Here is a 144179-nt window from a genome sequence, read left to right on the forward strand (position 1 = left end):
AGTGGTTGGATCAACAATTTAGAACGTGTAAGGAGACTTTTCCCATTGGCACTATTATATCAGTTGTTGATTTTGCTGAGAACTACACATTGCAACCTCAAAATGAGACACAATCTCAGTATTACAACTCTATTCAGATTACAATTTTTGTTCACATAACATATAGACATGCCCCTGATAGTGCGGAAGATAATCGAAAGATTATTAGAGAGTATCATTTTTATATGTGTGATGATAGATCTCACTCTCACGAGTTTGTGCAACGTTGTTTCGAGAATTTTTTTTATTTCTTACACGAGCATGCAATTGCTATGGATAGACATATCATTTGGTCAGATAACTGTACAGGTCAATTCAAGAATTCTCGCATGTTTTATTGGTTGTGTAGGATGCACGTAGAGAGAGGGGTGCCTCATATTTGGAGTTTTTTTGAGTCCGACCATGGAAAAGGGGAACATGATGGAGCAGGGGCATGTGTGAAGAGAGCTCTAGTTAAGGAGCAACTGAAGATTTCAACAACAGAGCTTCTTGATGCTCGTAGCATTGTTGATTGGTGTAGTTTAGCATTATCATAGGGGGGGACTCTTAATTCAGTGGTACGCAGGTTCTTTTGGTTGGTTGAGGAAGGGTCCATAGGTGATAGATCAGATTGTGCTACAGTGACAAACTCATCAAAAATGCATTCATTTTGGAGCTCTAATTCTAGTACATGGACCATTTGGACACGACAACTAGCTTTTTTTATCGTACTTGTTTTCAGTGTGATTGGGATCACTGTGAGTCAAGTGAGTGGGTGGACACATGGGCTCCACATTATCTTACTCCATTGTCTATCATACCCTCTATCAAAAATGATGACATGGAAAGTTCACTTGAGCATAATCATCTATCAGATCTACTTCAGCCAGGACATGTCTTTGCATTGGTTGCACCACAGGGGAATGATGAGAAATCTGATTATTGGTTAGCACGTTGTGTAAGAGGAAAACAAAAACTTGCACAACCGATCACAGATGATGATGGATTCACGTATCCTACTGGTTCAGTGGTTTTTGCTGGAACATGGCTGCGGACATACATGCTTAGAAGGAACGGAATTCCTGCATTCGAAGACTATCAGAAGCACAAAGTAATTCTCATATATTCGCATCTTATTATAGCAACAAATGTAAAGTTATTGAAGCATCAAGGAAGACCAAAAGTAAAAGAACTTTTTACTATTGGTAATGCTGATCATGAAGCCTTGTTGGAGACCCTAAAACAGAGAGACGACCCTATTGGAATACTTGACTAGGTATATATACTTCTTATGTTATTTTCTTCATAATGATTTAATGAATTGATGATTATCTTGTTTAATACAATAAGTTACTAATTTTTGTATGATATTGGAATGTAGGTACATCATGAAGAGTTGGGGGGGGGGGGGGGGTGGTATTGGGGAGAATTTCTAAAATTTATGATGTATTATGATGTAAAAAGTGTAGTTTTTTGTATATGGTTTTTGTATTTTGGTAGGTTCTTTGTAAGGAATTATAAGAGGAAGATATTGAACAAGTTCTTCCAAATCATATTTGCATGTGATACAAGGCTATAATGACAATTTTAAGAGCATTTATAACTATATGAAAGATAATTGCATGCGGATATCTTATTACAAATTTGGTTTTTTCCTTATTTGACATAAAGATGACATTATGATTATTAAAACTATTTTTATCAAACTAATCAAATAAGAAAAATCCATAAAGTACGGATGAACAATTAGAATACTTGATTTCTTCCATTTTACAACCAATCATAGCATTTGAAAGCATAAAGAGTCATAATATTGTATAATGTTTTGAAAGACTTTCATATTGAAAAGTTGTATGAAGCACATTTGGGATAAGCCATAAAATCCATGAAAGAAGATAGCATGTAGGATAAGCAATTAAAGCCAATAAGCAAGATAGCACATGCATACTGACATGATATGAAGTTGGATATGAAGGCTATGAGTGGATGAGTCATTAGAGGTATCAACAATCCCATCATAAATGAGATCTTGGATTTTATGTTTCAACACTATGGAATCTTTAGTTTTATGAAATTTTCTTCCATGGAGATTAATTTAAGAATGCCCCGTGTGTATGTAAAGGTCTTAAGGGAGATTAATTTAAGAATGCAATATTCTCCTCTAACCTTTTCTCAAGTTTAGAATTGATTTCTATCATGTGCTTAGAGAGATGAAGGTAACAAAGATTATTTGTCTCTTCTAGCTCTTTGTATTGAACATATAGAAAGAGAGATGACAAGTGAACAAATTTAAGTGTAGTCAATAGATCAAGGAAACCATTTAGTGAAAGAAATTCTTAGTATGCATATCATAGACCATGAAGTTAGAAAATACCAATAGCTCTAAGACCAAAGAGCCATTTCAAGTATGTTCAAGCACTAGAGACATAGAAAATCAAAGTCAATTTATGAAACTCCCCTTAGCAAAAAATGCAAACAAATATTTGCATTTGACATTTTGACTTGGTTGAAAAAGTTTGACAATAATTGATAATATTGCAAGCTTGATGTTCAAAAGCAATTTTTTTTCCAAGAAAGATAGTGACACATGGAGTAGTCTTCAAACAATCATTCATCATTTGCGGCCACCCCGTACCGAGGAGTCTCCAAGGTGCTCTAAGTGCATTTGGAGGTCGATCTTTCGAGGGTCATAACTTAGAGCTCGTGAGGGCTATTGATGAACTGTCAAATGCTACAGGATGATGATCCTGAGGCCTAAAATAAAGTATCTCATTTTTGAGAGATCACATTCCGTTTGGATTCAGCACAGTGATCTCGCTCGATGCCAAAACTCGCAGTGTGCCTCAGTTCATAGGTGCACCACAGCGTAACTTTGAAACCGCTGATCTTGGCATCGAATTGTCAGTGCCATTAGCTCCGGATGGGCGGGTGAACCCTAGTCACACCCTTGTTTTGGCCACAAAGACCATCCATCATTTGCGGCCACCACGTACCGAGGAGTCTCCAAGGTGCTCTAAGTGCATTTTGAGGTTGATCTTTCAAGGGTCATAACTCAGAGCTCGTGAGGGCTATCGATGAACTGTCAAATGCTACAGGACGGTGATCCTTAGGCCTAAAATAACCTATCTCATTTTTGAGAGATCACATTCTGTTTGGATTCAGCACAGCGATCTCGCTCGATGCCAAAACTCGCAGTGTGCCTCAGTTCATAGGTGCACCACAACGTAACTTTGAAACCGTTGATCTTGGCATCGAATCGTCAGTGCCATTAGCTCCGGATGGGTGGTTGAACCCTAGTTACACCCTTGTTCTGGCCACAAAGACCATCCATCATTTGCGGCCACCCCATACCGAGGAGTCTTCAAGGTGCTCTAAGTGCATTTTGAGGTTGATCCTTTGAGGGTCATAACTCAGAGCTCGTGAGGGCTATCGACAAACTGTCAAATGCTATAGGACGGTGATCCTGAGGCCTAAAATAACCTATCTCATTTTTGAGAGATCACATTCTGTTTGGATTCAACACAACGATCTCGCTCGATGCCAAAACTCGCAGTGTGCCTCAGTTCATAGGTGCACCACAGCGTAATTTTGAAACCGCTGATCTTGGCATCGAATTGTCAGTACCATTAGCTCCAGATGAGTGGGTGAACCCTAGTTACACCTTTGTTCTGGCCACGAAGACCATCCATCATTTGCGGCCACCCCGTACCGAGGAGTCTTCAAGGTGCTCTAAGTGCATTTTGAGGTCGATCCTTCGAGGGTCATAACTTAGAGCTCGTGAGGGCTATCGATGAACCGTTAGAGGAGACAAGTTCGTAAGGATGGAGTGGCTTAGTGTTTTTGCTAAAATAAGTTAGTGGGAAGGCTTTATTAGAGGGTCTTGGCCAAACCAGTGGGGTGTTTGCCAAAATTTCTTGTTTTATTTCTACTTGGTTTTGTTTTCTTGTTTTGTGCTTGAGTATTGTTATGGGATTGGGACTTACACTCACCCTTGTGGGAAGGGAAGAGAAGTCCAGGGTGAAGGGCTTAAGTTGGGTTCAAAAAATGTATTGAGAACCTTGGAGTATGGGCTCCATTGTATGCCATAACATTTCATATCTTGCTGGGGGTGATAAGGAAAGTATGGTGTAGAAAGGAAGTTTGAGGAGTTATAGCTGATGGTAGTGGGTTTGGAGGAGGAAATGTGGAGGCCCCGAGAGGGCATTAAATGGTTCATTTATGATAGCCCCGAGAGGGCATGAAATTTGGTGAATTATGATAGCCCCGAGAGGGCATGAAAATTGTATATTGCAAATATGGTTTGGTATGGCAAGTCTCCATTTTAGAACACACCTTCACCCTATGTTTATGGTTCCATCTGTGAAGTCATTGTGAAATAGTCTTGGGGGGAATTTGTTCAAGTTTGAAATGTAATGTTTATGCATTGAAAGATTGTATGTGTATCCCAGTTTGAGCCTTGTTCCCTAGCGCGGGGGTGGTCTCTTTGAGGCCTATGGTTGGGTGGAAAGCACCCATGGTCCTTGTTATTTTTTTGTGTTGCATATGCAGATTTGTGTCCAAGGGAGCAATGGAAATGGCTTGGAATGATCATCTTGCAGATTGATGTTGGATGAGAAAACTTGACATTGTGCCCTCATTTGTGAAGGAGGATTCACCAGCTTGTTCATGTTCTCAACGATCATGTTGGACAATGTTCATGCTACTCATTGTCCATATCTTTCAATGTCCATGTTCCTTATGATTTTGAAAAGTCCCTTATGTTGCCCCATTGTGATGGAAGGAGATTGTATCATTGTTACCTAATGCACGTGTAGAAGAAAATATTGATAAGGTTGTATATGCATGTTTCATTTGGAGTTTATATTGTTATGAAAGCATTGGTACGAGTCACAAATTTGCTTTGACATCATTGTTATCATTTGAAAATGTGAAAGAAAGTTTTCTCCTTGTGGTATTGTAAATGACTAGTTGATAATAACAATCCATAGATGTTATGTGATACCATTAATTGTATAAATTTAAAACTTAGTAGATTGCTTACAATCTTGTTGTGCACTCAATAATTTGGTGAGGAAGCAATGTTCATAGATAATGAGGATATAGTAATATACTAATTGTCACATTAATATATATTGTAATGATTAATGAATGTGTGTACATTGGTAATGAGGATAATAAGTAATTTGATCCCCTTCCCTTACATGCTAGAATCACGACCTAGTCCATATGATACAACTGACAGACCCTAATAGAATATTAGTATCAGAGGCTTGTTAGGATATGAATTACCTCACTAATTTATGAGTGTTGTATCTTGAACTTGCTCGTTTGACTCGTGATGCTAACTTGAACTAGACTGTCATCCAATCTATTTGAAAACCACCTGTGACTAAAATGTTAACACCTTCACACTATTCACATGAGTCTTGAACTCCTATTCAATGATAACCTTGTTTTACAATATGTAATTTCTTATGCGACTTCATAAGCTTAAAAAAAAAAAAAAAATTGTTGTGTTTTTACTAGTAAAATTTAGGGCATGACACATGATCCACGATAAATTGAACAATACTAGATACTAAATTAATATGTATATCATTGTGCACGTAAATGATAAAAATATATATCAAAATACATGTATCCATAGACAAAATTTTACACAAATATATATCAAAGATCATGTATCCATAGACAAAGTACTCAAATATATATATATATATATATATATCAAAATACATAGACCCATATACAAAATGTGGCTGATCCTGCCATCAGAATGTGTATAATATCAATGTTTCTATATACAATGTGGTATATGCCATCTCAAAATGTCTCATGATGAATCCTATGAAAACTATACTATCCTAGGGTGCTGGTGGATGATCAAAATGCAGCCTCTTAGCTGCACTAGGTGGATCGGATGCCTCCTACATAAACAAAAAAGGAAAACCCAAAGTTAGACTACTAAATTTATATGATTCTACGTATCTAACATTGAATTACTCAAATGCAAATGATCTTTTCCATATTGGAGATTAATACTATCAAAATTTCATAATAAATACCTCTCTCGTCGACCTCCTGCGCCGGTCAGGAGTCCTCTCATATGCCCTCGGCAATGCTGGTACCTCTGTGATTGTGGGTTTTATATGTTCAAATACCTTTGTCAGATGAATCTACAATTTAAACTATAACATTATAATTCATAGCATGCTAAATTTATAACATATTTAATCATGAATTCAAACTACAACTTACTATTGTAGGCTCCTCCTCAGGAGTGAGTGGCCGCGTCATCAAATCTACATAACTGTCCCGTCGAACCTCATGTGCACTAGGAGTCTCCTATGAGATACAAAATAGTAGTTGTTAATATCACGGAAATTAGTTTTGAATTTATTTATGAAGATAAGTGATGCAAGAGCATCCCATTCTCATTAGGGGAACATTGAAGATCCAAGGCATTACAGAGGTCATGGAACATCTCTTGAAGTCAATTGGGCAATCCTTGTACCAATTATGGCTCATGGAAGCATACAAAGTTATAATGTTGGACTCATATGTGGAAGAAAGTTGTAATTGGGCATGATATAGGATTTTAGGATTTCATATGGTAGATGTGTCATTTGATAGGTTCATGTAGGTTGTCATGATCATATCTTGTCATTAGACAAGTCAAAACGTTCTAGAATTGAGTTTTGGGGTTTGAACAAGCAGGTCCTGGTTTTTAAGCCATTTTAACGAGGGTTTTGAAGTTTGGGTGTTTAAGAGTGTGACCAAGACCTATAATCTTGAAAATCCTTAGTGTGTTGGTCCCTTTGTTGAAGCCTTGGTGTGTCTAATTCCTCCTTGTGTGTCCCAGAGTTGAAAGGTACATAAGTGGTGTCCAGAGATTTCTTGGTGAGGAAAGAAAGAGAATCAGTGAGTTGGCCCTTGGGAAGGAAGAAAACTTGTTGTGAAAATGCCTCCTAAAAATCAAATGGCTAGAGAACTTGAAGAATCGAGAGAAGAGTTGGCAAAAGAGAAAAGAGAGAGGAGAGAACTTGAAGCATCTAGAGTGAGGGAAGAAAGATAGATGAGAAGAGAGAGGCTGAAGCTTATTGCAAGGATAGAATCCTTAGAAAAGGAAAGGCAAGAACCTAGAGGAGAAGAGGTTAGATGAAGAAATCATGGAGAGAACCATGAAGAAGAAGAGGTTGGTAATGCAAGGCAAGAGCATGAGACAACAAATGATCCTGAAGAAAGGAGATTTATGAGAATCATTAAGGCAGTACAAGGTAATGGTGGGAAGAACCATATTGATTTTCCAATATACCAGGGTAAAATGGATAGTGAAGAAGTGCTAGGGTGGATAGAGGCCCTTGAGAACTACTTTGATCTTGAAGACATAGAGGCAGATAAGAAGGTAAAAGTAGCAACAACAAGATTGAGAGGAACATCACTCACTTGGTGGACTAGTGTTCAGAATGAGAGAGAGGAAAGGTGGTGCAGGGCACCTAACCTATGTGGCAGGGGGGAACAAGTATCTCTGTTGCCGGACACCTTGCCACTCCATGAAAGCAAGGATTCAAGTAGATTAGGAAGTTGGAATAAAGGTTTGGTCCATATTTTACAAGTTGGTCTATGTTTTGTAATAAAGGCACATGTAAGGCCCACAAGCATTTTGGTGTGGTTATAAACCAAGTGACTCCATGGGACCAAAAGGCCTTAGAATAGGGTATTTAGAGTCTAAACAGTATTAGCAAAAAGTGGTTATTTGTTTGTTTTATGGTTGGGAACGCCTATATGGTTGTTCCAACGGTCATGTAGACCTTTATATATGTCATATGTGATCTTAGTTGAAAGGGGGCGATCAGAGTGTACGGTGGTTTGGAGAAAAAATAATAAAAACTTCAATTTTTTGGAAATTTACTTAGTTGCATTTAATAAATCCATATGACCAATTTTGAGTCAATGGAATAGTTTAGAAAGTTAGGGAATGAATAAAAACTATAGTTTGAAATTTGAATTTCAAATTCAAACGGTCATATTAGTTTTGGAGGGAAAGTAGTAATTTGGTATTTGTTTGATTAAATAAACCTTTGTAACCAACTTGGTCAATTGGACAGGTGCATATAAGCCTATTTAAGTTGTAATGAACATATGCAAGACATGAATCATTATTGGTACGAAAAAAATCATAGAAATTGTATAGAACAACAATCATACTTTCCTCTGCATCAATTAAAAAAATAAAAAATAAATGATACTTATACATACAATGGGGCTCTCTGTGCGAATGAAAATCCCTGATGATCTAGGATGCCGAATCTATACAGGCTCATCGCCAGTAGCCACACCCTATATACAATAAATAATGTAATTAAATGAGATTACCACAAACATTTTACAAGAATGCATCAATATTTAATCAATTAGAAAACATCTAATTACCTTTCCTTTGTCAATGCATGCTGGCTCACCCCCCGCACTTTGTCCCCCCGGGGAAGGTGGTATTTGCAAGATAAAAGAAAGATTAGCAACCATATATGCTACAATATCAAATAGAAAAAAGAAATGCGAACACAACATAATGTACCGTAGATGTCTCAAGGCCAAATGAAATGGCCGAGAGTGTAGCATCATCTATCTATCTGAGCTCCTCCTCGGTCATCAACTAAACATGAATGAAGATCACATACATGTAAAAGTCAGTATGGCTTAAAAATTAAAATTACTCTATTATAAAAATTAACTTTAAATCACATATGTCATAACAAAAAAATGTATACACGTACCGACACCAAAGGAGTCCATGCCTCTACATTCCCCTCCTCTCTCGCATCAGGGTCTGTAGCCTCTGCACGTGCATCTGGTGTATCCTCGTCTAATACAAAATGATGCTCAGGAAGATCACCTATGGGACCCAGGCAAATATTATTGCATGTAATGCAAGTGTTAGGCACACAAACGTGTGATGAGCTAGCCGATGATGAACTGGCACCAACATCATCAACACGAGGAGGCAAGACTGACCTAGCCTGAGATATCATTAGGCTACTCAGCCTATGAATGGCTTTGATGGTCTGAGAGCTAGCCTTTGCCATTATATCTGGATGCTGCACTCGAGGAGGGGGGGAGATATCAGGGGGGGGGACAAAAGTGCCAAGTTTCTTCCACTAGGAAGAGGGTCTATCCTGAGGAGCTCCTAGTCCTAAGCCCATGTTGGGCTTCATGCTCCAATAGTTCACTTTAAGTTTCAACACAAATTCTGCATATAATTTTTTAAGGAAATAAAATGGTATGTCTAAATTGCCATGTGGAGGGATATCAAAGACCATCCACCAATGGTCCCAAAAATTTGCACGTATGGCGTCATTTGTGCACCATTTAATCGATAGTTTGGTTTTTTTTGGGTCAACTGGTATACCCATTTTTGGGTTAGCAAAAAGGCTTGCCAAATCGTCTTTGGTTATGTTGAGGGCCGTGACCTCATCATAATCCAAACCATCATCAAACATCTGGTGCATTTCATCACGCCAACGAAGAGCGGCATTTTGTTGGTTTGTAAGAGTTTCAATGTTATCCAATATGGTGTTTAACGTGGATAACATAGGAGCCAGTGCAGGTACATTATTGTATGTTCTATGCAAACCTCTCAACTCAGTGAGATTTTCATTTATCAAATCCTCGATTCGAGGAGGGTTTTGAGGAGGTAGAGGATCATTTGGTGGACGGTTTTGTGGGGATACTGGATCGTTTGGTGGTGGGTTGCGAGGAATATTATTCCTTGCCTCAGTGTCATCATTTTGATCAGCCATTCCTATTGAATTGCAAAACGTAATATATATTAAAAAAAAATCTAAATTTTAACCATTTTTGTCAAAAAAACCCTAGATTCAACTAAAACAAACAAAATCTTGTTAAAATCTATTAAATTTAGGTTAAAAATGAGTCGGGGGGGGGGGGGGGGGGGGGGGGGGGGGGGGGGGGGTGGGAAACATACCTGATATCTGATATCTGATTTGCTATCTGATATCCGATTTATTATCTGATATCCGATATTATAATATATATAATATAACATATATATTACATTTTATATATTTTTATATTATATTTTATATTTATTATATTAATTTACTATATATTATAATATAAAATATTATTATTATACTATATTATTATAATTTATAATATATTATACTTTTTTATTATATATTATATTATAAGATATTACTTTTTATTATTATATTATATTATATATATATATATATTATATTACATTACTATATATTATAATATATGAAATATTATATTATATTATTATAATATAATATGTTATTATAATATTATTATTATAGTATAATATTATACGATTATAATATAATAATAATATTATTATATTATAGTATAATAATAATTATAATAATATTATTATATTATAGTATAATAATTATTATAATAATAATATTAAATAATAATATTATTATTATAATATAATAGTATGATATATTATTTAATATTATTATTATTATTTTATATCAATAATAATAATATTAAATAATATATCATACTATTATATGATTTTAATTATTAGTCGAATATCCGATATCAAATCGGATATCCGATATGATATCGGATATCCGATATGGCTCGGCTTAACCTTCCAGGTTTGGTTCCTGGATAGGTAAAAAAAAGTCAGAGCGGATTTTGAAGTGCTTTTAGGTGTCTTCAAACTCTCTTTTTTTCACATCGCCTCTTTTTGGCACACCATGATCTTGCACATACTCGGTCATTAAATGTCATAGGGCAGCGATCTTTGACCAGGCATATCTCAGAGCTCATGTGAGGTATGGATGAAATTTTAGGTGCTCTAGGACCATGTTGTAGAGACCTACAGTAACCTCTCTCACTTTTTGGAGATCTTATTCAATTTTGATTTTGCGATGCCATCTTGGGTGATGCTAAAACTTGTAGTGTTGGCCAGTAAAAAAATTTCAACTACCAAATCTCCCTCACCGTTTTTCATGGGATCAAACTATCTATTCCATTAGCTCTAAGTGTCTAGGTAAACCCTAGCCCCAAGCTCATCCAATCTTGTTGAGTACTCAAACATTCTCGAGCATGCCGAATTGAAACGTCCCTAAGTGTCACTAAATGCTATAGGGCAGTGATCTTTGATAGGGCATATCTCAGAGCTCGTGCAAGGTATGGATGTGATTCTTGGTGCTATAGGACTATGTTGTGGAGACCTAAAATAATCACTCTCACTTTTTGGAGATTTTACTCCATTTTGATTTTGTGATGCCATCTCGAGTGATGCTAAAACTTGTAGTGTTCGCTAGTACAAAGTTGTCAACTACCAAATCTCCCTCATCGTTCATCGTAGGATCAAACTATCTATTCCATGAGCTCAAGGTGGTTGGGTAAACCTTAGCCCCAATCTTATCTAATCTCGTTGAGCGGTCGAACATTTTTGGGCACGCCGAACCAAAATGTCCCTAAGGGTCACTAAATGCCATAGGATAGCGATCTTTGATGGGTTATATCTTAGAGCTTGTGTGAGATATGGATGTAATTCTATGTCCTATAGGATGGTATTATAGAGACCTATAATAACCTCTCTCTCTCTTTGGAGATCTTACTCCATTTTGATTTTGTGACACCATCTTGGGTGATGTTGAAACTCGTAGTGTTGGCCAATACAAAGTTGCCAACTACCAAATCTCCCTCACCATTCATTGTGGGATCAAACTATCTATTTTGTTAGATTTGGGTGGCTGAGTAAACCTTAGTCCCAAGCTCGTCCCATCTTGTTGAGCACTCAAACATTCTTGGGGATGCCGAATCAAAACATCCCTAAGGGTCACTAAATGCCATAGGGCAGAGATCTTTGACGAGGCATATCTCAGACCTTGTGTGAGGTATGGATGCAATTCTAGGTGCTATAGGACCATATTGTGAAGACCTACAATTACCTCTCTCTTTTTGGAGATCTTACTCCATTTTGATTTTGTGAAGCCATCTCGAGTGTTGCTGAAACTCATAGTATTCTGCAGTACAAAGTTGCCAACCGCCAAATCTCTCTCACTATTCATCGTGGGATCAAACTATTTGTTCTGTTAACTCTAGGTGGCTAGGTAAATCTTAGCCCCAAGCTTGTCCCATCTTGTTGAGAGCTCGATCGTTCTTAGGCATGCCAAACCAAAATATCCCTAAGGGTTACTAAATGCCATAGGGTAGTGATCTTTGATAGGGCATATCTCAGAGCTCGCGTGAGATATGGATGTGATTCTAAGTGTTATAGGACTATTTTGTGGAAACCTACAATAAGTGTTGTCTCTTTTTGGAGATTTTACTCTATTTTGATTTTGCAACGCCATCTCAGGCAATGTTGAAACTCATAGTGTTGGCCAATACAAAGTTGCCAACTACCAAATGTCCCTCACCATTTGTCGTGGGATTGAACTATCTATTATGTTAGCTCTAGGTGGTTAGGTAAACCCTAGCCCCAAGCTTGTCCCATCCCATTGAGTGCTCGAATGTTCTCAGGCATGCCAAATTGAAATGTCCCTAAGGGTCACTAAATGTCATAGGACAATGATCTTTGACGAGGCATATCTCAGAGCTCGTGTGAGGTATGGATGCAATTCTAGGTGCTATAGGACCATGTTGCGAAGACCTATAATAACCTCTCTTTCATTTTGGTGATCTTACTCTTTTTTGATTTTTTGATGCCATCTTGGGTGATGTTGAAACTTGTAGTGTTGGCTAGTACAAAGTTGCCAACTGCCAAATCTCTTTCACCTTTCGAACTGTCTTTTTTGTTAGCTCTAGGTGGCTAGGTAAACACTAGCCCCATGCTCATCCCATCCCATTGAGCACTCAAACATTCTTGGGGATGCTGAACCAAATCGTCCCCAAGAGTCACTAAATGCCATAGGGCAACGACCTTTGATTGTGGCAACTAGATATGTCATCTCATCCAATGATGGAGACACATGATAGAAGGTAAAGGGGTGATCATACACATCATTTTTAACATGTTATTCTTTTATGGTAATAAGTTAATCCTTGTTTGTAAGGTCAAGGAAATTGAGGTCACCTATAAACCCAAATTGCCTTAGTCCTAACGATTTTCCTTTTTTTGTTGTTTTTGTTAATAAGTTGACTGAATAAGTGTTTTGAGAGTCATTATAGCTTATATAGATGCATTTTATCACTAAATGGAGTTAGTGGAAGATGTTAATGATCATCTTGGTTGTCTTAATAGTCATTTCATGGGTTTGAAACATAACCACTTTCCTTTGTGAAGAGTTGTCCAAAAATCAGCAAATTACATGTTGTTGCAAAGAAAATATAGTCATAGGATGTTGGAAGATTGTTTTCACTGATATAATGTTGAAGAATCTCTTGGAAGGTGGTGTAGTAGCACCCTTTTAAGGTTCCCACCATATCATTTTTGGTGTGATGAACTTCCTTGGAGAATTATGTGAATACAATAAGGGCATTTAGCTCATGCTTGTGTGTCCAAGCTAGGATAGGTCTTAAATTTTCCTCTTTGGTTGCTACTGAGAATGGTATCTTGAATTTGGGTTGGTATCCTACTTAGCTCTTTATTGAGGGAAGGTTGATTTAGGAGTTTTTATTTCATTTTAGGCATGGGTGTGCATTAAAACAACCTTCCAAGGGGACTAATTGTTTAGAAGACCAAAGTGCATGAACAATGCAATGCTATGTAAATCTACCACCTTATGGAAGAGATGCTATTATGAATTTGGGATTCTTAGGTGAAGAAAGATAGTGAAATTTTCACTCCCAAGGATGTTTTGGGAAGGCATAGCATGGTCTTGAAATGTGAGTTAAAACAAGACTACCCGGGCAATAAAAATTGCCCCAAAATTGCTTTCAATTTTAAAAAGTTTTTGAGCAACTTTTTCCAGTTGTTCCTAAAAGGCCTACTCTGTAAAGAAGCTTTGAAAAAGCCCTAAAACCTATCTCTAACCCGAAGAGAGACCTATTTATGCTTGGAGGAACCATAATCAAGGGTTGGCAACTCATTTCTTGTACAAATTTGTACGATTGGAATGTATGCAGCAGACTGTGACTGTTTTAGCACAGATTTTACTGGTTTTTAATCTTGTTTGGAGGCAAATCACATGGATATTATCATTTTGTTGCATGTTGTAGTTGTCTTACTGTTTTCTTTCCATTTTACATGCATTAGTTATAATTTGTGACCAAGTTTTGAAAGGTTTTGTAAATTTCTTCAAAGATACCTGTCTGCTGCCAGTTTTGGAGTTGTATATCATCAAAGGGCTGTAGGTAACCACCACTAACATCATCAAGATGTACTCCTCTCCTCTGTATCTTCTTGATAGCATCTAACCGAGTTGTAATTTATCACAACACATCTATAATAGAATTATAAGCATTTCTTCTATGTCGAACCATTTTGAAAATAGGTTCCTACAAGATCGTAGTTCCCTCTACAAGTTATAGGTAGACTCAAATCTTCCACCCTACAACCAAATCAACTAGGGTTCTCGACAATCCAATTTGTACAAAAAACCTTCCCTCTAATACCACCTAATACAAGGGAGAGGATGATAGGTATGGCCCCAAGGCATGCCTAACAAACAACAAACCTTTCATAGATCACATGATAAAAAAACACACAAAGAGACACTGCTAGAAAGGTGAGAGGAACAAAATATAAGATCTTTTATTGATTTGACAATTTTTTATTGCACATGCCCAACCATGAGGCCTTCTGAGTTACTGCCAAGTATAAAAATTTAGAAATAAATCAAAATGTATCCAACATGTGAGATCAGTATGATCTTCTTTTCCCAGTTTCAAGTCATAGCTTACTGCTATCCCCCTTTCCTACCTAGATCTAGACTAAGACTCTTTATCTATACTATCCAAAAAAAATTACAAAAGATTCTAGATCATCATATGTTGAAGGCCGACCAAATAATAGTCTACATGTATCTTAATGATCGATCCAGTACATTAAATGCCTAACAAAACGTAAATACATAACTCAGCTCTCAAATAGGAACCAAACAGAAAACTTGAAGAGAAAAAATATTGAGCAACAACAAAAAGGTCACCAAGGCACTCTGTGAATACAGAAAATGTACAATCTGTGAATAAATAACATGACACGCTCAGAAAATGAAGACAAGAACACATCCACAAAGCAAATCAGCAGCAAAGTCACTGAGCAGGTCCATAAGTGTAATTGGGCACACATCTATGGAGTAGGATAGAAAGGCAACACAAGATGCTCATGCATCATAGATGGATCTAGAAAAATACTAGTAATGGTTCTTTCTCAATAAGATTGAACTTTCTATCTCAAAGGAATAATGAAGACAAAGAACCTCTCTGGAAAACTGTTTTAAATTTTGAAGCTCACTCCTAAGATCAATTATTTTTATTAGGTGGTTGATCATAATAAAATTTTAACACTGGATAAATTTTCTAGATTAGGATTTATGCTCCTTAACAAATGTGTTATGTGCGAAAATAATGTTGAATCCATATATTTCTATATTGTTCCTTTTCTTATGACTTATGGGGTTTAGTGTTTCACTCTTTATAGACTCAATGGGTGATGCCAAGATCTATTACTCAAATGATTTACCTTTGGCATAACTCCCTTCTGTTGCACCCAGTTCTTGTTAATCTTTGGCTTCATATTCTTCCCACCATAGCATGGACTCTTTCAAATGAGCAGAATAACAGGATGTTCAGAGAAAAAAGAAAACTATTTCTTGCTTTATTTTAGATAGTGAAAAGATCTATAATGGAAAATATTTTTCCTATGACCTATCCAAAGAGTATTTCTTTTCCTTCTCTTATTGATACTAGAATAAAGTAGAACTTGAATATTAATGAGAATCTCATCAATTTGAACTAGGCAAGTATATGGAAAAGGAAAGAAACTAAATGGCATCCACCTGACACTAATTGGTTGAAGTATAATGTTGATGGATGTTCTAAAGCAAACCTCATAATCTCAGGGATGTGAGGTTTAGTAAGAAATAGTGAATGTCAAATCATTCTGGGTTTTTCAAAAAATATAGGTGTGAATTCTAACAACTACACTGAAGGACTAGTACAGTGGAAACAAATAAAAAATCTACAAGATTTAGGAGTAGAGAACATTATAGTGGAAGCAGACCCAAATCTCATTGCTAATATCCTCTAAAGGAAGACTAGAAGCCTATGGAGTATCCTAAGTCTAATGGAATATTGTAGGAGAAGACTAGCTACTTTCAAGAATGCTAAAGTTCAACATACACTTATGGAAGGAAATAAAGTGGCTGACTATCTAGCTAATTGGGGGCTTGACTATTCAGAAGGGAAGCAAGTGAATGACAAAGATTTCCCAAAGGACATGAGGATTATTCTGATAAATGATATCACATCAAAGTTGTAAAGAGAGTGAGTTGGAGAATGCGAGTTGGTCTTGTGTTCTTTCCATGAAGATATAGAATAGCCACTTAAATGGTATATGAAACTTTAGTCATATAAGTCTTTATCTATGATATTCTTTTGTTTAAATATGAAGGTTGGCAGGAAGGCTAAAGCCAATAACTCCGTTCACTTATTGTTTTTAAAGAGTTAGAGTACTAAATGTAGAAAGTCTATCTTAAAAGACATAAAGATGAATAAGTTTAAAGATTTGTTAAATTTTGGGTAACCCAAAGCCACTTATCTTAATGTAATTACCAAGTACTCAATTACTTGGGAGATTTCAATTGCATGTGGGAAAGATCAAGAGTATGATTTTTTATTGCTTAAATTAAATTCCCCATTTTACAATAAAAGTTGGAGTGCAGCTAACATGATGAAGAATCATAATATATTATAAGTTATTCTATAGGTTCAAAGCCCTTCCCTACCTTCTTTATCAAAACCTATATATTTTAAGCCATCTTAAGCTATTGCAAATCATATATTTAAGTAGTTATAATGTCGAGATTGGCAGCACAGAAAATGCTCAGTAGAGTTGTCCAGTCATTGAATAATTCAAATTATTTTTTGTGAATTATAATCTGAATATATTATTTATTAATAGAAAGAAACTATTCATAAATTAAAAAAATCCAAATTGAAATCGCAAGAAATACCCAATAGAGTTCCCTAGTCATTGAATAATTCAAAGGCAGCACATTAAGTGAAGCAAGCTGTGATAACACGACACTTAATTAGTATTACTATAATAAAATGGCTTAGCTAAAACCTAAGGCATCACGCAAATTTACAATTGTAACGCATAATTTAGTGAAAAGGCCAAATATTTTTGTGCTGTAAGTTTTCTTGTTTTTTGGGGGAGGCTTTGGCTGCCCGTTATGGGATACCAGCAGCTGAAACTTAAATATGAACTCTGAAAGAAGTTTTTCTTAGCCCAAACAATTGCTGTATTAATAGATACATTGAACTTTCCTTTTCTCAATTGTATTGTAAGCAGGGAATCCAAATTGAAGAGGACAATGCCAGACTTCACTTGAAGGTATCTATATTTTCTCGAATTGGCGTTTGTATTTCGTTACACTGTATTTCTTCTGATTGATAAAAACACAGTATAACTGTACAGGTTCAACAGTTGAATGAGAGCTCCAATTTGGAGAACAGTGCTGCAGTGGAATTCTTGTTGATTGAGCCTTCGGAGTATACATAATTCTTTCACTCCCACGAGCCAACACAAATCAAGCACTATTCAACACAATGAGGCTGCAGACACTTACTTGCAATTAGGGTACGCTGCTTAGATTTTCTATAATCTGCTTGCTTCGAATAATCTAGCATTATTCCATGTTGATATAATAAAAACCCAAAACACTGTTATATGTTTCAGGTTGCCCAGCTGATGCCTGGTTTGGTGTTCCCTCACATAACTGATTAGGAGCTTATCACCTGAAGTATGATAAGAATCGTTTTATATACTTCCTTTCCACAACAAATGGTAACATAATGTCACGAATATTAGATTTAGAATATAATTTGCCACAAATATTAATTTTATAATATACTTATAATCTGTAACTTTAATTCTGATTTTATCATATGATAAAACAAGGATATGGTATTTCGTTGGCAGAGATTCTCATATTTCTGATTTCAAATTCATTCGTACAGAGCACAATTATCATATAAATGTGTTGGCATAACAGATGTGACTGTTCTGTGGGACAAATGTTAAATGACTGGACTGTGTCTTTTACTTCAGTATGTTTCAAATGCTGTCCTATCTTTTTTATGCTGTTTTCATTATGTTGTCTCTGGTCTCTGCTATTACTGGATTATTGTACTTACTAAATTAGTAATGTACTAAATTGTGTCGGACTGTGCTGTGGTTGGAGTCCAGTGTGATATTATATGAACATGTCATTTTGTGATTGAGACTCATGGTTTTAAGCTAAGATTGCTGTTCTCATGTAAGAATATGATCTATTGTAGTTCTATGAATGTGAGCTAGTCGCAATATAATGGATTAAGATGTTTATGATTAAAGGAAATTAGTTTTTACAAAGATCGGAAACCCAAGTCTTTATAACAAAACCAAAAATAGAAGACTGACACCTCAAAACAACCTGTACAGGCTTTACGGGACTGTGATTTTTTTTCTTAACTATGCTATCTATGCTATCAATAGGGGTGATACTCTTCTTTACTTCATAATATTATAGCAGTTTAGTGTTGGATAGAATTGTCATGTCTGCTCATTTTATATTTTTCGTATTTGTCTTTTTGTTTTCTCTTGAAGACTGATGTATAAATATGGAGGCAAAGCTCTTTGTATTCAAACTATAAGCTGCTATGACTGAATAAAATATTTGCTCTGCTCTCCTAATATGAAAGTAGCTACAACTTGTGATAAACCATGATAAATTATATATCTGTTGTCTCATTTTTACGATTAATTTCTAATTTTAACAGTCCAACATAAAAGCCTTCTCAGTCTTCTCCCTGCTATCATCTGAATCCTCAGCATGGCCTTTGTTCTTGTTAACTGTACCTATATCCATGAGGCGAGCTTTCTTGTTCGAATTCACACTAACTGATGACTAAGCAGAGCTATCCTTTTGCATTACTTGTAGAGCCTCTTCCTGTTCAATAAATTTCTTTAAAACCGTCGGCGGTATTATCCATGACCATTTTACTAACTGCAATTATTCGCCCTCAAAGAGTCTTCAAGCTTGTTAATACACTACCGATGGTCTTCCCTCAAATCGCTATTACCCTTGGCTAAAGTTTTGTCACTTGCTATGATCTTATCAAGACTCTGGTTTGAAGGTGAAGATCTGTCATTCAATTCATTTATTTCAGCATGAAAATATAGATATCTATTTCTATTGTATTTTTGACATTTATATTCATAATAAGATTTTTCTAAGAATTGACGAGACCCTCTTAATTGGAGCTTCTTTATGTAAAATTTTCTACAGCTGTAACTTGTAGAACAACTAGCTCTAGTTAAGAAATAAGCATAATTTGCGCAGATCAAGAAAAGCAGAATTACAAATCAGAGAAAACAGAGAATTTAGAGAACTCTTCACATTCTTAAAAATTGCTTGAATACAAGAAGCATTAACCGTGTTTTATAGAAACTAAACTATCCTAAAGAAAACATGCAAAAGAGCATGCATAGTACTCATCGTTAAAATCATCGTTAAACATAAATTACTATGAGATCTACACAGTAACTAAGAGTTTTCTACAAATTACAGATGTAACAGACCGTGCAGTTAGAGTTAACTAACTCTAACACTAACTGACGAGAATAGAAAACTAATGAAAGGAGATAAGAGGGAAAATTTAGAAACCCTCTTTTAAGATCTACACAAAGACCATGGAACAGTTTTCCGAGGTTTCATACATTTGAGATTTCTTCCTCCATATTCCTTTTAAGATTGGCGAGACTTCATTCATACAACTTCAGTTTTGTCTCTTCCTAAAAGGAAGAATGTTGTTCAAAGATCATGGACCACCTTCTGCACATAGTTTCAAGCATCTTCCATTCACTACACACCATGGAGGGAGGGATCTATCTTCTCTTCTATTCCACTTTCTTGGAGAGCTTCATGGGGTCAAAGAAATTGTAGTACAATAGTTTTATTGCTTTAGGAATAACTAATCTGAGGGGAGGTTATATTCCCACAGGGTTTTCCCTCCTTCCTCCTTCCTTTCATTATTTTTTCATCTCTTCGTAGTTAGACTTGGGACTTGGGGGTGGGGGGTGGGGATGGGGGGCAGGGTTGTTAGCGTAGACTTTAGTGGAGTAGTTTGCAGACAACTTCTATTATGTTCATGATCGACATGCTTTCTATGTAATTAGTGGATTTGTCTCTCATGCATAAGTCTCACCAATGACATCTCAAGATTGTATTAACCTATGTCTGAAGGTGAATAGATAGTAGTTTTAATGAGAAGAAACTACCCTCCACACATGATTTACGGTGGAAGAAAAGGCATAGATTAATGCAATCTTGAGATCTCATTAGTGAGACTTATGCATGAGACAGGAATCCACTAATCACAAAGAAAGCGTGTGGATCATGAACATAGTAGAAGTTGTCCACAAACTAGTGTAGTCTACTACACTAAAGTTTCTCACTAACACTCCCCCTCCCCCCTCCCCCCCCCCAAAGTCAAACTAAGGAGAGAAATTAAAAAAATGAAAGAAAGGAGAAAAGAGGGAAAATCCAATAAGAATAAACCCCCCTCCCCCAAAATAGATGTTACCAAAGCAATAAAACTACCATACTACAATTTTTTTGATCCCAAGAAACTCACCAAAAAAGTGAAATAGAAGAGAAGATAGATCTCTCCACAGTGTGTAGTGAATGGCAGATGCTCAAATTGTGTACAAAAGGTTGTCCATGATCTTTGAACAATATTCTTTCCTTTAGGAAGAAAAAAACTTGAATTTGTATGAACGAAGTCTCCCCAACCCTAAAATATCATGATGTATGATGCCTCTGAAAACTGTTCCATGGTCTTTGTGTAGATCTTGAAATGGCTAGAATCTTTTAGAAAATGATGTAGAATGTAATAAAAAGACATATTTATCACCTTAGAAGGAAAATAATATCCTCAAAATGTTGCACAGATGTATCCAAACTCATATTAATCTATGAAGAATGACCATGTAGAGAAGGAAGAAGAGGGTCAAATGGCTCCCTCACAACAATTGATGGAGAATCACCTTCATCAAAGAGAAGATATATAAAATTAATACCATCCTCTAGATTCCAAATGAGGTATTCTACAAACAAAAAATATATGTTTGATAGAAATTGATCCCAATGAATTGAATCCGGAAGACACAAATGATCCTATTGCAAAGAATCATTGGAAGATTTCAATGAAGCAACTCTAATCTCTGAAGAAACAACAAGAGCATTAGGGTTGTCAATAAATTGATCATCCAAGAAGGATGTGTCCAAATTAGAGGGAGCAACTAAAATCTTAGTATCACCCATAGAAGTCTGGTTATCTAAGGAATCATCACTTTCAAATGAAGAATCAATGTCTTCTTACAATTGTCGGATGATGGCCCAAGAAATGAAAGGGCACTCTATATGCTCTATATGATATTAAAAAAAAATTCTCAAAAATAGTAAGACATATTATTCTATAAACAATATGATTACTATTAAACCATGCAATTTTCTGTTTATAATAAATCTTGCTCAAGGCAATGATTCAGTATCCTTTTTTTCCAAGACAAATAATTCTCTAAGGTTAGCTTGACAACATAACAATGGAAATAAATACTAGACATCATTGATCTCCCCGAAAATGGAACTTTATATCAGTTTGTGATTACAAAAAGAAACAAATTAACAACCCCCAATCTAATGTAAAAATTTCATCATAAACAAGTTCTAATCTGCAATACCTGCAAATAAAATCAATGCTTCTTCTTCCAACTCCCATGTACTTTGATACCATGTAAAATTTTATCTAGCTGTAAGTTGTAGAACAACTAGATCTAGCTAAGGAAGAAAGCATAATTTGCATGGATCAAGAAAAACAAAATTACAAACCAGAGAAAACAGAGAATTTAGAAAACTCCTCACATTCCATTAAAATTGCTTGAATACAAGAAGCATTAAGCATGCTTTATAAAAACTAAACTACCCTAAAGAAAACATGCAAAATAGCATGCCCAATATTCATCATTAAAATCACCTCTAAACATAAATTACAATGAGATCCTCAAAATAATTGAAAGTTTTCAGCAAATTATGAATGTAATAGATCAAGCAGATAGATTTAACTAACTCTAACACTTTCTCCATGTCAATAGGGATGCCCATAAGAATTTCCATATCCATGTTTCCCATACCTTGAGAAGGAGAAATAGGGGAAATGGTGTTTGACTTAGTATAAGGCTTTATGATGATTTTTCTAAATAGGACAACTTCCTCCTATCCCTAGTATAGAGTGGCTCGAAGAGTTTCTAATTTAGTTTTATTTTAACCAGAAGACAAAACTAGTTTTTCCTTTCCCTTTGAAAATAACATTGGGGTTCAAAGAATCAAAAGCATTATCATATGATCCTATTTAGTTAGAGACACTACCATGAGAAATAACAACTTTCTTATGACTATGGGAAGTAGAGGAGGGATGCTTCCTTCTATTCAAATGGAAAAACTCATCATGTCGTCAAAATTAACTTACTCTTGATCTATGGAAGTATCCATATAATGTATCCTAACATTCTTCTTAATCAAAACGATCATTTTAGGCAGTGTTTATTTGTAAATGAATACCCTAGCATACTCCATAGCAAGTAAAATCAATTCTTCATGAGGAACAAAAGGGAAGAAAGATTTTGCATGAGCATGTCGACAATGACTTATAGATGGAAACAAATAGAAGAAAAAGAAAATACACTTATTGTGCATAAAATGGTTAAGGATAAAAAAACTAAAGTAAAAAATAGTACAAAATTTAGGAACAAGGGTGAAATAATACATAATTACTTCAACAACATCTGATTATAAACTATAAAGGGAAGCTCTATACAACCCTCATTGCTATATTTTTTACATTGTATCTTTGACCTCGCTCAAATAATTTTGAAAAAATCATTGCTTCATTGGTACACTTCTTATGTAGTGCTTTCCCTAGGTCGCATTTTTGTTATCATTGTCGAACTCTTTTAAGGCTAGTTTTATGTTGATGATTATTAGTAACATTATTTTGAGATTATCAGATATTGTTTCAGATTTAGTTTATTATGTGATGAGATTACTTGGTACTTTATAGTTCATGTATGCATGATGATTATTCAAGTGATTTCAGTTATTGATGATGATTAGGTAGATGGTTGATTCTTTGTGTGTTTTCTTATGGATACTTACACCATACTTGCATGTGTATGCTGTGAGTGTTTGTTTTCTTTCTATATAGCATTTCTGATATGGTTAAGGAAGGGAGTCGTAGTCACTTGCTAGTTAGGATCTACACGATGCACCACTTCTTGCCATTGCCTGTTTAGCTTAGTATATATATTGTGCTTGTATATGCATGGGTTTTATGCAGGTTGCAAGTACTGGGTATCGACTTTTTTGAATTGTCAGGATGAGCGTACCCTATCGCATTATCTCAATGGTAAGAGAGGGGAGATGAATACTCAAGTCCAAATCCCAGCCCTTTAAGCCATTTGTCCTAATTAAAAATTAGGACAAGTATCTGATTTGAGTACCCTTCGAATACGTCGGATGACGTAATTTGTGATTTCAACCCTTTTGGTTTGATTTTGTATGTGTTTTGCTATGATGGGTTTTTTTGTATTTTACTTTATGAGTCTTTAGTATATTTTCTATTAATTATGCCTAATTAAAAGATTTAATTAATGGTTTAATTTAATAGAAAATTAATATGATATTTATTTTATTTAATTAAATGAGAAATTAATTAAATAAAATAATTAAATTTGAAGATAAAAGTTATAAGTTTAAATTTAGAACGTGATAATATTTACTTAATTTAATACTAATATATTTAGAGTTCATTTTTAAATAAATGCTAAATAATATTATTATTTAAGTTAATAAATAATTTATCAATTAAGTTTCAAAAATAAATGTAAAAGTGGAAAAGATATTAAAATTATTAAAAGATTCTAGATCGCATGATGCGTGCATGTGATTAAAATATATTAAGATAAAACAAGTGGATTTAATAAAGTGAGTGCATGAGATTGAAAATTAATAAATTAATTTAAAAATAGTCAAGTGAATATTAAATAAATTAATATGCATTATTTATTCACATAGGAGTATGCAAACTCTTGTGAGTTGTCATGTTGACAACACAGGAGTTTGCACTCTAATTATGCACGTGTTGTCTACACTTAGGAGTTAGCGCATTATTTGAGCACATAGTGTCTACAACATTCTAGACACCTCATCATGCTTATCTTCTTATCATGAAAGTTATGCGTTTAGTTGTCATGCTTATCTCCTAATTCTTTCTAGACACATTCTAGAGGCATCTTAGAGGCCTTTATATAGAGGCTCTCCTAGTGTGTATGGACAAGCTCATATGCTTCTACAAGCACTCCTAGTCACTTGGGGGGGTTTCGGTTCTTGAAAAAATTGTGAATGTTGGAGAAGGAAGGAATTTTCAGAAAGGAGAAGGTTCTAAGAGGAGGAGCTTCTGTACAATTTTCTGAGGCATAGCGAATTAGCATCAATGTCCAGGTAGGCACTCGTGATTATTTTGCATATTTTATTAAACTCTTTCTCTTCCTGTCTTCATCGTGTTTGTTATGTGTGTTTGAATAATTCTATATGAATGAATCTTCAATTTTATAATTCGAACATGCATATTGTTTCATCCAATTATGGAAATTAAAAATATTATTGCAATCTTCCCTTAGTAGAATCAAGATTTAGAAATTGATTTGGGTTTGGTTCAAATTAAAATAGAATCTTATTATTATGTATTAGTTTTATATGATTTATTAACTAATCTAATTAAATTTAATTTAATTAAGATTAGTTAATAGTAGAAGAAGTGCAATTAATTAATTATTAGTCAATTTAAGTAAATGGATTTTTAAATGAGGGCAAATTAAAAGAAAAGAGATATCAATAAGTGTTTAGTGGAATTAAATAATTAATGAATTATTAATGAGATTGATTTTACCTAAAATCAATGAAGATTATTTTAAATAAATGATTGTCCTTGAAGTGTTTAAAGAAAATTGTAAACTAATTATTTGAAAGTTGATAAGTATTATTCTAATGTTTTGAATAATGTGAATGATTTTTATCTAAAAGTCAATGGGAACTAGTTCAATGATTTAAATAAGTAAATAATTATCTTATGATTATTTTAAAAAATTGTTTTAAAATAATGAAAGGATAATTCTATGCTTTATTCAAAGAAATAAATGGGTTGACTTGTAGTTTAAATGAAAGATCTTTTACATTTGAAATACACCCGAAATGAAAACTAAAACTTCACACATGGCTTAACCATGTGATTGTAAAAGCAAACTAAAATATGTGTTTGTATCTTGCTCTTTATGCTAACCATGTGTAGGGTTTGGGTGGTCCTAGAGTGTTGACCAGTTAGGATGTCTACCAGAGCCTTGAGAGTTATGCGAATGTGATGGCATGTTGATGTTATTTGGTCTCGATTCTTTTAAATCCCAACCATGGTAATGTGATGGCATGCTCTATGAGATGTTTGTATTTACTGATTGTTATTGCTTTTCGGTCTTCTTGTGTGAAGCTAAGGTGTATGTATTTGAGACACTTGACTTAACCATTTTTGAGTCATTGATCAGTTATCCTTGGACTACTTTCGAGTCGCCATGATGGGACTAAAGTGTTGATTTATTTCTTAATGTTGTCATGTTGTGACATGTTTTGACTCGACCATTTTGGAGTTTTCGATTAGTATGATTTATTTTGAGATTCGTTATGGTTGCTTGTTGAGAACCGATGGATGTTGTGATTTATCATTGATATGAATATTGAGATTTATTTTGGAATACTATATGGTTGCTCAATGAGAATCGATGGATATTGTGATTATCATTGATACCTGCAGTTGCTAATAGATAACTGTTGTGGTCATGATTATCAATGGATGCTTTTCAGTTGCTCATGGAGATTTGATGTTCTTATTGTGGATTATCTTTTGGTATTTTTCCAGTCACTTGTATAGGACTAAGGTGATTTTGTGATTTGTGATTTTATAAGCCTAGGGTAGGTTATCTACTTGTAGTGTCAGGAAGTGGCTTGCAATGGAGGCCGGGGCCCTAAGTGGCTGCCAGGTTAACTCATTGTAAGTTGTTTTAATAAGTGAAAACATTTACACTAAATGGGGAATAAATGAACCTAATAAGATAATTGTATGTTCTCGCCCATGCCTCGAGTGCTAGTATAGAATAGGATGGGAGTAGAGAGAATGCTTAGTTACGACCTTGCATTCTGTAGTATGCCTCATCAATATGAGAGGATACTAGTGGCTACATAGGGATCACTAGGGGGCTGAGGTCTATTGAGAGACTACCAGGGTAACTCTAGCATGATCTGTATGATGACACTTTCCCACTTACATAGTAGGTTTCCTATGTGTCTTGTGTGCCTCTAGGTATAGGTGTCAACCCTTTTTTGATGGAACCTTTGAGTTAGTATACTTTTAGGATTCTTGGACTTAGAGAGTATTTGTGTTATGTGATTTGATATCTTGCTTGGGACTTGAGATTATCTCCTCAACATGGTGGGAGTGGACCATTTAGGTTCCACATGGTCAGGTGGTAGTGTTTTTTCACTCTTACCATTTGAGATCCGTCCGTAGACGCCATGGCTAGAACATTCTTTGTTGGTATTAACCTTCATTCTATTCTTGGATCTTATGATGGATGTTATTTATTGGCATGTTTCTTTATATTGATGATTAGCATGTGATAGATGATGTTATCTAATTTGTAAGATCATCTTATGCTTTATTTCTTGCATGTTAGCTTTCTTTATGCGTACGTTGTAGCATGTTAGGTTTCTTTATGCAAATGTTGTAGTATGTTTAGGAGTGACATTCCTACTATGATATTACTGATGATCTCTTCGGTGACTTGGGATGTTACGCACTGAGGGATGGCTAGGGCCCACAATGGTCTAATGATGCTATTGATGGTTGGGAGGAACCATGCATTTAGATAATTATGTGTTGTGTTTATGATTTATGTCTATCTTTTACGATGGATGTTTATATCTTCTATGATGATGTATCATGTATAGAATTTGGTTTCATTTACTTAATTGCACTTGCATCATGGATTAGAATAAGATGATGTACTTCATTTCCACATATGTATATTCTTTTAAGCCTTTCGTACCCTGTGTCATGTACAATGGATGATTGAGCATTCCAAATTTAATTGCCATGAGGTATTCAAAACAAATGTGTAATATGGACATTGGAATTTTCATTATTATTTCATGTGGATGTGGAATTAGATGGAATTAATATTAATTAGATCAAATGTGACTCAACGTCTTGGGATCCTTAAGTAATGTAACCCATTATGTATGCTTATATATGCTTTTAGTTGTATGTATGTTATTACTTCCACTACTATGTGTTAGATGTGAATGAGTTATCTTTCGTGTTTTTGATTAAAAAAAATTGTTTGGCAAACTTAGTAAATTATTTAGGTTAATTATTTTGGATCCTTTGGCGGGGCATTACATTTTATGTCTATAAAAGTTTGTACCCTATACTAGTTGGTTTCAGACCTTTACAATATTTTTTCATTGATTTCTAATTCAAGGTCATATAAACCCACCATCCATCCTTCACATCAACCCCATGAAACCCTTCCATTTAGCCATTTAGATCTCCCATTGAAATCTCACTCGAGACTGAATAGTTTTTTTCAATTTGTCATAGACAATGTCTCCTAGTTTATTATGATTCCTCTATTATTGAATAGGAACAAGCATCCATACTCTTTAAAATAGGGCAAACAAAGGGGAAAATGATAATAACAATCACTTCCAAAATATTCAACCATTTCAATAAAAATAGGGTATTTATAACGTGATCATTTCCAACATCATTATACATGATAATTTTAACATCTATAAAAATATCATCATTAATATCCCAATTCATTGTATTTTGAAAAAATATCATCAATATTTGCTAGCTTATACACCACATAGCTACCTTCTCACAACATATGGGAGATATTATACCCCTTAATACATATTCAACAATAATTTGCATTCTTTAATTAAAGAAATATTGGTTGACCTTGTTGGGACACTTCCATTTAAAACCAAACTATCACTATTAAGACAATCATTTCTTAGCATACCTTAGCCATTTCAATTCTAATATAGGCCACACAAGTATCAACATAGTTTTATACTTATTATACACTTATTTAGCCCATAGGCTTTTACATCGGGGCAACCCATGTTAGTTTTGGTAGCTTGGACAACTGTTTGTCCATATGTAGTTAATTAGCAAATAATTATTTTGCTAACTAATTTGTTAGACTAGGCAGAAATATTTGTTAATTAATTGATCACTTTTGGAAGCAACTAGAAACTGACTTGGTTAGGGTTGTTAAGTTGTTTTATTCTCGATCGTAGACTAAGAATCAATCTTGGCCATTGGTTTTCTAACAGGAGTAATATAAAAAGGGGTCAAGGGGGTCATTTGGAGAACAAGAAGTTTGTAAAATCATTTGCAATGTTAGAATATGAGTTTTCAGTGATAGAAAATAGCCTTGTAGTGTTAGCAAGGGTGCATTGATAGCATTGGAAATAATAGTAGAGGAATATTAACAGGAGAAATTAGGAGGTTGTTTGAGTTCTACCAATGAGAGGCAAGAAATTTTGTATCTCTTGATTTGTTGAAGTTAATATAATTTCCTCATCTGTAGAACTAGTTTTCCCTTAGGGGTTTTTCCAAGGATGATTTGTCCAAAAATATTGTGTTCTGTGTATTGTGAATTTATTTCCTTATTTTATAAGTGAAGTTGCAATTTTTATTTTTCAATGTTAGCTGAGAATTTACTTTCGGCAGTTTAATAATCATTTGCAATAGGAGATTAATAATCAATGACTACAATAGAAATTTTCACATGGTATCATAGAGGTGTTGAGGGTAGAAGAGTTTTTCCCTAGGAAAGAAATTGAGGGTTTATTAAACTTAGATTGATCTCTTTAGATTTATTATTGCTTTAATCGCTTAAGATGGCTTCAACTGGTTTGAGAAATCAGGAAAGATTGGATGGTGCCTTGAATTTTGGTGTCTGGAAGGTCTGACTTTCTTTATTGTTGGAAAAGAATGGTATCAAGGATTATGCTACCAGTGGTATAGATGTACCTACAGATGCTACATAGCTTGAAATATACAAGAAGGAAGATGCAAAGGCAAGGAGGATGATCCTTGATGGTGTCAAGGATCATACTATTCCACATATTTCAGAGCTAGATACAACAAAGAAGATGTGGGACACCATTCTGAATCTATACCAGAATGCTACAACCAATAGGAAGATGATTCTGAGAGAGAAGTTGAAGAATACCTAGATAAACTAGGGAGAAGATGTCAAAGTTACCTCACCGGGCTTAAACTTTTCAAGGACAAGTTAGCAGCTATTGGAGATAGCCCTAGTGATGATGAGCTAGTGAGAATAGCCCTAAATGGGTTTACTAAACCATGGAGTGTCTTTGTTCAAGTTGTCAATGGATGAGACACCTTACTGAGTTGGGATTAACTATGGACTGATTTCACTCAGGAGGAGTTTAGACTAAGTCTTGTCAATGGGGCCAATAAGAGCCAGAAAGTGAGGTGGAACAGAAAAATGTTGCCCTAGAAAGGAAAGGGAAAGCAAAGAAGGGGTCTAGAAAAGGATCGAATTCACAAAGTGAAAAGAAGAAGAAGGACCTTTATAAGGTTAAGTGCTTTGGATGTCATGAGTATGGTCACTATGTCAATGATTGCCTAGAAAGGAAGAAGACAAAGAAGCAAGTGGCAGCTTTAGTAAGTGCAGAAGAACTCTCCAATAGAATGGAAGATGAGTTTGCACTTATAGCTTGTATGGTGAGCTCAACCTCATAGAATATCTGGTATATAGATAGTGGGGTGTCATTTCATATGATAGGAGTTAGAGAGTACTCCTGTTATAAGGAGGAGAACACCAATATTCAGATTTTTATGGGAAACTTTTCCAAACTCAACCCAGTTGGGAAAGGGACTATTTAGTTTTAGAGGGGGAATGGAAAGATAATTCTAGTTCATGATGTATTGCATGTACCAGGCTTAGGTATGAATTTGATTTCTATATTTGTTCTTTGAGATAGAGGGTATAATATACTTTTTAAAGGGACACGTGTTGATTAAGTACAAGGATTGGAAATCACCCATAATGATTGGAGTTTGAAGTGGTCACCTTTATAGGTTGCAGTTTGATACTCCTAAGGCACTCATGAGCAGCAGTAATCCTAGAGATCTTGGAGAACTATGGCGTAGGAGGATTGACCATATTCATCATGGAGTACTCAAATTTCTTCATGAGATGGTGACAAGTGTTCCAGTAGTGAGCATAGAGCATGATGGTGTATGTCAGGGAAGTTTTTGAAAGCATCTTTTCCAAGGAGTGACACCAGATCTAAAGGTGTTCTTGATCTAGTACATTTAGATGTATGTGGACCGATGTCGAAAAAATCTCTCAGAGGATATGAGTACTATATTAATTTTATTGATGATTTCTCCAAGAAGATCTGGATATACTTCTTGAAGACCAAGGATGAGGTTTTTTGTTGGTTCCAAGAGTTTAAAGCTCTTTTGGAGAACTCGATAGGAAGGAAGATAAAGGTTATTTGGTGAAATAATGGAGGCAAGTATAAAAGTTCAATAACTTCCAGGAGTTCTATAACAAAGAAGGAATCAAGTGAGAGTGGATTATTCCTTACAATCTATAGTAGAATGGAGTTGCTAAGAGAAAGAACCATTCTATATCAGAGGTAGCAAGAGCTATGCTACATGACTAGGACATGTCCTACTATTTATGGGTAAAGGCATGTAATAAAACAATTTACATTCATAATAGAGTTCCACCCAAGTTACTAGGGAAGATGACACTAGAGGAAGCTTTCACACGAAAGAAGCCAGATGTTGGTCACTTTAGAATATTTGGGAGTTTGGCATATTATCATATTCCAGGAGTTACACATACCAAGTTAGATTAGATTGCAGAGAGGGGGTACTTTGTTGGGTACATTGAAACCTCAAAGGCATAGAGGATTTTATCTTATTGTCAGATGTGATGTTAAGCTCATGGAGGACAAGGCATTTAGAAGGTCCAAATATTTTCCAATAGATGATCAAAGTGAGAGGCCAGTAGAAGCTCCAAGGCCTAGTCAAGGGCAACAAAGCACAAGTACAATTACCGGTACAAGTGTAGGCTTGAGTGTTGAAGTTTCACAAAGCATGGAGCAAAAGGTGCAACAAAAAATGCATCTAAAAGAATTAGAGGTTGATATTTCATCCTCTATAGTTAGTAGCAGGAACTGTGAGGTTCAAGAGACACAAAGGGGTACTCAAGAGTTTGTGGGAGCTCCTAGAAGGAGTACCAAAGAGTGGAGACAACCAATAAAGTTCAATGACTATGTGGCATTAGTTAGTGAGTTGGTAGATAGTGAACCTTCTAGCTATCAAGAAGCTGCACAACATCAAGTATGGAAGGATTTTATGATTGAGGAGTATGACTAAATTATGCATAATGATGTGTGGGAGGTAGTGCCTAGACCAATAGATAGAGCAATAGTTGGATCATGTTGGATCTATAAGATAAAGCATGATGCAGATGGTAGCATCGAGAAATACAAGGCAAGATTCATGGTCAAGGGGTTCTCTTAGAAGGAGGGAATAGACTATAAGGAGACATTTGCACTAATGGCTAGGTATACTTCTATATGAGTTGTGATCTCATTTGTGGCATAGATGGGTTGGCAGATCCATCAAATGGATGTCAAGACAACATTCTTTAATGGTGAGTTAAAGGAGGAGGTATACATAGAGCAACCAGAAGGCTTTGTAGCACAAAAAAAAGAGACCCACATGTGTAGATTGAAGAAAACTTTGTATGGACTCAAGTAGAGTCCTAGAGTGTGGTATGAGGGCATTGATACATACTTGCAAGAAATGGTCTTTATGAAGAGTGAAGTGGATGCTAACCTCTACTACTTGATGGTTGAAGGAGAAGTTCTCATTCTTGTTCTTTATGTGGATGACTTGTTTCTTATAGGTGCACTAAGGCTCATAGAGGATTACAAGAGGGACCTTGCAGAAGAGTTTGAGATGAAAAATTTTGGACTTATGCACTACGTTCTAGGCATAGAGGTGTGGCAAACAAATGAAGAGATTTTCCTTAGTCAAGAGAAATATTGCATTGAAATCTTGAAGAGATTCGGAACAGAGGATTGCAAAGTCATGTCTACACCCATGATCATGAATTGGAGGAAGGTAGATACATCTAAGGAAAAGGATGTAGATCCCACTTTATATAGGTAGTTGATTTGTTTGCTTATGTACTTGGTCAACAAAAAGCTAGATATTGCTTTTGCAGTGAACTCACTTAATCAATTCATGGTTGAACCAAAGACAGTGCATTGGATAGCGGCCAAGCATGTGCTACATTATTTGTGTGGTATAGTTGAGTATGGGATCATATATGTTTGAGGTGAAGGTATCAAGTTGATGGGCTATGCTAATGTAGATTGGGCAGGAAGTACAACAGACAAAAGGAGCACTTTAGGGTGTTGTTTTAGTTTGGGATTAGGAGTTATATCTTGGTTCAATAGGAAGAAAAAGTTTGTGATTCTAAGTTCAGTAGAAGTAGAATACATAGCAGCTAGCATGGCGATATGTGAAGCTATATGGCTTCAAAAGTTGTTAGTAGCCTTGTTTGGTTAGAAGGTTGAGACTACTGTGATACACTATGATAATTAGAGTTGCATCAAGTTGTTTGAGAATCCAATATTTCATGACAGCTCTAAACATATAGACATCAGATATCACTTCATTAGAGATTGTGTACAATGGGGAGTTGTTCAGCTATAGTACATACCTATAGAGGAGCGGGTAGTAGACATTCTGACTAAGGCATTGGGGAAGGCGAAATTCATCTTCTTCAAAGATAGGTGTCATGTAGAATAACTTCCTCACTAAGAGGGGGAGTTAGTTTTGGTAGCTTGGACACATGTTCATCCATATGTAGTTAATTAGCAAATAATTGTTTTCCTAACTAATTTGTTAGATTAGGGACAAATATTTGTTAATTAATTAACCACTTTTGGAAGTAACTAGAAATTGACTTGGTTAGAGCTGTTAAGTTGTTTTAATCTCGACTGTCGACTGAGAATCAATCTCGGTCATTGGTTTTCTAATAGGAGTAGCATAAAAGGGGGTCAAGGGGGGCATTTGGAGAACAAGAAGTTTGTAGAAGCATTTGCAGTGTTAGCAAATGAGTTTACAATGATAGAAAATAGTCTTGCAGTGTTAGCAAGGGTGCAGTGATAGCATTGGGAATAACAACAAAGGAATATTAGCATGAGAAATTAGAAGGTTGTCTAAGTTCTACCAATGAGAGGCAATAAATATTCTATCTCTTGATTTGTTGAAGTTAATATAATTTCCTCATCTGTAGAACTAGTTTTCCCTTAGGGGTTTTTCCAAGGATGATTTGTTCAAAAATAGTGTTCTTTGTATTGTGAATTTCTTTCTATATTTTATAAGTGAAGTTGCGATTGTTATTTTTCAATATTAGCTGGGAATTTATTTTCGGCAATTTAATAATCATTTACAATAGGAGATTAATAATCAGTGATTGCGATAGGAATTTTTACATGGTATTAGAGAGGTGTTGAGGGTAGAAGAGTTTTACCCTAGGAAAGAAATTGAGGGTTTATTAAACTTAGATTGATCTATTTAGATTTATTATTGCTTTAATTCCTTAAGATGGCTTCAGCTGGTTTGAGAGATCAGGACAGATTGGATGGTGCCTCGAATTTTGGTGTTTGGAAGGTCTGACTTTCTTTATTGTTGGAAGAGAATGGTATCAAGGATTATGCTACCACTGGTATAGATGCACCTACAGATGCTATATAGCTTGAAATATACAAGAAGGAAGATGCCAAGGCAAAGAGGATAATCCTTGATGGTGTCAAGGATCATATTGTTCCACATATCTTGGAGCTAGATACAATGAAGAAGATGTGGGACGCCATTCTGAATCTATACCAGAATGCTACAACCAATAGGAAGATGATTCTGAGAGAGAAGTTGAAGAATACCTGGATAAACTAGGGAGAAGACATCATAAGTTACCTCACTAAACTTAAACTTGTCAAGGACAAGTTAGTAGCTGTTGGAGATAGTCCTAGTGATGATGAGCTAGTGAGAATAGCCCTAAATGAGTTTACTAAACAATGGAGTGTCTTTGTTCAAATTTTCAGTAGATGAGATACCTTACTAAGTTGGGAAATTCACCGGCACTTTTACATGTAAATAAAAATTTAACTTTCAAAGTTTCTCAGGTCATTGGTGCCAATAAAGTTTTAATCCGCGACCAGATTACGTTGTAGGACTGTTTCAGAGACGTTACATCATCTCATCACAGGTCTCTAAATTCAATCAAACTTTCCGAGTTGGAGAAGATTGTAGATGTGGCAAGAGTCCATACATGCAGCAGCGCTGCTTTGAGTGATAAATTTATGTGTCTCGAATGAGTCGCTGATTTGGGCATAAAAATTGAATCAGCACAATGATAATCTACCAATTTTCTATTTGGCTAAATGAACAAATGGATTTGGACAAATTTTACATTGCTAATGGTATTGATTAATGCAGACATGATTGATAATCTTAAATGACCTCAACATTCCATATTTAAAAACCCACAACTGTAGATTCCATATTTAACCAACAAGATTTGTGTTGGTCAGATATAATACTCTATTTTGATCTTCAAGTATAAGATCTTAACACAGAGACGTGGTTCCTCGTAGAAATTCAAACCAATATTAATTATTGCTGTAGCACCCGATAGATATATACTACACATTATCTGCTCTGTTTTAACACAGAGAATTGTCATCAATTCTTCACATTGATTGTTCTTTTTCTCTTCTTAGTGCTCTCATCCTAAACTCATTGATAGAGCTATAAACGTAAAATCTTTACCAACCAAGGCACATGTCATATTAGCAACAGTCAAGGAACAATGTTTTGTACTGATTTGTTGTTCATTGCTATACACAATTTCAATTTTTACTTACCTGTGTTTTATATGCACGTGTCCAGTCATATGGTTCCAATATATGCTTCACTAATGTTGACGCCTCTTGCTAAATTGCTCGGGTTGTCCCAGAAATTCAGGTTCGAAGACAACATTTTGAAAAGCCCTAGTCCATGTGACCGTGGGGTTTGGCACCCCGGCACCCCAGCGGGAGGGCTCAAGTCTAGGGATAGAACTGAAAAACATGATATAAAACAGAACCAACGAAACCAGGGATATCAATGCACTTGCAACCAATTGCTACTGTAATCATTCATCTATTCCCGAGTGCACTTGCAAACATTCAGAACAAAAAAATATAGACACCACCGGATATACCCCTGTATCTTATCACATACAAGCACTACAAATATAGATAATCTTATATACTTGGAAGTGTCACATATTTAGATATAAATATAGATTTGTAGATTTGTGTGTAATAGTTTTTAATTTTTTTGTTTTTTAATTTTTAATATTAGTTATTTAGAGTTATTTGGGTAGGTTAGTTTATTAAATTTGTTTTGATTTTATTTATTCATATTTCATTTTTATCTTTATTATATTTGTCGGAGGTACATTGTATTGCAATCAATTTTGCAAAATGAGTGATTAATTTTACCTACTTCAACCAATGAAATTAAGTATTTTTATAATTAATTTAATCTTTTGATTGTTTCTAATGTTTCAAATTTTAATTTCTAAAATAATGAAAAATATTTTACTCTAATTTGATTGGCTCATATTATTTGAGCTGCAGATTTACTACCTATGAAATATATATAAAATATGAAACACATAAGATTTATATCAAACTCATAAAACTTGTTAATAGTTACATATTGTAAATTCAAAAATATTTCTATGAATAATAATTGTTTTTAATCTTAATAATTTAAAGAGAATAAGTGAATTCTAACATTACCCTTATATGATAATATTTTTAAATTAATTTTTTTTAGAAATATTTTTTTAATCTTAAACAAATATTGATTAAATTTAATTTAATTAACAATATTATAGCTCCCTATTAAATTTTTATTCTTAAACTATTATAACTTATCTCAACTCACTATTTTCTTACTATTAAATTTTTAATCTTAAACTATTATAACTTCCAAATACAAGTCATTACATGGCACTTGTTTTTATTCTTTTGTATCAGTCTAGTCTAGTAGGTTTGCACTTTTTAGTTCTTTATGTTTTATTGGCTTCTATAGATTCTTTTCTTCCTCTCATCTTTTGTGCTTCCCTTCCCCATCTTCTTTCCTTTTATTCCCCATTGTTGATGCTTGATCTACATATTTTACTTTTCCATTCTTGCAATCTCTCATTCTAATGATGGATCATAGAGTCTAATCCAAAATGTTGATGCTAAAAAGATATATACAATAAAATCCAAAAACTAATATTTAGATGTCAACATAGTGGTTTGTCTAAGTACCATTATGGATAAAAATATTTTTTATTTAACTAGTAGGAGAAATGCCTTAATCCTAGCTATTACAACTTAATAGGTAACTACATGGACTTGGGCCATTACAACCTAAGAATTACAAACCATGCAACAACAAGAAAACAACCAAAAATCTAGATCACAACAAAACCAACCTTTTTAGATGTCTACCACTATTTCTTTACTCTAAGTAGTTCTTAACATGATAAGTATATATTACTATGTGAGCTTGTAGCTATACAATTAAACAAAAAAATAGTTTTAGCCCAAAGGACATGAGTATCAAAAAATAGAAAACAATTCTTCATAGTCAAAAATAAAAAGCTCCTTATAGTTATCATCATATTAATTTTCAACTTAAGGTTTCTAACCTTATCTATTGGAATCTTTAACCTCATTATTCTTTGAGATGATCTTCCAATTCATTGATAAACATTTGAGATTCCCAATTTAGTCTAAGTCATCCTCATCAATCTTGCACTCTTCCTTCTCTTTATCTCCTCCCTATTGCTTCGCATTCTTCTTCTTGTCCTTCCATTTTATTCTATTTTTCCCATTGACCATTGCAAACATAGACTTTTTAATTATTCCAACAATAATACTACATATGTTATGAAATTCCTTAAAAAGGAACAATTTACTTTTCTTAGATGAAGTAACAATGTCCTTTAGGGACTACATATTTTTCTAAAGATTATCAATTTATTCATATAGATCAAGATAGATTTAATTCTCTTTAGAAATATTGAGGATAAGGTAAGCCTCATCATCAACTATATCCTTATTAGAAATAGGGGATGCATAAGCATGGTCCAAAACCTCTTCATAATCACCCAAATTTATAGTGATATTAATATATTTTATATCCTTACAATAGTTGTAGCCCTTATAATTAGAGTTATATAGGGATTCCTTCTCTAGCTCATACTCAAATTTATTTTCAAAGATAATTTCCTTTTCGATATTATCACCTTTAAATTCTTTTCTTTTAGCAACTAGACCAATATGCTTTCCTTACAACCCATCTCATGTCTATAGTCTTCATGGGTTTTTAGGTATAAAACATTGATCTTAAAGTATCCATTTATTTTATGATTTATATTTACAAGAGAAATAAAGACCTTGAAAATTATTTTTATTTTAAGATAGAAAATACTTGTATTTTTTAATCTAAAATGTAGACGATCGTCACATTGGTGGACATGGAATCATAGGTATCATGGTTAAGAAAATAAAAGTTGTTTATTTTGATATTAAGTTGTTTTTAATTTTTTTTGCATTTAAGGTTAATGGTTTAAATTAAAATATAAAATTCTTGTTCCAATTCATAACAAGATGTTTTCTTACTCATTTGTGTTATAGGTTTATTTCAAAGTTCTTATAACCCTTCTTAAAATATACATTTTCGTTTGAATGGATGTATGTGTGTTGGTTATATACTACAAGAAGCATGTGTCTTAGAATAGTTAAGTGGTGGAATTTACTATTACTTTAGAGGATGACAAAAAATTCTTCAATATTAGATATATTATTAAAATAATTACATCCATGCACTTCAAATTATTTTATCATGAATTTTAATACCATTATATGAGGTTATTTGTATGGAAAAGAAGGTTTAAAATTCTAATAGGCATTGAGGCAAGAGCCTATAACACAATAGTAAATTGTGAGCCTCGTATCAAGGATGTCTTGGGTTCGAGTCTACTTGAGCTTAATAGATAATAATAATAATAATAATTCAAAATACATAAATAAGAATTAATCTTGCCTTTGACCTCTTATTGAGAAAAATAAATATATTTAAAAAAATATATTCTAAGAGTCACTCTTCAAAGTTAAGAAGGTTGCACTTTAGTGATAAACATTAGTGAGCTTTTATTCCTTGTTTGTATATCTATAATTTTATGCATACCAAGAATAGTTTTGAATAAGTAAAGTGAGATGGGGTCAAACCCTTACAAAAATAACATCAAGTCCAAGGATAGAGAGATAGTGTCATGAGCAACAACACCTTACTAACTAGAATAGAAACACACTAAAAACTAATAATCGGCAACACTAAAAAAATTAAATCATAAACATGATAGGAAGGGGAAAAAAAACTCCTAAAAAGTTCATAAACCCACAAAAAATAGACTAACAAGTTGCAACAAAAAAACACGAACTGACAAAACTAAACCAGTTGAACGAACCAACACTAACTAGTAACTATTGCACCAACCACATCAAAGCAGTAGAAGTCACCAACAACTAAAAGCTATGAACATCAGGAACCACAAAAAAAAAACCCAAAACACACTACCCTGAGGCAAAGGGAAAAAAGGCCAAAAGGTTACTTCCAAAACTCCTTGAGTTGGTATAGGAAGGACTTCATCATGGGGCAGGAGGATACCTCACTCATCCCCTAAGGAGCCTATAGATTACCCTCCTCTTTACTCAGGATCTCCTCCCTTATTTTTCTCTTGACCTTTCTACCTTCTAGATGAAGCTTGAGACCACCAATATCATCCTCCATATTTGTGTGAACAAACTTTTGCTAGGAAGCCAAATCTTCAATTTGATCACCAAAATGATCTTGGGTTGTTTTTATAGAACTTGTATATTTGTTCACTTTTAGGTATATTATATGAAAACTATCTTGAAAATTTGTGCTTCTAAGATTTCAAAGAGTTATAGAAGATATTATTATGAAAGAAAATCTTAGTGTCCTCACATTATTTTATTGCATGAAGCCTTGAGAAAATATCAACTCCTAAATGAATACACATAGTTTTTAAGTCAATGAGTTATCCAAAATGATATAATTACCTTAAACAATTAGTTGTTGAAAAGGCTTAAGTGGTATATGATTAATTCGGTGATAGGAGTAATAACATATTATGGTGTCTTGCTATTTTTGGAGAATCAAGTCTTATAAATTTAGATTCTTACTAAATCAATGAAAGCCGCTGAACTTTCATTACTTAACTCATTTATATTAATACTATTAAGAAATATAAATTGTATATATACAATTCTAATAAATTTCCTTTGAGTTTGTGACTTCTATATTTAGTGATACCTATAGTATATAGCTAGCCTCAATCCTTTTGATGTAGGGATTAAATTAAATTAACTTCTGTAAATGAAATTATAAGGATGAATTCTGGTTTTTTTATCATCATAGAAATAAATACTTACTTTATGATTTTAATCAATTTGTATAATTTTTCTTTATTGTACTGGTAGAAGTCTTATTGTATTGAAATATTGGGGTCCTTAAGAAATATTGTAGTTGATTGAATGGATTTTATGGATTTCATCAACTTGCATGTACTATTGGATGTAGATATCCAAGGATGTTACTTCATGTGTTCCAACCATAGGAAGGGTTAATATCTCATTCAAGTAAGAGTTGATATAGATCTTATTCTAGGTGACTAGTTTAATAGACCAAGATAGGGTCTAACCACTTCCCCATTTCTATTTTGGTTGATCCCTTACTGGTTAAGGGAAATTAACCCATTAGCTTTGAAAGGATGTGGTTAGAAAATCCTAGTTTTGACTCTCTTATCTAGGATTGGTGGAATGTGTTGGTTGAAGGGTTATCTATGTTCAAGATAGAAATAAAACTTAGTCATATTAAAAATAAAGTCAAAGCTTGGAATAAGGAGACTTTTGGGTATATTTGTTTACAAAATAAGCTATTAAAGTTGGTTTGGATGAATTTCAAAAGCTATTCATTAGGAAGGGGTGCTTAGGATTTAATAAACAACAAAAGGGACTTGTTGGTGAAGTATCATGATATAGTGACCAAAGAAGAGATTTATTGGAGACAATGATCAAGAGCACTTTGACTGAAGGCTAGAGATTGGAACTCTAGGCTTTTTCATCTCATGGCTCCTAAATGTAGAGTTTCTAAAAGAATTTCAAACATTTCTACTCTTACTGGGTATATCTCTAAAGCATTTTTGGAAATTTTCTCCATTTTGTTGAAAAAACATCCTAATCTTTTTCCTAATAGTTTGAATCATCTCTTGGACTCTATTTTTTCCTTTGTTGCATGGGGGAGCTAATAGAATGTTACTTTCCATTCCCTCTATAGATGAAATTCAAAAATTTGTGTTTTCTTTTGAAGGTGAGAAATCCTTGTGAGTTGATGGCTTTTGGATGTTCTCTTTTCAACATTTTTGGAAAATTATAGGGTTAGAGGTGTGTGCAGCAATTAAAGAAATTTTTGGTTCTAATAAATTTCTTTAAGGAACTTAATTCTACCTTCATTTTTTTATTCCTAAAAAAGAGGCTACTAGAATAGTGGAATCATTTAGGCTGATTAGTTTGTGTAATTTTATTTATAAGGTATTCTCTAAAGTCTTGACCTCAAGATCATTTTCTATCCTACCTTCTATCATTTTGCCTCAGTAGAATGGTTTTGTGTCGAGTAGTAAAATTTTGGATGCTATCATCAAAGTACACATAGGTAATTCATTCTACTAAATATTTGAATTCTCAATGTTTCCTTCTCAAGATGGATTTGTCTAAGGTTTATGATAGAGTTAATTGGGACTATATGTTTAAATTTCTAAAAAAAATTGGTTTTGGGGATCGCTTCACTCAACTTTTTGTTTTGTTAGTTGGTGCTTCTTTGTCAACGGTTATTGTTAACATATCATCTTCAAAAAAATTCAAACCTACTAGAGGATTGAGACAAGGTGACCCTCTCTCTTCCATTCTTTTATGATTATGGTGGAGACCCTAAGAATATCTATCAGTGCCCACATGTTTGTAGGATTGATAGTTGGTCTTAAGTCATCCTCTGATGACCTCAATTGGTACCATTAGTAGTTTTTTGATGACATGATTATGATGGGAGAATCTTTGATTAAGGAATAAAGAAGTTTTAAAGATTTTCATTAGGTACACATACTAAGGTTTATGGTCAATTGATCAATTGGGAGAAAAGCTCTATCTTCTTTATCAATACCCCTATCTCTAGACAGGAGAAGATATCTTGAATTTTGAAGTGTAAAAATTAAGAGTTTGTCAGTGTCTTATCTGCATCTTCCTTTAGGGTTGAAACCTCCAAAGACCTTCTGGAAAAATTTGGATGATAAGTTTAATTCTAAAATGGTTTTTTTGTAAAGGTGTTCTACTTAGTCAAGTAGAAAAATTTCAACTTATCAAATCTACTTTATAAAACCTGTTGGTTTATTCTCTCAGTTTGTTTAAATTTTCTGGTAAATTCTTAGACACCGTTGAAAGAGTCAAGAGGAATCTTCTCTAGTCTAGTGTCAAGGACAAAAAGGAGGGCTTGTGTTGGTTTCCTAAGATAAAGTTTACAATACTAAAGTGAATGGAGGTTTGGGAATTTGTTTGATTAAATTATTTAACTATGATTTGTTGGAGAAAAAAATATGGTGCATTTTTAAGACAATAAAGACTAGAATAAGATCCTAAAGAGTAAGTATCTTATCAAAAAATTTAATATTATGGATTTCCTAAGCTCCCCAAATCTAGTTAATGGGTCTAGTATATGGAATTTCATCTAGCAAGGTAAAGAGTTAATCAAGTCCAAAGCAAGATGGTAAGTGGAAAATGGTGAGTTAGTGTACATTTTGGGGAAGATAAGTAGATTTTCCATAAAGTAATTTATTCTTTGATGAGATTTGAACCCTTCAAGGATGAATGTACTCTTTGGCTTGGATCTTAGGTCATGGACTATTGGTAGAAGGAAATTGAGCGAACCTCACCACTCTTGATTCTATCTTTGCATCCTTAATGACTGATCTCAACTCAGTTATTCTTGTAGGTAATGAACTAGATAGGGTTATTTGGGAAGCTAGTGCTATTGGTTCTTATTCAGTGGCTTTAGGGATTTTCTCTCTACAAATTCCTATCTTTCCTTCTCCAATTTTGGCTAAGGAGTGAAATCAACATCTTATACCTAAAATTAATATCTTCCTTTGGCTAGTGCTTCAAAACAAGGTCCTTATGACTGACAATTTGACAAAAAGTGGTATATCATTTTCTAATAGGTATTTTCTTTGTGAAGGGGTCTCACACTCTAGAGATCATATTTTCTTATAGTTTCCTTATGCATGCGAGACTTGGATGTGTCTCTTATAATGCTAGAATCTTTAGTGGATCCTTCTTGGGATGGTGAGTAAACTTTGGTCTATGTGGAGTAGTTGTTTCCCTCCTATGGGAAAAGGTTTCTGGTTTTTTCTTTCCCCCCATGTATTAAGAAATCTTTAGAAAGAAAGAAATAATAGATTCTTCATGGACATCTCTGATACTCTATCTATGTTAGCTTCCATAATCAAACTTAATATTCTAGAAAATTATGATAGTAGCTAAAGGTTTACGTGATAGGTCAAGATAATCAAACCACTATTCCTCTCTCCAAGATACTATATCCAATTAAAAAAATATCTATTCCATTATGAAAATACATTTAAATTGTCAACCTAGGGATGTAGCACTTGAAATGGGTCAGCATAATATGTGCACTAAGTTCCTTTAAGAGTCTTAAAACCTATGATGTAGGAAAGTGAAATGCATCAAAGGAATCTATACTACTGACACAAAATACTAAACACACCTAGACTATCAATAGGGAACTATAGGAAACTTTGAAAAAAGAATTCTAAACTAGTTAACAATTCAAACATCCACTATGATCATTTCCCACAAGTGCTGCAAGAACTTTCATAGTAACTATGTTGCAGTACTAGTATAATTAATCTATCTTAAAATAGGAAACTACAAGAAATTAATCTACTCTACCTAAATCTATTCCACCTCCCAAGTGGGCCCCCTTGGTTCGTTTCAACTAACTAAGAACACAATGGGTATTCCAAAATCACTTTCTTGTTAGAATTCTTCTTTTGTTACATGATTGAATAATTCGTAGAGAGCAAAAAAGAGCAACTTTGGAATCCTTCTAACTAATTCTAAATTTTCTTGTTCTTCCATATCCATAGAGGATTAGAATTTATTACATAAAAATGTGAGCAAACATTGTCAGAAGAAAAAGACAGAATGTCAACCATGACTTTAAAACATTAATTGAGCAATAGAATAACGGTCCGTAGATAATGTAACAAGTTGGGTCTCCTAAAATAAATCCTCTTCTAGATGTGGCTTATCACCTAGAATTGACCTGCACTTCTCATGCTATGACTGGTCTTCATTACTCCTTTAATGTAGTGCTCACCACTCTTTCTGCCACTTCTCCATTTCCTAAAAATTAGAAACATTACAAACACATATGCACAAAAAAATTTCTACTCTCATTCAATATTAGAACATAGGTTAAAATATTTATATGAAATAATGCACTTTATATATAATATTAAGCAAAGTATGTCATATAAACTATCCATAGATTTAATAGATTCTAGCTGCATTCAGTCATAAGTTCACAAGACATTTAAAATAGATATATTGGAAATATTTTTCACAAGGCTCATAGAGTAAGTTTAGACTATATAAAAACTATATCAAGTTTGAGACATTAATATGCCTCATCATCTACCCCCCACTATGCAAATGCTTGTCCTCAAGCATTGTATTTCTTTGCCATTTCTCTGAAATCTCCCACTATTTTCTTCCCCTGTATCCCACTTCTGAAGGTGTAGAAATATCCTCTCGATCATCTCCAATGCTCACCCAAGTGTTCTTCAACTAATGGATCTAACCTGGTATAATTTCTTTCATACAGGGGCTAGAGAAGGGTAGGAGGTTGAAAAGTTAGGGGCAACCATAACTCTTTCCTAATTTTCTTTCCCAATTGCATATACTTAGCCACTCCATTCAGTGCTACCTCAAAATTAATAGGACCTTGTGGTTTAGCCTTCTTGAAAGATTCTGGCAGTTGACTCCATCTATTTCTCAACCCTACAATTGCTCTTTGTTGTGTGAAATTAGGAAGTTTTTGATACTCTCTGTAAATTTTTTCCCTTTCTTCAAACACTTTCTCTCTAATTTATGGTTTTGGCCTTCCATAAGTTAATGTAAACCAATCTCTCAAGAGATCATAAGGATTATGGGATTCATCATAGAGTGGTAGTGGTTTATACCTTTCAAGGTGTCTATAAGTATCCAACTGTCTATCATAATTTATTTCATTATGCATCCATGACATTAGAGCTCTTAAGTGAACATCCCGTATGTAAATCAGGGGATTCCACTCTATTTCTTGTGGAATTATGAAATTATGCAAATAAAGCTCACACAACAAGTTCTTTTGCCATGAAGGAAAAGTTTGATACACATTATAAAAATCTTGAGCATTCTTAAATTCACAATCAATATTTCTCATTGTCATCATCAACTGGAATAATAGAAACTATTCTTTCAAACACATAACATACACCCTTGGGGCTGGTCTACAAACCATAGCCTAATCAGCTAGCTTCAAAGCTTTATTCATTTGTTTCTTTTATTTTTCTAGTTACTCCTTTAATGATTCAATTTTCTCGTCTTTTTCAAATATTGCCTTTTGCATCTCGTCTCTTTCTTGCTTCCACAAGGCTTTCTAAAAAATAAATTGATTGTATAGACCAAACAATATTGATTGAATTGTTGATGACAAAAATTCTAGAGTTTCATATTTCATCTTTTGTTCTCTAGAAACTTGTTGGAAATGATGAGTGTACCAGGAAGATTTATAAGGTATAAGAGAAACATTGGAATATTCAACGACTACTAACATAGCAGGTTGATCATTACTAGGTTCTTTTTTTGGAACAGTAGTAGGATTTGATTTGCACATTTCATGATTCTCTTGTGGTGTCTCCTTGATAGGTTCATTTTCATGTATTTCTATGTTTTAGGGCTCCAATTGCACAAGGGAATCATCTAGTACATTTTCAACTACTAACTCTATATGAGACTTTAAAATTGGGGCATTTGGCTTTTCAATAGAAGATTGGTATGATTGGCCTCGCATACGAGGGCTTCTACATACATGAATCTCTTTAGCTTTGACCATTTTATGGGTCCATTTTAGTTTAGGCATAGCTAGAGTAGATGCTACAAGATAGTTGTTGTAGGAACATACCTCTTTCTTTTTGTTACTTTGATAGAGGGGTTTTCTACTTCCTTTTCAAGGTTAGGGCTAACCTTACACTTATTGTTATCCCTAGAAGATCTCGACATATCTTCCTCTAAATTAGGCGTAGCGGGCTTATCAGGAGAGGTTTCTTTTTCCATCTCAGTTGGATTTTGAATTGGCTCTATGGTTTCTTCCTCCTTTTCTAAGTTTTGAGAAACAAGGTTGGCTTGAGGCTTTAAGGTCTTGGACTTAACAAATTCTACCCATGAAATAGGGGAGGAATCCCTATGAGATCTTTCGACAAGAATTTTGATGAGGGCATGATGGGAAACAAAATTTGTCTTTCCTTTTTGAGTTTCCTCAGCACTTATACACAACATGTTATAGAGAAAGTTGGGCACATTAACTTGCATGTTATGCCTTATGCAACTAAGCAATTTAAAATGATGAGCATGCAAGTTTGAAAACCTACCTTCATAGGTTAAATACCTGATAATGTGGGTTGCTAACTCTGGATATGGATGTGGAAGAGAAAGTCTCTTACATCCTTGTTTTGTAATATCCAGTTGAGGGTCACCTTGTTGAGGGAACTGTTCCCTTGAAGACGTGGCATCATGTTCATTTGGGTAATATTCCCCAATTGTCGGTAATCTTGTGACCTTTTCTATCCTTTCCTTAGTAGCAACCACTCTTGATCCCCAAACTGAGGGTTCCCCTTCATCAAATTTTGTCATGAACTCTATTGCCACTTCTTCATTGAATTTTGTTAATTGTAAGAAGTAACCGAGCCATCCGCAAGCATGAAATCACCAAACTGCTTCAATGTCCATGAGTAAGAGATTATGAACAACTGGCTCATACTTCTTTAGGTATCCCCCCATCTTCAAAATGTCTAGCTTCCACTCTCACCACTATGACAAATTTTTGCCCCTTTTACCTCTTGAAATTCCCTCTTTCTCTGAATTTCACAACTAATCTTTATGAATAATGTCATATGTCGTTACCACTTCTCTTAACAAGACCCCTTTTTTTCTAGTGTGTAAAATAATGATGCATTAATAATCAAGGACATTGAGGCTTTAACCGAAGGTGTTCCCATAATAAATCTTAGTCCTGTTAATCATGCCAAGTACAAGAGGTCTTTTCCCAAAAAATTCAATAAAAAGGTACAATAGATACAAAAAGATTTTAAAAATTAATGAAATGAAAACTATCTGACTGCCACCAAAGTACATCCTTTAATGTAGACATGACTAGGATAAAATGGAGATCACATTTGGAAATTACTATACTTTCCTAGTCTCCCACTAAAATTTGACAAGTGTCCTCACTTAAAAAAATTTGGCATGTGAAGGAGAAACTGGCGTAAGTCTTATACGATATATATAATGCAGTATTAGATATAAATATCAAAACCTATATGCCAAAAATGAATAAATAGTAAAAGAAATTGTTATACCTAAAGATTTGAGAGTAAACATTTGCATGCAAGTTGATGAGGTGGCAAAATCTGATGACTGTAGAAAAGGTGCTAACGGATTTGTTTATTGAAAGTAGGAAAAATAGAATGTGTGGGTGATGTGGATTGGGGGTGGATGGTAGATAGAAAAATGAGATGGATTGATATGAAGAAAGATAAAAGTGAATGAAAGAATGAACCTCATATTAAATGAGGTTTTATTATGAAGGCTCCTAAAATTCTATCATGGTATGGTTGTAGGAAGAAGGTTTTCACCTTATGTTGTAGGAACTTTGTTCATAAGTGCTGGTGAACTAGTTATTTGGAATTGCTATAGGAACCATGCTTTAGTCTGTGGCTTATGATAGAGATGTAGCCTATGGCCATTCAAAAGTAATTTAAACCGGACAGGATCAATTATTGTCAGTTGCACTGTGCCATTTTCAAATACATGTTGAATTTCATAAGGCCCTAACAGTTGAGTTTGCAATTTCCCTAGATTCTCTTTGAAGTGAGAATCATAGAGGAGAGCCTAGTATCCTACTTGGAATTGTTTATTCCTGATGTGTACATCATGCCACTGCTTTTGCTACTATTAAATATTTTTTTTTCTTTCCAAAGCTCTCTTTTTTATTTCATCGAGTGAATTCAAGTAGAGGAATCTCTCTTGTTGTGCTGTAGGAAGACTAATGTTCAACTCTAAAGTAGTGCGCAGTGTTTTATGTTCAAATTCAATGTGCAACATTGTTGCTTTACCATAGACAAGATCAAATGGAGTGAATCCAGTTGTTGTTTTCCATGTGGTCATGTATGCCCAAAAAACTTTAGTTAATTTGTTGGTCCAATCCTTTTTATGTATGTGCACTGTCTTAGTTAGAATGGCTTCAAGTTCTCTATTTGTAACCTCTACTTGCCCATTTTCTTGAGGGTGATAAGGACTATATTTATGATGCCTTATGTTATACTCCTTCATGACCTTAGTGATCAAGTTTGATGTAAATTGAGCTCCTTAATATGTGACAATTTCTCTAGGCACTCCATAACGGGTGAATATTTCTTCACATAAGAACTTAGCTACTTTCTCATCTCTAGCATTTTCCATCCCTCTAACTTCCACCCATTTAGTTACACAATCTATACATACTAAGATATAGGATTTTCTACTTGATGGTGGATCAATTGGACCTATGAAGTCCATGCCCCACATATCAAAAGGTGTGACTACAATCTATGGAGTGAGTGACATCTCATTAGTTTTGGTTGGTCGGCCCATCCTCTAGAATCTGTCATAATTTGTTGTATAAGTCACTGCATCTCTATGTAGGGTTGGTCAATAATATCTAGTTGTAAGTATCTTCAGTGCTATTCTTTTCCGTGCAAAATGGCCTCCACATGGTTCATCATGAAAAGCATGCAATATATCATATGTCTCATCTTCACTGAGACATCTCCTCATGACTTGATCTAGTCCTACATAGAAGAGATTTTTATCTATCCAGGAATATAAAAAAAAATTCTTTGCTAGCTTTCTCCTTTCTTTGTAAGAGAAGTGTGGGGGAATTCTATTAGTAGCTAGATAATTTGTGATGTATGCATACCATGGTGTATGAGTTGCTATATGGAACAAGTGTTCATATTGAAAGGTGTCTTCAATTTGAGTTGGATCTTCATTAGCAATGGTCAATCTAGAGAAATAATTTGCAAATATGTCAGATTTTCCTAACTTATCAATAATAGTAATATCAAACTCTTGTAACAACAAGAGCCATCTTGCTAGTCTACTAGTGACAACTAGTTTGTTCATTAAGTATCTTATAGCTGACTGATCAATATGAACAAAAATAGGATATCCATTCACATAATCTCTAATTTTTTTCAATGCATAGACTACAGCTAAAAGTTCTTTTTCAGTTACTATGTAATTCAGCTTAGGTCCATGAAGGCTTTTACTAATGTAGTAGATGGCATTCTCAAGATTAGTAGGCTTTTGTCCTAATACAACTCCTACAACATAGTCAAATGCATCAGTATGAATATGAAATGGAATTGACCAATCTAGTCCCTTTAAAATTGGTGCTGTGGAGAGGAGTTTATTAAGCTGTAGGAAGGCTTCATTACATTTGAGTGTCCAAATGAATTCAACTTCCTTAGTCAACAATGTATACAAAGGACTAGCTATTTTGCTGAAATCTTTTATGAAACACCTATAATATCCAACCTGACCTAAAAGAGATCTTACATTTTTGGTTTTGTAGGTATGGGGAGTGTTAGAGTTACTGCTATCTTATCTGGATATACTTGTATTCCTATAGTTGATATGAAATGACCAAGTACCACACCTTCCTGCATGAGCATAAAACACTTTTCACTATTAAGTGCTAGATTATGTTCTTTACATTAGATAAGAACTTTTCAAAGATTCATCATGGCTTGTTCAAAGGTGACTCTAAATTGTTGTGAAATCATCCATGTATATTTCCATCCAATCATGTGATATATCAGCAAAAATGTTGATCACAAGTTGTTCAAATGTTATAGGGGCATTACATTGGCCAAACGGAAAAATAGAATATGCAAAAGTACCCCATGGGCATGTAAATGTGGATTTTTCTTGATCTTTAGGAGTAATACTTATTTGATTATAACCACTATACCCATCTAAAATGAGAAATACTTCTTTCTAGCCAGAGTGTCTAGAACTTGATCAATGAATGGTAAAGGAAAGTGATCCTTTTTTGTTGCCTTATTCAATTCTCTGTAGTCTACACAAATCCACCATTCCCTTCCTTTTTAGGCACTATGACTAGGGGTGACACCCATCTACTATCAGATACATGATAGATAAAACTAGCATCAAGTAATTTTTGCAATTCAATTTTAACTATTTCTCTAAGGGTTGGATTAATCCTTCTCTACGGTTGATGGAGAAGTAGGCACCCTTCATTGATGTATATTCTATGAGTGCATAATGTAGGACTCAACCCTTTTATATCCCTATAGTCCCATGTAAAAGACTTTTCATGTTTTTGAAGAAGCTCTGTTAATTGTTTCATTTGTGTGGAAGATAATTTGGGATTGACATGGAAATTATGACCTTTTGACAACTGACTAGTAGTAGTAGAATTGATTATACTAGCTTCAGAGATTGGACTTGTATCTAATTCACATGGTAAGAGTTGGTGAATAATGTCAGGCTCCTTGAGAAGAATATAACTCTCATTACATTCATCATATGTGGTTAATTCTAAAACAGGACTATCAAATACATCTTTTTCTACCACACAAGTGCTATAAAGAATACTTTGAATTACTGAATCCTCTTCTTGTAGCTTTAGAAAAGATTTTCTAAGTAACATCATAAGGTACACTATTAAGTTTAACTCTTCTTCTCCATCTCCTAAATCTGGCCATACAAATATGCTCAAATCTAGTTGTGGTTGTGCTGGAGGATATAAACCAATTTTTTTTGTTGCTTGACCATTAGATATGGTCATATTCCTTGACCTAAAACTTATATTTACATCAATTGTAGCTAACCATGGTCATCCTAGAATGATAGGGTACCTATATAAATTGACTTTGGGAGACAAAATCATGAAATCTACAGGGTACTCTAGAGAGTCTAGGGTTACAACTATGTCTTCTATCATCCCATCAAGAGTGACAATAGAACTATCTGCAAGTTGTAGAATTGTTGGGGTAGCCCTCAATCCTTCTATTTTCAAAATCTTCTTAGTATCCTTAGCAATGATATTTATAGCAGCACAAAGATCAATTTAAGCATTTTTAATAGACTGACCATTTATAATCACATTCACAACTAGACTTCCTAGATTAGAAAAATTTCCTAACATAATGTCAGCCAATTGTCCTACAACATGGACTTTATTTGGGTCCTTTTTCTTCCTCCCAGGCTTTTTCAAGTAGGTTTCTCTGATGGTTTTGCCATAGATAGGAACATCTTTAATAGCTTGGAATAGGGGTATTTGGATGTGCATGTTATTTAACTGATCAATAATATCAAAAGACTATTCCTCTATTTGTACATGTTTATTTTGTATCAGCTTCTATGGAAAAGGAGGTTCAACTGTTGGTTGGGCTTGAGCTGAGCTAGTAACATTAGTTGCATCAACCTCTTTAGAAATTATAGGTTCTGATGCTACAAGAGTATCTGGTATTTCAGTTATAAAAGGAAATTTGGGTGCTGGTAGGGTTGTGCCAGATGGAAAATGTATATTTGCAACATTCAGAGCATAAGCAAGATATTGCTAAGCATCATTAGAGTACATGGGTTGTTGTGACTACTAGTTATTTGGATTTGGCTAAGGTTGTCTAGGTAACTAGGTCTACTTCTGAGGTCTAGGACTTGTAGGTGGTGGCGTTAGTATAAGTTGTTGGATTGGAGGTGGTAATTGTGGTAATTGTGGATTACTAGTATTTTGGTTAGGCCATTGTTGAGGTCCTTTCCATTGATTTGTAGACTACCAATTCCCTAGAGGTTGTTGCCATTGATTTTTCTGATTCTTCCATTGATTATTCTATTGGTTTGGCTAAGAAGGTTGGGAATTTTGAGGCCATTGAGGTTGTTGTGGATTATTTTGCCAAGCATTATTCCAATTAGGTTGACTATATTATGGAGGACCTTGGGTATTATGGTTTTACCATTGATTACCATATAGATTTGAATTTTGCAAAGGTCCTGAGGCATACCTTGATATTGGGCCCATGGCTGGATTTGAGCAAACAAGAATATTTTCTCATCATCTCCATCTATCTTGATGTACTCAATTGGAAGATGCTAGTTTTCCATGCTAGTGACCAATTTGCATTGGAAATTTTTCTTCTACTTCTGGAAATGTGGGCAGTACTTAGCTAATTATACCTTAGCTTCTGCAAGCTTCTTCTTTGTATTCATCATGTCGAGATGTGTAGTGACATCATTTATAATGTCCTTCTTAAAATTTGAGAGCATATTAGATATCTCAAGCTTTGAAATACCCTGACTAATTCCTTCAATAGATGTAGTCTGGTGTCCTTTTCCTTTCTTCATTGTTGACCTTGAGTAATTAAGACAGATTTTCTTGAGGTAATCCCTAGAATATTGATATACATCTCCTTCAGCCATCAAGTCTAATGCTTCTAGACAACTATCATTCATGCCTCTAAAAAAGACTAGCTTTTGTGAATCCTCGAAGAACACATGTTGAGGGTTCTTCTACAATATATACAAGAAACATGAAACATAGTCTTCCAATGTTTCTTCCTCCTTTTGTGATATTCTAGAGATATCATCTCTTCTAAAATCATTTTCTTTGCAATATTCTTTATATTTGTCCAGAAATATAGTTTGCATTTCATCCCAAGTACCTCCTACATTGGCTTCTAAGCCCATGAACCATCGTAAAGCTAACTCTTTCAATGTTGCTAGAAAAAACTTGAGATTATCGACATCAATGTTGTAGTTAAAGCTATGATAGAGTATGTCAAACTCAAACAAGAAAGTATCAAGATCTTCAGTTACAAGGCCATAAAACTTTGGAAGAGCATTTGGAGGTATATTTTTGAGATTAGCATTGGTTACAAGGCTTGGGAGAGGAAATGGAAAAGTATGTTATGCCACTACTAGAGGTATCTGATTATAAGGTTGCTCCTAAAAAGGAACATTAGGTACTAGATTGTTAACAATTGGTGGATCTAGAGGAGTAGTATCAAGGAAACTGGCCAAAATTTCAGCAAAAGGTTGAAGACCACTTGTATCTAGAGGTTCTACTCTTGAGGGTGATTTTGTAGGCAAGACAGGGCTTGCATCCTCAAAAGGAAACTAAAATTCTTCTTCAATTTCTTCATTTAGATTAATAGGCTCCCATGGAAGAAATCTTCCATATTCATCTCGTTTTCTTCCTCTTCGATGCATGAAATTAAATTTTTGACTTATGAATCAAGCACTCAATCTTGTGGTTTCTAATTAATAGACTAATATAAAAAGAAAAATAGAGGACTCATGAAGGATCCTAGTTTGACACCATCCCTGGCAATGGCACCAAAAATGAAAGTTTCCATAATAGGTCAAGATAATCACACCACTATTCCTCTCTCAAAGATACTATATCCAATTAAAGAAGTATCTATTCCATTATGGAAATAAATTTGTATTGTAAACTCAGGGGAGTAGGACTTGAAATGGGTCAACACAGTATGTGCACTAAGTTCCTTTAAGAGTCTTAACACCTATGTTGCAGGAAAGTAAAAAGCATGAAAGGAATCTATACTACTGACATAGAATATTAAACACACCTAGAATATCAATAGGGAACTATAGAAAACTTCAAAAAAGGAATTCTAAACTACTTAACAATTCAAACATTTACTATGATCGTTTTCCACAAGTGTTGAAGGAACTTTCATGGTAGCTATGTTGCAAGACTAGTATAGTAAATCTATCTTAAAATAAGAAACTGCAAGAAATAAATCTACTCTACCTAAATCTATTCCACCTCCCAAGTGGGCCCCCTTGGTTGGCTTCAACTAACTAAAAACACAATGGGTATTCCAAAATCACATTCTCATTAGAATTTTTCTTTTGTTACATGATTGAATAATTCATAGAGAATAGAAAAGAGCAACTTCAAAATCCTTCTAACTAATTCTAACTTTTCCTTTTCTTCCATATATATAGAAGATTGGAATTTATTACATAAAAACCATGAGAAAACATTGTCAGAAGATAAAGTTAGAATGTTAACCATGACTTTAAAACATTGATTGAACAACAAAATAATGGTCTATAGATATTGTAACAAGTCAGGTCTCCTAAAATAAATCCTCTTGCAGAAACAGCTTATCACCCAAAACTGACCTACGCTTCTGATGTTATGACTAGTCTTCATTACTCCTTCTTTAATATAGTTCTCACCACTCTTTGTGCCACTTCTCCATTTCTTGAAAATTAGAAACATTCAAACACATATGCACAAAAACACTTCTACTCTCATTCAAATATTAGAACCTAGCTTAAAATATTTATATGAAATACTTCACTTTATATAGCAAGGTATGTCATATCAACTATCCATAGAACTAATAGGTTCTAGCTGCATTTAGTCATAAGTTCACAAGACATTTAAAATAGATATATTGGAAATGTTTTTCACAAGGCTCAAAAAGTAAGTTCAAACTATATGAAAACTATATCAAATTTGAGACATTAATATGCCTCATCAGTAGTTTCAAAGGAAAGTTGGATTCTCAGACAAGCATCTTATTTGATAGTTCTAAAACCACTAAAGCTAGTAATAAATCTATAAGAGATAATTTAAGATGGGATTTCCAACCAAAAGTGTGGAAAATTTTGAATTTTGATAGGGCTTCCAAGGCGAACTTTGGGCCTATTAGTTGTGGGGCAATTATTTGTAATGAATATGGAAATATGGTCAAAGTCACGGTGATTTGGATTGGTTGTTAAAATAACCACTTGGTAGAAGCAATGGGGGTCTTTTCCATTGCTTGAGGCTAGGAGTCAATTGTAGCTACAAGTGGTTATGGATTGAAAGAGATTTCATTAATATACTAAACTATTTACCAAAAAAAAGGTTCAATCCTCATGGTGGATACATAATATAATGTTAGAATTATTTTCTATTGTTAATAATCTTATTAATGTGGTCATAAGCCACATGTATAAGGAGGAAAGAAATGTGGCTAACATTCTTGCCAAGATTATAGTTGACAACTCAAAACTGATAATGTGGAATGAGTATTTATTAGGGTATAAAAATCTATATGTTGTGATTGATCATGGCAAGGAATTATGTAAAGTTGAAGACTTTTAACATAATGTAATTAATGAAAAATATGCATTGGGACATAAAGTATAACAATGGTTGTACTTATATCAAAACTATGCATCAAAATTGGAAATTATCTCATCTTTTGTCAGTGGTTTCCCTTTTGATCTTTTATTTTGGTATTTCTCTATTAATTGAAAGTTGCATTTGGAATTTTTCTAGACTAAAGGAAGTTGCAGAGATTTCACCATGGGTGGAGATTTGAAAAGCTAGGAGTTGGGGAACCATGAACATTGGAAAAAAAATTGGAAGTGTGGGAGGAATTTAATAAAGGTAGTATGGTTCCTTATATGACCAGAATAAAAGATGCAAATCTAAAAATCACTAAAGAATTTATTAAAGGATGGGACACAAGCACGGTGACTCTTTCTAGGCAGTGTCTGAAACTGGATATTGATATTATGGTCATGATAATGGATCTGAATAAAAAAGGTATTAATTTCTACTAAAATAAAGAACTTGCAGAGGAAGTGATTAGTTAAATTTCATAAGGTTGAGGATGTGGATCTAGTTAGAGAAAGGGGGGTGTGGGGGTTGGGGTTTTGGGGGGGGGGGAGAGAGGGGGGGGGTGGGGCGGGTGGGGGGGTGGGGGGTGGGGGTGTGTTGAGGCTTCTTCTTCCAGTAAAAAATTGTGGAAACTTGTTCCTATAAGTGGTTATTCAATATGTGAGTTGTGATGGGAGGTATGATAGAGCTCCTAATTATCATTGTGTCCTTCTTAATTACTTCCATCATAAGATTAGGATTTGTTTCTTATTCTACCTATTGTGTTCACTTTCTCATACTATCAAAGACGATAAGGAGAAACCCAAAAAACCTATTCTTCATGAAGGGTTGATGCAATTAATTGTTTATTTTATGATGGAGCATGTGAAGGAAAATCTTCCTTTTCCTATTTCTGTTAAAAAAGAAAAGTGCCATGTTGGCTCCTAATTTAACAAAATTAAAATTAACCAAGAAACCATACCAATACATCTAAGGCTAGAAAATTCCTATGATGGATGCACTTGACTGGTAATCTTGGGCCAACTATAAGGCATGACTCCTTCTTCACTTTAGGTTATGCAAAACTTAGGTGGGTTAACCTTGAGGGTCTAATATATGGTACCAGTAAAAAAACATATAATTTGAACCTATTAACTATAGATGAAACCCTTATATCTTCTAGCACTTATGCAAAGATCTTAGACATGAAATAGCTAATAATGTGACTAAAGAACTTGATAAGATAAGTGAGGGATAATTCCTTTCAGCCCACTTATTTTTTCTATTCTCTTGCTCTTCATCCCGATGATGGATCACTGTGTGTCATCCGAAACATTGATGCTAAAACATTTTAGACACAATCAAATTCTAGAAAAACTCTAATATAAATATAATTGAAGTAATTTTGATTAAACAAGATTTCTACAAATGACCTTCATCTCAGCTTGCATCTGATTTAGTGATCAGTGCCTTATCCATTGCAACATTGAGTCACTACCAGCAAGATTGCCTTACAATTAAGTTTATCAACTGAAATCCTCAAATTCTATTCTTGCTAGCATCCCTTTCATACAACCAGAAACTCTATCAAATCATTGAAGCATTTACTTAACTCCTTGAATTAAAAGCAACAACAAATTTGATACACAACTCATACAAGCTGCCTTAGATTCAATGAACATTATTCATTCAATCTTAAAGTTAAGAGCATATGAAGAATTAGGAGATAGAATAAGAGAACACAAATAATTCATTGTAAATTCCCTTTTGTAATTATCCTTGGAAAGACCAAATACATTACACTGGTAATACTAAATGAAACTCAAGATATGTCACATGATATATCATCAATCCCCATTTATCTCAGATAAACAATACATGAAATGAAACTAGAAATTTGCACAAGAGTGTATGTGTAGCCTTCATAGCTAGAGCTCTGCTCAATTAGACAAGAAATAAAACCACCAACAACCTTGGTATCACAATAGTGAGAAAAATCTCCAGAACTAGAACCAACCTCTTGGTGTCATAGTAAAAATTTGGAACCCCTACAATGAATGAGAGAAAGAAAGATATAAAACAGGATAAATTTCTCGATCTATTTTGTGTCTGACATGTTTCCACTTGGAAAACTTTCCCAAATAGTTAAAAACCTCTCTCTAACCTCTCCCAAAAATTAGTGAATCAAATCCTCCATCATTTTGCCTCCAAAAAGCATAAAATATCTCAGATATTTGATGGAAAACATGGCTAATATTGATGCCAGATTTGAGATTAAGGAAAAGGAAAAAAAATAGTTAAATGACCTCTAGAGGCAAGATAAACTTTTTAGAATTAGTTTTCTCCATATTCAGGCTTCAACTAACTTCAATGGTTTCCCTCCAACCAATTTTGATGCTTAATGATGATTTTTTCCGATTCAGCTGAGAATGCCCCAAAAATTACAATTTTTCCTATAGACTGAATTGCTAAACGTCTATACAAATTTTGACCCCATATTCAAAAAATTCATGTCCTCTCAGTTCTAACAGTATATTGGAGTCCATATTTTAGTTCAATCTCGCTTCTCTGGCAACCATTTGAAGTTTCAGGCTCCAATTATGGCCATGAATAGTTTAAATGAATAAAATTTAAAAAGTTAAAAATTTCTATAGTTTAAACTATAGAAAATCATTTTTGAAACAAAATTTTCAAATCTAGATTGCATGCTCAAAACCAAAGAATAAAGTAAGTAATATTTTAAAATCTCTCCTTATTATCTCCCTTGGCTACTCACATAACACCATGTGTCAAACTCTGATTTGCTTATGCCATTCAGACTAGCCCCACGATCTCTCACCAAATTTTAAACTTTTCCAGTAGGTTTCCATGTCACTTCTAGCAAGACCCTCTTGTTTTCCAATGGTGACATGGTGACCACTAAAATTTGGCATGTTTTTTCTGGTGAGCTCTTCTATCCAAAATTGTTGACCTTCGTCATCCAGCTATCATCCACCGACTGGCCAAGTGGGCCACTCCTCATGCTTTGTGGCTTACAAAAGCCTACATCTTATAGACATTAAGCATATTGCATGCCTTAGTATTTAAATATTTTAATCCACCCCTTCACAATGAATGTGTGATAAATGTTTTATAAGAAAATCCCCTTCTCTATGAGATTTAGAGTGGCCTTGGCCTTGGAAAAATGTATGGCATTGAACTCTTCTATGTAGTCTAAGTGGCATTGATTAGAATGATGTCCATTCTATTAGGATGATCTTTGAGGAATTTGGTACAATTGTACATGTGATGGTGGATGATAACCCATGTAGATTTTCTATTGTTGTGCTTCTACACCTTGGAGAGTGTCATGTTCTTGGATGATGTGTTCATTATGGGGTTGATGAACTCTTTTTTAGGGTTTGATTGGCTTTCTTTTGGGTGTCCTCCAAGAGCTTCTCCCTCGCCATCCATCCTCCTTGTTGGTTCCTTGGTCGAGTTGGGTGCTCAAATAAAATCCCTAGCTCTTTGTGGTGAGGCATTCATACCTTTTTCTTTACCTCAAACCAACAGTTGTTCATCATTTTCATGAGGTTCCAAGTACTATCTTTGGGCTGAGTGTTCAATAGATTCATCCCAAGCATGGACAACAATCTCCTTGGCTTTGAAGACCTCCATGACCTCAACATAAACTTCATCATTACCATGCCTTCCCATGAGGAAATCCTCCCAATTAACTCTACAACAATGTAGAAGCTTTACACTCAAAGGATATGCATATATCTCTTGCAATTGAAAAGAAAGCCTACTCCAAATGACTTCTTCATTGGTTTTGTGGATTCCTTTTTTATTTTGCATGGATTCTCCAAGATGTGGTAGTTCCTCCTTTCTGTCAAGCCATATGTCTTCCTTGCCCTTTCCAACGGCTTTGCTCACTTCTGAATGGTGCTTCCCCTATTTTTTGGTGCCTCATAGAATGGTCAAACAACTTTTCTATAGATTCTTGATGTCCATTACAAAATGGATTATATGAGCATATCTAGTGTGCAGTAACGATGCCTCCTTAACTTTGTGATTATATAACTTCCTTAACATTAGAATATAACTATGATGTTTTTCTAGTCATGGCTGCTCTCTAAAGTTTTCCCTCCTCTTATTTAGGAAAAACTGAGCAGAAAGGAGGTTGTTCTAGTCCTTGCAAACTCGACAGAACATGGTAAAGGATTATGTTGGATGCCACTTCAAAATGGTCTCCTTTACATCATTTCCTCTCATGGAAACACACAAATATGACAATATGTTGAAATTTTTTGGCTTCCATATCTTGGACTCCAGAACTATGAATGTTACCTCTAGTTCATCTATGTGGCAATTCAGCTCATCTAGCTCTGCAATCATTCCAAAATAGCTACATAATTAATTCATATTTATCTTTGGTATATGCACACATTGTTTATTTTTTCATGGAAAAAAATGGCATGCATTTTACTATTTGCAAATACATTAACCATTTATCTTATGTAGAGAAAAATCCTACTATTTGACCCCCATGAATGGGTAGAATGCCTCAATCCTATGAGCACAATACCTTTCCCATCTATGTCAACAACTATGTGTGTCTTACATTTATTACATGTACACATACCACTTAATTTGAAAAAGGTATATATTTATACCTAATATTCAGTGATTTGTAGTTATTTAAATCTCTCAAAATATGCACAATCCCACATATCTATCAGACTGATGTGATTAGTTAGGCTCCAAAGTGGGCCTAGCTAAAAAAAAATCATTTTCAAACAACTGATATGTCAAATTGATATGATGAACATCTGATACAAATTCAAATCAAAATTCATCATTGAACTACCAATTAAAACTCATTTTAGCTCTTTTTACAATTTGTCGACTTAGTGCAAGGAGGTCCTTTGATTGGCCTTTAAAATTGACCAAAACACCTAACCAAGCTCTAAAAACTGACACACTAATTATTTATTCTGCATATTCTTTCCCTGTTGAATCTCATCTCATGAAGAATTCTCAGTCAAAAGATATCAACCATTGCCCTCCAAAACTGCCTGCAAGCAAATGTGTTAAAAACAATAAATCGTGTTCTGTTTTGGCTTTGAAAATTGGGTAAACTAATACTTGGGGGGATGAAAACTGGGGCATTGGGTCATTGTAATGAGGATAGTATAAATTTGAGATTTGGGCTTATAATGAATAATAGGATGCATTTGGAAAGAGATCAAAGTGGCCTACTTAGATTTGTAGACTAGAAACACTGGCAGAAAAGCAGTTTTTGCAAACAGAATTAACCTAGGAAAGTGTGTACATGGATTTGTTGGGATTAGAAAATTGGCACACTTAAAGTATTTTCAAAGATGAACATAGTGGTACAATCCATTCGATCTCACCTATGAAGGATTCGGAGATATGACATCACTAACAAGGTACCGACAATTCTGCCTTTCTTGACACTAGTAAAAAGTTACAAATTGCATTTGGAATCACATTTGAAAACTGATCAAATAGATTCATCAAAAGCTCAAATTAGAAATGTAGAAAGTCTATGACCTCTAAATTATAATGCAAAAGTAATTTTCTTGTTTTGGTCAACTGGGTCAAAATTACAACAAGTCAAATAGGGCCTCCTAGAATTTAGAATAATTTGCATCAGCATGACAATAGTAAATGACCAACTTTGAGGGATTCAAAACCTAGCCAAAATAAGTCAAAATGACTCAAAATCTAAAACATAGGTTCTTTGGTGTGGATAAAAAATTCTTCCAAAGCAATGAGTCATGAAACATTACTAGGTGTGAGATATTCAATTGCAAACATAATCTCCTATCGCTATTTTACACTTAAAGGCAAAAATGCAAATTTGGGCATTATTCAAAACAGGATTTCACAAAATGGCTCAGAATGAAAATTTATCATTATGGAAAACATGGATACACTAAATGTAAGGTGTTAGAAACATTAAACACCTTTGAGGCCTCAAATGGATAGTTGGGTACACTTGCATTAACAAGCACTATAGGACTTGATTTCTCAATGGTACTCAAAATCAGGGCTTCAATTTTGAGTCCCAACATGCCCTAAAACCCAATTAGTAGTAAAGGTAAAGGAAAGAGATTCATGGTTGAACTAGGAGATGTGAAAATCGATTCAACTAAAATAATTAAGAAGAGTGTGAACTATAAGGAAATGGAGTTAGATTCTAAAGGAACTAGTGATGATAATGCTAAATCCTAGAAACATTAGACAAAGTAGAGAGTGATTTCTCTAGTGGGTCAGTGTGAAAAACATCTAGACCACATAGCACATATCCTTCCCCTATTTCTATCTATTTGGAGGAAGTGAAGGCTGGTTACCAAAAAGAGGAGAGGGGAGGTGAAAATATGGGAATTAGTGAAGAAGACAAGGAAATTTAAAATGTGTAGAGAGGGGCAGAAGATGATGATTACGATAAAGAGGACCCATGATATAAATATTTTGAGATTAATGTGACTCATGATGTGTACATTGAGAATGATAATTCCCCTCTCAATACAACCCTTGAAAATTCTAAGGAGAGAATTGAGGATCCTAATGAGACGCATTTCCCTATAGCCAACACTATGAGTGTGGAAGAGATCTATGTAAAATTATTAGAGGAAGACCTAAAAGTTATTATTCCAACCTCCACTTTGAGTTCTTGGAATGGTTTATATAATTTTTATGTAGACTTTAAGAATGGAGAAATGGGCCTTCAACTCCATTAAAAAACTCAACATCAATTATAGAGCCTTGAATGCAAAAATGGAGGAAATTGAGAACAAGCTTAATGGGGAGGTAGGGACTAGTAATGTTGGTAATAATGTAGAGGAAAATATACAAGGGATGAATCAAATAATTTAGAATTTGGAAAGAAACACATCTACTAAGATTTTAAAAAATTACCAGAAGTTGTTGGAAACGTCAATAGAAAATAAGAACAAAATTTAAAAAAAAAGGGGATATGATGGCAGACACTATTATGGTCTTGGATATGGACCAGGATAAGGGCATGGTAGAGACACTAGGTAAGAAGAGAACTAGATCTTCTACAAGGAAGATAAAGGCCAAGAATCATGAATATATTAAAGAGGATGCCAAAGGGGCTTCCAATAAGATTAAGAAAAAGAAGGAGGATATGTTGTTAGAGCAAGCATAATGCTGGTTTGGTTTGTTTGTCCCTTAGTTTTTAGGCGTTTTGTGTTTAAGCACATTGTTTTCTTATTTGGTTTTTGGTATTGGTTCTGTCCCTATTTGGATGCTAGTCATTTATTGTTGTTGGTTGTCTAGGGATGTGGATTTTTTTTTACAACTACTTACTATTAAAAATTTAATTCCTATTTTATAAATATTGTGAGGGTTTTGGGTGCCCTATAAAAACCTTATTTTAGCCCTTAATTACAACCATTAGATGTTATATGTTTTTTTCATACCAAAGTTCACAATTACCATTTATTATGCTACTATATCATCTTCAATTTTTATTGTTCTATGAGCATGACACAATGAGGGGTGAAAAGATAGGGCCAAAGGCACACCTAACTACCCAACCACTTTGTAGAATAAAAACAACAAAATAAAATAACATAGAGAACAACAACACCAAGGATAGAAGGAAGAAAAAAATATTTATTAATTCATCAATTTGTTTGCATACATGCTTGACTATGAGGCCTTATGGGTTATGACCAACAAAATTTATGAAATCCCAAACTTGGAAATTTTAATGATCCTTAATTTAGACTTCCAGCTCCCTCAACTTCGCACTCTGCCTCTCTAAACCTAACCTAACCTAAAAACACCTACTTATACTTACCAAAATGGCTTAAAAAGATTCTAGATTATTACATAACCAAGGGAAGGCCTTAAAATGGTCTTCTTACATCCCAAAACAAGATCCATACATTAAATTCATGATCTAAATTAATTACAAAGTCAGACCAAACTAAGAACCAATCACATACAAACTCAGTCAAAGAAGGAATTGAGTATCAATCAACATTAAGTTCACTTAGCACATGAAGGAACACTCGGCCACCAAAGCACTTAGTCAATACTGGACAACTCAGTCAACATTGAACAACTTGACCAACACTAAACAACTATAACTCGATGACCATTTGAACTCAATACTAACTCCAACTCAGTACAAAATTCAAATAGGTAGAATGAAAAAATATGAGTAGGATTGTAAGGAAACCCAAGATTCTCCTACATCAAAGCATGAGGGAGATATAATAGGCCATTCTCCTTTTCTCTCTTAACTAGTGGGAAAGGTTCATTTTTCCTTTCTTCTTTTTATGTATATATGTTCTCCCTTCATTAACATATTTCTTTATGCAATGATATTCTTCCTAGTATTTATTTGGTTTTTTTGTGTCAATCATAACCTTATGTTGGCCAATAAGTGCATATTTGACTTACATGAGAAACCATTTAGGTAACATAAATAGGGATTCCCTTTCTTTTCTCTTCTTTTATCCAATATTACTTGTGGGCTTGCCCCTTTTATTATGTAATGTTCTCTTTTGCATGGATATTTTCTTTAACTCAAGAATATTTATATCCCAGGTCAAAAAAACGTGTTGACATGTTGAGTGCATCTTCATTATATTAAAAATCTATCACTTAGGGCTTATATTGGATTTTCCTCTTTCACCTCCTCCTTCTCATCCTTAAATCTTTTGTTAATCTCTTTTATACCATGAATTACTCTAATGTATGCACTATTTTTTGGATCTTCATATTACTAAGAGTAGTATCCTCTTCACAATTATTCCATACTTGGAAGTGAATATCTTGTATAATTAGGTTTTCTATGGACATGATATAATGTCACATCACTCATCCTTCCTTTCATCTGTCTATGACTTTATATTATTTTATGATACATTTCTTTTTGGTATAAGATATTTTGATACACAAAAAATCCTAAGTATTTTCTTAGCAATCCTTTTGGTGCATCAAAAGGGTATATTTATCATTAAATAATCCTCCATGGTATCATTCCTCCATTTCTTTCCTTAGTGAATTGTTCATCTTATATGCAATGTCTTTTCTAGCATATATGTCCATTTTAGGGGTTCTCTGTAATTAGCTTCTTATTTTTATTGGAATAGGATATTTATAAAGAGGTGACTATCATTCAATGTGTATTATGTATTTTATCTTTCCTTAACACTTGGGGGAAAGGTTTCATGTACATTTTTTGTCTCTTTTAAATCTAAGGATTTACTTTCCTTAGTAAAGTGTCTTTCTTATAAATAATTGTGCTTTGATTAGGAATTTCTTATGCAAGAGGGGTGAAATATTGATCATAACATCTTCCTTATTTATACAACTATAATCATTGTATGCATATTCCATTATTTTTTATTTCAAAGTTGTTTATCCTTAATAAAGGATTCTTATTTCACCTAGGGGGCTAAATAGGTGCATTTTGGTTCCTCTTTATTTTATTTGTTTTAAAGATGTTATCTTTTTTCAAGAACTTGTGTTAAAGGTACATGCCTCATAAACAAGATCTATTCCTTTCAAAAATTTCTACTTATAAGAAGAATATCCTTTCATGATTATCTATTTTCTTAACTTATAATGGTTAATGCTCTTAGCTAAGCTTGAGGCATAAATTTTTGTTTTGAGGATATCTACTTATTGATATAACTAGGTATCCTAGATTATCCTACTTAAAATGTCTACTATGTAGCCATCATAAGGAAGGGGAATAAATATGGCCTCTCATATGCCTTCTCCATCATAATTTCTTATTAATATTTATATACAAACTAATTCCAATGGATATAAGTTATTTGTATCCATCCATGAGGTGCACATATTCAAACTAATCTCCATAAACATAAATAATATGTATCAGATTGGAAATATAAGAGGAGTAACTGAGAGGGGAGGGGTGAATCAATTACCACTAAAACAATTCCAAATCCCTTAGATGCCAGTACAAACTTCTTATTAACTCAAATCCCTGCACAACTTAGTTAGAACTAGATATTCACTATAACTCAGTTAACAAAGAAATCTTGAGATATTAATGTGTATTAACGTTTAGTAACTTAGTTGTAGAAAGATAAAGTAGTAAGAAAATAACATAAACACATGAGACACAAGATTTAACATAGAAACCCAATTTTGGAAAACCACCAATTCAACTAGTTACAACTTTTCACACTTCTAAAGTGAGCCTTGTTAGGACTAGTTAAAGGTTACAAAATGCACTATTAGGTGTGACCCTATTAAAGGATTTGAATCACCCTATCAGGAGTGGCCTTGTTAGAGGTCTTTAAAACACTTCAATCTATAAATGCCACCTTGTTATAGGATTTTTTAAAAAATATTGTTAAGTAAACTATATTAAGAGATTTCTTCACTAATTAGAGAGTAACAATGATTGACCTGATTAATGAAGCAACTAATTTGCAGATTTAGATCATTGTTCTAGTTTATCCTCTAGATCCTTCCAGGTCATAATATTATTTGCAACTCCTTGGATTTTCTTCCCTTTATCAAATATCCTTCTTTATTCGCATCTTATCTTCTTTCCCTTACTTTATATTTCAATCCACAACTTGACCTTTCATATATATGAAACCTAATGTCAAGTCATCTTGAAAAAAACTTACAAATAAACAATTAACATCTACTAAGTCAGCTTGCATAAATAAAATAATAAACAAAAAAAGTCTGATGCAGGTCAACTAACACTGAAAATTGATCACTCGATTACCACCAAGTTCATTGGTAATTGACCTGACTCAGTTTAAACTAAACCCCTTTGGTAACCAACCTAACTCGGTTAACACTTGAATCCTTCATTGACTGACCTAGGTTAGTTAACACTTGAGCACCGAACTTGGCTTATTTTGAACTTCTACTCGATTGATACTAGAGTCTTTTAAGGTCAATTACTACTAGAAATTCTCTATTAGAATGCAATATTTGTGTAACATCAATGGCAATATACATTTGAATAATTGTTTTCAACATATCCATCGATGGGGTACACTAGTACAAACCAATATTCATCGATAAAATATTTGTATATTCATCCATAAAGTGAACATATACAAATATTTTGATGAATACAGTTGATTTGTATCCATTCTTGAGGTGCATATAAGAAAAATCAAAATAGGAAAGGGTTGTTGGATACAATTTATAATCATAGAATAAAACTTTCTATGGTGATCAATTCTCTTCTGTGTGATCCACAAATGACATAAAATTTTATTAGGGCTAGGTGGGCATGCTTTATATAGTCCAAAGAAGGATGCATAATCTTATTGGACATGGTAATTTCTCTCTCTTTCTCTCTCTCTCTCTCTCTCTCTCTCTCTCTCTCTCTCTCTCTCTCTCTCTCTCTCTCTCTCTCTCTCTCTCTCTCTCTCTCTCTCTCTCACACACACACACACACACACACACACACACACACATTGTTAAGATAGTAAGATAGATTATGGAGTTGGTATCATTGTTAGTGATTCTATTTTTCTTTAAATGAGATTTATTTTTCTCTTTAAATAGCTTTGTGTAATAGCTTTCATTGATATTATCTTCATTTTTTTCTCTTACATAAAATTCTAGAATATAAATAGATAGATATTTAAAGCAAGATAAACAAGAAAATGAACTAGTAGATGCTTGGTAAAATACTATTGTTAGTACAAAATCATATTTATTATTGTATTATAAAAAAATATATAAAATAACATCCATAAATGCCAATCTTAGAAATAGTATTATGTCTGATTGGAAGTACCAAAAAATAACTAGTGTACTTAGTGTGAACTCCATCTCATATTAACCATAAGAATGAATTGGGTTTGTATATAATTCACAAGAAGATTATTAATGTGTCCATCCTCAAGATCATAAAGTAGAAAGAAAATATTATGCTTCTTCAAACAAAAATAAATAAAAACATCTAAATCCAAGTATTCTTAAATGAATGAAGTGTTCCTTCATTTATTGCCCCAAATATGTGACCCTTCAACTCCCCTCTCCTATTTTTTAATCTTATTCCTCATTTATAATATTTAAGCCCTATTTATAATATTAGATTGGCCATTTTTCATAAATTTTCATCATGCTCTCATAAATCAATTTCAATATTGCATTGTTATGTTCTTAATTTCCCAATATCCTAAAATGAGACATTATAGTCATCCCTCTTTAATATTGTTTTCCCTTAAGAAATCACGAGTCCATAAACCAATACCAGGGTCGCATGTACATTTTCATGTTGTTCCTTAGTTCTTACTAGAATCTATGCAATCAAGATGTTCCATAATATTGAACCAAAAACAAGGATGCAACTCACCATTAATATGATTTTGACATTCTAGTCATGTTTGTTATTAGTGACATACACTTTCAAATTGTGAGTTCATACTGAGCATATTGTATATTTAAAAAAGAATTTATGTTTCTATTGAGTGCTAAGGACATATTTTAGTTTGAATGAAGAAATTACTACAGAGTTGAAGATTAGTAGTGTAAATTGAGCATTTCAATGTATGTCAAGTTTACCAGTGCAAATCAAGTAGTGCAGTGTTTATTGAGTTCACAGTTGATGTGATGTGAGTCTAGTGTTAATTGAGCTACAAAATGTTAACCATGAGACTCAAGTTATACTAAGATCATGGTGATAGTTTTTATCGAGCCATATAGTATGAATCAAGAGACTCAGTTTATATGTCAAGTTTCACAAGATTCGTCGAGTCACTAGTGCAGACTGAGTTCAAGACTACTTGGAAGTGATCAGTATGGATCAAGCTTTTATGTCTACCAAGTGTATGAGGATGAAAATAATTTAAAATGGATGTCAAGTATTAGAACCTCACCAAAATAGTTTTCAAAGCTTGAGTTTCTACACTTTCGCCAACTTTGTGATATTTGTGTAAACTTGTATTGTGGCTGACTTTGTAATTATGTAATTGGATTGATATATGTGTAATGTATTGTATCACATCCAAATGAATCAAGTAAGGAAGTAATGTAATCATCAGATAAGAGAAAAATAGTGAATTAAAAAGGCTACAATAGTTGAAGGAGAAGCAAAAATTCATCTATCACAACAAGGTGATTGTTACACTCAGAGGAATCTCATTTGGAAAACCAAGTAGAAAATTAGAGATTAGCTACTATTTCATCCTAATAGGTGGATCAGTCAAATCCTTTAACAAGATAGACCTAATAGTCTTATGTAAATCTCTTTACCAAGTGCATACTTCATTGTATGTTTGTAAATCCTTTTGCAAGGTGGACGTAGCGGTCCCTATTGCTCCTAATAGGGTAAATCATTAGAAGTGATCATTGTAAGCCTTCACATACCAACTTTATAATATAGTACTAAAGCTTGTGGGTATCATCCCCACCCTAGTTTTACTTTATATTTGGAAGGTTTTTGGGTCACCAAATCTTGTGTTAAAGTGTTGTGTATTCTTTCATGTTTTTTAGTTTCTCATGCATGAAGTTAGATCAAAATTCATATAAAGGAATAATTACTAACTAGGATAAAAGTTTTAGAAGTTACTAATTCACCCTCCCCTCTCAGTAACTTAGCTTTTCATTTCCAACAATTGGTATCAAAGAATTGTGGTTCTCAGTGAAAATTTTAATGGCTTGAGCAAATATCAAAGGTAGTAGAGGTATTCAAACTTGAAAAACCTATTGACAATGAGAAGCTAGATTTAAAATAGGCCATTGGACAACTCAAGAAAGAAAAAGAGAAACTCTCTTAATCCATAAAAAGAAGAAAGTATCTTGCTATCTAGATGAATGATTCACTCTAGATTGCAGAAACAATGGAAGACATCATTTCAAACAATTCAGATGAAGTTGATGAAGCAATCAAAGAACTATTGGAAAAGAATAGTACTCTTCAAGAAGAAGTAAGAAAACTAAGAAGAGAACAAGAAATTTATTCAGTGAGATTATGTGAAGTCATGGAAGAGAAAAACAAGGAAAGAACAATGAAATTTATCACCTATCCCTTCAGAAAGTAGACTTCATTGATCAACACACCAATGCAAATGAAGAAATCATGAACCTAAGATCAGAGAATGAAAGATTGCAGAATGATCTAAACATTGAAAGGAAAACCAATGAAAGAATGTTGAAATCCCAAGTAGGCATGAATTAGTTGAATGAGCAGAGTCATTTTAGAGAAAAAGGAAAAGTAGGAATTGGATATACAGAAGAAGGAGAATCGTCCAAGCAAGGAGCTCAAAAGATCCAAAAATTGACTTGTAGTCATTGTGGTAAGATGGGTCATACTTCAATCAAATGTTGGAGCAATCGAAAAGAAAAATTTAATGGAAAATACTGTAATTGTAATCAGCATGCTCATAGAGCAAATGAATGCAAAGAGAAACAAAATTTGAAGGTAAATGTCACAAATGTAAGAAGCATGGGCACAAATCATCAGAATGCAAAACCAAGATATTGAATCCAACAAAACAAAGTGTGAAAGCTATATTTGGTTGAGACTATAACACTTGGTGTAGATGTCATTACTGTGGAGAATTTGAACACATTGGAATGAATTGTGTAAAGCATCACATGAGGAAAAGAGATACTACCAAAATATGTTTTATTTGAAGTATAATGAGGATTTAGATGAACAAGACAAGTTATTGAAAAAGGAAGAGAAAATGTTTGAAAATAATATGTTAGAGCTCATTGCTTAATAGATTTCCATTTACCAAGTAGAGTTATCTACTATTTTGAGTTCTTTAGAAACTTTTTGTACTAATGTAACTTCAATTTTAGGTAAATTATGTGATATTTCAAGTTTTACAATGGAAATAAAAGACAAATTGTCTAAAATTTATGAATATTTGAATTGAAATGCACACTAGTTGCAGCTTGACTTGAGTTCTAGCTCTACTCACTTTAGTAGGATTAGATTTTTGATAGATATGTAGGTAGAACTACTCCAAGTAGAAGCTAGAATTGGATCTACCATAATAGATATTAAAAATATGATTCTCCCTAACATGGATGCACTAAAAAAACATATTGCATATTCAAAAACTCTCATCCATGATAATAATTTCTCTATTGTAGACAACATGATTGAACTATCAATAGAAGTGCATGTTGCATTACACACAAGCAAGGTTTTGCAAGAGAACTGGGACAAGACTTTGGCATTGATACTGAAGGTACATTCAAAATTCTTGTCTCATTTTGGCATTACTATGTGAATACATATAACATAAATCTTTGGCATTAATGTCAAAAAGGGGGAGAAGATATAAGTTGGTATAAATGGGGAGAAACTATAGAAGTCATGATGAGAAAGATGTAAAAAGATACGGGGAGAAAATTGTAAGAAGAGTATAAAGAAAATGTATATTATATTGTACATTATCTATGAAGGAGCATTACCATGTATATAAATGTATCCTTTACAAGACCAATTCGGAAAAATCTCAAAAACAGTATACTCTACCGAGTTGGAGATATAAGGTGATGGATAATTCAATTTTGACTAATGTTTTTATCACTAATTCCAAAGGGGGAGATTTTTGACATTCCAGTCATTTTTGTTATTAGTGACATACATTTATTTAGATTATGAGTTCATACCGAGCATATTGTATAGTTAACAAAGCAATTCAGTTGCTACCAATTCCTCCAGTTGCTATTGAGTCATATGGACAGATTTCAGTCCAAACCAAGTAGTTACTATAGAGTTGAAGATCAATAGTATAAACTGAGCATTTTAGTGTATGTCGAGTTTACCAGTGCAAATTGAGTTGTGCAGTGTTTACCAAGTTCATAGTTGATGTGATGTGAGTCTAGTGTTGACCAAGCTACACAATGTTAACCAAGAGACTCAATTTATACTGAGCTCAAGGTGACAGTGTTACTGAACAATACAATGTGAATCAAGAGACTCAATTTATATGTTGAGTTTCACATTATTCGTCAAGTCACCAGTGCAGATTGAGTTCAAGACTACTTGGTAGTGATAAGTATGGACTGAGCTTCTACATCTACTAAGTACATGATAATGCTGAGCATTGACAATGGATGCCAAGTATCAAAACCTTACTGAGTTAGTCTTTAGAACCTAAGTTTCTACAAACTTGTATTGTGGCAAACTTTGTAATTATGTAATTGGATTGATATATATACAATGTATTAGATCACATCCAAATGAATCAAGTAAGGAAGTAGTGTAATCATTAGAGAAGAGCAGAAGAGTGAATTATAAAGGCTACAATAGTATAAGAAGTAGCAAAGATTCATCTATCATGACGACTTGATTTGTACACTTAGAGGAATCTCATACAACAAACCAAGTTGTAGATTAGAGATTAGCTATTATTTCATCCTAAGAGGTGGATTAGTCAAACACTTTAACAAGGTAGACCTAACAGTATTATGTAAATCTCTTTGTTGAGTGCATACTTCATTGTATGTTTGTAAATCCTTTTGCAAGGTGGACCTAGTAGTCCTTATTGCTCCAAACAGGGCAGATCATCAAAAGTGATCATTGTAAGCCTTAACAAGCCAACTTTATAGTGCAGTACTAAAGCTTGTGGGTATCATCCCCACCTTAGTTTCACATTCTATTTGGAAGGTTTTTGGGTCACCAAATATTGTGTTGAAGTGTTGTGTACGCTTTCATGTTTTTTAGTTTATCATGCATGAAGTTAAACCAAAATTCATATAAAGGATTAATTGCTAACTGGGATAAAAAACTTAGAAGTTACTGATTCACCCCTCCCCTCTTAGTAACTTAGCTTGTCATTTCCATCATATGCTCCTTTGATCCCATGTCATCCTAAGAGATACAACTTCTTCTACCTATTGCACCACATTGAGCACAACAATGACAAGTCTCAGATAGTGAAGAAACTCAATATAGTCCATATAATGCATAATGTTTATCATGTTAACTCTTGGATCCCAAATAAATTTATTAAAATTATTTTGAGTGAAGTAGTTGTTGATTAGTGAACCCCCAACCTCTTGAATCAGCTAACTGAGTCATTAATGCCAAACACATCCCCCATATGAATTGAGACCAACTCATTAGGTCTCAAGATGTCATTTATCTAACTTGAATCAACATCAAGAATGTCACCACTTCTCCACTAGACTAAAAATAAATGTACATCTTATATGGAGCATTTGCAACACATTTTATCTTCATTCATCTACCTACAACTCTCTAACCCTTGTAGGTCATTGCCAAAACTAAAAATGCACTAATAGCCTATGAATGGTAAACCCACATTACTATATAAAGAATAAAATTATAGTGATCAAGTAGTAAATAAATAGATGTAATGCCATGAAGAATCGATGGTAAATCTCAAGATAATCTATAGAAACCCTTAGTTAGCTGACCACAATTATTAATTTTTAGCATTGCCATGAGTAGCATCACTCAAATTAATATTTCCATCAATGAAATGATCACCATCACACATAGTTTTTGAAGTAAAATCACTCAGTTCATCTTCTACCCATTGATATGGTGAGAGCATGTAGCTTTTATTATAAAAATTAGAACTCATGCATTTGACTTCTTGCTGGTCATTATGGTCTACTTTAGCAAAATGTGTCTCATCGGGATGGAGAATGGTTGAAATGTTGTACTTATTTTCATGCTTACAAATGGTATTTATTTTGATTTCTTCAACAAATTTTACCTCCCCCATAGTACTATTTTTAATTTAATCTTCCTTGTAAATGGATGTAATAGAAGTTTGATTTTTAGCTTGATGTAATGAGCATTATCTCATACTTAGTTGGAGACATTATTCAAATACTTCCTTTACCTTATCTTCCAAACATTTGATTGCAAGATATTTATCCTAGAATAGTAATAAATAATCTCATTTCAACCTTTTAAAAGACTCTTTTATTGTATGTAATTGAGTACTACTAATCATATGCTAATTTCCCTTTTGCCTCTCATCCATTTGAGTCTTCTACATAAGGTTTTCAATGTATTTTTGTGTCTCATTTTCCTTTGTTTAGACTTGGACAACTTTCTCCTCTATAATTAAAAACCTTTCCTTCATATCTTGTAATAATAAAGGTGTTACTCCAAATTCATCTAAGGGGTAATGGTTTTCATAGATCATACTTTATGCTTTGTTTACAACTGCTGTGATAACATCATTTTCATGCTTAATTAATTTTACACTTAATGTTATACACTCTCCATATAACACAAATGGGCCAGCATTATGCTATATTATGATACCCTCAAAGGAGTATCTCTCCTTTCCAATATGGATTTGCAAATCACCAATAAAAAGATATAAATGCTCCTCACCATTTTTTTTTGGCTCTTCCTCTATATGTTGTCCCATTTCTAAATAGAAAATATTGACCCTTGTGCTTTCATCATGTTCAATAAGAGATATATTCTGATTTGTATATTTAACTTATATTTTTTTATGATTCTTTTTCTTTTTCAGCCCATTATATTTTGAACTCTACAATTTTATGTACCCTGTATTTGAGCAGTTTGTTGACCATCTTATAAGCATTTTTGTCTTGCCCTTAAATTGTTGATCATTTATGCACAAGAGGCTAAAATTTAACATCACTCTCATTAATTTTCATAACAATAATGGTCTTCATTATTCCACAAATATCTTTATCATGTTCTTTCCTAATTATGACCAAAAAATAGTGAAGCATAGTGTGTATTAAGCCTTTCAATCCCATGTCTAGAATAAGGGTACATTATCCGATTTATGTGATTTTTTTTTAGTATTACAACCATTCTTGATAAGTGACAAATTTTTATGTCCCCAAGATTCTAAAAAACTATTAACAATCAACTTAAGTACCTCCTTCATTATGTATTCTTTGTAAGATTCTTGAGGTGCTAAAATCATTGGAACCTCCATCAAATGAGAAGTTTCAAACAACCTTAACTTGCTATCTAAGAGCTTCAACCACTTATGGGAATTCAAAGAAATCACTATAGGAACAAGAGTAATCTATGATAAATTAAAGGGTGATTAACCATGGTCAAACATCCTTCTAGTTGGACCAATATGCTTAGAACATGCTCCATGTTTGTAAGTTTTAGCCCCAATTCACTACTTGTTTCATTAAGCACTTTATGTTATCTCTATTAGTCATTTCATGTCATTTTGAGCCTTCTACAACCAACCAGATGTAAAAATCATTTGCATAAATGTTGTTCTTGTTAGTGTAAATGGTTCTTTTCCATTTCACTCTTATATTAAGTTTACTTAGGTGAGCTTGTAACTAAGGATGAATTATATATTTTGGATATTATTATTAGGAGGATATTGTTGAGTCATCCTTTTGACTCCAACTACTCTTAATATGTCACATTTTGTTAATTCTAATTTGGACACCACCCTTCTAGATTGTAGGTGGATGGTAGGTGGTTGATTCCATGAAGACTCTACTTCCTCCAAGTTGAGACACTTGTCTCAATCTTTTCCAAGTATTCTATTAGAACTTGCCTATATAAATGGATAGCTCTCTTATGTACTACACAATATGAAATATTGTATTATGCCTTTGAGCATTTAAATTAAAGATTGTTCTTGTATTTTTATTCTAACAATTTTATTTCCTCTTGATTAATCTATGCCTTTCATTAGATTCTTGTTTTTACCTCTTTTTCAAAAATTCCAACATGGTATCAAAGAAATTTTGAAAGAGATGATTATTTTTATTAAAGGTCTTGTAAAATCTTATATGCCCTTCTCTTATATTTCTATACAAACTAAAGAATCAGAAAGGATTTATGAAGACACAATAATCCCTCTTTTGTATTTATGTGTATTTTCTTGTTCTATTGATTGCAACACCTTGGAGGATTCATAGATCCATTCTAATAGTTTCATTACATCTTGAAGGCTCAAGAAAGCCAAAACTGACTTTTATTTCATCCAAATGAAAGTCTTTTTGCATTAGTTACAAACTCATGCTTATGGTTTAAATTTTGAGAAAGGCGTGCAAAATAAATTTTTTTTAGGCCAAATAGACCCTATCACTTTGTCTAGAAGATTTGAGAGAAAAATTTTCATAAATAATACATCTTTTTTTAGTGCTTAAATCTCTCTAAAGAAAATGAAAGAAAAACCTCACAATTTTGGCACACAAAATGAGGTAGCAATGGATGGTTGAAAATTAAATAAAATATATTTTTAAACAATTACAAGCACCTAGATTCAAATCTGCACCAAAAGTGAGTCACCCATGCAACAAAAACATACCCATGTGACAAGCCACCAAAAGGAAGCCACCCACAATAGGTAGAGACCAAGTGGGGTCTAGACACATTCACTAGCTGCTAAAGGAGACCACTAGCCACTCATGTTTGTCTTTGACTTAGGCACTAGTCAATTTAAAGCACTCAAACCCCATTTTTTTAGGAATGTGGGACTAATTGTGTTTGCATTATGTCTTCAATCTTCTAAGTTAAATTTTACATCCCCATACTTGTCTCTCTGACTTGTTTCTCTTTGCTATGATGTACATTAGCCTATCAAGTTTAAGCACCATGATTTGTAGTTTGCATTTTTACTTTGGCAGTCTCACTTTGAATGGTCATTATTTTATATCCAGACTCCAAATTGGATTAAACATTTTTTATTAGCGGTAGAAATTTCTAATTTTTTTAGTGGTGGTATTAGTGTAGAGTTCTGGATGTAGATAATAATCTAAAACTTTAGGTTTGCATGATTGAACCTGTCTAATTCTCCTTTTGTAACTTTCAAGCATCGTACGAGCTCATACAAATTTTTTTAGAGTGTCATGTTTTTTAAGAGTGGATTATTTTTTGAGAAGAATCCAAAAATGATATAAAATTGAAGTCTTATTTGAACAAGAAATGTACTTTTAATCTTTGACCATAATTGACACTTGTAATAAGTTGGATTCATAGAGATCATTTTTCTTGATAGTATAAGTCTTCATTTTCTTTAGATTGGAAGTTGTAATTACAAAACATAAGTCCAATTTGTTACATTCTTTGTGAAGGTAGAAATTGTACATGCACTAAATTATAAAGTGCCACAATCATTGCATCTTGGGGGGTGATTTTTTAATGTAGTAAAAAGGGGATAGTCTCATGTGTACTCTTGTGTACTTTCTTGTGTGAACCTTTCTTCTCTTCCATTATGTAAAACAATCATTAATCTATACTAAAATGGATTAATTAACAATACCATTACTCATACCCTATAACTACTATGAGTGGAAGTCTAAAATGAAAATCTATCATAAGTAGTTAGAGTTATATAGAGTAATAATGGGATTTTAAATTGAACCAACACTACTTGCAGAATATCCTAAATGACACAACAAATATGATGAAGCATATAGCACCTTGTGTATGGCTATATCTCTAGATCTTATCTTTCATGTGGAATGACCTACAACTCCTAATAATATATGGATGACATTAGAAGGATTATTTGAAAATCAAGATGAATTGATGGGGCATCTATTAGAGAATGAATTGATAGGATTAAATTCATGTAACTTTGATACTACTCAATACTTCTTCACTAAGTTGAAAGCTTTAAGATTATAGCTAAAGAATGTGGAATTAAGAATAAATATTTACAAATAATCCTATGTATTTTGTCCAAGCTTGGTTCTACAAATTTTGTGTTTGTATCCACCTTCTATGTTGCTAAAAATACCTTAGGAAAAACTACACAATGCCTTCTCTTGATGGGTTTTCAAATGAGCTCACAAAGGAGCAATACAAGTTGATCCATATGGGTACAATCAAGCTATCTAATTCTCATGTCTTAACTTCAAATTAGGGAAAATGAGAAGAAAAAGGGCCTCTTAAGAATGAAGAGAAATAAAAGTACCAAGCATAAAAGAATCAAGAAAAGAATTTTTTTGCTCCAATAGAAAAATATGATGCATCTTCTTCGAAAGCAATAAGCCCAAGAAGAAGAGAATGACATGTTCCTACTATAGGAAACTTGGTCATGATGAACATAAATGTCTAAAGAATAAAATTGATAACTTGTCCCATCATCTTGAAAGGAACAATATCAAACTACTTGATTTAGTCAAGTCAAATTCATCCCAAAAAGCTTCCAGGGAATCATGAAAAGGAAAAGGAGAGGGTAAGGCCCTAATAGTTGTTTCCTCACAACGAAATTCATGGATTATTGATTCATGTGACTTACACCACATAGCTTCATTAAAAGAGAGTTTTTCCTTATTGGAGTCATGTTCTATGCTATCCATTCTTTTGGGTGATCATACTCATGTTGAAGTGCAATGGAGAGGGTATGTTGACATAACCAAATGGACATTTCATGATGTTCTTTGTGTTCCATTCTTGTTAACTAATATCCTATCTATTTATCAAATTACTCACACAATCTTTGGAAAGTGAGTTGAGTTTACTCTAGATATATTGGTTATTAGTGAGATGAGAAATGGGTCTACAATTTTAGTGGGAAAGGTAGAACATAAATCAAGATTGTATCACTTTTCTCACTTTTTTCTTGATTCACCTTCACTTCTATTAAGCACTCATTCATATGAAGTGAGTCATTTTTGGCATCAATAGTTTGGCCACTAGTTGAACCATCACTACTTACAATAGCTCCATCAACATGATATGGTTATAGTAATTCCTTCTATTAGATTTTCTAATGATTTTTTCAAGGATGAATTCTAAGCAAGCATCCTAAAGAAACATTTGATAAAGGAAAAGCATGGAGAGCCACACAAATTTTGGAGCTAGTACATAGTTTATTTGGCAAGACAATTTCGACATCCTTCTTTCAGCAAAGCCAAATATGTTTTAACATTCATTGATAATATCTCCCAATACACATTGGTATATTTTCTCAAACAAAAATTATAAGTCTTTGAGTGTTTCCAAGAGCTCAAATCTTTTGTAGATAAATGGACTGGGAAGCTCATCAAGGACTTGTGCATAGATAACAAGGGAGAATATGTCAACCAAAGGTTTGACCAATTTTGTATATTAGAAGGAATTTATCTTCACTACATTATTCCTTAAAGGAAATGACCGATAGTATGATCCACTCTAAATTATTGGATCCTTAGTATTTGGCTAAGGCTATCACCTATGTATGTTACATTTAGAATCAAGTTCCTCATTGAGATAAAATGAGGATAACTCCTTTTAAAGCTTGGACTAGTCAAAAACCTACAGTAAAACACTTTTGAGTGTTTGGGTCTCTTGCATGGGCCCATATTTAAGTAGAGAAATCTAAAGTAATGGATCCATAAAGTAGACTGTGTATATTTATTTGATACCTAGATAGTTCCAAAGGCTACAGAAATCTCCATCCCATGACATATGAGATTTTTATTGAGAGAAGTGTTCTCTTTGAGGAAGATACCTCCAATGTTTTCTCTTTCACTTCTCTTTCATTCATTCCTATGGAGAAATTGCAACTACATGATGATAGTTATTCTAAAAGATTTTGATCCTCTTGATCTTCTACTTCAAATGATGATGATGATGATCTGCCTTCCTCTAGTCATCATTCAGAGAATGACTCTCGTCTAGATTCTCCACATGCTCTAGATATTGGGCTTCGGTGGGCTCGATAGATATTAGAATCATTAGGTGAGTGGTTTGATAATCCTTAAGATGAGAGAATAAGAAGGTCTTAGTTCAATCAAGCTCTGCATCTCTTTATATATATAGCTTTGGGTCCATAAACATTTTGGGAAGCTTCTCATATTTCTAAGTGGGATACTTCTATGTAAGAAGAGTTTAGTTTCTTAAAGAGCAATCATACTTGGGATTTAGTCCCTCTTCCCAAGGGAAGAAATTTTTTTTATTGCAAGTGGATATATCAAACAAAATTTGTAGTAGACAGGTTAGTTTTGATTATAAAGCTTGCCTAGTAACCAAAAGATTCTCCTAGGTTCCTTAGAGTCAACTTTTTTGAGACCTTTTGCACCCGTTACAAAGAAGAAATCTATTTGAATTTTCCTTTTCATTGCTTCATCCCATCACTGGGAAGTTCATCAGATGGATGTGAGGAGTGCATTTATTCACAATGACCTTCAAAAAGAGATCTATATGGAGTAGCCATAAGGGTTCATTTAGGATTCTACACTTTTTTGTCACCTTAAAAATTCCCTCTATGACCTTAAATAAGCTCCTTGAGCTTGGAATGCCAAGACAGACTCCTTTCTTTTATTAGTCAAGTTCACTCAATGTTATTCTAATCTAAATGTCTACATCTTGTAGTAGGATGATACTATCATTTTTCTTGCCGTCTATGTTGATGACTTGTTCATCTTGAGGAGTCACTCATCTCATATCATAGTAGTCAAAATTTCCGTCCATGATCACTTCCTAATGTATGACTTAGGCATTCTTCACTACTTCTTATGGATTGATATCACTCAATCACCTTCTGGTATATGCATTGGCTAGCCTAAGTATTTTCTTGATATGCTCTCTATATTTTACATGACCAACTGCAAGTCTACATCAACTCCATTTCTATCAAGGGTCAAACTTGATGCTTCTTTTTCTTCACCATTGGTTGATGCTACCTTGTATCATCAATTGGTTGGTGGCCTCATATACTTAACTCATACGAGGCCTGATATTTCATATGACATGGGCATGATCTCTTGGTTTATGTAGGAACTACATGAGATGGATTGGAAAGAAGCTAAGAGGATTCTTTACACATCCAAGGTACACATGGTTATGGTATTTATTATGCAATAAATTTCAATATTGACTTGGTGGGCTATATAGATTCAAATTGGATAGGTGATTCTCAAGATCATAAGTCTACTTTTGGGTATTGCTTCTCTTTTAGTTTTGGTCTAGTTTCTTGGTCAAGCCAGAAGCAATCTACTATTGTTCTTTAATCTACTAAGTTTGGCATTCCTTTCCAAAATCTAATAATCATCTTCTATGACAATCAAAGTGTTATTTAGATTTATTTAAATCTAGTTCATCATCAACAAATGAAGCACATTGAGATTCACATAAACTATATTCAAGAAGGGATTCATGAGAAGGTCCTTAACCTTCAGTATTGCCACACATCTGATTAAACTATAGACATGTATTATCCCTTGCAATTCTCATTTTATTTTTTTGATTTCTTAACTTAAGAATTTTGTCAATCACTTTTCACACAAGGGATATACTGCAGATCTAAATTCTGACTTGTTTCTAAATGCCAAACTTTTAATAAATATGCTTACAAAGAAATCCAAAACATTTAACAATGAAAATGCAAATGCTTTTTTATTTTTTTGAAACATATAACACCGGTTACAAATGATAAAATATGCATCTACACCAATAAGACATTAGGGCAACAAAGTATGATGTAAAACTCTGATATAAATCAAATTATAAATGATTTCTAAATTCTTAAACAAACTCTAAGATATTCAGATCTATCCTCCATGTAATGAAAAATTAAATGTATAGGAACCTAAAAATTGCTCAAGAAATCTAGATTTTACATGTAGTGAGTCATTGTAGTAGTGGTGGCACTGTAACAATATCTGACATATTCCTCCAATCATACTACATAATCTAACCCTAGGCTACAAATTTAGCACAATGAAAAGATTGATTTATCTTCTCCAATAGCTACAACCCTTTGGAAGATCTTTCACCAATATTCTCGAATAGAACACCTGTATGATGTCCTCCCAATACCAAATTCACTGGGTATTTCACCAGCTCAAATGGAGGCACACAAAAAAATTTATTCTCCAATAGAGAATGTTAAAACCTTTTCTCAAAGCTCAAATAAATCAAATAAGCAAATAATGGATGCCTAAAAATGAAGCTCTGGCCTCTATTTATTCTTTTCCTTCACCCTTCTAGAAGAAAATAAAATATTAGTTAATCACACCCTCTAGAAGCTTTCCCCTTACCAATACAATAATTAGTTGTGCTTCTAGAAATTGCACACTCTAGAAGCTTCCCCCTTTCCAATAAAATAAATAGTTGTGCTTCTAGAAAATTTTATTAATCAAATATAAATTCACCTTTAGATTTATTTGTTTATTTATTGATTTAAAATTAATTAATTTATCCTTATTTCTCCACTTAGCTTCCAGATAATGAATGGCTAAGAACTCCATAGAGGGTTTAAAAGATGGGGGACATTACAAGAAATCTTTTCCAAGCCCTTCACTGAGAAAAATTCTGTTCACTTATGTTCTTTTCTTGTGGTGCAACTAGTGTCTTTTTCTATGGCTTTTTAGCTTCTTTTCTACTCTCCTTTTCAGAGGATTTTTGTCCCACCGAGTTTCTCCTTTTCTCCAGTTATGAGAGGGTGGTATTTAATTGTACATCGGTAACTAACATGGATCTGATGTTAGGACCCATTAGCTATATATTACATTATAGTGCTGGAAAAGTTTCACTTAATAAGGGGCGTTAGAGTAAATGGTTCTTTCTCATTTTAATCTTATATTAAGTTTAATTAGGTGAGCTCATAAAATATGAGGAATTATATATTTTTGATATTATTATTAGGAGGATATTGTTGAGATGTCATTTTGAATCCAACTACTTCTATGATGTCACATGTGCTTAATTCCAATCTGGACACCATCCCTCTACATTATAGGTGGATGGTAGGTGGTTGATTCCATCAGAACTCTACTTCCTACAAGTTGAGACACTTATCTCAATCTTGTCCAAGTATCCTACCAGAACCTTCCTGTATAAATAGCCTAGCTCTCTTATGCATTACACATTAGGAAATATTAATGTTATTATTCCTTTGAGTGTTTCAATCAAAGATTGTTCTTGTATTGTTATTCTAACAATTTTATTTCCTCTTGATTAATCCATGCCTTTCATTAGATTCTAGTTTTTTTTTTTTTCCATAAATTCCAATAGGTCTCTCAAAGTTTAATCAATCTAACAACTATTAGCTATTGTGTTAGTAAAATAAAATGTTGAAACACACAATCCTCATATGTGTAATTTTTGGAAAAAAAATTTAGAATAAATTGTTATGTAAAAAAATTATAGAAACAAGGTCTATATTTGAAATTTCAAATTTAATCCTATAATCTTTAGTTGTGGTACTTGTGATATTCTTGTTCTAAAACTACTAGTAGCAATTCTTAGCACAACAATTTGTAGCTTGTGAAAAAATACTATATAATTGTGATCTGGTGCAATAATGTTACAAAACTAAATATGATTCTCTTAATCATTAGAAAGCTTAGACTTACGTGCATTGATTTGAAGACATTCAACCATGATCTCCTTACTTAACATAAATCTTACTTTCTTATTTCCCTAAATTAGAACCTTCGATGTAGAATACTCAACTATTTATCTTCTTGAAACTCTAATTCAATTTACTAATATTAATCCACACAATTAAACAATCAATCTTAATTGACACCATTCATGGGCATACGTGTATTCTACCATCAATGAACTTTGATTATTTGTTGGAATTAACTTGTTAATCAAACCTTTCATCCAACTTGCAACTTACCCACCCATCACAAGATATAAACAAAATTCTAAAGTGCAATGGCATGCAAATTTCCTAATTGTAGTCATCGCAATTCCCCTTTTAGAGAATTTAGGAACAATAACCAAGTAAAAAAATCTAAAGTTGTGCTCTTAAATCAAATTATATGTTTTTCCCAAATAGGGAAAAGTAATGGATACACAAAGATTGCAGCTTTGTTATCCAACTATGCAACAAAATTAGAAATTAATGGAGAAAATACATTCAAAAGTTGAGATGTTCAAATATCGTTCTTGCATTTAGATGCAAAATTGAAACTAGCTGCTAATTTCAATGTGAACAATAAAAAAAAAACTTAACTACAATACTTATTGGTTGCTTACAAAATAAAACATGCACACCTACAGGGTTGCACATAAACTAGCCTTTTCTGGAGAAATCACTGCTCTACAAATAAATATAATCAAACAAACTTAATGCAAAAACTTCTCTCTAGAATAGAGTAAAATATAAACTATATTTTGTTGCAAATACAACTATTGTTGTCTTCTATCACATGCTTTTTTTTGAGATCTAGTCTTAGTTGCATATGCTTTCCTGTAAAACTAAAACCATTCTCCTCTTTTTATAATTTTGGAAAGTTAATTGCTAAGTAAAGGAGAGGAGCTTTAAAATCTTAATAGCTAAGTTAAAAAGAGGATGAGATAAGATTAGATTGAATAGCTACTAAAATTTAGTCGCTAACAACTATAGGAAGTACATTAAAATTAAATAACAAATTTATGGAGGCTTAGATAATTCAATTTATTTGATAAATTCCAACATTATCCCTTTTTCCTAAGCTAGAAAGACAAAAAAAAAACACACATGATCCCCTACTTGATCAAAAACACCTAAATTTGTAATGCTACACTAAGCGAAACCTAAGAAATAAGAAAACAAAGAACAAATAACATAATCATAACAATTTATTTTTATTAATACAACTAATTACAAGCACAAATACAATAATTGAGCCACACTCAATCTGAATACCTCATAATACAAGAAGATATCATCCAAATATGCTTCCATTATGATGCTAATACAAATTGAGTTCAATACAATAATGAAGTACAACATCATTCTTCATCACTAATGTCCAACATATGGACCCTACAAGTAATTAAATATTGATTCAAGAAGAAACTTCAACAGTTATCCATAGCTACTTGCTAATCAACTTGAAGCACTTGTAAAACACATAGAAACGCAACCCAACACAAAGGGGGCTCAGTACACACTGAGTCAAAAAGAATAATCCACCTGCATACATGTTAGAATAAACACATACATAACCATAATGCAGATATCCGATTCACTTAACATAGTGCAGTTCCAAAATTAATATGCAAGAAGTAAACATTTACTTAACAATGCAAAATTAAACTCGCACTAAGAATAACCCATAAATGAATCATATATATACTAAGGTCTCATCGTTATGGCACTAAGATTCTGCATCCATGTTTGGTATGCTCATAGTCAACACATAACGGTATTCTATATTATACTTGTCAATGACAGAATATAGATTTGTCTTGTTCTCTGTACTTAACCTTATAGGTTTAAGTCATAGGTAAGGCCAATTATCTTTTTATATGTAATTAACCCACCAAATTCATTTTAAAGTTATCATTGAATTAATTAACTGAATAGGATAAACCCAATTCAGCCACCCTGATATATGTTCATCACAGCTATTCTTAAAATACACATCAAACAGATATACTAAGAATGTACATGGAACAGATATAAAATCAGTTTACAACATGATACTACATCCTTTAATCCATCTCTCACACATCTTATTCTGCCAATTTTAAAGGTCAATATAGATAATTATAACAACAGAAACTAAACCTATAATATCAAGATCACGTAAGTATAATTGAACTGTTGTCTCAGCTCAATGATACTTACAAAATCTTCATACTACACATTCAATTTCCTGCTGACCTAACCATCTACTCTTAACTTTGAAATGACTAAGATAACAAAACAAAATGCACTTGACATTCTTGCTTTAAATTACATATCATCAAACATATATCATAATCTGCCCCAATACTTGAAATGACTTTCTATTTCAATTATGAACTGAAAACATCTTTATAACAAAAGAATTCTGTTTCAGACATCTCATCTCAAAATGATCCATAAATTCTATTAAGACACTTCATAATCAAAATTAAACATAATGCAAACTAAGTACAGCCAATGCTTAACAAATTACCATTAACAATGTTATTAAAAAGCAAGTGTCTATTGAAGTTACACCTTTGTTTGACAATAAGCCACCACCCAATTATAACTACAATAGCATATAAAAGCATAATATCTGAAAACAATATAAAATGTGATTCATAAAATTGGCATTGTAACTTCATCATGCCAATACCCAAAATAATTAAGATGTAACTTTCCCTATACTATAACATGTAAACTAACTATTCACATAATGTTGACCTCGATTACTATTCACAACAGACATCTTATCCCTCCAAAAACTTAATCACAACTAAATATAAATTCATAATTCCTTATTAAAACAATTTCTATATTTATATATAAAAAAAAATTATGCTGTCGCATGAAATTTCTAATTGTTTCAATCTACCTCTTAACTGTTTCACAACAACAATCAATAAGGTTTCCAATCATCATATAAATACTTTATACTGATGATAGGAATTCGAACAACACTAAATTTCCATGACAATCGACTGTTGACAGCATCACAATCACACAATAACACAACAACACAAACTTGATAATTGCTTAATTCAGCATTCATAAGTTTCATACTAACTGTTTGACGTAATGTTTGCCCATGGTTTAATTTATATGTTTGACAGTTGTCTATGTTTTCAGTTTCCAACATTTCAAACACCTAATAAAACTTCTAATACCCGAGTTTAAAAAAAAAAAAAACAATCACTGTGAATTGATTTTAACATCACACCCATATTTATATTTCATAAGTCAACTCGGGTTTTACACCTCAAACCAGAAAAACATTCTAATCTATATTTATGCCTCGACTTCACGCAAACGGTTTGATATTATACTAAACCCTTAGTCCATGTAAGTTTATAAAGTCGCAAGCACGTATTTCTTACTAGGTTCAACTCTGTAAAGCCACATATTAATGCCAACAATCAACATTACAATCTACCCTGTGTTTGATTGAACACGAATATGTATATAACTATTTTACATAAAAACCAAACTCAAACTAAAACACATTTCACAATGAATCTATGCCCTATCTCATATGTCATTTTGTAACAGAAGCCTATTTCATACACGAAAATGAAACAAACCAAAAATAACACATCAGGTTTACAAAACTGAATATAGAAAACTCGATATAATCCACATCTAAGTTCGAATGTAAACAACAATGCAAGAACTTACATAGCACCCTCAATCAAAATATAGATATATATAGAACTCGACAGTCCATTTGCCCAATCCTGCATACACCCATACTTGGGTATCAATATTTTAAAAACTATAACATTTCCTATTTCCTTCAAACAATTAACACCCAATTAATAGTTAGGAATAGGTTAGAAAATGTCCCCTACCTCAAATCATAGTAGGAGCCCAAAATGCTCGATATAGAGCTCTGCAATAAAACTCGCTGCCAAAGCCCCAAATACCAAAACAAAACCACACTTCCAAACTAGAAACACTGATAATGATTGATAATGTGAATCTCGATAATGCTCAGCTTCATAAGCATGAATGCCCTATCAACCATTACCTCCATGATGTTGATTCTTAGCAACAAGCATCATAGATGCATATCATACAGAGCAATGCGGCCAAGATTCTAGCCAAATTCAACAAAAAAAAAATCTCATTCTCATCCAAAATTGGCCGAGCAAAGCCAAACTGCAATTATTCCTCATAACTTGCATTTAATTCAATAGAGACACCTCACTATGCCGAGTACAAGGTGACAGTTGCAATGCCACTACCATATATATTTGGCTTTTAAACAATGAACATAATACCTTACTCAAAGCATTTGACATCCATTTAGGGTAACAAGGTTATAAGAGATAATTAACCCTTTTAGAAAAAGAAAAAAAAAAAAAAAGGAAAATGTTTTGCCAATCTCAACTTAAGTATTTAGTCCCCTTTCCATCACAAGTATATTTGCAAAACCAACTGAATTTATAATTAATAAATTAATATGCGTCATATAATCAAAACCAACATAGGATGATATGCAATAATCAAATCCCTTCTCAGTCACACATATGTGAATAAAATAAGAATTTTCATACACATACAACACATAAACATACAAATTTAAAACTTTCTTTCCAATATATTAAAACACAAAATGCAGTTTGCATCAAGTTAGAAACATAAAAAACATGATGAATACCCATACATCATGCAATTATAGTTTCAAATCATAACATCCTAAGTAACCTTCAAAACTAAACAAATAGTTCTGAATAGAAAATACGTTCATCATAAATCTCGAGTTCTAAATGACACAAAATATAACCAAGTTCTGCAATGAAAGACAACATATCAACTGAAATGAACTCCAAATAGTAAAGTCTTAAAATGCTATTGAACAGAAGTAGTGGTCAGGCATGACACCCTCCCCCACTAAGATTCAACTTTCTCCTAGAAGTCAACAAACAAGTGTGGATGAGTTGTTCTCATCATTTCAGTGTCCTCCTAGGTAGCAGATGTTTCATTATTGGGGTCCCATAGGACCTTTACCTGCTTTATTTCTCTTCCTCTTAAACTCATAGTTCTGCTTTGCATGATCTACACTGGTTCCAACATGATTTGACCATCCAAAATTTGCAAATTTTTCCAGTCAAGCACGTGAGCAATATCAGGTATATACTTATGCAAAACTAAAACATGAAATACATTATGAATGCGTGAAAGACTCGGTGGCAAGGCAAGTTTTTAGGCAATAGGTCCTATCCGTTCTAGAATTTCAAATGGACCAACAAATTGTGGTGCTAACTTGGATCCCTTTCCATAATGGATTGAAATTTTATGTGGCTTTGCTTGGAGAAACACTTTATCTCCAGCCAAGAATTGACAGTCAATTCTATGTTTATCAGCATATTTCTTTTGTCTATCTTGAGCAATAATAAGGTGCTCTCTGATCCTCTTAACTTGCTGCTCCAAATCTTGCAACATATCAGGTCCTAAAAGAGTCTTGTCCTCCAAATTATCCCAACTGAGAGGTGTCCTACAAGGTCTACCATACAATACTTGAAATGGTGCCATACCTATGGAACTATGATATCCATTGTTATAGGTGAATTCTACCAAATGTAGATACTCCTCCCATTTATTCTGTCTATCCATTACGTACATCCTAAGCATGTCCTCTAGAATTTGGTTGACACGTTCAATTTGTCCGTCTGTCTCTGGGTGATAAGCTGAATTGAAATTCAACTAAGCACCTAACTCTTTCTGCATGGATCTCCAAAGAGAAGAAGTAAACACTGGATCCCTATCAAAAATAATCTTTTTAGGAATTTCGTGTAACTTAACTACTTGTTCCATATAAATCTTGGCAACCGTTGTTGCATTATAGAATCATCTAACAGGAATAAAGTGAGAAACCTTAGAAAATTGGTCCACTACCACCATAATAGTGTCATGCCTACAAACTGTAATAGGTAATCCAGTAATAAAATCTATAGAAATGGTGTTCCATTTCTATTCTGGAATACTATGTGGCTGTAATAATCTCGTAGGGTGCTGATGTTCAGCCTTAACTCGCTGACATTCCAAGCATCGTGCCACAAAATTTTCTATGTCTCTCTTCATTATAGGCCAATAGTAATGCTTCTTAAGGTCAGCATGCATTTTCTTGACATCCAAATGAGCTAAATATGGTGCTTTGTGGGCTCAATCATAACCAAATTTCTCAAATCACCCAACTCAAGAACGTACACACTTCCTCTATACAGTAGAAAACCTTTAGAATTTATTGAATACCCCTCAAAACACCCTTCCAAGATGCTACCACTATCCATAACAACCTTAACATCCTGGAACCAATGATCTGCGAAAAGGTTCTGTAAAATCTTATCCTTAAGATCCACTATTAGGATTAAAGAAGATAATTCATGTCGCCTTCTGCTAAGTGCATCAACAACCACATTCTCCTTCCCTTGCACATATCTAATCTCGAAGTCATATTCACATAGGCACTCCATCCATCTTCATTGCCTAGTGTTGAGGTCTGGTTGTGTGAAAAGATACTAAAGACTTCGATGATCAGAATGTAACTCAAATCGTTGACCTAGAAGAAAATGCTGCCACTTGGTCAAAGCATGCATAATTGCAGCAAGTTCAAGATCATGAGTAGGGTAATTCACCTCATGAATCTTAAGCATTCTGGACTCATAAGTTATAACATGTCCTTGCATCAATACTGCCCCTATGCCATCCAAAGATGCATTAGTGCAAACTATGAATTCCTTAGCAGAATTAGGAACTGCCAGAACTAGTGCACTGGTCAAACATTCCTTAAGTTTCTAAAATGCTACCTTGCACTCATCTATCCACACAAATTTCTTCCCTTTTCTCTAAAGAGATGTGATAGGATGCGCTATTCTGGAGGAGTTTGACACAAATCTGTGGTAATAGCTTGCTAAGTCCATAAAACTTTGAACCTCAGACACATTCGTAGGTGTTGGCCAATCAACAATAGCCCAAATTTTGGATCGATCTATAGAAATTCCATCCCCTGAAAATGATATGTCCTAAGTAACAAATCTTCAATTTGAAGAATTCGCACTTCTCAAGATTGGCATACAGTTTGTTCCTATGAAGGCTTTCCAAAACCTGCTCTAAATGCTACTCATGCTCCTCAACAGAGTTAGAATACACCAAAATATCATCTAGAAATACCACTATGAACTTGTCTAGGTAAGTTCTAAACACACCATTCATTAGGCTCATAAAGATAGAAGGTGCATTTGTTAACCCAAAAGGTACTACTATGAATTCGTAGTTCCCATACTTGGTGCGAAAAGTTGTCTTATAAATATCAGCTTCTTCAATTCTAAGTTGATGATACCTAGATTTCAGATCAATCTTCGAAAAGACTCGAGCACCCTTGACTTGGTCAAACAAGTCATCAATTCTAGGCAAAGGATACCTATTCTTAATAGTGACCTTGTTTAACTGTCCATAATCTATGCAAAGTCTTAAGTAGTCATCTTTCTTCTTGAAAAAGATTACAAGAGCTCCCCAAGGTGATACACTAGGATGAATCAAACCTTTTTCCAAAAGCTCCTCCAGCTAAAATTTAAGTTCAACCAGCTCTTGAGTTTTCATCCTGTATGGAGTCTTGGAAATTGGTTCCATTCCTGGCACTAAATCAATTCGAAAATCAATCTCTCTTCTTGGAGGTATTCCAAGAATCTCCTTAATAAAAACATCCAAAAAACTCTACAAGACTAGATGATTGAGAGAAGAACCTCCAACTACAAAATCTTCTAAGTCATTTACTAAAATGGCAAACAAACTGCAGCCTCTCTGAGCACATCTTGCCAATTGCTTGGCAGAAATTGTCCGCAAAGAGATGGGTCTCTTGATTCCAGCAATAACCCTAGCTGAACGAAAATCATCCACATAACTGATTGTCTTATCCTTGCAATCCATAATGGCTTGATGCTGTTCTAACCAATCCATACCCAAAATTATGTCATATGATCCTAAAGGTATAACCCTAAGGTTCGCTGAAGAAGAGAAAGATTTCATACGAATCTTATAGACAAGAGCAACAATATCAACGTTCACCTTAGATCCTGATGCTAACTCCACTTGCCATCTATTCCTTTCCCTAGCCATAAGAATTCCACTATTTTCAACTAAAAGTAGAAGAAATAAATGAGTCTGTAGCTCCAGAGTCAAATAAAATAGATACTTTCATACCTTGAGTATTACCCTGAGCTTCAATAATCATGTTCTGATGTTCGGCCTACTTCTAATCCAAAGTTGCAAAAATATGATGGTTCTTGGCAAAATCAGCAACTGTCGCTTCCAACCTAGCTGGCTTAGGTCCAACCTTTGGCTTATCCTAGTTAGCGCACTGAGACTGATAATGACCTAACTATCTGCACACTCTAAGGTGGTTGAGATGGTCTAGATCATTCTGAATCTTTGGAATCCTTATCAAACTTCTTCTTCTTGAATTTCCCACTTGAAAATCTTGATTTCAAACTACTCTGTGGAGGCTTTTGATTCTTACTAACATTCAGAGTAGGTGGATTCGTGCTAGTTTTGTATGAAGTCCCATGATAGCCAAACTTCATCTTAATTAGCTTTGCTCATTTTGAAGCTTGCTGCATAGTCAAAGGTCGGAAAGTTCTCACTTCCTCCCCAATCTTGGGCATAAGTCCTCTGATAAAGTGTTGTATCATGGCCTTATCATTTTCGGCCCACCCAAAAAAATTCTTAAGCTCGAAGAACCTATGTTCATAAGCTTCCACTGTAGAGCCAGACTACATAATCTGAAAGAACTCCTCTGTAGAAGCCTATTGCCAATATTCAGACATAAACCTCACCTTGAATCACTCTACAAAGAGCTCCCAAGTAACTAGAGAAATATCAATGCCAAACTTCTCCAACTCTTGCTCCCATCACAAGGAACCAAATCCCCTAAAATGCATAAACATCCATCTTAGTTTACCATTACTCAAGTAACGGTGTAAAACAAAGCATCGCTCAATATTCATCAACCAAGCTTCTACTATTGTACCCTATTTTGTACCATAAAATAACAACCCTTTCATCTTGGAAAGATCCTTGAGCTAAGCTCTTGCCACTGGATCTTCCTCTATAGGTAGATTAATACCTTGCACAAGAGGTCTCCTATCATTCGCTCCCCCACCAAGAATCTGGTTGTTAGCCTCAATATTATTGAGACGTTCCAATATCCTCTGAAGTACCAAAGCTTGGTTTGCCTAGTTATCCTAGTTGTTTCCAATCCTAGCATTCTGATCAAACTGACCAACCCCAGCATCATTCTGGTGCCTAGGAACTCTACCATAGCGCCTGCCCCTGCCTTTGCCTCTGACAACAAGGTTATCCTTAGGAATGCCACATCCTCGAGTTCCTCTAGTGACGGGAGGCATGATAGCAACCTACAAACAAATAACTATCAATAACGCAACGATGACATGATAAACCCTATAACCCAAGAGTCCTAGTTATTTCAACCTGTCTCTAATAAAAAATGTAATGCTACACTAAGAGAAACCCAAGAAATAAGAAAAAAAAGAATAAATAACATAATTGTAACAATTTATTTTTATTAATACAACTAATTACAAGCACAAGTGCAATGATTGAGCCACACTCAATCTGAAAACCTCAAATTACAAAAAGATATCATCCAAATATGCTTCCATTATGATGCTAATACAAATTGAGTTCAGCACAATAATGAAGTACAACATCATTCTTAATTACTAATGTCCAACATATGGACCCTACAAGTAATTAAATACTAATTCAAGAAGAAACTTCAACAGTTATCCATAGCTACTTGCTAATCAACTTGAAGCACCAGTAAAACACACAAAAATGCAACACAACACAAAGGGGGCTCAGTACACACTAAGTTGAAAAGCATAATCCACCTGCATACATGTTAGAATAAACACATACATAACCATAATGCAGATATCTAATTCACTTAACATAGTGCAGTTCCAAAATTAATATGCAAGAAGTAAACATTTACATAACAATGCAAAATTAAACTCACACTAAGAATAACCCGTAAATGAATCATATATATACTGAGTTGTCATTGTTATGGCACTAAGATTATGCATCCATGTTTGGTATGCTCATAGTCAACACATAACGTTATTCTCTATTATACCTGTCAATGATAGAATAGAGATTTTCCTTGTTCTCTGCACTTAACCTTATAGGTTTAATTCATAGGTAAGGCCAATTATCTTTTTATATGTAATTAACCCACCCAATTCATTTTAAAGTTATCACTGAATTAATTAACTGAATACGAAAAACCCAATTCAGCCACCCTGATATATGTTCATCACAGCTATTCTTAATATACACATCAAATAGATATACTAAGAATGTACATGCAATAGATATAAAATCAGTTTACAACATGATACTACATCCTTTAATCCATCTGTAACACATCTTATTCTACCAATTTTAAAGGTAAATATAGATAATTATAACAACATAAACTAAACCTATAATATCAAGATCACGTAAGTACAATTGAACTGTTGTCTCAGCTCAACGATACTTATAGAATCTTCTTACTATACATTCAATTTCCTGCTGACCTAACCATTTACTCTTAACTTTGAAATGACAAAGATAATAAATCAAAATGCACATGATATTCTTGCTTTAAATGACATATCATCAAACATATATCATAATCTGCCCCAATACTTGAAACCACTTTCTATTTCAATTATGAACTAAAAACATAGTTATAACAAAAGAATTCTATTTCAAACATCTCATCTCAAAATGATCCATAAATGCTATTAAGACACTTCATAATCAAAATTAAACATAATAGAAACTAAGCACATCCAATGCTTAACAAATTACCATTAACAATGTTATTAAAAAGCAAGTGTCTATTGAAGTTACACCTCTGTTTGACAATAAGCCACCACCCAATTATAACTACAATAGCATATAAAAACATAATATCTGAAAACAATATAAAATGCGATTCATAAAATTGGCATTGTAACTTCATCATGCCAATACCCAAAATAATTAAGATGTAACTCTCCCTATACTATAAGATGTAAACTAACTATTCACATAATGCTGCCCTCAATTACTATTCACAACAGACATGATGTCCATCCAACAACTTAATCACAGCTAAATATAAATTGGTAATTCCTTATTAAAACAATTTCTATATTTATAAAAAAAAATAGATTATGCTGTCGCATGAAATTTCTAATTATTTCAATCTACCTGTTAACTGTTTGACAGAATGTCACCATAACAGCAATCAATAAAGTTTCCAATCATCATATAAATACTTTATACAGATGATAGGAATTCGATAAACACTATATTTCCACAACAGTCAATTTTCGATAGCATCACAATCACACAATAACACAACAACACAAACTTGATAATTGCTTAATTCAGCATTCATAAGTTTCATACTAACTGTTTGACGTAATGTTTGCCCATGGTTTCATTAGATGTTTGATAGTTGTCTATGTTTTCGGTTTCCAACATTTCAAACACCTAATAAAACTTCTAATACTCGAGTTTAAAAAAAAAAAAAAACAACCACTGTGAATCGATTTTAACATCACACCCGTATTTATATTTCATAAGTCAACTCGGGTTTTACACCTCAAACCAGAAAAACATTCTAATCTATATTTATGCCTCGACTTCATGCAAACGGTTTGATATTATACTAAACCCTTAGTCCATGTAAGTTTATAAAGTCGCAAGCATGTATTTCTTACTGGGTTCGACTCTGTGAAACCACATATTAATGCCAACAATCAACATTACAATCTGCCTTGGCTTTGATTGAACACGAATATGTATATAACTATTTTACATAAAAACAAAACTCAAACTAAAACACGTTTCACAATGAATCTGTGCCCTATCTCATATGCCATTTTGTAATAGAAGCCTATTTCATACACGAAAATGAAACAAACCAAAAATAACACATTAGGTTTACAAAACTGAATATAGAAAACTCGATATAATCCACATCTAAGTCCGAATGCAAACAAAAATGCAAGAACTTACATAGTACCCTCAATCCAAATATAGATATATATAGAACTCAATAGTCCATTTGGCCAATCCTACATACACCCATAATTAGGTATCGATATTTTAAAAACTACAACATTTCCTATTTCCTTCAAACAATTAACACCCAATTAACAGTAAGGAATAGGTTAGAAAATGTCCCCTACCTCACATCACAGTAGGAGCCCAAAATACTGGATACATAGCTCTACAATAAAACTCACTGCCAAAGCCCCAAATACCAAAACAAAACCACACTTCCAAATTGGAAACACTGATAATGATTGATAATGTGAATCCCGACAATGCTCGGCTTCATAAGCATGAATGCCCTATCAACCATTACCTCCATGATGTTGATTCTTAGCAAAAAGCATTACAGATGCATATCATATAGAGCAATGCAGCTAAGATTCCAGCCAAATTCAACAAAAAAAAATCTCATTCTCATCCAAAACGGGCTGACCAAAGCCAAACTGCAATTATTCCTCATAGCTTGCATTTAATTCAACAGAGACAACTCACTATGCTGAGTACAAAATGACAGTCACAATGGCACCACCATATATATATTTGGCTTTTAAACAATGAACATAATACCTTATTCAAAGCATTCGAGACCCATTTAGGGTAACAAGGTTATAATAGATAATTAACCCTTTTAGAAAATAAAAATTAAAAAAATGGAAAATGTTTTGCTAATCTCAACTTAAGTATTTATTCCCCTTTCCATCACAAGTATATTTGCAAAGCCAATTAAAGTTATAATTAATAAATTAATATACGTCATATAATCAAAACCAACATAGGATGATATGCAATAATCAAATCCCTTCTCAGTCACACATATGTGAATAAAATAACAAGTTTCGTACACAAACAACACATAAACATACAAATTTAAAACTTTATTTCCAATATATTAAAACACAGAATGCAGTTTACATCAAGTTAGAAACATAACAAACATGATCAATACCCAAACATCATGCAATTATAGTTTCAAATCATAACATCCTAAGTAACCTTCAAAACTAAACAAATAGTTCTGAACAGAAAATACGTTTATCATAAGTCTCGAGTTCCAAATGACACAAAATATAACCAAGTTCTGCAATGAAAGACAACATATCAACTAAAATGAACTCCAAATAGTAAAGTCTTAAAATGTTGTTGAACAGAAGTAGTGGTCAGGCATGACAAAATTCTTCATAAGCTATTGAAAACTTCCAATTCTTAAAGACTTGGTGAAAATATCTGATAGTTATTGTTCATATGAGCAAAACTCCATATGTATTTTACAATTTTCAACCTAATCATGAATAAAATGATATCCAATTTATATATGCTTACATCTATCATGAAACACATAATTTTTTTGTTAAAGTAATTGAAGAAATATTATCACAAAATATGGTGATTTCTTTGACTTGTTCTTCCTTCAAATCAACCAAGATCCTTCTCAACCAAATAAATTAACATTTTTTTCTATTTTCTCCAATATATTTATCCTTAGCTATAGATTGGGAAACTATGAATTTCTTCTTAAAATCCCAAGAAATTATACCGAAACCCATATAAAAAACATAACCAAAAGTGCTCTTTCTATCATCTAGACTTTCTACCCAATTACTATCTGCATAACCAACCAACCTAGAATCATTTTTTGCAAAATATGAAATACCATATCCTTTGGTGCTATTCATTTACCTTGGGACTCTTTTTGCCTCTTTGTAATGGTGGTCCTTTGGATTTTCCATAAACTTGGAAATCAAACTTTTGACATGCATTATATCATGCCTAGTTATAATTAAATACATTAAACTCCTAACCAAGCCCTTAAAAATAATTAGATTCACATTTCTACTACAATCTTCCTTACTTAATTTAAAGACTATAACTATTGGTGTTGTGGTTGCCTTGTTGTTCATCATTCTAAATCTTCCCAAAATCTAATATGCATACTTCTCTCAAGAAATTAAAAATGATCATGCATTTGTTTAACTTCTATGCCTAGAAAGTATCTGAAGACTCCTAAATCTGCCATTTCAAAGTCACTCATCATAAAATTATTAAAATTAGAAATATGGCAATCATCATCCCTAGTAAACATCAAATCATCAACATACAAGACATTAATTAAAATTTTAAGACATGTTGCCTTGACGTAAATGGTAGGCTCACCATTGCTTTTGTTGAAACCATTTCTCATAAAATATGATTTAATCCAATTGTACCACACTCTTGGCCATTTCTTCGTCCTATTAAAGAGCTCTCTTTAGCCTATACATTGTACCTTCTTTACCCAAAACTTCATAACTAGCTAGTATTCCACATACACTTTTTCTTTCAACACATCATTGAGGAAGGAAGACTTCACATCCATTTGAAATACCTTCCACTTGTGTTGGGGCACAATTTCTATGTTATAATGTATAGTTTCCATCATTGCAATAGGTGCATATGCCTCATCATTATCTCTATTAAAATGTTATTTTTATACTTTGCCCACTAAATGTGCTTTATGTTTATTAGAGAATGAATATTAGGCCAAGGAAATGAATGAAGAGATTGAGAAAATAATAAAAATAAGATGTGGACATAAGTTCCTAGAGCAAAGAATAAGAATGTGATTGGAACTAAGTGGGTTTCATAAAAACAAGCTGAGTGAGAAAGGTAAAATCACAAGGGATAAGGTAAGACTTTTTTAAAGGGATATCATTCACAAGATGAAGGAGTTGACTATGGTAATTATAAGTGATCTAAAAATACTATTGTAATTATGATTAATTAATTATATTATTATAATTAATTGGGAAATCCTCAAGGCCAACTCAAGGAGTTATTTTGAAAATATGGTATAAAGGAAAGATGTTTCCTTGTTTGTAAAGTGTATCAAGTATTTTATTGAATACGAAGTGTGAAAAGGACCAAAGTGTCTACTAAATGTGAGTAAACAATCTAAGAGATTATTGGATGTGAGTTTTGTGATCTAGTTACAAGATCATAAGGAGAAGAAGTTTGGTTGACATGATAGAAAGAGGAAGGAGTAGTACTATTAATACATAGATCATTTGGATAGTGGGTTCATTGATCTTTCCCTTGAAATTTTTTGGGTAGTGGGTCCAACTATCTTCCACAACTCCTAACAAGGTTGGAATCACCTAACAGGGATTAAAAGTCTCCTAATAGGGATTGATCATGTTCTGAATGTTGTTATAGACTACTAACAGGGTCCATCCTCTAACAAGGAATGTTTATATTAGTACTTCATCTTATGGGTATCATACCCATTGGGGTTTTCCCCATGATCAAGAGTTTCCCCAGTTAACATATCTAGTATTATTGTGCATGAGTATCTTGTTGTGGTTTTTGATTATATGACTGATATGGTTAAAGTTTAATAAGGTTGATAATTATCATATTAGTTAGATAATTGATTCACTCCCCTCCCCCCTTCTTAGTTATATTGGTGGACTATATATTCTAGCAATTGGTATCAAAACATTACATCCTTGAAGAGAAATCTTAATAGCTTTGGGAAGTTAGTGGTGAGTCATTTCAAAAAAAGATAGTCCTAAGTCTAATGGAGGAAATTTTGACACCTAGAAGATGGAGCTTCTTGGTGAGACATTAGAAATGTGTAAAGAATTGAGCATTGAGTTTCCTAATCTAGAATTCTTTTGTTTTATACAAAGAAGTAGAAGTGCATGCATATCCTTATCCAAAGAAGACATGAAAATCCAAGAAGGAACTGATCTACTTATGAAAAGAGAGCCAGAAGGTATTGAAAATTTTCATTTTTTGAACATGTAAAAATTTTGGTCCTGATGCATCTAGATGTCCTAAGAGAGTAATAAAATCTATAAAGAGTTCACTTTTTGATGAAGATGAAGAATTTAAATCAAGTATGGAAAGATTCTTGAATGATTGTGATGATAAAGATAATGAGCCTGAATTGGTTAAGAAAGAGAAAGTAGTAGAAGAGATGTATTTGGTAACTATTGTTGATCCAAAGTCTAAGCATGAAAATATGGAAGTAATCATTGAGACTAACAATTATTTATAGAATGGGAATTAGATTGAAGTGTAGAGATCTAAGCCTAAAGTAGAAGAAAGAGTTGAGTTGACAACTCCTAGAAGAAGTATATCAAAGAATCATCCTCCTAGATAGAATATTGGAAGTAGAAATAGTAATCAGGTAAATGAAGGAGTATATGAATTATGTTTTTTCCCTCAAGTTGAACCTAAGAGTATGGATGAAGCATGTAAAGATGATCATGGGATTCGAGAAATCAAGGAAGAAGTGTATTTGATGGATGTTAAATGAATTTTCTAGAATGGAGAACTTGAAGAAGAGGTTTACATTGGGCACCTACAAGTTTTTCCTCTAACAAAAGATAAAGATATGGTATGTAGACTAAAGAAATCTCTATATGGACTGAAGCAAGCACCTAGAACCTAGTATGCAAGGTTGGACAACTATTTTACAAAACTTGGATTTGCTAAAGGTGCGACAGATAGTAACTTGTATTTGAAAAAAATTGAGAATGGTTTGTTGATAATAGTAATATTTCTTGATGCCATTTATAAGATATAAAATATGGTTATAGGTAAGGTCTTTAACAAGGTACCAAATGGAGATCCTAAGTCCACATTTTACATGATACATATGAATTGAAAAAGTAAATCTAGAAATTCTCTAAATTTAAACAAGATTAGATACTTACCTCATTATTATGTTAATCTAGAAATACCTATTTTATGGTGCTATGTTCAGTCTTGAGAAAATGTGCAACTGGATCTAGTAGGGAAACTCTAAAACAAAGAAAAATTTGAAATATTTTTTCATTCTAAAGAAGGTCAACCTTGATGTAAAGTTAGGGTAAGATCTTATCCCTTTATTTCTGATGTTGACCTACACTACTCCAATAAAAATTTTGTTCACAGATCCCAAAATTTTGGTGTAAAGGGTACTTAAATCTACTTTGCAACTCCCAAAGAAAGAACTATAGATATATAAAAATGATTTTTTGGTGTGGCTATATAGGGTTTTTCCTTAGTCAAACCCCCATTTTGGTGATCAACACCTCCACGGATAGCTGATTATATTAGAACATGTGTATGTATTTGAATCTGTAATGCCAAGATCTAATCCTCTATATTAAAAACCCTTGCATGAATTGATATGAGAGAACAATGCATAGCAAGCCCCCAAGGCTAAAGTACTCTTACCAAAATCATAATCTATAATTGCTACCCCATGATTATATCTTTGAATGCTTCAATGTTGAAAATGGCAGATCAAGGAAGAAGAGATCATTCCTACTCCAAAGAGATGACCACAATAGTTTGTCAAAAAATGCTTGATATAGATAAGAAATTAATCTTCTATATCATCCTCTTGAAATCTTGGATCATAATTTCACCATCACTTACATTCTTGAATTGTCTCCATGTACTGGATACCCACTCTTGTCATGTGTAAATGAAGCCAAAAGAGAGTCCTTGTGTAGAGATTTTAAGGTGAGGTTCATGGGGCAATGTAAGGGCCCATAGTTCAAATTTCACCTCAAATTATGAACCAATAAAAATAACCAATAAAGGATGGGAAATAATTAAATTAATTTCAAATTGAAACACTCCCACATTTGGATCTAGAAGCCCAACACTAATTTTGAGGTTCTCCAGGACCAAAATCTATAAAGGGCGATCAAATCCCAACAAAAGTCAAGGATGACCTCAACCTTTGACCTAGGGGTCCAAATCTAGCCAATGTTGAAAATAGGAGGTCTCAGAGATGCCCAAATACATGGAAATGATGACAAAATAGGGTAGAGTGCCAGGGAAGGTCACATAGTCCTATGATGAATATGACAAGGGCTAGGATAGAGAGGTGGGATGAGGATACATGCACCTTCCATATTCCCTTAGGTGAGATCACTGTGACACTAGAGGATGTCTACAAAATACTATCTCTTTTGGCTTGAGGTGAGCCTACCAGACCAAGAACATAATGAGGCCCTGATGATATCTTGGCAGATCCAAAGTATTGTTTGGGATCAAAATTCAACAGATATGAACTTGGTAAGATCATATCACATTATCAACCATACTAGAAGGCCCTACACCTTTGATAAAAAGAGTTATGTTATGTATACTATCCTTGGTTGTGCTACCCAACACAAAGGGTACAATATTTTCTACACATTTTAGCCATCTTTTATGAAGGATGGAGAGTGATAGGATTGTCTTCTCATGGGGTCAAAGCATGTTATCACACTTATACCATGAGATATGTCAGGTAGTGAGATATCAAAGAGAGTCTTTTGATATGCACACTTTTGGAGATCTGGTTCTTTGAGCATTTTGCATGTACATGACCAGAAGGTGTTCTAATGATGGTAGATGCTAGTATAATGAGAGGTTTTTCTTATCCTTTGAAAGATGCCTAGTAGTTTGGATGTATCCTTTGTTGGAGGGTAAATCTAGACCAAATTCTAGACACATATGTGATATGGAAAACCTACTACTGGATGACAGAGTGGCATGATACAAGACACCAAATGAGACACTCACACCAATGCAAGATTCTAGAGGGACATCAGAGTCATATAGTGATGCAGGGTTTTGAAGAGTTTGTATAGAAAATTGAAATTTTTTTGCATTTTTTTCAAGAAAAATCTAAGAAGTTGTAGTTTTCATGGCATCCACATGTCGATTATCTTTCCTACGTAAAGTTTGAATGTTATAAGAAGAAAACTATGAAAGCACTTCAATAGCCAAATCTCTATATTGTGTCATTTTATGATTCTTAGTCTAATAACCTCCTTTAATTTGTTCAGCAATCAATTGCAAATATCCATACATTTACTAGTGTTTGATGTTGAGGGATGAAGCTTCTTATAGGCTAGCTATAAGAGCTTCATACTCCACAATGTTATTAGTACAAGAAAGGGTTATTTTTTATGATAAAGGGATTGGCTTCTTTGTAGGAGGGATCAAGATAATAGCAACACCTGAACCTATCTTACATCTAGACCCATCAAAATATAATTCCCAAACATCATCTTGCTGAATAACTAAAATGTTTTCATTAGGAAATTCTATTGAAGTAGAGCATGTATGACAATGAGGAAAAGGAGCTTTAGCCAAATAATCTACTAAAGCTTGTCCCTTAATGGACTTCTAAGAAATGAAATTTAAATAAAATTCTATAAGTAACATCACCCATTTTGCCAAACAACCAGAGAGATCAGTTTTTGAGAAAAGATGTTTCAAAGGATCAAATTTAACAATTACATTTACTTCAGAATTTAGTAAATAATGTCTGAGTTTCTAGTAAGCATAAACTATAGCTAAGCATTTTCTTTTTAAAATCTGTATCTTGTTTCATAATCAAGTAAAGTTTGACTAATGTAATAGACGAGTCTCTCTCTACCTTCATTATCATATTGAGCTAACAATATACTGACTTCGTTCAAAGTGGTTGAAGTATACAAATGAAAGGGTTTATCAAATTTAACTAGCTACAGAATAGGAGGATTGGCAAGATACTCCTTAAATTGCTCAAAATATTGTTTACATCCATCATTCCAAAAGAAAGTGATATCTTTTCTAAGAAAGGAAGGAAAAGGAATCTTTCTATTGGCTAAGTTAGGAGCAAAGCAACAAATAGCTTGAATTTTTCCTTGTAAAATTCATAATTAAGTAAGATGCTTAGGAGTAGACATACTAACAACAACGTCAATCTTTTTAGAATCTACTTCTATGCCTTGTTTATAGATTATAAATCCTAATAATTTTCCACAATTAACTCCAAAAATACATTTCTTAGGATTCAACCTCATGTTGCAAATTTTAATCCTTTCAAATATTTGTCGTAAACTAGTAACATGATCTTTTCTTTGTATATATTTCACCAAGATATCATCCACATAATCCTCAAGAGTTTGTTAATCTTAGATTAGTTTTGACAAGGTAGTAGTGAAATAGTTAATCATTATTCAACATAATTTTAGTGCAAGCCAAGTGATCAAAGAAAGTCGAGCATAAGTTGACAAACAATACATGTTGAGTAATATACCTAGTTGGTGTCGAGCATCACTATGTGTTGAGCAAATAGTGTCAATAAGCTGAGCTGTCTATACATGTTGAGTGATTCAGGTGTTGAGTAAACAATGGATGTCAAGCCATTCAGAAGTCAAGTTATAGTATTGAAGATATAGTGGATGTCGAACATCAAATACTTCAAGTGCCGAGTCAACAGTTTTGGACATAGTTGTTTGTAATGTCACAAACTTCTATGTAAACTATTTTTGGACCAACGTAACAATTGATTTATGATACTAGAAGATATGTATGGAGGTATATTGTGAATCCCTATGTAGTACATGCAACCAATCAAATTGAGGGATGTTATAAATAAAAATATGGATCGACCATAGCCATTTATTCCTACCTAACCCTAGCCCACCTATGTTTAATTAAGGATACATATTATAAATAGATAATATTGAGAGGGAGGGTGAATCAGTATTTCTATAAACTTTTTCCCACAACTAAATATTGTTAAATACCTTATAACTTGCATATGAAAGTAAACCATAAATTTTCAACAATAAATATAGCCATACACATAGAGAACTCATAACACCATTATTTTTTAACTATGGAAACCCTAGCCAAGGGAAAACCCCAGCAGGGATGATACCCACTAGATGATTCACTAAACAATAGGATCTTGTTAAGGATATTGACCCTATGAGGAGTCTATGAAGTACATATAGTGTCTCGAGTCCTTGTTAGAGGACTAGGCCTTGTTAGAAGCCTCAACCCTATTATAATTTGGTGGATCAAATACAATGTAGGCAAGAAGAACCCACTGCCCTAACATGTAATTATACAATTCAATTTCTTCATAGAATAGATAAACATACAATACTTGAATACTATTGTAACTCACACTTGCTCTGATCTTACATCAAATTTTGCATCACATAAGGCTTACATATAGTTCTCAAGATATTTTTCATGTCACATCTAATAATGCAACTTCCACAATATCTGCGCATTACACACATTCACTGTAAAACACACTTTCTCTCTCTTTATTTGTACAACATAAGATCTTTACTTATATCTTGCACATTCACAAACTGTTTCTCATTCAGCTTCCATGTCTTCACATGCTTGACATAATATAAAATAATATCAACATAGTCATCTTAACATGACTTAGTAATTATTTTGAAATCAAAATAATTCCTAAAGTTGTACAACTCTATTTTTTGCTATGCTTTGTTTTACACTGTTAAATACTAGGACAATTAAACTTATTGTAACTTGAGTCACACTAACCATACACACATGTGCACTTTTACATGCCATCATGATGATGTTTCAAACCTTTCCTCAACTGCACATAAGCTAACTCTCTGTGCATTGTATGTGGTGTTAAGATCTGTCCACTGTACTCTTACAAACGATCTAATACTAAGACAATTTTTTGTCTCTCAATACATAAATGAAATGTTGAATATATGTTTCCATAAATGAAAACCATCAATACATCTAACTGACCATATTACCAATAATCTCCCCCTTTGGCATTGATGGTAACATTTGGAAAAATTAGCTAAGTCACAAAATTATGTCATACAAAATAGAATAACTACACACAAATTTCCTTTAAAACATAACAATTTTGTTCATGCTTTGATGGATCCTTACCTTCCTTATCACTCATTTACATTGATACATACATAATCTCCCCCTTACATATACAATTACATCTAGACAATTTTCCTCTACATAATAACACAATACTCCCCCTTTGACATCAATGACAAAGGTGTCAAAAACTGTATCACAAAAATTTTCTGCCTACTATTGATCAAATCATCATTCTAGTTACGCAATCTGCAAAATCAATCTTTATTCTATCAAAGTCCTTCAAATTTCCTTTGACTATATCTGATATAATGATGACTGTAAAAGGCGCATAGGATGCCACTTCAACTATGCACAAGTCAGTATAGGTGAAATTGTCATAGGAATTATTTGTTGAAAGGCATTCCTCTAATTGCCTCTACAAAATTACAACCTTGGTGGTAGATATTCTCTAATAATAGAGAATCTTCCTATTACCTTCTCCTTGTCAAATTAAATTCTTTTGATAGCATTGTAGATCTTCTCAATCTAATTCTCAGAATCTTCAAATCTAATCTCTGGTTGTTGCAATCTTGTAATGAGTGACTAAACCTCACTCATATGGCTTTTGATCTTTACATCAAAATTAGATAAGTAAGCATAGGACATTGCACACTATCCATACAACTTCTTACCTTCAACAATACACTGTCTTAATTCTTTGATGTTTCCATCAAGTGCCTTCAAATCATTGTGCATATTAGTGCACACTATGTTGAATAGGGTTGCATCATGATTGCTTTGTGCTTGCACTACTACTACTTTAGCTAAGGTTTTGAATTCCCCATCAAAGGAATTTACTAACTCTTTTTCCTTGGCTTTCAAGTCTAGATTAGCTATAGTTCTGGAAAATATCTTCTGAATGCACTCTAAGACTTCAATAAGGGTTTTCTCCATAGACTTTATAGATTTATTTTTCTCAAACAATTTTCTCAAGGTTCCCAATAGCTCTTTATGTTTTTCATCATTATATGGAATAGGTACTGATGTTGATGTTCTAGCTACCAATACTACTGAAGATGCAGTAGTCATTATCTACTCCTCTGCATTCTTCTTTTTCTCAACCTCTTTCTTCTTCTTCTCTTCTTCTATCTTTTTCTTTTCTTCACCTTCTTTCTACTTCTTCTCCTTTTCTTCTTTCTTCTTCTTTTCCTATTCTTCATTCATCTTATTTTTTGTATCTTCTTTCCTTTTCTTTTCTTCATGTTCCTTTCTCTTCTTTTCTTATTCTTCCTTCTTTTTCTCTTCCTCTTCATCATCAAAACCAGTATAGGCAATGATATTGCCAACAATATTTTCCCCATATGCTACAAATGGATTCCACAGTTATAAATAGATAATACTAGGGGGGGGTAGGGGGGTGAATTAGTATTCTACAAACTTTTACCCACAACTGAATATTGTTAATTACTTTATAACTTGAAAGTGAAAGTAAACCAACAATTTTGAATAGTAAATATAACTATACACATAAAGAACTCATAACACCATTATTTTTTAACTAGGGAAACCTTGGTCAAGGGAAAAATCTAGTGGGGATGATACCCACTAGATGATTCACTAAACAAGAGGATCATGTTAAGGATATTGACCCTATTAGGAGTCTATGAAGTACATATAGTATCTCGAGTCCTTGTTAGAGGACTAGGCCTTGTTAGAAGCCTCATTCATGTTAGGAGTTTTTAGATCAAATACAATGGATGCAAGAAGAGCCCACTTCCCTAACATGCAATTATACAATGTGGTTTCTTCAGAGAATAGATATACATCCAATACTTGCTTATTTTTTAAACTCGTACTTGGTCTAATCTTACATCAAATTTTTCATCACATAAGGCTTGCAAATGGTTCTCACAATAGTCCACATGTCATATCTAATCATATAGCTTTGTTTTCTACTATGTTATGTTCTACACTATTAAATATTAAGACAGTTAAACTTATTGTAACTTGCATTGTACCAACCATACACACATGTGCACTAGTACACATCATCATGATAATGTTACAAATGTTTCCTAAACTATGTGTGAGCTAACTCTTTGCACATCATCTATATTGTTAAGATCTATTCATTGTACTCCTGCAAATTTTCTAGTACTTAGAAAAAATTTTGTATCTTAATGCATAAACAAAATATTGAATATATGTTTTCATAAATGACAATGATCAATACATCTAACTGGCCATATTCCAAACAAGAAAATCTCTAAACAATTTGTATGTGTGAATATAGTGGAAGAGATGAAAGAAAGACAAATGTTAAGTACAAAGAGAGCATTCATGTTGGCTATGGAGGTTGTGATAATGTTATGAATTGCAGAATCAGTTAGATAGAATAGAGAAAATTAGAGAGAGGATAGATGAGACATGTCTAATTAGAAGGATCAAGTACACATCAAAAAAGAGAAGATCTCACATCTAGCAATAAGGTTCTAACCGAAGGATCACAGTGTTGAATCATTCTAACAAGTGATGTAGAGAAAATCTCCTAACATAGTAGTCTTAACAAACTTATGTAAATCTCTTAACTGAGTACTTTCATTATTGTAAGTTTCAGTCCTCTAACAAGGTACACTTTTGGTAGGGTGTTTAAATCCTTTAACAGTGTGAGACTCAATAGTCTTTTTAAGCCTTTAACAGGGCATTCCTTTCATAGGGTAGATCATAGTTTATGGTCAAACTTCTTATAACCTTAAGTGGCTACACTTTATAGCTATAGTAGTGAAGATTTTTTGGTGTCATCTACACCCCAATTTCACCTTCTCATTGGAGGATTTCTGGATAAAAAAATTATTGTGTTATGTGTTATTTGTTTCATGTTATGGACGAACATGTGTAGTTAGCTATTTCAATTTACATGCTAAATTATGAGATGGATGTGTGGTGAATGTTTTATGGTTAAAGTTTCCAAGTGTTGATTCACCACACCCCACCCCCCCCTCTAAGGGTTTACTTTCACATTTTTATTTCCAACAATTGGTATCAAACAATTGTTCTCTAGAAGGGAAAGCTTTACAAATTTGACGAAAGATCTTGAAGATGGAAGTCTACAAGTCGGGAAAGGTTATTGAGAACTAGAAGATTAAAGTATAGCTTTCCCTACACCAACTCAATAAAGAAAGAGATGAACTACAACATTCAGTAAAGAGAAGAAATGAACTAGCTATTCAGCTAAATAACAATCATTACTAATATGAAGACACTACTAGATTGTTTGAGAATGGGCACTCAAGTGAGTTTGATGTAGTAATTGTAGATCTGAGGGAAAAGAATGGTGCCCTAACTAAAGAGGTCGTAAATCTTAAGATAGAACAAGAAGTCCAATTAGTAGTGCTATGTGAGGTGACCGAATAGAAAAGGAAAGATAAGGAAGACAAAGTCATGATTGAAGATGACAAAAGAACATTGGCCAACAAACTAGAAGAGAAGACATCAGATGTACAAAATATTGCTAACATGCAACTAGATACAATGAATCAATTAATGATTGCAAACCATGAATTTAATGGAAAGGATTGAGATCACAAATATAAAGTTAAAAAATGAACAATTGAGGAATGAACTCAGAGCAGAAAAGGAATTTGGTATAAGTTTCAACAAACCTAGTGAAGCCATCAAATACCTTGAGAATCTGATGAGATCTCCAATATCTAATAATGATACTGATGGATTAGGATACAATAGTATTGATGAAGGAGAATCATCTAAAAGTTGTGAACAAAGAAACAAAAAAGGTAAGAACTACAAACCTACTTGTCATAATTGTGAAAAGCTAGGTCATACAACAAATGTTTGTAGGAGAAACAATGCAAATCAGAACCTTAAGTAGAAATTCAAGAGTTATTGTCATACGTGCAACAAGAAAAGACATTAGGAACATGAATGTAGGACCAAGACCATGAGAAGATAGAGATTTGAAGGATGTTGCCATGATTTTTAGAAGTATGGACATAAAGCATATGAATGTAGGTCTAATGTCAAGTGGACATCAAACAAGAATACAAAGGTACAACAAAATAGAAAATCCTACAATTGGGATTACAAAAAAAGGTACAATTGTCACTATTGTCAAAAATATGGACATTTTCTTTAGAATTGCATTAGAACACATTTTAGAGGAAACTACAATAGATGGTTGAGTGAGATTAAATGCTTTAGTTGTTTGAAGACTGGCCATATTAGCAGAAATTGTCCAATTAGGTCACTAGCACTAAGTAATGGAAATAATAAAAGAAAAGAAAAGGACAATGTTGAGAAGGTCAAAGTGCAGATGAACAAGACATGGAAAAAGAAGGAAGATTGTAGCACATCAAATTCAGATGAGGTCATTTCATCCAATGGATCAGGTGATCACATCACCCCCAACTTGGTAATCAAAAGGTATGTGTGGGATTGATATTTCAAGGTTATATTATGTATTAGTTCCAAGAATCTAAGTTATGAAAAGATTATATATGCATGAATTAAGATGCAATATATTGGTTAAAACCTAGAAGAAATCTATAGTTTTGTTGGTTTTAATGTTGTTATTGAGTAATGAAAGTATGGTAGTATTAGTCAAGCTTGATGTATGAGCTGAGCATAGTGGAAATCATGTGTAAGCCAAGTGAATTGGAAACCCTATGGTATTCAAGCTTATAACTTTGTGTAAGCATTAAACATTTATTGAAGAATTCTAAGGGCTATATAGTCATTTCTTGACTCATTTGCATTCACCAAGAAATTAAATAGAGCACAAAGAGCACAAAGATGAATTACAAAAGGAGAAACCAAATTCAACTACAACTCATCAAAATTCATCAGATTGAAAGTTATTTTGCTAGTGTTTAGTTTAACTATTTGAATTTTCATAAACCCTAAATAGAAAATGTGGCAACCATCTCTTCTATGACTATTAGGAAAGAAGGAAAGAAAGTTTTTAATGCTCAGCTAATTAGTAATTATGTAAGACTACCACCTTTCTAAGCAATACCTCAAATAGAACATAAAGGAGACCCATCTAGTGCATTATCCATGATACCACCAAAACTTCTCATGATTTAGGATGTCAAGTGTTGTTATACTTATCAAGTTGGAAGTATAGGAGACATGGAGATAAGGGATTTGTATAGAAAACTTTTTGAGGATGGAGTCTTAAGGGAAGAAAACAAAGTTGTAGAAAAGAAAGGGTTGACCTATGCCCTAGATTTCCCTAATGTATTCAAGACAAAATGGATAAATATTGTACTCAATAGTATACATGATGACTTCATATGGTTAGAAAATGGACTAATTCATATCAACAAAATGATCATCAATCAAGTAATAGGGTATCCTACCCTAGATAGACCTAAGAGCATGTATAGTGATTCAATGTAGATAATAGAGAAATATATAGGTACAATATGGAACAAGAGAGGGATGTCTATATGTTCTATCTCAAACCCATTAATTGCCTTTGTAGTAACAGTGATTGCACATAAGTTCTTTCAGTCTACCAGACTTAATAGTGTATCATATATGGTTGTAGATTTTGGATACAAGATAGTAAAGAGAGACCACACCTATGACCTTGCTGAGTTGCAACTTTGAAAACTATCTAAAAACTTGGAGGCCATAAGGAAAAAAAAAGAGAGTGCATCTTGCAAATTTGGATCTTTACTTGTCTTCATATTCTTTTATGTGCAAAACACATTTCCAACTTTTCGAAAAGTTGCTTGGAAGACCAATAGGTCTATTACAATTCATATTTTAGAATCCATAGAATATATTGGAGATAATTTTGAGTTAGTTATGACTAGTTATTTTCAATATTTTAAGAAATCCATGAAGAAAATACTAAGGATTCATGTGTCACTAGTGGGGAAGTTTTCTTCTTAGTTTATGTAGATTATACATATGTGTAGGTAGCTATTCCTAGGGTCAGATGGCTTAAGCCCTTGCCATATTATATTAATGTAGATGAGGCATCTGCATCTATCACATCTCTACTAAAAAAAGAAATTGATGAAAGTTCAACCTCATTTTGGAACTTTGAGGAAGCCAAGTCTAGGATTACAATTGACTTGAAAATAGCTATTGTTCTTAGGAAGAACAAACTTGTGAAAAAGATGAAGGAGATATTTGGTGAAGGGGGAGAAGAAGAGGAAGATGAAGATGATAAAGAGGATGATCAAGTCCAATCCCCATTGGCCCTCACTCAAGGATAAGGAGAAGCTGAGGAAGTTAATGTAAAAGGTGTCAAGGAAGATGAAGTTGAGGAAGCATCTAAACCAATTGAGAAGAAGAAGAGAAAGGAAAAGGAGCTTAAAGTGGAGAAAACCAAGAAGCTTGTGAAATTTTCATCATAGAAGCCAACAGTACCTACTATCAGGCCTAGCACAAGGACAGTCACCAAGCAAGTTAAGGTCACTAAGAAACCAAAAGGAAAAAGGACTATTGCCTCAGCTAAGGTGACCCAACCTACAAAAAAGACATACATGAGGAGAAAGTAGACTCCATCAGTCAAGTTAGATGAGGAGAAAATAGAGTCTGATGAAATGAATCAATTCAAGGTGGTAAGCCAAAATCTCTCCTTTGACTTAGATAAGTTGTGTGATAATATCAAGTCAAATGCAGATTTATCTAGCTTCATACACATTGAATTTGATAAGCTAGGGAAATTTGAACAAAATACTATTGAGGAAGCCATATATGTGATGATGGTTACATTTAAATCAATACCTATTGATATTACCAGCTACCCAAGAGTCTATATGACCAATTTGAGCAAAAATGGCAATACAACTTGCAAACTAAAAGACAAATCAGGGAATCAACTCTAGCCAAAATTATGCAAGAAGTGGACAAAAGGAAGATTTCTAAGACTATGGAATAGCACAAGTCTAAATTTTCCCCAAAATATAGAGCTTTCCATATCTTGAACAAGAAAACTGAGGATGTGGTAACCAAAAGAATAGGTATTTGGAAATCTATTGATGGGTTACTTACTCATGTTATAAAAGAGAAAGGTGAGAAAAAAATTATGCAAGACCCTAAGTAAGATGAACAAGAGACATTAGAGACTGCATAAGAGGTATCAATCAAGGATGGTAGTGTGGGAGGCACTAAAGAAGGAACGACTAAAGAGGCCATAGCTAAAGAAGAGTGGCAAGCTGAATAGAACGTACAAGATGTACAAGTGCCAAGTAATAGTCCCCCACATTTAAACCAAGTGAATCAGTAGGATGCAATAGAGATAAAGATCTTCCTAATAATTCTATTCAGAACATCAATCATTTGACTGATGATGATTTGAAGAAGATATTGAGGGATTCCACCATGGAAATACAATAAAGCACAAATCTTATATTGGTGAGAATAGAAGAAATTGAAAAGAAAGAAGTGGCATCAACAAGGGAGAAATAAATTAATACATCCAATGTAACCCCCTCTAACTAGAGAGGTAAAAGAGATAGAAGACCAAAGTGCAAGCACTAAACAACTAAGTGTTATTACTGTAACACAAGTTGCATTGTCTCTAGTACCACTCATTTCAAATAAGAAAGTCTTAGTCATAGTTGAGAAAGATGGAACTAAAGTGAAACTAGGTTAGGAATCAAGTCCTACACCTACTCCAAAAGCTCAAGGTGAAGCACAGTAGGAAGTGAGACAAGATGATAAGTTTGAAGAGTTGAAGGTAACTAATTCCCTAGAGGAACAAATTTCCATATAGACTCTAGTTAACTTACCAATTTCTATTACTCCTACCAATAGTCAAGTTCTTCACAGGTCAAGAACTCATGCCACACCCTTGAAAATATCAAGGCCAAGTGTAGAGACATCAAGGAGCTCAGATAAAATATCTTATGGGGATACAAGCCTAGATGAGGTGATTGAACTACCAAAGTTTGATCTTAACACACTTGTCAATGAGCATATGAGAATTCTACAAGAAGCTCTATGGAGGAGAAACAACAAGAGTTGCTAAGAAGGGAGCATAAGTAGTTAAGCAAGTGCTTCATGACATTAAAGATATATTTCTTGATGGTTTCATCCGTCCAAATGCTAATGAAGATAAATCAATTATTGAGAAACTAGTAAATATTATTGATAATATTAGTGATGAAGACATGGATTCCAATACTAAACTCTTAGAACGGTCTAAAAGAAAATTTTACATTAAGGTACTTGAAAAGATATCTAGTGTCATTGCACTATGACCAGTTGATTTAGCAACCAAGATGGAGAGTGTGAAGAAGGTGTTGGAAAATTTCTCTCTCTTTACACCAAGTTATGTGATGTGAATCTTTTCACATAGGAGATTTAGAGGGATGATGACCAAATGGAGGGAGATCTAAATATTATAGGTAATTCTTTAAAACTATCTCCTAGTAAAATTTAATCACATATTTAGAGACTACTATCAACAAAAGCTAGGCTTGTTGAGCTGAAAGTACAAGATACCAACATTCAAGCTATCTTGATTAGTATCCAATCCATGTTAACTCCCCACATGAAAGTATTGCATAAGGAACTAGCCTATGTTAATACCTTGATGAAGAAATATTTGTATCTTTCCACTCATGATGGCTTTGTTAACCTTTTTGTCAAGCTAGATACTCAATATCATTCTCTAGAGGTAGTGTACAACAATTGGGATGTAGCATTGAAAATCATAATGGGGATCCATCAATCATTTTTGGATAAACACACTATTAGTGTACCACCCATGACATAAGTGTCAAAAAATGGGGATTATAAAGTTTTTTTTGTGGATTATGAAGTTTTGAGTAAGTGGAAGTAATTATGTAGAAATGGGGTATAGAAAATATATTTAGTAGGTGTATCAGATTCAGATATAGTAAGGAAACATTTACTTAGGAGGAGTAATGGAGAGATAAGGTATGACAGTTAGTCATCCATTTTGCAAAGTTTTGAAGTTTTGAAATTTTGTATAAGAGTTGAGGCATAGATATATATTGTCTAATTTATGCTCATAATAAATATTATATTGCATGACAACATGTTTTTGCCACTCATGTCAAAGGGGGATATTGGTAATCTTAGATTGGTTTTAACAAGGTAGTGACAAAACACTTAGTTATTATTCAATAGAATTTCAATGTAAGCAGAGTGATCAAAGCATGCCAAGCATAAGTTTCCAAACAATACATGTTGAGTATATACCTAGTTAGTGTTGAGCACCAGTATGTGTTGAGCATATAGTTAGTGTCAAGTCACTCATAAGTCAAGCAGTCTATACATGTTGAGTGATTCAGGTGTCGAGTAAACAGTGGATGTCAAGCCATTTAGAAGCTGAGTTACAACATTGAAGATATAGTGGATGCAGAGCATCATAGACTTCAAGTGTCAAGTGACCAATTTTGTACATAGTTATTTGTAATGGCACAAACTTCTATGTAAATCATTTTTGGGCCAACTTAACAATTGATTTACAATTCTAGAAGATATGCATGGATGTATATTATGAAACCCTATGTAGTACATACAAAAAATCAAATTGAGGGATGTTCTAATTAGAAATATGGATCAACCATAGCCATTGATTCCTACCTAACCATAGCCCACCTATGTTTAGTTAAGGAGACAAACCCCAAATAGTTTGTGTGTGAAGATAGTGAAACAGATGCAAGAGAGACAAATGATAAGTGTAGAGAGAGAATTCATGGTGGATATGGAGGTTGTGATAATGTTATGAATTGAAAAATCAGTTAGAGAGCATAGAGGAAAGTAGGGATAGGATAGGGGAGGCATGTCTGATTAGAAGGATCAAGTACACATCAGGAAAGAGAAAATTTGACATCTAGCAGTAGGGTACTAACTAAAGGATCATGCTGTTGAATAATTCTAACTAATGATGCATATAAAATCCCCTAATAGGTAATTCTTAATAGACATATGTAAATATCTTAACAAAGTGTTTTCTTTATTGTAAGTTTAAGTCCTCTAACAAGGCACACTTTTAGCAAGGTGTTTAAATCCTTTAACAAGGTGAGACTTAATAGTTTTTGTAAGACTTTTATAGGGTAGACCTTTCACAAGGTAGATCATAGTTTATGGTCAAACTTCTTGTAACCTTAATGGGATACATTTTATAGCTACAATAGTTCAGATGTGTGGGTGTCATCCCCACCCCAATTTTACCTTCTCATTGGAGGATTTTTTGGGTAACAAATTTATTGTGCTATGTGTTATTTGTTTCATGCTATGGATGAACATGTGTAGTTAGCTATTTCATTTTACATACTAAATTATGAGATGGATGTGTGGTGATTTTTTTAATGGTTAAAGTATTGAACTGTCAGTACAAATCCTTATCTTGTTTTCTCCTTTTTAGATAGACGCAATGTATGAAATCCAGTCTGAATAATCGATGGATAAGATAAATCCAAAATCCAATAATTTTTCAATTTCAGCCTTAACTAATAAAGCAATTTGTGGATTCATCTTTTGAATTTCCTACTTTAGAGGTTTCACACTTGATTTAAGAAAAATATTATAAGTAACAATCTTAGAATCAATACTCGGCATATATGAATATGTCCAACTAAAAATATCCTTAAATTCAAGTAAAAGAAAAACCAACTGATAATGTTCATCTGTATTTAAATGTTTCCCAAATTTTATAACCTTTTTAGAGTTAGTTTCATCCATTTGAATATCAATAGTCTCAATTATTAGAAAATCACTTTGTATTAGAGAATTTGTTGGTAAAGAAGAGATATTTGGTTCATCATATTCTCCAAAATAAGCATCAATACTTAAGCAATAAGGCTTCCCTCATTTGTGATGAAATTTAGGTAAGTCCTTATAAACCCCTTAAAATTATGCTAAGGTTACATCTTTGGGAAAAATATCCAAAGTAGGTTTTTGATGAATGTCAAGGAGGAACAGGTTAACCAACTTCAAATGTCCACCACAAATATGATTAACATTGAGATGAAAAACCAATGGTTGTCTATAAGGATTAAATCCTAATCCATATGTATGATCATAAATATCATTATCCAAAGGCACTTGTATACCTTGCTCATATTTACCACATCCTTTCTCGTTTAATCCTAACTTTTTAAGAAAATGATAACTAGAACCATATCTATTAGCCATCTTAGATGGAGTCTAATGAGTGGCATATGTCATAATGTCATAACAATTAGGTTTTATTGTTTCAATCATTTCTTCCATCAAGGAAGCAAAAAAGTTACTTTTTAACTCCTCGAAAAGCAGGGAAGGAGTAAAAACTTATTTTTTGAATTCACATTGTTATTTCATGAATTCCATATCAGAGACCTTATATTCTCCAATGAAAGTAGGATTAAATTCTAAGGTTCCCCAATTATCCACAATAAAAGAAGAAGATGGAGCTTCATATTATTCTATCTTGAGTTATTTTATCTTAGGCCTTTTTACAATCTCTTTGTTTGGTTGAAGAGGCTTATAGATTTGAACATATTTTTCATTTAAGCAATGATATGGTGCATCATCTATTGATATTATAGTCATGTTTGTTATTAGTGACACACACTTATTTAGATTGTAAGTATCTATCAAGCGTATTATATAGTTAATAGAGTTTAACCAAGCATTTCAGTCTCTATTGAGTTCTATAGTTGCTACCAATCCAAGGGACAATATTCAATTTGCACCAAACAATTTCTACCATAATGGCGATCAGCAGTGTAAACTGAGCTTCGTAAGGTTTACTAACTTCCTTAGTGCAAATTGAGTTGTACAATGCTTACTGAGTTTGTAGTTATATTGATGTGAATCTAGTGTTGACCAAGCCACCTAGTGTGAGCCAAGTGATTCAGTTTATACCAAGCTCATAGTGATAGTATTTATTGAGCTATGTAGTATGAATCAAGTGATTCAGTTTATATATTGAGTTTCATAGCATTCACTGAGTCACCAGTGCAAACTAAGTTTAAGACTACTTGGAAGTGATCTGTATGGAACAAGCTTTGAGCATTGACTATGGATGCAAAATATTAGAACCTCATCGAGCTAGTCTTCAAAACCTGTGTTCCTACAATTTAGGCTGACTTTGTGTATTTTGTGTAAACTTTTATTGTAGCTAACTTTTTTTATATGTAAATGGGATTGGTATATATGTAATGTATTGTATCACATCAAAAACATAGACAAGAAGTAAGATATCAAGAAGAGAAGAGAAAAATGTGGAATACAAGGTTACAATAGTATAAGGAGCAACACAGATTTATCTATCATAGCAAGGTGATCATTACACTCAAAGCAATCTCATTTAGCAAGCCAAGTTGTAGATTAGAGATCATCCACTATTTCATCTAACAACTGGTTCAGTTAAATCCTTTCACAAGGTAGACTTAACCGTCTTTTGTAAATCTCTTTAATCACTGCATAGTTTATTGTATGTTTGTAAATCCTTTTGTAAGGTGGACCTATTAGTCCGTATTGCTCCTAGCAGGGTAGATCATCAGAAGTGATCATTGTAAGCCTTACTAGGCCAACTTTATACTGTAGTACTAAAGCTTGTGGATATCATCCCCACCCCAGTTTTACTTTCTATTTGGAAGGTTTCTAGGTCAAAAAATTGCATGTCAAAGTGTTACGAATGTTTTAATGTTTTCAGTTATTCATATATAAAATTAAATTAGAACACACATGAAGGATTAATTAGTAAATAAGGATTTTTTTTATTAGTTACTAATTCACCCCTCCCCTCTCAGTAACTTAGCATGTCATATATATTTGCAACAATTGGTATCAGATCTTTATGGTTCTCAGAAAAAAGTTTAATAGCTTGAGCAAAGATTAGAGGCTATGGAGGTATTCAGACTTGACAAAGCTATTGACAATGGGAAACAAGATTTGGAATTGGCTATTGGAAAACTTAAGAAAGTGAAGAAGTAACTCTCTCAATCCTTGAAAAGAAGAAAAGATCTTGCAATCTAGATGAATGACCAACTCTACATTACAAAAAGAATTGAAGACATTCATTTAGAAAGCAATTTAGAAGAAGCTAATGAAGCAATCAAAGAATTATTAGAAAAGAATGATTCACTTCAAGAAGAAGTAAGAAAACTAAGAAGAGAGAGAAATTTAGTCAGTGAGATTATGTGAAGTCATGGAAGATAAAAACAAGATAAAAGAAGAAATAGAAGGAAAGGACAATGAAATTCAAACCTATCTCTTCAGCAAGAAGACTTCATTAATCAGCTGACCAATACAAATGAAGAAAACATGAATATAAGATCAAAAAATGAAAGGTTGTAGAATGATCTCAACACTAAAAAGAAAACCAATGAGAATATGATGATATCTCAAGCATACATGAATTAATTGAATGAAAAAAATCATTATAGACAAAAAAGGAAAAGTAGGAATTGGATATATATAGAAGGTGAATCATCTAAGCAAGGAGCTCAACAGAATCAAAGACCTACTTGCAATCACCATGGTAAGATTGGAAATACATCAAAAAAATGTTGGAGCAATGGGAAAGATAAATTCAATGGAAAATGCTACAATTGCAATCAACATGGTCATAGAGTTAATGAATGCAAAGAGAAACCTAAATTTGAAGGCAAATATCACAAATGCAAGAAGCATGGGCACACATCCTTAGAATGCAAAATGAAGATATTGAACCTGTTGGTCTGACTTTTTCTGCAGTAAAATTTTTTTTCAGTTACACCATAGAAAAGTCAGATGTTCTATGTCTAAGTGAAGTATAAGGTTTTGGATAAACCATCTATAAGAAATATTCGCCATATAAGCCTTATTTTCATCCCTATTCATAAATGGTCGGGCGCGAAATTTTCAAATTTCAAAAGAAGCGAATATGCTTTCGTATTCCTTTTCCTTTCTCCCGGGTTACCTTTCTTCCTATTTGTCCCAACCGTCAGATCCGATTAGATCTACCGCTGGCGTTACCTCGCTATTGAAAGTTGCATGCTCATTAAGTATAGCGAGATAGCGAGTGTTGAGTTTTTAAGCGGTGGGACCATGAAGTGATGGTGCGGTGATCAGAGATTTGCTTATTAATTGCTTTATGGTGCAGGTACACTTTGCAATTTGCCATAAAAAGGGGGGAGAAGGACCCACTAGAATAACTGACATCAGAGCCGGAATGTTGATTTTTCCGGAAGTTCTGCCACCTCACTATCGGAAAATTCAGGCACTTCACCGTTAGCGAAGTAGCGAGGCCACGTGAAAATCTAAAAATGATGACATGGCATCTTGCTTGTATCATAATTACACCAGGTGGCATGACCAGTCATAAATACCGTTGTCAGAATCAGTTTTAATTAACAGAAGTAATTACTGGGTACCCCCTTGCTTTTTTCGGCACGGAATCCTTTCAAGTGCCGAAGCTCGCTACCTCGCTATCAGAAAATTGAGGTGCTTCACCGTTAGCGAGTTAGCGAGGCCCCGTAAAATGGTAAAAGATCGGCAAGATCTATGATGACGTGTAATGACAGATGACTGTGATAAATTTTGACATGTGCCAGCTATGCAGAGATCCGATTCTCATTAATACCTACCTGACTAAATGTACAAGAAATCTGGAACGTCAGCTTGAAGTGAATCAACGGAGCTCGCTACCTCGCTATGAAGAGTTGCAAGGAAGATAATTACAGCGACATAGCGAGATGGGCCCACCGCCTTCTTTCTTAAAGAGTCCTGTAGCGTATCTTTCGATCATTTCTTGATCCGATCAACAGTTGTCGCCGCCTCGTTATGGCAAGGTGCTTGTTCTTTATGCATAACGAAGTAGCGACATCCTGACACGTGTTCTCCGACGTCAGTGGGTCTAAAGGTAAGCGCCATCAAAAGAAAGAATTATGTAGGTGGCAAGCTCTCATTGGGTAAAATAACTGACATGGCAAATATAACTCCTAGTTGTTCTCTTTGTACCGCATGATCGTAGGATCTTTGAAAATCAACGGTGCAGTTTTAAATAAAAAATGTAGTGCCACTCTCTATATTAATTAGACAAGAAAGCTTCGTCCGTGAGAAAAAATAGAGTATAATACAGAGAGATTGCATCAGTTTCATTTCACGTGAGAAAAGATTTGAAGCCATTCTTGTGCAGAAGCTATTACTGAAAGAAAAGCATGCCAAGGTTGATAAAAAATTGTCAAGTTATCTGTTCGCTGAAATTTTGCAGGAATACAGAGGAGAATTGAGACAGAATTCAAGTAAGTAAAACTACCATCATCTTTGTGAGCTTTTAAGTTTTAAAAGGGATAGCCCAAGATGCCTCCTAAGAAGGGATTTATAGGAGCAGTAAACTACCTGGATAGAAATGTGCATGATGATTTGCTTGAGTTACTTCCTGAGTCCACTATGGAAACGGTGCAAGTTAAGAGGTTAACCTCACTCAATCCTCGGCTTAGGGTAGCTGATGGATTGTATGATAAGGGTAATTGGGTCCGGGATGCTCAAACTGCTCAAACTGGTTTGAGTTTATTCAAGAAATGGTTTGCAGAGAGAAAGTTATATGCCCCTCATGCCAACATTTGGAATTTCGATCTTGGGAAGCTTGTTGTCCCCAGCGTGTTTATGGATTTTGACCTGCTTGAAGCCATAGCAAAAAACTATGACCAAGCCCCTAAGGTAGTGAGGAGAATAGATGGTGAGGCTTTAGTTACCATCAGTCCCGAGGAGATTAGGAAGGTTTTCAGTCTGGGACCCCTCACCATGTATCATGTGCCCATTAATCTGATAGATTTAGAAAAAGAATATATATCCAAGAGGGATGTAGTTAGACAGGGTGCATTGAAAGCCCACATAGGCCGAATTGGAGGCCTCCCAACCATAACATCATCTTCTAAAGAGCCCTTCAAGAAATCATGTTTTAATGCCAGGGCAGTGGAGATATATAGGACCCTGTGCAGAGTCTTCGGAGAGGGCGAAGAAGACTTTATTTCGGTGAGCTTCATGTATATGATCACCCAAATCTCTTCTTTTGGTGTAGAAATAATTTTTGATTTTGCATCTTACTTGGCAAATGAGATCCATCATGGATTGGTGGGGATTGCACAGGGCAAGGTGGAAAAGGTTTGGGGTCAGTATTCCTTACTGATGCATATGTTTCTTTTTAAAGGGGTCACTTATTTTGGTAAAGAAATGATTTTAAATAGAGAACAAGAAGGGGAAGCACTACCAGTCCAATTATGGAGTGCAGACATGACCTGGGAAGCAGAAAATGCTAGCTTCGTTAGATTTGATAGGCACTTTGCCTCCAAACTAAGGTGCCTCTTATTGAGTGACAATCCCAGAATCCCTAAGGCATTAATGCACCTTATCAGGCTTATGGACAAAACCCACAATCTAAAAGTCTCACATAATTGGGGAGATATTATCCCATATTCAGTCTCAACGGTCATCAGGGTCTATGGTTTCAAAGGAACACCCCATGTGTTACCCTATCAGGTACCCTTGAAGGTAGGGATAGCTGAATTTTTGTGGCAGTTGGGAGGAGTGGAGGAGGCCTTTTTGCACAAAAGGGGGACAGGATCAATTTTTCCTACTTGTACTATAGCCCACCAGTTTGTGATAACTAAAGAAGGGTGGGTCTTCCTCCATAAATTTTTGGATCAATACAAAATGGCAGTGTCTCACTCTCGTTTTTGTGATACAGAAGGTTTCTTCAACTCTGCCCTTAGATTGAGAATCAAGCTTCGTCCAGTTTAGCATGAATTCTATTTTCCAGAAGATATAATAAGAAATGAATACTCTCTCCATGAGAAAGAAATAAAGAAAGAAAAATGGAGAGTCTATTCAAAAGTTTTGGAATTCATTAATTGTTTTGATAAAAATTTCAGTCCTCTTAGTAATGCTGCAAACAATGCAGATAAAATACATAAGCTCATGAGTAATTTCTCTGAGATAATGGAGGTAATGAATGAGAAGAAACAACATTTTATTAATTCTTTTCCAGATAAAGCCAGAGAAATTATGAGAAAATTGGGTTTCACTCCCAACATTGGAATAGGTCCACTGGTGGTACGGAAGAAAACAGGATATACTATTGTCCGACAGCAGGTGCCCGTTGTGCATAAAGAAAAACAGATTGTTGGATCCTCCAGCACTGTCCTAGAAGAAAGACCCCCTGAACCTTCCCCCAAATGAAGGAGAATAATAAGGGAGGAAGAATCCCCTGATGAAAGTGGCTCACCTTCTCAAACCCCAATAAGAGTTGAGGAAGAATAGCTCACCAATGAGAAATTTGAACAAATGGGGTCACAAGGAGAAATTTTTGTTACACAAGCAGAGATTGATGAAGGGAACCCTCAGGAACCCCCTGTACCAAGTTTTGAATTAACTACAACAGATTTCAGAGGAAGGGAATTGGACCCTGTTTTGGAACAAGCGAGTCAGCATTTTTTGTCTGATAACAATTTTGTAAGATCTAGGGCTTTCCATCAGTTTGCGTGGAGAGTAAACATGCACATTTTTGAGCAAAGGTGCAATAATATGAGAGCAGAACATCCAGAAATGGATGAGACCTCCATTCAAAATCTAATAAAGGAACAAATGGTTCAAGAGTTCCAAAATATAACCCCTGATGAGGGAAGACAGATGGTAAAAAATGCTAATGTTTTATTATTGCCCAATTGGGACATTGCTGACGCATTAGTTTTTAATTCTGTTTCAAATAATTTAGGACTCCAGGATCCAAATAAAGGGGAATTCTTGGGTATAGCATTCAGCAATGATCAAGCTGCCCTTGTTATGTGGTCCTTGAGAAGAGGATCCAGAGTTACTTCATCACAGCCTGATGATTCAGGATTGACAGGGAGTATCATTGTAAGAAGAGTTGCTGACACTTCAAATGTACAGGCAGCCCACATGAATGTGGATTATTCTAAATTTTCCCTAGCTACTGCGGAAAGAGAAGAGAGGGAAATGATGGATATGCATAATAAATATGAAGTAGTGGTGGAAGCCTATAATCAAGAGGTAAAAAGGAGAATTGAGTTAGAGAACAGGGTATCTCAATTAGAAAAGGTACTTGGAAAGAGAAAAGTGGGAGAATCCAGTACATTAAGACTTGCATATCCCCCACAGTCATCTGTGGGATTAACCCCTATTATCGAGATACCTGACACCCCTGAAAGACCCCAATTCTATACTGCAGAGGAATTTGAAGCAGAAAAAACCAAATTACATGAGTGGCAGATAGAATTTAGAAATCAGCAGGAAGAGAAATGGAGGCAGGGTGTGACATACTTGAGGGATAAAATACAATGGTCAAATTTTTATGACCAGTTGACAAGGATTGTAACCCTCATAGATGAGTTAAATAAAGAAAAGAATGGACTAGATTCTCTTGCACAGAAGTGGAGATAGAGGAATAATGATGTTACAATTATTTGTATATCTACAGTTCAAATGCCTTACCATCAGGTTGAGAGAATTTTTGATTTATTGAATCAATTAGATAATTTTGAAAATAAAAGAGATTCTTTACAGAGGAAATTGACACTCTTTTTTTCAAGATATCTTGCTAAAAAATTCACCCTATTTCCTTGTGCCTTAGAATCTGTTGATGCAGTAAAGGAAAAGGACAAATGGAAAAAGGAAATGGATGAATTATTCGATAACAGAATAACAAACATCATCAGTGAGACTGGCTATTGGTTTTGGGCAAAGACAAATGAAGAGCTGGTAAAAATACAATTGTATTATGCTGATATAAGAAAAGAATTCGATGATTTAGAAGAAAATGCCAATTCTTTAATAAAGATACAAAGAGAAACCCTAAGTTTTGATTGGCTAGATGATGATACTTTCAATAGATGGAAAGATCAGTTTAGTGAACAGATGTCAGGAGAAGATGACGAGGAAGATGTAAGAGTAATAGTTACTCTTGTAGTCAGCAATGATGACATAGAAAATCCCCAGGTTAAAGTGATTTTGCATGTAACAGAAGATGATACATCACTTGCAGACCTTATGGGTATGTACTCTGAAGATGAGGAATGATTGCGAGAGCAGATCATAACAACCAAGAAGCATAACAGAAAGGGACCCGCCAAGAAATGCTGTTGTAATCAACCTTTCTGTTTTTCTTATTTTTTGTTTTTCAAAAGGAGGACACCTGTCACCTACTGTAGCCTGAAGCTTGTTGCATCTCACATTATTTAAGTGAGATCCCAAGGCTAAAGATGGGTCCGAATTTGGTTTTCACTAAGTATTGTGCTTAGTTAAATTTTTGGTCCAAACATTTTGGGAAATAAATTTATAGTATACTTTTTCTGTCAAAATTTCTGAGATATGGATGAATGTAGAAAGAACTGTGCTTCTTCTCTGAAGGTTTTTCTGGGTCCTTTGTAAAGGATATACCATTTTCAAAGGAAATGAATACAAATTATGAACTGTCCCCATATCTGTTCTTCTCTGAATTTTGTCTCCTTTTCAATACTGAGCTACCTTGATGTTGTGTGAGTAAAAGCTTATGCAATTGATTGCAATTTAGTAAGACTATACATCCATTTGTTACTGCTGTTAATTCAATGGATTAAGTAAAGGCTTTGATGAATGTGATGAGGTTTCTTGGGTGTTAATAAGGATTTTTGAATGATAAATTCTGGTAAGAATTGCTGATGAAAATTCATTGCAAGGCAACAAATTAGATCTAAGAATTTACTTGACTCTGAATTCCCAATGGATTAGGCACTGATCGAAAGTATTTCAGCCAAAAGAGAAGTATATTATAACTAGATTTTTTCAAAATACATCATAAAATCAATTTTCAATTATCTTTCCTGTAAGATTTTCAAAGTTGGCCAGCACTTGCCTGCCTGGATTGTTTTAGCTTCATTTAGCCATTGTTGTTGGAAACATCTACAGAGCTATAGAAGATTTCTTGGCCATATCTGTTCAAGGGATGTGTTTATTAGTTATTTACCTATATGTTTGAGGATTTAGAGATGAGAATCAAAATGAAACTAAGGATAATTCTCATACAATTATTCCATCTTTGAACCATCCCCGGGTGCACCCGCCCTGGTTTTACAGAGCCAAAAGAGTAGAAAACTGTCTAAGGTTTTGTTGAATTTGGGCCCTAGTACTTTGCATATGCAAGTGATAATGAGAATTGGCTATTCTTTAGGTTGTGTATGTACTGATATCTAGGTACTAAGCCTTTTGTCGCCTAGTAGTTTTAGCACTGTTAACATCAAAATAAAACACCAACAGAACCCAAAATAATAGATTGTAAAATCTATATTTGGTTGGTACAGATGTCATTACTATGGAGAATTTTGACACATTGGAATGAATTGTGTAAACACGAGGAGAAGAGATACCACCAGAAGGTGTTTTATCTCTATAGAACTTGGTCATCTTGCCAAGAACTATATGAATACTGGTAGAATTGAAGATGAAAAGAAGGCAAAAGCTGATAACATTAGAAAGTAGATGAGACAACAATGGACTCCAAAATCTTTTGAGAGTGCAAGACTGAGCAATAATGTACATGTCACTCAAGAATTGGGCGACTCAAGTATTTCCACTTGATCTCTCAAGGAGAATTGGAACTAGGATTCTGAAGAATATATCTCATATTAGTTCCAATTAGTGGAATGAAAGATCCATATCAGCATTTAAGATGCAAAGGGATAAAAAGCATTCAAAGATGCCACTCATTATCTAGTAAGTTTAGGTTATCAAGCAAAGTTGAGTCACAAGACCCTGCCAAGAAAGGTCGGGAGTAACTAAGTTTTGTATGGAAACCAAGTCATGGATGACTCTCCTAAGAATTTAATAGAAGCAAAGTGGAGGCTAGTATATCATTTGAAAGAACAATTATACCAGGCATTTATGGTGATCAAAAGGCAAAATTTGATAAAAGGATGAAATCAAATTCATTTGCCATTGCAATTTTTTTAAAGCTATGTGCAAAGTAATTTCTAAGCATCCGAGCAATCTAAACAAATCACTATTGGATATTTTTTGCATTTTTGAAAACCCCACTAAGAAAAATAGCATCCACTAGTAGAAAATCAAAGAAAGGATCTGATATGTTAGTTCAAGGCATAGAATGGAAGGCACCAAACTTTTAGTTGAGCTCTGTCATTGCAAAAACCCTAGATCTAAGAAAAGCTCAATTTCAAATACCACCAAATGTACTATTGATTAATTATATTCATTCACATTTCCATTGTATTATTCAAGGCATTGGAACATTGGCAATGGATGAAACCCTATAAAAGTTGTGTATGAATGGTGTGTTAAAATTTGAGCATCAACACCTTGAAGGGAAGGGTTTAACCCTCATTCCGTATATGCCATAGGACTTTCAGATCAAATGGATAAGATTCATTCTTAGTCATGTGCATAATATTCATTTATGGTTAGAACAAGCTATTTTGATAACTAAGAAGATGATCCATAGGATCACTAGTCTTCCTATGTTAGCAAAAGCTAAAACAACCAAAACCTTAAGTCAGCTCAATCTTGGAAAGAAAACCCTTGCCAAGTGGGATGGAAGGGGAATGGAGATCAATTGTGTTATAGATATGGAACTAAATTTTTGGATATATGTCATCATGCACAAAATATAAAGCTCGAGCAGCCTCAACAGTGTATCATGCAAAGTAGTGGATCTTGCATACAAAGTGGTCAAGAATAACATATCACTTGACCTTTTTGATTTGATGCTAAACCAATTCAACAAGAAAAAGGAGAGCATAAGAACTTCAAAGAAAAATCCTTGTAAGTTTTGTTCACTTTTAACCTATTTATTTTTCTATGTGTAAAATTTCTTTTCATCTAAAGGTATAGTCGTATGGATGAAGGATGTACCTATTCTGTATCATATTAATGAATATATAGTTGAAATGGGAGAAAACTATGTGAGTATTATAGATAATTACTTTGATGCATTTAAAGACAAGATGAATAATGGATAAAGGATACTAGAGAAACTCATTGATGATTACAAAGATGATGTTTGTTTCATGGTTGATGGTGATAAAGTATATATTTAGGTAGTTAGACCAAGAATTGTATGGGTTAAGCCTCTAGGTTATGAGATTAACATTGATGAAACCAAGGAAATTATTGAAGCATTGATTAATGATCTTGTTGATCCTAAGGTTGCATACTTTGGTAACTATGATGAATTAAAGGCTAGAATAGAACTTGAAATAAAACTCCCTCAGGTAGTCAACAAAGGGAAGAAGAGAATTGCAAAATTAAAAAGCAACTCCACTCTTCTATTGACTGCAGGCAAAGGAGATGACATTAAGTATGATGAAGTAGAAGGTGAAGAGAAATAAGAGGAAGAAGAGACAATAAAGAAGAAAGGTAAGGTTATAATAACCAAACCTACCAAACCATTTACTACTGTGTTCACTAGGAGGGCATCTAGGAAGAAACTTGATAAAGAAGGAGGAGATGTGATCTTGAAAAGACCTCCATCCACCTTTCAGGAAAGGTTGAAAGAAATGGAATCAGAAGCTGACATAACAAACTTTAAATCACTAAAGTATGAGACTAGGATTGCAAAGGAACAAAATCAAATAAAAGACATGATAATGTCTAAAATGGGTAAGTGGAAGTATTTCCTAGACCAGCTTTTTTAGCAGATTTTGAGTGAAAAAACTAATGGAGAAGATCAAGCCAATATGCGAGAATGCTATGAAATTTGCTAAGGACATATATGAGTAGACCCTAAGGCAACTCATGCCAAGTTTGAATGACAAGGAAATAAAAGAATCATTAAAAAAGAATGAAGAAAAGCTTACCTTGAGATTCAACACTTGTCTTATATTGATAAATGACATTGAACATGTGGTAAGGAATGCCACCAACACATGGAAGAACATTTTTAATCTTTACAAGCCAAGTGGTTTTGTGGTTCATGTCAGTGAGAATGATGAAGATGATGATGAACATGAAAAAGATGAGGAAATTGATGATAAATAAGTTACACATCATGACAATGTAGATGATGAGGAAGAGAAACAGGGACACGAAGCTACTAAGGAAGGTTTAACTAATGTTCAAAACATAGAGGAGACCAACCCATGGAAAATTGTAGTAGCAATCATAGCCTCACTTCCTCATTCTCTGAGTGAAACATTGAAAACATCAAGCCTAGAGAAAGCCACTACATGATTGATTATATTAAACACTGTAAGTAAAAACACTCAATTTTTGCACCTGTTCATCTCTATACTTCATCTACCGAGTAGTCAGCACTTCCCTCTACTCTAGTTTTGGTTACACTAGGTATTTCAACAATTGGTATTTCAACATTAAGTGTAGTATGTACTTTTTTAGCTAGTCCTACTATCTCTACCATTTTTTCCATTCCTAACATGCAAATTAAGTGCTAGGATAGTTAAGACCAAGCCTCAACTGAGTACAAATTTTTTTAATAAAGGCAAAGAGAAAGAAGAAGAAATTGATCTTGATGAGGACATTGTTATTTTGAATTGGGACATTTAAAATCTCAACCCTAATCAAATGCATATATTTCGAGAACTTCTTTAGAAGAAAGCTAAGCAATAAAGGCTTAGAAAAGAGAGAAATAAAGAATTTCAAATAATTAAAGATGCAAAGAATATCCTAGCAGATGCACTAAACACAGAGGTTGACACTTCTCAACCAATTTTTATTTAGTTAGCAGAGGTAGTCCAAAAATTCAATGAAGATAACAATGGGTAGGACAAATTGTTACAAAGAGCGGAGAAAAAATTTGAGAATAAAGTTTTGGAACTTATTGTTCAAAATATTACTATTCATCAAGTAGATCTATCTAGTATTCTAAGCTCCCTAGAGACCTCTTGTAACAATGTGTCTTCATTATTTGATAAACTCTATGATATGTCAATTTTCAACAAGGAAATAAGAGATAAACTATCAAATATTGATGAAGATCTGCAAGCGAGTGCACATCAATTACAACTTGACCTGAGTTACAACTCTACCCACTACTCAAAGATCAAATTCTTAATTGATATGCAGGCATAATTGCTAAGAGAAGAAGCTAGAATAAGAGCTACACTAATAGACATTTAGGGCATGATTCTCCTAAACATAGATGCATTACAAAAACATATTGAACATGCCAAAATGCTCATCCATGATAACAACTTCTCAATTCCAGATCACATGATAGAACTTTCAGTAGAAGTTCAAGTTGCATTGCACACATGCAAGGTTTTGCAAGAAAATTGGGACAAGACAATGGTGCTAATTTTAAAGGTACATTCAAATTTCTTATCACATTTGGCATTACTATATAGTATATAGCATACATCTTTGGCATTAATTTCAAAAAGGAGGAGAAGTTGTATATTGTAGAGAAGATGTATATTATAAAGGGGAAGTATACATAAAGGGAGAAAAAATGTATATATCAAATGTGAAAAGATGTAAAGTATATTGTATATATGTCTGGGGGAGAATTATATATTTACAGATACTTAGAGATACATCTTCTACAAAAACAATTTTGAAAAATCTCAAAAGCAAAGTACTCTACCAAATTAGAGACACAAGGTGATAAATAAACGATGTTCTTGATATTCAGTTTTGACTAATGAGTGTTTTGTCAATAATGCCAAAGGGGGAGATTTTTGAAATTATAGTGATGTTTTTTATTAGTGACACATACTTATTTAGATTTTAAGTATCTATCAAGCACATTGTATAGTTAATAGATTTAACCAACCATTTCAATCTCTATCAAGTTCTAAAGTTGCTATCGAATCCAAAGGGCAGTATTCAATTTGCGCTAAGCAGTTTCTACCATAATGTGATCAATAGTGTAAATTGAGCTTCATAAGGTTTACAAAGTTCCTCAATGCAAATCGAGTGTGTAGTGCTTACCAAGTTTGCACTTATAGTGATGTGAATCCAGTGTTGACTGAGCCACCCAGTGTGAACCAAGTGATTCAATTTATACTAAGCTCGTAGTGATAGTATTTACCAAGCTATGTAGTATGAATCAAGTGATTTAGTTTATATGTCAAGTTTCATAGCATTCATCAAGTCATCAGTGCTAATCAAGTTTAAGACTACTTGGAATTGATCAGTATGGACCGAGCTTCTACTTCTACTAGATGCATGATGATGTCAAGCATTGACTATGGATGTTGAGTATCAGAACCTCACCGAGCTAGTCTTCAAAACTTGAGTTCCTGCAATTTGGGCCAACTTTGTATTGTTTCACATCCAAAACATAGACAAGAAATAAGATATCAAGTAGAGAAAACCAAAAGTGCAGAATACAAGGCTACAATAGTATAAGGAGAAACAAAGATTTATGTATCACAACAAGGTGATCATTACACTCAAAAGGAATCTCATTCAACAAACCAAGTTGTAGATCAGAGATCATCCACTACTTCATCCTAATAGGTGGATCCATTAAATACTTTCACAAGGTAGACTTAATAGTCTTTTGTAAATCTCTTTATCGAGTACATACTTTATTGTATGTTTATAAATCATTTTGCAAGGTGGACCTTCCAATCCTTGTTGTTCCTAATACGGAAGATCACCAAAGTGATCATTGTAAGACTTAATAGGACAACTTTATACTATAGTATTAAATCTTGTTGGTATCATCCCCACCCCAGTTTTACTTTCTACTTGGAAGGTTTTTGGGTCACCAAATTGTGTGTCAAAGTGTTACAAATGTATTGATGTTTTCAATTATTCATGTATACAATTAGATCAGAACACACATGAAGGATTGATTGGTAAATAAGGATTAAGTTTTATCAATTACTGATTCACCCCTCCCCTCTCAATAAATTAGCATGCCATATATATTTCCAACATTATTTTCATGTAATGTGTACATTAAGTTTTTATGAATGAATCTGACCTTGTGATGAAGAGTACAAGGAATTGCATGCATAGTATCTACCCAAGGTTTTCCTTTAAAAAGGTTATAATTGAGAGGTCTAGGCATAACATGAATGGGTGTATTTAACATAATTGGACCCACTTTAACATGTAAGGTAATAATACCTAAAGTTCTTTTTGCAATATTGTCAAATCTACATATAGGGAAATTATCAAGTTGAATATTCATTATTCTAGGACATCCTTTTAATATCAACAAGGGTTTATGAAATATTATTTTAGGCTTATCAGTATTGCAAATAGTGGAACATGAAGGCAACAATTCACACACTCTATGGTAGAGATCAATTGAAAAGGTTGTGGAGGAGAGTGAAATAGGAATAGGATCAATAGAGATTTCATCAAAATAATTTTTAGCCACTTCCATGTACCTTATTAAGAGACCTATCTTCTTGTAAAATAAAATCTTCATCAAAGTATTCAAAATAAGAATCATACATGTTCAACACAAAGTAATACTACCAACATGAAAGGTGTAAAAAAAATGTATTTTTAAAGGAATTTTGCAAAAAAGAATTGTATTTTTGAAATATAAATGCAAGAATATAAAAGAAATATAATTTTATAAGAATGAAAGATATAACTCAAGATGAAAATCTAACACCAAAAATAAAGAGCTTTCATTAACTAGTTTAACAAAATGTAAGATATAAAATATGGTTATAGGTAAGGTCTTTAACAAGGTACCAAATGGAGATCCTAGGTCCACATTTTACATGATACATATGAATTGAAAAAGTAAATATGGAAATTCTCTAAATTTGAACAAGATTAGATACTTACCTCATTATAATGTTGATTTAGAAACACCTATTTTCTAGTGTCTATGTTTAGTTTTGAAAAATTCTACAATTGGGTCTTGCCTATAAACTCTAAAATAAAGAAAACCCAAAAATCATTTGTCTTTTTGAAGAAGGTCAAACTTGACCCAAAGTTAGGGTAAGATCTTACCCCTTTATTTAAAAACTTGACCTACACTACTCTGACAAAAATTCTATTGGTAGATCCCAAAAGTTTTTTAAAAATGGTAGTTAAATCTGATCTGCAACTCCCAAAACAGTGACTGTAGATATCTGAAAATGATATTTTTCGAGTGGCTATATGGGGTTTTCCCTTAGTCATGCCCTCATTTTGGTGATCTCCACCTCCAAAAATAGCCAAATATAATAGAATCTATGTGTGTATTTGAATGTGTAATGCCAAGATCTAATTCTCTAGATTGAAAACCCTAGCATGAACTAATATGAGAGAGCAATGAATATATTTGAATATGATAAAGAAATCCTACCAAGCCCCCAAGGCTAAAGTACTCTTACCAAACTCATAATCTATAATTTCTACCCCATGATTATATCTTTGAATTCTTGAATGCTGAAAATGGTGATAAGTTTGCTCCAAAGAGATGTCCATAATAGTTTATCCAAAAATGCTTGATTTTCAAGAGAACTTGATATTCTATATCATCCTCTTGTAATCTTGCATCATCATTTTACCATTACTTGCTTGAATCAATTTTGTCTCCACCTAATAGATACCCACTCTTGTCATATATAAATAAAGGAAAAAGAGAGTCTTTATATAGATATTTCAAGGTGAGGTCCCTTCGGCATTGTAAGGGTCCATAATTCAAATTTCACCTCAAATATGATCCAATCAAAATAACTAAGCAAGGATAGAAAAGAATTAAATGAATTTCAAATTAAAACTCTCCTGCTTTTGGATCTGGAAGCCAAAACTTAATGTCGGCGTCATCTTGGACCAAAATTGGGAAAAGGGGATCAAATACCAACAGAGGTCTAGGATGACCTCAACTTTGACCTAGGTAAAATTCTACCTCATCCTTGACCTAGGGGTCCAGATCCAACCAGTGTTGAAAATAGGAGGGCCCAGAGATGCCTAGAGACCTTGAAATGATAACAAAATATGGAAAAGTGCTAGAGAAGGGCACAAAGTCCTATGATGAATATGATAAAGGATAAGAGAACCTATACCTAGATCCTACCTAAAAAATAGGGCCACAACAAAGGGAAATCAAGGAGAATCCTCAAAATCCTAACCCTAATTTTCCTTAGAATGAAGACATCCTAAATGGAGGTCTATCATGATAAATGCATTAAAAGATGGTGTTAAATCTATCAAGATGGAAGTTATTCCATTTTAAGATGATACAACATCATATTTGGAGGTAATGATGAAGCAAGTGATAAGTTTGCTAAAGAGATGAAGAATGAGTTTGAGATGAGCATGATAGGAGAAATGAAAACTTTCCTAGGATTATAGATTGTGTAGAATAGTGATGGTATTTTTATTTCACAAGCTAAGTACTTGAAACATTTTCTAAAAAGTTTTAGATTAGAAAGTTGTAAGCCTATTGGTACACCTATGATAATTGGTCACAAGTTATCTAGCAAGGATGAGACACCTACAGTTTAGTAGAAAAGTTATAGATCCATGATTGGAGGTTTGCAATATCAGACTCACACCAAACAAAATATAGAAAATGTAGTTGGGATTGTAGCTATATTTCAAGTTGATCCTAAATAGTATCTTTGTGTAGTAGTGAAGAGGATAAATTTTTGAAAGGAACATGTAATTGTGGTATTTAGTATAATAGGTCGAGTGATTTTACTCTATGTGCATATACTAATGTTGATTGGGTAGGTTTTATGGATGAGAGAGAGAGTACTAGTCATGGAACATTTTTTCTTGGAAGAAGATTGGTTTCTTGGATGAACAAGAAACAAGATTGTATTTCACAAAGTATGGCTGAGGTAGAGTATTTTTGTAGTAGCAAATAATTGTAATCAAGTGATGTGGATGAAAAAAATATTGAAGGATATAAAGATTGAGTTTTGAGAACCTATTATCATATACTATGATAACACAAGTATACTAAGTATGTCTAAGAATCTTGTATTGCATTCTAAGACCAAGCATATATCTATTAAGTATCATGTCTTGAGAGAGAAGGAAAAAGAAAAAGAGATTAGACTGGAATATGTGAGTACTAAAGATCATATAGTATATATCTTTAAAAAGCCCTTTACCTAATGATGTATTTGAGTACTTGAGAGGTATACTTGAGGTTATGCCCCTGCCTACTTCTGAGTAGATGATGCAGAGATTGCATCAATCCAATGGTATAGATCACTATTGTTAGATTGGACTAAATGTTGATGCTTCATGTATGGGGGAGTATCTATTATGAGTTGAGTCATTGAGGACTCTTGATATTTGATCTTGAATAATGTCTTTGGACACTTCAGCTAGTTATAGACTTTGAGCAATTAATTGACATAATGAGGTCAATGTCATTGATGTCAATGGGGGAGAATATGCATGAAATAAATCTCCTAAGTATGTATGGGTAGAAGAGTGCATCGAAAGTCTATACTTTATTAGGGAGATCTAGAAACATTCATGTAAAGAAGGAGGGATATTTCTATATGGGAGATATGCAGCATAACATTCTTGATAGATTGTGAGTTTTTTAGTGTGAACAACTTTTGTCAATCCTAAAGAAGAAGAAGAATAATAAAGCAATGTTCTTAAGGATCTCAGATTTTATTGATGAAGAGGATTTGAAAAGATGAGAATAGCAGCAACAATAGAGTACTATTTGGTATTCTTGGAACTTAGATTTTTTTTAAAATCTATGTTGCCATTAATGCTGAACGGGGAGATTGTTAGCATGAATGCTGATGATACTACATTGGGGGAGTATCCTAAGCATTGGAGAGTATTGACATGTTGCATTCATGATTGCATTTGTCATTGATGTTAACATAGCAATAACTCTATGAAGATTGATAAAGTAGCAGATAGAGATCTTAGTTGTATGGACAATGTTTTGATTCTTTGGTGATGTTTTTTCATGGACATGTTCAATATAGTATCCTGATGTGAAGGTTCATTGTGTAACATGTAAGTCGAAGACGTGCAAAATTTGTACCTAATTTACAAAGAACAGTGCAAAGAAAAAGCACCTAAGAAGTGGTTTTTGATGTTTGCATTATATCCTATGATAGTGATTTAATATGTTAATGTGCAGTCAACTAGTAATAGAGGAGAGTCTACTGGTGACGTCAAAAATTGCACAGGTCCTAAAGTCATACGTGTGAAGTTTTGTATACACTTTGAGCCAATAGTGCTATTATAATTGTAATTAATTGGGAAAGTGATGCAATGCAAGGCAAGAGAATCCCTAATGGAGATGTCCTAGCCCCCAACAAATAACCACACAGTAGAATATAAACAAAAAACTGATATGTAATACCAATTTGTAACTCTTTATTCATAAAATAATTGATTACATGCAATATGTTTGGTTGTAGGGCCTTCTTGATTATGGCCAAATACAAACAAATTACAATAGTTCTTAAAGATCCCTTAAGATCCAACCCAAATCCTAGATAGCCCAAATCTATAACACCACAACAATCTAGTGGAAACCTCCAAGATCTCAAATTGTGCTCACAAGCCACCAAGCAACCTCCTTGTTTCTAAACTACAGCGACTAGCTCTTCTCCAAATGTGCTATTCTAGATTCCAACTCAAATAATTTCTCTCCAGCTCCCACTCTGAACTAAATTTCCTTCTCCTTCTTAATTACCTAAGATACTATGCAAGCCCTCCTTAAATAGGCACCTAAGCCACAAGTCAATTAATCAAGAATTTAATTACAATATAGGTCAACCTTGGAAGAGTAAACCAAAACTCTAACAAACATGAAACAAAAATAAATACAAAGTTATATTTAGGTACCCACATCACCCAATAATATGTCCCTCTCTTAACAAGATCTCATTTCCTCATATAAAACTGCACAAGATGAAAACCCCACATGTTTCATGCAAAACTATCCAAAAATTGATACCTAAGAAAAATTGCGATGTCCCCTAACTCTGATTGAATTAGAACTTGTGCTTAAAACTAAAGGTAGTATTTTAAGTCCTCTAAAACCCCTAAAGTGCACAGAGGCTGATTCCTCAAGGAGAACTATGCATCCATCCTAAAAGTCATACACAAAAACCCACATGAAACTAGCAAAAAATGATGCATTAGAAAAATGGCCATACCTCCCAAACCATGAAAATCATAACTCCCCCAAAATACAAGGTCAATGCTCCTGAATCAAACTCCCCAAGTAAATAGAAAAGTATGTCCCATACTTTGATGTCCAAAGAAAGATCTACAACCAACTTCATCTTTACCAAAGACTTCCTCTTCATCAAAGTCAATAGAAAACATCTGAAAATCAACCATGTATGCTTCATCCACTAGAACTTAAGAATCAAATGAATCTCAACAACTCAATTAGCATGCTCACTCCCAAGAAGAAATTAAACATAATGCTTCACCAAGAATCTCTACAATTGATCACAACGAGCAACAACAATATCCTTAAACATGTACTCCATGTTAGCAAAATAATGTAACTCCAAATCCAAGTCAAAAACATGTAAGTTCAAATCCCTAATAAAAACAACATGTAAATCCTTAGCCATGTCAACCATAGTTAAATTAGGAACATTTAGATTTGCATTATCATGTAGATCCAAAACCAAGTCAGCAACTAGTGAATCCACACCAACAACAACAAACCCCACATCAAAAGTAATATGTAGATCTCCATCAACACATTCCAAACCAGCAATCTCATTGCTCACAACAAGATGTTCTTCAAGATCTAACTCATCACCATAGCAACTTAATTATCCATGACCAAGTGCTCTACAATTTCCATGTCAAATTCAACCAATTGATCATGAAAACCAATCTCCATCCCAGCATCAACAAGGTTAGGAATATCCTCAGCAATAGCCTCAAGTTTCTCTACAGGTTTCACATCAGACTCCACAAACTAATCAATAAAACCAGCTTCCACCTTAGACTTGTTATGACATCTTCTTTCTTGAACAATTCTTCTAATCGGCTAGACAACTCTCTTCCAAATTAGTAGACTCCAACTCCATAAACATATATAGAATGCCTTCCTCACCCTATCCTTATCTTGATTAGTAGAACTAGCTTCAAACCAAGTAGACACCTCCTTAGCTCAATTAGCCAAACTAGCTTCAAATCGAGTAGACATCTCAGTAAACCTCCTCTCCACCACATCACATAGATTCACAATCATCCCAGGGTCCAATCCCCTGTCATGTCCCCTTTTCAAATAATTAAAAAATAATAATATTTTCTAAGGCAGGCAGGCCCAAAAAGGCGAAGTTTCAGCAAAAGGGGATAATCTTTGGAAGTGAATGGACTAATAAATAAAAATTATTATTAAAATATGTTTTATTAACCCCTCTTGGACGTGAGTTAGGGTTATGCCCTCTTTTAAGGGGTTTGGAGGCATTCTGGGCTCATCCCAGAACTTGATTTTTGCTCATTTCTTTGTTATTCTTCAAAGGCTGCCAAACCTGTGGAGAAGGTGACCCAAGAATGGGAGTTTGTAGGTTTCTAGGGAGACCCAAGAATGGGAGTTTGCAGGTTTCTAGGAAGGCTAAGGATGGGAGTTTGAAGCCATTCCATGTGCATGCTCATGCAGAGTTTGCCTTTGTGCTGAACAGTGCAGATTTGTAGGTTTTCAGGTGTATATTTTGTAAGAGTTTGGTGTTTCCAGTTGAGTATTTCATATCAGTTTGGGTTTCTGCTGTATATCAGACTTTTAAATATTAAAATAGAGCTAAATATATGTATTTGGATATGATTATACTTCTGTGATAGATTATTAAGTTTTTGTGGTGATTCTGGGCTATTTTGTGTTATTTTTGGGAGCCCGATGAGCATTGTTTTTGTCCTCCGTTTGGGAGCTATTGTGTGCATGTTATACAAATCTGGAAATTTCATTTTATAGGCTTTTATGCTACTAAAATTTCTTTAAAAATTTCCACTTTCAGATTTATTAATAATAGGTGAAGCTATGAAGCTTTTGGCACTATTTCTGGCATACCCGATTTGGGGTTTCTTGAGAAATTTGGTGGATCTTTGATATATTGGTTGTTTGATCTTAAAGATCTGATTAGAGGTTGGAAATATCATACAGAATTAGTAAAGGTAAATTTTGGTGGTATCAGAGCCATGATCTTGCTAGCCTAAGGGTTTGTAGAAGTTTGCATGTCAGTTTTGACAACTACCCAGATCTTGCATGTCAGTTTTGACAACTACCCAGATCTTGCATGTCAGTTTTGACAACTACCCAGATCTTGCATGTTAGTTTTGACAACTATCCAGATCTTGCATGTCAGTTTTGACAACTACCCAGATCTTGTATGTCATAATTTATGGTTGCATGTTGCTTCTAATCAGTTGCGTGTCAAAATTTATGGTCGCATGCAGCTAAGTGAAAGAGAAAAAAGATATTTGCAGCGAGAAAAGAATAAAGAAATTTTGATCAAACCTCCAGTTGAAAGTAAAAGTACAAAATCCAACACTAATACATTAGACCTCAATTTGTGACGTTAATTTGCGATGGCAAGAAAAGGTAATGTGTTTTTTGCTTTTTTTTTTTTTTTCAATTTTAGCCCAATTCCATCGCAATTGTGATGACAGGCGTTGCAATTGCGACACCAGCAGGATATAAGAGAAAAAAAAAAGCAAAAAACCCTCATTTTCATGAAATCATGTGACACAGGGTTCTTTTGAAAGGAAAGGCGCGCACGTGGGAGATCACTTCGACAGCATTGAGAGGGTCGGGGCATTGAAAATTCATGCATATACATGGAAAATGTAAGTAGCAAAGGTAAAGCTCCTCAATACATTGAAAATTCATGCATATACACATTCTTTCTATTTGTTCCTATTTCTTGCAACCAATATAGACCTTTATGAAAACTATCACTTATTTTTAGTGACTCATCTTTTTCTACGACAAATGCATTTATCCTCCTTCGTATGCATAGAGCTTACCTTCATACAATTGGATTCAATATGATGTTATAATAATGGTACAGTCAAAGATCTTAGATGCATAATAATCATCAAGGATATTTGACCTATCAATATATTTTATGGAACTGTTGAAATCTTTCGAAAATCAATATAATTTAGTAACATACCCAATGAAAGTTAGAATATGAAGATAATGGTAGAAAATTGCAAGAATGAGCTAGAGATGAATAGATACGGGAAGACCAAAAAATTTGGATAGGTAGACAACTTGTATAAGCTCACTCTTTCAATTTTCTTTCATAATCTTCTTGTCTTGGAAAAAGGTCATGATGTACAAACCCAAACATCAACTTATTTAAGTATATGAACATAAATTAAAAAAATAATGTCATCTTAGAGACTGTAAATGGTTACACAAATGTACTATTTATTAGAATCTTAGTACCATTGAGATTCGAAGAATGCTTAAAAGTGACAATGTTACACAAATGTACTATTTATTAGAATATTAGTACCATTGAGATTCGAAGAATGCTTAAAAGTATTCTTGTTGTGGTGTAAGAATGTGGCTCATCACTCTGTGCTTCCTCTTGCCTCATGGCAGCATATGCACTGGAAATGTACTCTATTAAATCTTTGGGTATAGAAGGCACCGTTCTTCTTGCAGCTGCTATATATGCCCTGGTGAAAATAACTCATGAGAATGTAATTAATGCAGTCAAAATTATAGTATGTAAGTTGAAGAATTAGAATCTAAGGATCAGTCAATTATTCACCTCAGTATGGATGAATCAAGAGGAGCAAAACCCAAAGGAGGTGGCTTGCACTTTTGGTGCACATATAAGACGTGTCTAGCCATTTCCAAATCACTATCCATGTCAGCTTTGTCAAGTATCAGCCACATTAAGTGCAAATGGGAAAGCAGTGCCAGAGGAAGATTGATATTTTCTGCAGGAGTTCTCCGGAGATCATACCGACCCTTGTCGTAGTTACAAGTGTTAGATCACAAGAAACAAAATTGAAGCAATCAAAAGGGGAAAAACTGTAACAAATTTGTCACTCAATATGCTGCTAATTTGGAAATGGTATGAAATGTATTCAGCAGTTCAAATTAATAATCCCTCATTCTTATAGATTTTGAGCATAAATACCCTTCACACTGGCCTAAAGGTTTCAAGAATCTAAGATTTAACAATTCATTTTGACATTAAACCAGATTAGAGATCAATGATTCAATTCATACCAGGCAGGATTAGCAGCAGCTAGAACTGCAGTTCTTGCATTTAAAGAGGTTGTTATGCCTGCCTTTGCAATACTCACAGTCTGTTGCTCCATCACTTCATGAATAGCAGTACGGTCTATCTCATCCATTTTGTCAAATTCATCAATAGCACATATACCCATATCTGCAAGAACCTGATTCATCCCACAAAAAATTGAAATGTTACTTCAGCAGCTCTATATGTACCAAATACAGATATTAGCTACGCCTTCCACGATCAGCCTTATAGAACATTTGACTAACATCCCAACCCACAATTACAATGCCATTAATAGGTCAATACATTGAATTACTCATACCAGGGCACCACCCTCAAGAACCATCTCATTTGTAACTGGGTCCCTTTGAACAACAGCTGTGAGACCTACACCGCTGCTTCCTCGCCCAGTGGTGTAAACTCCAAGAAGTGCCACACTGACCATGTGTTTCAACAGCTGACTTTTTGCTACTCCAGGATCTCCCATCAAGCAGACATGCAAATCGCCCCTAATCTGTGAATTCAATGAATATTAGCTATATAGTTCCTTGAGTAGAAACAATTAGAATTGATGTGAGTTGGTAGATATTTGGCTCTCGCTACAACCAGTTGTACTTTAAGGTCACACCTACTACATCAAAAACAAGGGTAACTTATCCAGCCAAGAATACATGAAATATAATAGAAATCCATCAGTTGTAATAATGAACAGTTCATAATCTTAACTTACAGGGATGCTACCATTTGAAATTCATCAATCATACCTTCATACCATCCTTTAGTTTCTTAGTGGGAGCACCCACAAGTAGAAGCAATAGAGCTTTCTTAACATCCTCATGACCAAATATTTTTGGAGCCAAAGAATGTGCAAGCTTGTTGTAAATGTCCCCATCGTCAGCTAGCCTTTCGATTTGTTCTTGTTCATCACCTTGCAGAACATACCTAGAGTGCAAAGGAATAAACAATATTTTAAAAAAAAAGGTAAATCGCTAGGATATAACACAAGATTACAGTTACATAAATCACAGAAGCTTATTACCAATTAATATCTACCAAAATGTTCCAATGAAAGGCTACATGACTATTGACTTTTGTGCTCGGCAACAATTCACAGGCTCCATCTTATGAAAAAAAGTACAATTATAGTTCTTGGAATCATAGACCTAGTCCAAATACAGATTGATTGCTTATGCAAGTACTAAATCTCAATGGTTTGGCAAATGTGTTTGGTTAAATTTCAAAAAGCTTTTTATAGAGATGGAATTGATAGTGAGATTCAAAGGTTTTTGGCCAGGCCTTGGTGAACTGAACAAATAGATATTGGAGTTGGAGCTCCTTTCTGGAAGGAGATATGCAACTTTACCCTTGGGCATGAGAGATTTTTGAGGTGGATATGTGAGATGGGAAGAAATTTGTTTGTGAGCATCAATGGAGCTAAGAGGATAAGCATTTTTTATTGTTGAATCCTTGGTACCCACCTTTTAACCTTCTCACTGAATCCTTCGACAAGATATCTGGTTAGACTTCTAACTCACTCCCTACAATACTAGTTTATCTTCCTCTTTTGAGGCTTTTTGGCATCTAACACCCTGGCTAGATTTTTAGACATGGACAAAGATTCTTTAGGCATCCTTCATACCATTTATGCTTGCATTCTGGTTGAGATGGATATGGAAAAAGCTCATCTATTAGATCCATATTTGAAAATTGCAAAAGGCAATTAGGTGCAACTGCTGGATTATGAGGAAATAGCAGAAAATGTTTTCAAACAGAGCACATGGCTACAGATTGTGCCAGGAAGAGAAAACTAAAACAAGCAACTTCACAGAGGAAGGCTTTCCCTCATCTTTATTTGGTGGGGAAAAAAAATAGTTACTAAAATGCCTAAGAAGCTTGAGTGCAAGGAAGTAGTTGAAGAGCAGCAGGACATGGATCACAAACCCACAATGGTCTCGGTAGGGGCAGAGACATTTTTAAAAGTGTCAAACCTGATTATTCTTCAACAGTAGAGTGTAAAGATAAACAGAGCTTATAACAGAGCATGGATGAGGAGAGGTTTTACATGGGCAAACCTAAGAAGCGGTTGCAGGGTGTAGAAGGGCAGGAGGAAGAAAAGTGGGGACAAGAAAGGATGGGAGAATTAAGGAAGAATGAACTTTTAATATGCTTCCATTTACAAGATAGGGAAGGAGTTAATCAAACTAATTTGTTGACCTGTTACAATATGATGATGTTGGTTCTTGTTAATTTACTCCAATTATTTAAGGCTATTTAGATAACTTGTATGGAAAATTTAACTGGAGACATGTCCCTCCATAACATACTGATTGTACCCAATTTATGATTTTTGATATTTTCTTCATTGATAATACAGAGTTACTCTAAAATCATGCTGGCTACTCATACTGGATAATGATGTTTGGTCATTTTTTCAAATTGCAGCAATGGGCAAAACTAGTCCCTGATTGAGATTTATCAAAATAACAAGCTCATTATGAAAAGTTGAGATCTGTCAGAACCAATCTCATATCAAGTTTGAGACTTTTCAATGTCACAAGCTTATTATCAAAATTTGGATCAAGTTTGAGACTTTTCAATGTCACGAGCTTATTATCAAAATTTGCAACATGCGAAAACAATAAGATCAATATCTAAGTTTGAACCCTATCAAGACAACTGAATTAGTCCATGCAAGTTTAAGCTGCCATACTAATAGACCTATTAGCCTTCAAATCAGCAAGCAAATGTTTCCACCAAAATACCAGGCCACCAAAATACCAGGCCAAGAGAAGTTTAAGTAATTCAAAAATACTACTTAATGTCATTATAGCTGATGTTAATGTGTCAATAACCAAGATTAGCTCATATATAGGCCTTGTAAACAATTTTTCAGTTATTAATGAATATAGTAGTTAAACCATCCTGCTGCCTAAAAATGTAATCACTTTTTCTATTAGGAATGATTTTGACATTTGATCAAATCTATTTTTACTATTCCCCTATTGGTCCTAGCATAAAGTGTGATATAGCTTCACTGATGGTATTTCTTATATGAAATGAGGATCATGTCTGGAAAAATAGAAGTCCTTACAAAACAAGAAAGAGAAAATTTAATGACATATGAAAAGCTAAAACTCACTCCTCATATCTTTTCTTGAAATGAGTAATTGACATCATTTCCAGGTATGTATCAGCCACCAAACCTGCTCGCATGGCTCAAAAGCCTATGTAAGGCATAGGAAGAAATATTCCAGAGATCTCCACAAGATCACCTGGCCCAACCTAGTCAAAATAAAATCTAGTTATGGCAAAATTATATATATCTTATCAACTTGACTTTTCTATTAAAGGTTCTCATGCTAAATTGAAAGCCAGGTAAAGAAAAAGATATTATACACTATTTTGTTGGTACCCTGTGCAGCACAACAAACTTGTTCTTACTATAAGAAAAATTTCTTTTCTTTTGTTTCATTGTGGATCTTCTACTTGCATGGAGGTCTCTCCCCATCATTGGACACACTTGATAACATTCAAGCTTTGGATCACATATGGGAAGTGCGTCTGTACACATAAGTATAAACTTCTTCTTTTCCCGCAACACATCTAACAACAATTTTAAGTGCTTGCAAGGTATATACTTATGAATAAATATTACATCCTGATTTAAATGTATGAAAACAACGATCATTCCTTTTAAGCTTCATTCATCTCAAGGTGCAATTCACAAACTCAAGAATAGTGGCTTTTGTTCTTCAGGATACCTTTAGGGGAAGAGTATGTGAATGCCCCCTCGTGTTTGGAGTCCAGTTTAGAGGAGATGGCTATTTACACTGCTAAGGTTTGTTGAATCTAATTCTAAATAACATTGCTTGCTATTGTTGAATCTAATCTAATGTATGTTTTAACTAGACTTGTAGCTTATATGTTTTGAAATTTTTGTTAGGCCTTGTAGTTTGTATAATTTTATTGCTGGAGAGCTTCTACAGCTAAGCAAGAAGGCCGTTGCATGAGTTATAGCTGCGCGCTCGGGTATGAAAATTGTTTTTTTTTTATTCTAATGTATATTTTAACTAGACTTTTAGCTTATATGTTTTGAAATTTCTTTTAGTGGCTTAATGTTGTAAGGTCTCTTGAAATAAGACCTTCAGGTAGTTGGTCAAAGTTTTACAAATAATCTTAGGAATAAAGTCAAGAAAGTATTTTTAAAATATTAAAGTATTTAGCTAGGTCTAAGAAGATTTGTGTACTTTTGATAGTTTTGCTTAGTTTTTGAAAGTTGCAGTAGACCGAAGTTTTCATAGCCTAATTTTTGCTTCCTACAAAGAACGATCATGTCAGATAATATAAGTGAAGAACAAAACAGGGAGACAATCACTAGATTGTGGTCTAACTTGAAAAAAAAAGGTGATGGAAAATGTTATTGTCCTTGCAATATTTGTAAGGGCTTAAACCGTAGAAGACTGCTAATCAAAACAGTTAAGAGACATTGTAGGGAGAATGGTCACATTGAAGGGGGGAATGACTATCATCCACTGGTAAGTCGTTCATTATATCATTTTAACAATTTATATAAATATGAAATCACTTGATGATGAGTTGATGATCATGGTTTATTTATGTTAATCAATTTTATATAGGTTGATTTTCCTAGGGAAGTACATGATATGAACCACAACAATTCGAAGAATATGGTTTTCAAAGTGGAGGAACATGCAGGTGCAAATATCCAAGGTGAAGATAATGATCCCACGGAAGATGACGATCATGCGCCAGAAAACACAAGTGAAGAGGATGGTATAAATACATTTATCCATGACACATATAGTCCAAGCACATCTGATCATGATGATGATGATAGCCTCGATGTACCTCTACTTCAGAAGGCATACAAGCCCCTATACAAAGACTCCCAAACAACTCTTCTCTCTGTTGTATTGGTGTTGTTGAACTT

The sequence above is a fragment of the Cupressus sempervirens genome, chromosome 10 (genome assembly GCF_028749045.1).
Source record: "Cupressus sempervirens isolate cs-2001-9-10 chromosome 10, ASM2874904v1, whole genome shotgun sequence".
NCBI classification, from domain to species: Eukaryota; Viridiplantae; Streptophyta; class Pinopsida; order Cupressales; family Cupressaceae; genus Cupressus; species Cupressus sempervirens.